General features: G+C 40.9%; 2 protein-coding genes across 3 annotated transcripts; one reads left to right on the top strand and one right to left on the bottom strand.

Moving 5' to 3' along the window:
- Nucleotides 1–4,017: 4,017 nt before the first annotated feature.
- Nucleotides 4,018–101,633, top strand: LOC134536570 (dipeptidyl peptidase 1-like). 2 transcript variants are annotated; one of them, XM_063376324.1, is made up of 10 exons: nucleotides 4,018–4,112; nucleotides 38,810–38,967; nucleotides 40,805–40,965; nucleotides 42,744–42,899; nucleotides 77,587–77,720; nucleotides 78,184–78,309; nucleotides 79,553–79,736; nucleotides 81,475–81,586; nucleotides 83,225–83,382; nucleotides 101,180–101,633. In XM_063376324.1, the coding sequence occupies exons 1-10, from the start codon at nucleotides 4,072–4,074 to the stop codon at nucleotides 101,360–101,362; spliced, it is 1,413 nt and encodes a 470-aa protein (XP_063232394.1). In that variant the 5' UTR covers nucleotides 4,018–4,071; the 3' UTR covers nucleotides 101,363–101,633. The 2 variants fall into 2 exon arrangements, with proteins under 2 accessions (XP_063232394.1, XP_063232395.1); XM_063376325.1 differs by having other exon boundaries at nucleotides 38,796–38,967; nucleotides 101,180–101,630.
- Nucleotides 53,394–72,445, bottom strand: LOC134536571 (myrosinase 1-like). Its single transcript, XM_063376326.1, has 7 exons — nucleotides 72,312–72,445; nucleotides 66,486–66,607; nucleotides 64,660–64,794; nucleotides 62,874–62,996; nucleotides 59,217–59,557; nucleotides 56,483–56,577; nucleotides 53,394–53,483 (listed from the first exon to the last, which is right to left on the bottom strand). The coding sequence occupies exons 1-6, from the start codon at nucleotides 72,442–72,444 to the stop codon at nucleotides 56,529–56,531; spliced, it is 903 nt and encodes a 300-aa protein (XP_063232396.1). The 5' UTR covers nucleotide 72,445; the 3' UTR covers nucleotides 53,394–53,483; nucleotides 56,483–56,528.
- Nucleotides 101,634–117,091: the final 15,458 nt, after the last annotated feature.

Genomic DNA, 117,091 nt, shown 5'->3' with positions numbered 1-117,091 from the left:
AGTAATTTCTTGTTTCTGTTGATGAACAATATTTTTGTTGGTGAAGAATTATCTAGAACAATGCAGTTTTTAGTGTATTATGAGACTGTTTTGATGAAGAATAAAATTAATAATTTTTTGGGATCCTTGTTTTCATCAACTTTTTTACCTAGATTTGTGTGAAGAATACTAACCTCAAAATTCACAGATTTTCTCCTGCTTTGGTGCTCATATTTAAAGCAGGGTTCCCGCAGACAGGGAAAGTCTGAAAGGAGGAAAATCCAGGGAATTGTAAAGCGGTTTTCAAAACCTGGAAAACCCAAAGGAAATGGACATTAAAAAGGACGAATAATTTTTTGTGCCATGTTGTATTAGTTTTAACACTGGTTGGTATTTCAATTATACATTTGTGTGCAGTTAATAATCCATATCTGAATTTTCCTAACATTACTAAACATAAGGGATACAAACATCTGTGTATTAATTTGAAGCACTATCAAATATATGTAGTCTAAGCCTGATCCTAGTCAATGTATTATTTCATAGTTTGATCAAAAAAATCTAGCTTTTTGTTTTAGTTTCTAGATGTGCACTGCTGTTTACCAAGTTATGGTGAAATAAATAATAGTACAAACTGTATATTTTGCAGGAAAACATTTTACAGTCAATGTATATTGTAGTGTGTGTGTTATCTGGCCAGATTGACCAATGAGACAGAGAAAATGTTAGGTGGAACAGGGACAACAGAGAAATTTCAGGGACATAGGATGAAGCAAGATTATGGGAACCCTGTTAAGGAAACTTGTTCTGTAATCATGGTAGGTCATCTTTAACCGAGCTAATCTGACTCGTAACACCATTACCTTGAAATTGAATTAAACTATTTATCAGTTACTGTGCAATGGTATGCAAGTTTCATAATCGTGTTATTGTCTATTAATTTTTCCATCACAGACAACTGGAATCTCAAAGTGATTGTTCACAACCAAAGGAGACTGATAATGTTCGCAACCAGAGGAGATTGGTACGATGTACCAAAGCACTGATACGTAAAACGCGAGGCCAAGACATTACCAGTGCATTGCAGCTGCGTCAAGAATAAAATGTGTTTGTAATAATTATCCCCTTGTTTGGGTGCTTTAAAATTGAGATTTTGCTAGGATGAGAACTATGCCATTGGTAAGAATGTGTCTTGTCAGTTTGTAATGGGTGAAGTGCAGGAAAACACAGAGATTGTGCTGGAGAGGAAATGAAGGTTGTGCACCTGTCTATGAATGATTTGAGACTTGAGTGAGCGTTGCATTCGTCCTGAGCCGGTCTTCAAATGATCCTGTACCGTAAATGGTGTATTTTTTATAAAAGCATGGAAGTTATGAGTTATTTTGAACTATTAATGCCACAAGACATTTTGCACTTAAATATCCTGAAAAATCAAGTACATGATGTGTATTGTCTGCAATGTTTTTTTTTTTATCAGTTGAAAAAATTTATAAAGCAGTATAAAACATGCTTGGCTATCATTAAAAAGTTAAAAACATTTATGAGCGATGGTTTAGAGTTGCGTAGTGAATTTTTCTAGCGTCACAGTGTAAAAATTTTCCTGCAAATATTCCACTTTACTTCCTTTGCTTGCAGAGAGTTTGCTGTTTGACATGTCACTTGTACGTATGTATTTGTTTAGTTTTGCAGTGTTTAATTTTTTGTGGACTGACGAGTGTCGTGTGTGGGCTGCCGGGAGTGTTTCTGCTGGTGTTGCCGTACCAGAGGGTAAAATACTGTAGTTAAAGATGTTTGTTGGTAGGCGTGTTGTTGGTGAACAAGGGTTCACACTCTTAGGCTCTCTCGACTGTTACCTTTAAGCTGATGATCATTGGGTGTCTTGAAATGTACATTTGTTTCACAGTAATTTAATTGTTGACAATGAGTGTGTCATTACTTAACCCAAGTTCCTTCCCCATGACGTCGTGTTTTTATACAACCAGCCGTGCTAGTCAGCGGCTGCTCGAGTGGAAAGACGCATAATGCTGTATTTTTACTAAGTGTACAGTTTTTTGCATATGCTATTAATACACGTGTAAAATCTTTGGATTATTTATGCTGTTTTTAATTTTTAATTCGTAACTTTATGTATAGTTGTGTGTATGCCCTCGTGATTTGTGCAGCTAAAAGTTGTATGTTTTACTTTTTTAAATAAACCTTTCAGCGAAACATGTTTGTTTTATTTGCAAATAACATCTTTACTTTTTTGTTTCCTTGTATGCGTTTAAATTTGTTCTGCATGCAAGTTTTCTCCGTGATTATTCTGGTGTTACCTCAGCAGCTAAACAGTTTGCATTCTTATCTTTGGAAACATGTTTTGGAATGTCCAATTGAACCTAGTAGAGAGGTGTCAAAAAGTAAAACAACACTCTTAGTGGGTTTTTGCTCAACCCAATATAAACACCTCTACCGGTCCTTAGACAAGGTACAAGCATGAGCCTAAACATGTGCCATATTCAAGTTCATGTTTGTGAATAAAATACAGAGATCCAAGCAATTAAAAACTTTATTTATATAAATCTTTAACTAGTATTTATCCTTTACAGCTCACCAATCATTTTTTACACCTTCCCTAGCATTCAATTGGAAGCTATCACAAGAAGTTTATCATATTCAAATCTCAAAAACGGTTATAATAACTTTAAATCATTATGATAAGTTTTTAACTGCAGCCATCAATAAACTTACAGGCCTGGGTGCATAAAGATAAACGTCAAGAACGATAATTATTCAAACATCTTGCATCGATAGTACTGTCCAATCATTCTCTGCTGTTAAGAATGGTGGGTGGTTGCTGAAGACGTCAACTAGCCTATGAATGAACTGTGCAGGCCATTTCGCATGTAGAGCAGGACTCATCTGGACGTGAAGTTGCCATGGGGTTACCACTACATTTTCTCGCTTGTTCAAAATAAAATTTGGCTTCAACAGAAATTAAAACCAGCTCATCAGGTTGGCAGGTGAGAGAGACTACCACTCTATCACTGTGACATCTATTTCATTTATCTTAATCATCGCGGTGGCAGGCTTAGTCACTGTCGTGACAAAGATGAATGTCCCTGTCCTTAGTCGCGTTCCCTGCATTCAACAACTTGGGCATGTGCCCAAGTGCACCCGCGTGTGCTTCTGCTGTAATCTCCCTCGGCAGCACTGGCCTGAGAACTGCACTGATGGCACGCAGCTTTCCATGGTCCATGTGTGTCACACTTGAGGCATTTATCTACCAAGTTTTTATAGTGAGCAGTGCTTCAAAAAACCTACATGATTTAAAAACTACTCAAGGTATCAGAGTGGTGTCCATGGAAAAAAAAGAAAAAAAAAGCATTTAAGAATATGCTGAGGACAAATGAATCTATCTGATTCGTCATATTTTTTTTAAAAAATATTTTTAAAAAGTGTGAAAACTGCTAAAAGGTGGGTTTTCAGAATAGGCATGAAACATCTGTTACAGATACTTGAAAGCACTCAAGGGACTTATCTTCATTTCTCGAAGCAATCCCAGGCTAGAAGCCTCGCTAACAAAAATGAGCCCCTGACTCAGGTGGGCCTCTCAAACAAATAAGTTTAAAGGTTAATGTGATATTTCAATAAGAGTGCATATTGTACTTCACTTTATATTTTTTAATAGGCTTCAGCATAAAACGTACTATTTACCAGGTTACAAAAAGATTCATTGCAGATATTTGCTATGCATCAATGTATGTACAATTACTAGAACACATTGAGTTGAGGGGTTACACAGAAAATCCTTCATTTTCACTCCCGTAAGCCAGCAACAACCTAGGCCAGTCGTTTCTTCCTTTAAATTTAATGGAAGAATTTAATGTAATTTCTGGGAGATGAGTCAGTTCAAATCAACACTGAATGTGGGCTCACAACACTTGTGGTTGTGGTTTGAAAACGTTGCGAATTGATGTTATCTCTGTGTGAATGATAAAATTGAATGTACACTTGAACTTTAGGCAGCTCCAAATAGCTCTCAGCTGATAATTACTTAGTGTTATTACAACGAAGAACTGTGTTCCTGTTCTGGTGTTCCTACTCAAATGTAACATGACAGCAATTCACAAGATGCAGTGCACAAAGGGACATAGGTAACTTGTACTATATATGCTTACAATACCTAACACAGTACAAGAGTACATTGCATGCTGGATAACTTGATACCGTGTGATAGTAACAGAAAATGGAACTAGGCTTTTGCAAACATGAACATATTTTATTGTAAATAAAATAATTTTGGATTCTCAGAGTAAGAGATTGCGAAAATATAACTCAAAAGGCACAGAAAATCATTTTTTTATTTTTAAAAAGCTGCAATGTAAATGAAAATTTAGCGCAAATCATTTTTCAAACACATTAATGATCTGTTAATTGTGTTGCAAGATAAAAATAGTTTCATTATTTGTCAGTAGTTAATTAGATAGGTACAATCATTTTTGTGAATTGTGTTTTATTGGTTGTGGGGGCAACATTGACCCAAAGTTTATAAAAACTGGTTGAGCATGTCTTGATGGGAGGCCCAGGACCTAGGTTCCTTGGGCTGATATGAAATTAAATTTAAGTTTTTCAATGCTGAATGCATTGAATTAAAAACATCCGAAACACTTTTGCTGCATTGAATATGGATACTTATTTAATTAATCACTTTGGAATATTGAAGAACATATAGTTCCAGAAGTTTCTAGAAGTTTTCAGAATTTTCCAGATTCTTCGAACTATACCTGCGCTTGTAGGCTGTGGCGTAAGAGATTGTTTCTTTTAACTTATTTCCTCTTGTTAGTGGAAATTTTAGATTGTTTAGGATTTCAGTGGAGGGTATGTCCCTCGTCCAGCCATGCCCCCCCCTCCCCCCCCCCACCCCCCGGCCCTCCTGTGTACGCCAATGCTCATAGCCAGTGCTTCAGCGCATGTGAAATTAAACAACTGAGCTATAACTGACCACATATACCGATGAGTCTAACGAGTATAACTGCTACTGCTATCGAACTGCCTATACAAATAACTTCAGCTCCATAACATTTTCCCCTATCATCATAGGTGTGCCCGGACATCTCCATTAGGGGGGGCCCTGCTAAATTTTTAAATCAGAAGCCGCTATTTAGAATGTTAAATAGCCTAAATACATTCAATTCACTCATTGACTTGTTTATATTTTCGTGCAGTATCAACGAGATATGTTTACTAGTTTTTATATACTCGTTACACACACTGTGTCTGCATTACACGATAGAGGTGGGTCGAAAAGTATCAACCTGATACTTTGGAACTGATACGCGCCTGTATCAGGAACGGCAAACGAGTACACTTGAAAAGTATCAAGTACTTTAGTATCAGTTCAGAATTCGCCTGGAACAACAACACCACGGCCAATGTGCGCAGAACCCGATCGCAGATGACGGTCACTTGGGCGGAGCTTGTGAAAGGGGAGGGAGCAGGAACGACGAATAAGGGATAAAGAAGGGAAATAATGTAGGGGAGGAAGCGCAGGGGAAGGCGTTGAAGGAGAGGCGCAAAGCGAATTTGTTACGAGTCGTTTGGTTATTGTCCCACATCAAAGTACGCTCAGTGCGCAGTGCGTGCACAGTCTCGTTCAATAATAAAACTAATGAAATTTTAATATTAAAAAGTACATTAATACAAGATATAATATTTATATTTGTGCACCTAACAGCTATGAAAATGCAAATAAATTCTCAGTTGACACTAATAACAGATGTAATCAACATTAGGACTTTTTTTCCCCCGAAAACAATTAGTAACTAGTGTTTTCATACATTAAAAGATTACGATTTTATCAACAAAAAAAAAACAAAAAAAAAAACAGATACGTACATTAGTGAGCATACTATATCAATGTTTACGTTTCAAATGTTTTTTCAGATTAGTCGATGATGATTTATAACTCAGTTTTTATTTACACAAATTACAATTAGCAAACTCATTATTTTCCGTAAAAAAATTCCACACAAATGAAGTCTTTTTCCTGCACTTATCCATTCCTTATTTCACTATAAAGATACTAACTACAAAGCATGACAGCCCGCAACAATGTACATGGTGGTAACGGCCAGGACGAACTCCAGTGAATGTTGAACTGATTGATACTGGCTGTATCAGGCGGGCATGAGAGTAACAGAGGTAGAGAATTACCGGGCGTGATAAATAATGTATCAGAGACACCGATACCTTTTTACGCTGGTGATGACGGCACGGAGGATGTGTACCCTGTAACGAGAATGCTGATACCTTGTCGCTTCCTGGGACCGCTACTGATCTGATACAAAAGTATCAGATACTTGTATCTAGGTACATTACTGTATCAGTATCAGGTTGGAACAGATACCGAAAATTGCTGTAACAACCAACGATGTATATATACGTCGTTGGTAACAACCCACCTCTATTACACGATACATTGGTTACACAGGTTATCTGACGAGCTATCAGCCATGATGCCAGCTGCTGACTAACTAACCATAGACAACACAACTGACATAATAAACCTTATCTTCAGAAACTAAGGCTTTATTAAGCACAAAACATGACTTAGATATTTACATGAATTAATACATAGATTTGAATAAGAGGTAATATTGAAGGTTAAACAATGTTCATGCAAAGAGGTTGCTAAGAGGTTAAAACCAATATCACCACATTCGCCCCCTCTTCATTTAAGGACATAGTCCTTGAGATATTCAAAAGGTCTAGTGGTGCGGGAAGATCTCCGGAGTGGAGGTTGAGGTCTGGGAGGAGATCTGGGTGGAGTCGGAATTGGGTTCACTTGAGGTAGGTCTTGATCATTCATGTTCTTCTCAGGTGAATCTTATGGAGTGAGGTTCAGCTGGTTGTCTTCAGATGCTTCAGTGTGTTGATTAGGATCATCAGCGAGGTTTGGAAAATTCACGTCTTCTAAGTTAGGTTCATTGTTGACAATATCCCCTGCAGGAGCAAGATGCCTGAGGTTGACTGTTGTCTCCTTACCATCTGGAAGTTGAACCAGAGCATAGTCAGGGTTCGCCTCAAGCAGAGTTACTTCTTGCACCAGGGGGTCATATTTACTCTGACGGACGTGATTCTTCATTAGAATTTTCCCTGGTGTAGTAAGCCACGAAGGAAGAGTAACTCCAGAACTGGCCCTTCTCTTATGGTAGAACATACGTTCGTGGGGTGTAGCGTTAGTAGCAGTACAGAGCAGTGTGCGGATGGAGTGCAACGCTTCAGGTAACACCTTCTCCCACTGCGTTATCACGAGTCCCTTCGTTTTCAGCACCAGCGATACAGTTCTCCATATTATCCCATTGTAACGTTCTACTTGGCCATTTCCACACGGATTGTATGGTGTAGTACGACTAGTAGCAACTCCATTGGAATGTAGGAATGATTGAAGTTCTCTGGATATAAAGGATGTGCCTCTGTCTGTGTGAATGTATGAAGGATATCCGAAGAGTGTAAAGATCTGATTTAGTGCTTGAATGACGGTTGTGGAGGATAGGTCGTTGCAAGGGATGGCAAAAGGGAACCTGGAGTACTCGTCGACTACCGTTAACAGATATTTCCGAGGAGTGTTGGATGGTAATGGTCCCTTAAAATCAACGCTGAGCCATTCGAAGGGTGCAGTGGCCTTGATGAGGGTGCTTTGCTTGTTGTGAAAGCGAGGTTTGATTTCGGAGCATGTTCTGCAGGAAGACGTGACTCGGCGTATCTCGTCGATGGAGTAGGGAAGGTTCTGATTCTTCACCCAGTGAGCCATCCGGGTGATCCCTGGGTGACACAAAGCCTTGTGGTAGTGGACAAGTCTGTCGAAGTTATGGAGCGAGCCGCAAGTCCTAGAGAGAGCGTCAGCCGCCACGTTCTCCTTCCCCGGTCTGTAGATGATGTCATAGTTGTAAGGAGCAAGTTCTAACCACCATCTTGTAAATTTTTCGTTCTTGATTTTACCAGGATGCCGAATGTTAAACATGTAAGAAATAGACTTCTGGTCGGTTATAAGTTGAAACTTTCTTCCTATCAAGTAATGCCTCCACTTCCGAAGGGCTTCAATGATCGCATAAGCTTCCTTCTCGACAGCTGAATGGTGTTGTTCGCTCTTAGTGAGGGTTCTCGAGAAGAAGGCTACTGGTCTCTTGTTTTGAGTCAGAGTGGCGGCGATGGCGACGTCAGAGGCATCTGTTTCGACGCAGAATGGGATGTCTTCCTCTACGTTAACGACGAAGGATTTAACTATGCAGTTCCGTAAATTGTTGAAGTCTTGGATTAGTTCAGGGGCCATAGGAAATACTTTACAGTTCACTAATCTACGTATTTTATCTGAAAATTTTGGAATCCATTTAGAATAATAAGCGAACATCCCTAGTGCTCGTTGCAAGGATGCTTTGTTTCTAGGGATAGGGAAATCAATCAGTGGCTTAAGTCTGTCGGGATCTGGTTTGAGTATATTGTTTTCGATGAGATAACCGAGGAGCTTAAGAGACTTCAAATTGAAATGGGATTTTTCTTGATTAATGGTTAAATTATATTTCTTGCAGACGTCTAAAAATTTTCGTAGATTGGAGTCGTGTTCAGATTGGTCTTTTCCGCTCACCGTCACATCGTCCAAGTAGATGTCAACTCCTTGTAGTCTTTCTTTGGTCTTGATCTCGTCCATCTTCCTCTGGAACGCAGACACTCCATTGGTGACGCCCATTGGTATACGTTTGAATTGCCAGAGTTTTCCTGCCTCGAAGGCGGTGTACGGCCTGTCTTCAATCCTTATTGGTATTTGATAATATGCGCTCTTGAGATCTATTGTGCTGTGGATATTATATTTAGCTACATCGGAAACTATTTTCTCTATGGAAGGGATTGGATAAGCGTCTAACATCGTGTATCGGTTTATAGTCTGAGAATAGTCGACGACCATACGTTTTCGATGTGTTCCACTCACGACTAGTACCTGCGCCCTCCAGGGTGAGTTGCTTTCTTCAATGACACCGTCAGAGAGAAGTTTTTCTATGTGGGATTGAATGTATTTTTCGTCTTCGTTTGAGTGTCGTCTGGACTTGATCGCGATAGGTCTACAATTTGGTGTTAAGTGTTCGAAGAGGGTGGCCGGACCGACCTTGGCACATGCTAAGCTACTGATTTGCAGTTCAGGTTTATTACCACCAAAAACTATCGACAGAGGGGAATGCTGCTTAAAAATATCGTGCCCTAATATAACATCTGCGCAACAGTTGTTTAGAACGTTAAGCTTTGTTTTTCTATATATATTGTCCGAGATTTGTAAATCTACGGAACAATAAGCTTTTATAGGCATGGCCAAAGAGGACGATGCCATAGCTACTTCAGATGACGTAGGATATTGTTTTAATTTATGTTTGGAGACAAAACCATCATTTATGTAACTCTCCGAACTCCCCGTGTCTATTAGCCCTTCAGCTGGAAAACCATTTACTTTCAGTTTGACAATGGTTTTGGAAAGGCTAGTTGGAGAAGCAGCTGATGTTTTGGAAGATGTTGGTTTGGTCTTGCGATTACGATTAGATTGGTTAGTAGGGAAAACCAGAGACTTAGCAGGAAGGCAAGCAACAGTTGAGAAGTCATCTGTGTCTTGAGGAGAGTCAGGTAAGGCGGCAGTACGATCTTTGGGCTTAATTGACCTACAGACTTTTGCATAATGGCCTTTCTTACCACAGAGTTTGCACGTAGCTTCTCGCGCTGGACAGGAAAAACGAGGATGACGAGGGAACCCACAGAAGAAACATTTCTGACTACTGCTGGCTGCTGTTACAGGAGAATTTGGTTGCTGAACCAGTTCAGTTGAGGCTAAAGGTGTCTGGCTAGGAATATAGGATTCAGAAATTATATGAGCTGATTCTAATGATCGTGCTTTTGCAAATGCTTCATCCAGGCTAAGAGTTGCGTTTTCTAACAAACGTCGGATAGTGTTCGATGAGAGACCTTTTATAAATGCATCTCTAATGTATTTGTCCCTATAAGCCGCTGCTTTAACATCTTTGAACTCGCAGTCAGAGCTAAGGAGACGCAAAGATTGTAAGAATTGATTTACACTTTCATCAGGTTGCTGGTGTCGGCTCATTAGTTTATGCCTTGAAAATATTTCATTCTTAGGTTTAATAAAGAGTGAATCTAGCTTTTCGATTGCAGACGCATAAGAAGTACATTCGCTAATAAGTTCGTATATACTGTGACTCACGTGATTGTAGAGTAGTAACAGCTTATCAGCTTCAGAAGCCTTGATTGATGCTGTGAAGACTTCGAATGTTTTCTTCCAGTGATTCCATTGTGAGGAGCTTTTCCCAGTTGTGTGATCTGCTTCAAATCTCTCGGGCTTGAAATACTTGTCCATTGTTTGTATTAAATGTTTCTTGATAGAATGTGCTTAATAAATTGACATAATAAACCTTATCTTCAGAAACTAAGGCTTTATTAAGCACAAAACATGACTTAGATATTTACATGAATTAATACATAGATTCGAATAAGAGGTAATATTGAAGGTTAAACAATGTTCATGCAAAGAGGTTGCTAAGAGGTTAAAACCAATATCACCACAACAACACTCTCAGCCTTACCAAACAAGCTGACAGTACATAACAGTCCTTCCCTCCAAGTGATTTTTTACCCTAAGCACTTGTACATATTGTTATACACAATGGAGAACGTAGTCACTCAAGTTTCTTGGTGTTTTCTTGACTCGTGTGGATCGCTCCCTCACCCTCGTTGGCAAGTTACTCAGCTTCTGGGGCTGTCCTTGGGTCTCCTGCAGTGAGAACTCCAAGGTTCCAGCAAGCTCCTCAGATGTTTGTTGCCCTGGACGAACATGATCGACTGTAGCTGCCGATCCACAGTCACTAGGAAACCCCAAAAATGGTAGCTCGGAGTCCCCCAACACTAGGGAACTTGCCGCTCGCTGGGGGGGCTTCTCGCTGCCACTCATCTTCGTACCAGATGATACTGGTTGTGTCGCTGTACTGCTTGGAGGCCTCTGTGGTTGCTGCTGAAGCTCTGGTCTCCCACGATGGACAGCTTGCTGGAGCGATTCTTGCTGCTCTCGGGGCCGCATCCCAGATGCTCCTCCCACCGGTAACAACGAGCTCCCCTGGAGTCGTGTAGCGATATTGCGTCGCACCATCTGATCAACATGTCTCCGTGCCATGTGACCTCCAGCCTGAACTTGGTATGTAACTGGACCCTCCCTACGTGCCACCACTCCAGGGACCCACTTGGGTCCAGCTCCATAGTTGCGTATTAACACTGGGTCCTTTTCACTAAACTGTCTCATTTTACCATCACACCTGTCCTCCACTAACCCTTTTCCCGCACCCGACAGCGATCGCGGGTGCAGCTTGTCGAAAACCGTCTGCAGCTTCCGACCCATCAAGAGTTCGGCAGGTGTCTTCTGCGTGACCGTACTGGGAGTTGTGCGCAACGAAAAGAGCAGTCTGTGCAATCTCGTATTCCAGTCGCCTGCTTTCAACTTCTTCAACTTGTCTTTGACAGTTTGCACCGTTCGCTCAGCTTGTCTATTACTGGCCGAATGGTATGGGGGCGTATGCTTGTAGATGACTCCATTCTTCTCTAGAAAGGTCTTCATTTCACTTGAAGCAAAGGCAGTCCCATTATCAGACACCACAAAATCCGGAATACCATGGTTACTAAACATACTCCTCAGCTCCTGCACCACTACAGCCGATGACATTGACGGCACCAACTGTACCTCTGGCCATTTTAAAAAGGCATTGATGACAACCAGAAATGTTTTCCCTTGAAAGGGCCCTGCAAAATCAACATGCAGACGGGACCATGGTCTCTGGGGCGTGCTCCATGGCACCTGGGTCTTTGCTGGTGCCCTGCATTCAGCCTGACATATCTGACAATGGCTTACAATCTCCTCAATGTCTTCGTCCAGTTTTGGCCACCAGATGTAGCTTCGAGCTATGGCCTTTGAGCGCACCATTCCATCATGTGATGCATGTAACATTTCTAGTAGGCTACTTCGCAGCTGCTGCGGAACTACAACCCGAGTTCCCCACAGCACACAATAACGGTAGACTGACAGTTCTAACCGGCGGTTCTAGTAGGGTCGAATCTCCTCACTTGGTAGTTCTTGTGGCCATCCATGCAACACAAAATGCTTCACCCTCTTCAACACTGGATCCTCGCTCACACATTGTGCCATGGCCTGGGTGTCCAAGGGGGTGTCAGGCATTGCTTCAAACATCAGGATATCTGCCACTGCCAGAACTTCCCTTGGTGATGTCGGCTGTGGCAACCTGCTCAAGGAGTCTGCATGTCCAATCCGAATCCATGGCTTATGCATGATGGTGTAGTCATACATGCCCAGCAACAGACTCCACCGTAACATGCGAGGTGACAGTATGTCCGGGGTTGGGCGCTTGGGATCCAAAAGTCGTAATAATGGCTTGTGGTCCGTCACCACTGTAAATGATCTGCCTGCCAAATATTGACGAAATTTAGTCACCCCAAATATCACCGCGAGGGCTTCCTTGTCGATCTGCGCATAGTTCCGCTCACATTTTTGCAGTGTCCGCGACCCAAACGCCACCGGTCTCTCCTCACCATCGTCCATGACGTGTGCCAACACTGCACCCACGCCATACTCTGAGGCGTCGTATGTTAGCAGCAGAGGTCTTGTGGTGTCATAATGGACCAGCACACAGTCTGTTTGTAGCAATTCCTTGGCCTTGGTAAATGCAGCTACATGCTGTGTCTCCCATTTCCAGACAGCGTTTCCATCAAGCAGTCGGTGTAGTGGCTCCAAAACACTAGCTTTATCTCTCAAGAACCGCTCATAGAAATTGAGCAAGCCCAAAAAAGACTGCAGGTCCTTCTTGTTTTGGGGCACTGGTACCCTACGGATTGCTTCCACTTTGTCATGTGTGGGATATATCCCTTCAGCATCTATCCTATAACCTAGAAAATTCACCACTGCGGATGCAAAAACACACTTGGACTTCTTCAACCGTAACCCAGCCTTGTCTATCCTACCTCTGCTACACGTGTCCAGTGCTCTTCTTCATTTGGGCCTGCTATTAACACAGCGTCCAGTAGCACTACCACCCCTTCTACTCCTGCTAAGAGTGTTTCCATGAGCCTCTGGAACACGGCAGGGCCACTGCTCACTCTAAACTGTAATCGGCGGACCTCAAAAAGTCCCTTGATGGTATTGACAGTCAACAAATCTGCCGTTCCCTCGTTGACTCCAAACTGCATGTAGGCATCCTCCAAGTCGAGCTTCGTGAAATATTTCCCCCCTGCCAGCGATGCCAAATCTTCGTTGATGGTCGGCAACAGATAACACTCTGTATTACATGCTGGATTGATTGTGCCCTTGTAGTCAGCACATATGTGAATGGACCCATCCGATTTCATAATAGGCACGACAGGTGTCGCCCACGATGAATATGGCACTGCCTCATAAGCTCCTCGCATCACCAGCTTGTCGATTGCATCACCTACCTTGTCCCTTATTGCAAACGGCACTGGTCTGCATTTCCTAAATACTGGTGTGGCTCCAGTAGTATATAATAGGGGCTCCGGGCATTGGGTCCTGGGTGTGGATTGAAGATTGTTTACATTGTGACATCACGGCCGCAATCTTGCATGAGTGTAACGGGACACAGCGTAATGGGACACCGCGTAGTGGGACACATTTTAACGGGACAAGTAGATCACGGTGGCCATTTTGGATCCGCCATCTTGTATGACGTCATTTTGTTTTCTCGAACATTCCGGCATTGTGTTATCCGCCATTTTGAAATATGACGCCACCGTCGCAGTTTCCGTTACGGTCGCCATCTTTAAAATCTTTATTTATTATCCGATTTTAATAAAAAAATTAAAATTTATAAAAAAATTCATTTAATAAAATTTTAATAATTTTTTTCTAAAAAACAAACATTTACGACACGGAGTTCGGAGTCCTCGGTTCGAACCCGACGAGTGCAAAAAAAAATTAAAAATGGCGACAGGCTCCTTCCTCAATGGTGGTTGCAGGCAGACTGACTCCCACCACTTTTTTTCAAAGCATATATATCGTCACCTAGTATGACGTCATGTCCGCCATCTTGTATTCGATGCTGGAAGCCATCATCATTGTATCGTCGGCTAGAGTGTGCTGATGCCATGTTAGTTTAATTCTTACCCGCTAGAGTGCAGTAATAATTTATTACTAAGGTTCCCGCCATCTTGAAATTTGGCCGCCATCTTGAAAATCCGTAATTATTTAGCTAGAAATTCGGGAAAAGTACCAAAATTCATTAAATAAATCACTCTTTAATTTACATATTTATTCGATGGATTCCTGTCCTCAGTTTGATATACAATCGATGCAATAATGTTTAATTTTATGTAAAAAATAATAATTTCAATAAACCATGTTCAACATTCGTAAAGAGACTCTAAATCCTCTACTACCATCATCCTATCAGACATCAAGACCACCATATTGGAAATCTGTAATTTTAATGCTAGAGATGCGGGAAAAAGTTTAAAATTCATTAAATAAATTTATAATCTATATAATGGTTGATTGGATCGACTAAGGTCCTTGGTTCGATCCCTGGCCGATAAAAAAAACAACTTTAATATTTTAAAAAAGTACCACTAAAGTGACAGGTTTGAGAAAATAAAAACACCACAAGTTCTGTTAAAAAAGCTTTTATTACTTACATACTACACTACTACAAGTACAAAAACAATACACAGACAAATTAGTAAAGTCTTGTTGATTCCTCGATTTCCGCATCAGCCACCCACGAATTAAAGCGAGGTGGAAAGCCCCACCACTTGACGTAGGACCGTCCTTTTCTCCGTTTTATAATCTTCTCCACCAAGTACGTATCGGGATACAACGTAGGCTGAATCTCTTCGACATAGAAGCCGCCATGGATAGGTTTGTGGTCCAAATCTTCGAGGTAGTAGGTCCTAGGCTCTGATTCACGAACATGTGTCACACGGAAAAGTTCGGGACTCCAGTTTGCAGTGAAACCTTTCTCGAAGATACCTTTCTGCTTGGAGATTCGCACAATGTCACCGACGTTAGCTTTACGCTTTCGTGGATCTTTCTTCTTCGTGTTGGAAAACACTGTTTGAAGCAGGCGATTGTCCGTTACGTCATTTGGCTTCATTTTCGTGGTAGAATGCACTGTGGAATTATACTCGCTTATTAGTTCCGGCAAGATGTCAAGAAACTTGTAATTTCTGTTTGCCGTGAACTGCCGCCACATCTTGGAACGCAAAGTTCTGTTAAACCTTTCGACAACGGAGGCTTTGACGTTACTAAATGTAGAGTAGTGTTTGATGCCATACCTCTTCATCAAAGCCTTGAATGTTGCATTGTAGAATTCTTTCCCGAGGTCCATTTGCAGGTGCGAAGGTACACGTCCATCCTGCAAAATACTGTTCATGGCCTTGGCTACGTCAGTTGCAGTCTTTGATTTTACAGGTCTAGCCCAAGCGTGCTATAAACATCGATGACTGTCATCATGTACTTGAAACCTTTATTCAATCGGGAATACGGTATCATCTCAACAAGGTCCGCCTGGAATAAATCATCAATTCCACGAACTACGACTTTGCGAAGAAGGTATTTCCGTCTAGCAGGAGCATGAAGTTCGCGAGCGATTCCGGTTCGACTCATTGTATGTAGCCGGCTTCCCTCAGTTCTTCAAGTATGGAGACTATTTCGTTGATGTGCGAATAGTTTCCTACACTAAGCGAAGCATGTAGAATTCTAAGACGATCAACTAATTCATTGGGGTCGTCCCAATATACATAGTCAAATACCTGATCACTTTCTAGCTTTTTTAAACCATCGCCATGTATTGTTAGTTCACTGAAGAGATTAGCGAGATTGTCGATTTTTTCATGATCTTCGTCTTTATATACACCACTATCTGGATAGTTATCGCGAAAATGTGCATTGGTTAGCTCTAGCAGTTTTTTGTACTCTTGTAAGTCTTTATGAGAATATCCTTTAGGCTCCCTGCGAAACAGCAATTCGTACAGACCCGGAGTCCCGCGCGTTTTGAACTCTGCTACGCGCACGATATTTCCTGGTAGAAAGTCTATTTCTTTAGCACCGAGGAACCACTTATTATGTTTTCTGTACACTCCGTAGGTCGTGTCATTATTCCGGCTCGTAAACGATATCAGGTATGGTCGGACCATTGCATTAACTTGATGTCCCTTTTCGGTATTTTTTTCTTGTGCATGGACTCTGTACTCATTAAGTCCTCTTCTTCTCGATCTGGTTCATACTTTCTCTTCTTTACAGTTGGCATTTCATCTTAAACTTCTGTCTTCACAATGATGGCTGGTTCTTCCTTGCTTTTAAGTTCGTCGAGGCGACTAGTGATTGGTTTAAATATCTCCTCATTTTCCATCTCACGTGCAAGTCTGGTTCGTCTAGCAAGTAAATATTTTTCACGAACAGACTGTAAAGCTCGATGAAGGTCACTGGCCAGGTCTGACATTGTACTGGCTGAAAACGTATTGCAAGACCTCCTTTTATACTTTTTTATTCGTTCGCAGAAACTTCATTCTTGTGTTTGGCCAAATCTGAATTTGTTGACAAGTGAGATAGTGATGCTTTCAGACTACTTTGAAAAGTCCTCAGATCGTCACGTCTTTGTGCATTCGATACTTCGATCATGTCGCGAATGCGAGAATCCGAGGCTTCCACACGCTGGTCGATGGCAACGAGATACTCTAGTAATTCCTTTTTCACACTGTCTACTTTTTGAGCCAGTAGCGAAATGTATTTGTGGATATCGCCGTCATGAGACTTGAGAGCAGTACGTAAGTCTCGACTGCTACGACCGAATTTCGAAATGCTATGACTCATGTTTGGCTATAAACTGATCGAAACCTCGTCTGTACCTGCCCTTATATAGAGGCCAGTCTTTGACTATAACTAGGAATCCGTGTTCTTCTTTCCAACACAAGGAGCATATGTCTTTGAATTCCTGGAACGTCATGTCGGTGTTCACGTGATCGTCATAAGCGTGACGTAAATTAAGTTCGTCCATGCGAAACAAAACTATGACATTCGCGTTGTCTCGTAGGATATGTTTTGGAAGACGACTGTACGTCTGACACAGGTAAACGCAGTCTACCTTGGTGTGTCTGCCCATGGAAAAGTACTCTTGTATTATGCTTTGTTTCTCGCACATTACATCGTCGAAAACAAACACGGAATTGGCTTTTGTTTCGTTTGGAGGTACCACATCCGCATTATCATTAAATGGAAAATACTCCAGACCATCCACCGAGCGTAGAACAGTAGCTAGGCGCTGGTACTTTGGCTGTTGCAACGACTTGGAATACAAGTAAACGTTTTCGAACCGAAGACCGTTTGGTTCCTCCAGTAAACTCAGTAAAACACACGTTTTGCCGCAGTTTGACGGTCCTGCTATGATGCAACGTACGGCAGAAGGCAACAGTAAGCCATGTCGTGATTCACGCGCACTAAATACATCGTCTTGCATAATGCGCACGGGCAAACACACTTCTTGCTTGACGACCTGCATTGTACTGACGAAATTGTATAAAATCAAACACATTTATTCTTTCTGGTCAGTTGTGTGTAATGACTCGAAGAGGTAAGAACAAAAAACACATCGGTGCAGGACTCGTGAACTCGCTGATAAACAATCTGCCATTCGAGCTACACATTCCCGGCTACAGATTCTGCGGCCCCGGCACTAAACTAGCGAAAAGGTTAGCTCGCGGTGACGTGGGCATTAATTCTCTCGACGAAAAGTGCAAGCAGTACGATATCGCATATTCATTAAGCAAGGATCTGGAATCCAGACACCGGGCCGACGAGATATTGGCACAGGAAGCCGAAGATATAAGTAAATCGTCGAACGCGGGACTAGGAGAGAAAATCGCAGCGTGGGGCGTTTCCAAAATCATGAAGGCAAAGACGAAATTAGGACTGGGTGCTCGTCAAGCCAGCTTCATTAAGTCAAAGACTAACTCACGCAAGACCAAACACAAGACTGGTGCAAGCGTGCATAAAGCCAAGCAAAAATTACAGACTCTCGACAAGAAGATTATAGGAGGATTTCTTCCTTTGCTTTTGCCTGCATTGGGTGCTCTCGGCGGCCTCATCGGTGCAACGAGCGGTATAGTGCGGGCAGTCAACACTTCGAAGAATGAGCTCAAGCAGTTAAAAGAAGCACAGCGACACAATGCCAGCATGGAAGCCATTGCCATGGGTAAAAAAAAAAAAAAAACGGCGCAGGACTCTACTTGCAACCTCACAAATCAGGTCGAGGCATGAGATAGAAACGAATGAAAAAATCCTAAGTTCTTTGCCGAAACGTCCGCTCACCAATATAGATTTGTTCAGGTATGCTCGAAAACTGAAAATACCAAATTTCCGCGGCGTGTTTATGCGAGACACTTTGCCCAGCAAACCAAAAACGCACGAACGCGCCATAATTAATTTAGACACGTCGGCGGGTCGCGGCACGCACTGGGTGGCCTATGTAAAGACGGGAAAAAAAGCTACTTACTACGACAGTTTTGGAAATTTATGGCCTCCGCCAGAACTGCGACAGTACCTGGGCCGGTCCACTATGTTGTTTTACAATTACGAAACGGAACAGAGGCCTAATCAAACAAACTGCGGACACTTGTGTCTTCGCTTTTTAACAAACAAAAAATTAGCTGACAAATAAAAATTGCTACTTAAAGGTTGTGCAGTGATGATAATTTATTAGTCATGTCGATAACACTTACATTGACAGGTCACGCATCTGAGCTGCGGGCGGTTCATTTCCCGCCTCTGGATTTAGACGGAGAATGGTGTATCGGACTCGTAGATTTTCAAACGTATAATGCCATACCTAATATCGACGAGGAAAACTGCAAAATCTGCTTCCTGAAAAGCGATGGGACCGCTCATGAAGTACAGTTACCTGTTGGCTCTTACGAAATTGACGACATTGCAAATTACATCAGGGATATGTTACCACAGGATGTAGACTTTCAACTGCGTGGAAATCCAAACACTCAAAAAAGCATTCTAACATGCAGTGAAAATGTCGACTTTACGAAACCTGGGACCATAGGTACGATGCTCGGATTCGAATCAAAGGTGTATGATACAGGAAGAACGTACGAATCTACGCGCGCAGTAAACATTTTGCCTATGAATGTCATAAGAATAAACTGTAATTTGGCAAGTGGAACGTATCTCAACGGAAGACTAAGCAACATGCTGCACGAGTTTTCGCCGATGGTCCCGCCAGGATATAAACTGGTCGAAGTACCGCAAAGTATCATTTACGTTCCAGTCGTCGTGAAGTGCGCACACGAAGTCGTCGTCAGAATCGTTGACCAGCGAGAACGATTGGTGAATTTTCAAGACGAAGAAATTACATTACGTCTGCACTTGAAGCGATGGGCATAAAGTTCGTAACACCGAACAGTTATAAAAGAAATCGTATTGGCGTTAATAAGAACAGTTCTCCACCAGACATCGGTGCATTAACACCTGACAGCATAAAGTATCTTCTCAGTATTGGACAAGTGCCGAATAAATATGGAAGACGAAATCCTCAACGTGGAAGATCAGGCCATTTTTTATGACAGCAGTAGTTGGAAAAGGGGGGTTCAAGAACAGGCTCAGGAGCCAGACGCCGGCCGCCATCTTGGATGACGTCATCGGCGGCCATCTAAGATGACGTCATCATGACCTTTGACCTTGCCAATCTATGCCAATCTACGCTAATCTATGCCAATCTATGCTAATCTATGCCAATCTATACTAATCTATGCCAATCTATGCTAATCCATATGCTAATCTATGCTAATCTGTATGCTAATCCATGCCAATCTGTATGCCAATCCATCCGCCATTTTGTATTTCTAGAAATTTCCACCAACTTCGAATCGTGACGTCACCGTTGCACTTTGTGTCACGGACGCCATCTTGGATTTGAATTTTTTTTCGAACTTTGAAATTCGATGTAAACATCAACCGCCATCTTGTTTTAGTCTGCTGGTGGCCGCCATCTTGTTTTCGTCTTATGGTAGCCGCCATATTGTTTCGTCTGCTGCAGGCCGCCATCTTGTTTCCGTCTGCTGGAGGCAGCCATCTTGCGACGTCATATAGTTCTGTTGGTCGCCACCAGATAGCAGCAGGGATTATTTTATTTTTTTCTTTAACTAAAATATTTTCAGTGCCAAGGCTGGGATTCGATCCATGGGATGTGAAAATGTCCAGGATGTCGTGGTTACGAGGCGGATACCTTGACCACTAGACCACGAGACCAATTGGGATATGGTGGAATAAATAATGTATATATGCCACGTACTGACGTCAAGTTTTATGATAAAAGGGGGGAGGGTGTCTTTGCCTTCCCAAATGCATGAAATTCAATTTTTATTATACCATCGCCATCTTTAATTCCAGCACAGACTACCAGATGGCGCCAAATTCAAATATTAGTTAGGGAGTCGGCAGGCAAGTGTCGCATGCCGCCATCTTGGTTCTCAAGTTGGCTGGTAGATGTCGCTAGTATCGCGCGCCAAATTCAAAAATTAGTTTCCAGAGGCGCCGCCATCTTGGTTCTCAAGTTGACTGGTAGATGTCGCTAGTATCGCGCGCCAAATTCAAAAATTAGTTGCCAGAGGCGCCGCCATCTTGGTTCTCAGGTTGGTTGGTAGATGGCGCCACCATCGCCATATTTTAGTTAATATAATCGATACCAGATGACGCCACCGTCGCCATCTTTAGTTCCTAGTGTTGCTACCAGAGTGTGCCACCGTCGCCATCTTTAATTCTTAAAGTTACCGCCGGAGCGCGCCACCGTCGCCATCTTTAATTCTTAAAGTTACTGCCGGATGGCGCCAAGTGTTATGTAGTCAGTCTAGACAGGTCGGGAACGATTCGAGACAAGTCTAGACAGTCGAGACAAGTCGGGGGACAAGACGAGACAAGTCGGTAGCCTGTATTCACCAAGTTCTCCGTTGCCGCCATCTTTAATTCATAAAGTCGCTACCAGATGGCGCCACTGTCGACCATATTTAATTCAAGGCATTGTCGCCAGATGACGCCAAGTTTGAATTTAAAAACCTACAAGTGTTATGCAATGTGTAACCAGTCGAGACAAGTCGGTAGCCTGTATTCACCAAGTTCTCTGTTGCCGTCACTGCCATCCGGGTATCTGACGAGTCCTAATTAATATACTCGTACACATCCTACCTCTATGACCTCTACAAACAAACAGACCGTACCTACTCCAAAATGACATATATATTACACCCACATGCAAACATTTGATAACCATCAAGAATGCCAACATACAAAAATATATTAACCATCGCTGAAACAAATTTCCCAACATTAATTACAATAAAAAAGTCCGGTCAGATACTGTATTTTGTCTATAATTCAATAAATGATGATAGAGTATTTATAAAATATTGGTGTTGTGTAGAGTCTCTCTCTCTAATTCTCGTAGTGGCGGAAGACATCTCGAAGGTAGTGTTACAATTTATGTATTAAAGCAATCACTCTAGCTGAGGAGGTTAATAACTTATAGTTACAACTTTTTAAAAATACCCTGAATTTAAAACAATTTTTAATAATAGTGACCATTAAATGGTTTTTTGAAATTAAAGCAAACAACTTAAATGTTAAACACATATTTATTTAAATCTTATTACAAACAGCAAGGGATAAGAAAAATCACTGATTTAAAAGAATTAAATAATGAGTAATAAAAGTACATAATATTCACACACTGCACATCATAGTGACAAAGTAACATAACCTATTTACATAAACCAGAGACCCAATACATAAATTTTATCATAACTACAAGTTACATAGAGTAAAAACATACTCTGAAATACATAATGAAGAGAAAATTGATATAAATAACATTATACTTTGCTCAATAGTTCCAGAAGTAATGAACGTACAGCTACACGAGCAATCTCAACAGTTCTTTCATCACTAGTGTTTTCTGTGGAACATACTTGAGTGGTGTCTTCACTGATCGGACCTAGATGACTGAGATCTCGGGTTCGACTCTTGCGAGATGTAGGAAGGCGAAGCTGACGCCTGCGTTTAGGCTGGACTGCTACTGATGTAGTAGGTGCTGGCGATGTAGCACCCATCTGGGTACAGGCAGTTGATGTCTGGACTGACGAAGTCTGAACACATGCAGATGCTGGCGGTGACTGAATAGTTGGTAGGTTGAATGCATGTGCGAAAACCTCTTCAGGTGTTGCAGGGAGAACTGTATCGTCTCTCATCATATTCACACAACAATGTCCATAGCCCAGACAGTTGATAACTTCTAGAGGCGTATCTTGAGGTCCTGGGTTTAAAACCTGTTTCTCGTGAAACACAGCGTCACAACTCTCCGAAAAATGTTTTAAAACACCGTTTATCCACTCACTATAATCAACAGTGCATAGCCCAGGTGTTACACTGGAGTATATCCTGTTCGGTTGAAAGTTAGACATCTCTGTTAACTACTTCTGCGGTAGGTCCTTACACCACCACAGTTTCAGCTCGACTGCCAATGTACTGTCAGGTCTTAGATAATGGACGACACAATCTACCTTGTTGCAGGATGTCTCGATGATGTCCGGAGCCTCCTCGTCACAATCACTGGTCCAGTGATGACCAAAGTTGCAGACCTCTAGTTGAAGTAACCATCCTCGGTGACGTAGTGCACACGGCAGAATCCTGGTGTTACTTCCGCGTACTTTGCAGTTGGATCGAACAGCATTTGCTTGAATTTGTAGCAGCTCTATACCCACACGACTATGTGTTGACTGCTGTGTCTAGGGTGTTGACCTCAATTTATACCGCTAGGACCCCCCTCCAGTCCAGTCACGTGTACCGTTGCTTCCGTTGTTGCCCCCCCCCCCCCCCGCCTTGCTGACGGCCTCCAACATTCGAACGAGGTGATCAACCATCCAAGCCCTAAGCATGCTCGCATTGTGTCTTGAGATCGGACCTGGACACCCAAGTTACATAGAGTATAATATACTCTGAAATACATTATAAAAAGAAAATTGATATAAATAACATTATACTTTGCTTAATAGTTCCAGAATTAATTAACACACTGCTTGACCAGTGACAGGTGTAACTAAATATTAAATATATTTTATTTTCCATTACCTTTCGTGGAATTTATTAATCATTCACTCTACGAAAAACAACTCAAGACAATATACCTGACCATCGAATTAAATACAGTACCGCTATGCCTTACATGAAAGTCTAATTAGTCGATAACCTATAAATCGATCATGTACAAAGCCACACATACAGGCCAATTTTCTATGGACCATGAGACCGAGTCATGGCAATATCAGACGTATAGGCTAGTCATTTCAGGACCGCAGGACCTTCTTCGTCTTTAGATAATTACAGTCATTTAGACCATCATGAAATTTTTATACATACTAAAGGACCAAGCGACCTTGAAAAATATTTTAGTAACACCAAGAGGTTTTGAACTAGTAAATATTCAGTCACTACATATTTTACTACGCGCAATCAACAAAACGGAAGCACCATCAACAAAAAGGAAGCACATTTTGAAAGCACCATCAACGTAAAGGCAGCACATTTTGGAAGCACAATCAATAAAGAGAGCACATTTTGGAAGCACAATCAATAAATGAAACACATTTGGAAGCACCATCAACAAAAAGGAAGCACATTTTGGAAGCACCATCAAAAAGGCAGCACATTTTGTAAGCACAATCAAAAAAGGCAGCACATTTTGGAAGCACAATCAATAAAGGCAGCACATTTTGGAAGCGGGGCTTGTGCTAGAACTCTCATGTTGCTTAAGCAAAGAGTTCACAAGCGGGCTTGTGCTAGAACTCTCATGTTGCTTAATCAAAGAGTTCACAAGCGGGGCTTGTGCTAGAACTCTCATGTTGCTTAAGCAAAGAGTTCACAAGCGGGCTTGTGCTAGAACTCTCATGTTGCTTAAGCAAAGAGTTCACAAGCGGGCTTGTGCTAGAACTCTCATGTTGCTTGAGCAAAGAGTTCACAAGCGGGCTTGTGCTAGAACTCTCATGTTGCTTAAGCAAAGAGTTCACAATCGGGCTTGTGCTAGAACTCTCATGTTGCTTAAGCAAAGAGTTCACAAGCGGGCTTGTGCTAGAACTCTCATATTGCTTGAGCAAAGAGTTCACAAGCGGGCTTGTGCTAGAACTCTCATGTTGCTTAAGCAGGATTAATTTTGGACTTTTTTTTAAAAAATTGGTAATTTATGATGTTCATAAACGACATCCTCCCTGACGGTTTTCTCTGAGTGCTTCTATTTTATTTTTATTAGGTGGAATTTAAAAAAAAATCATTATTCAGTCAAATAATAATACCTATACCCTGAGAAATCTGAGAAACACTATCTGGAAGAACAAACTACCTTCTCCTTGGAGTCTAGCGATGCCATCCCTCTATTGCGATCGTTAGTGAGAATCCTGCATCCCGCATGAAAAAAAGAAATAATATTTACCTGCAAGCAATACGTGGTGTCATCTGTTGTTGAAAAGCAGAACTACTTTCAACAAGTACCTTTGCATGAGATAACTTAACTCTCGCTTAAGAAATATTTTAAAAATTATATTTAAGTAATGGTTCCAATTGGTAAACTGTCTGTTTGTATCTAACATTAGTCAGAGTAACTAATATGAATCCTGATTCGGTGTCTGTCGCTGTATCGAAAGGACACAGGTGTAAGTTTTGCAGCAAAGAATTTATCTTGAGTAAGAATGGAAGACAACACCAGAAGAATGACTGTGTTAAAAATCCACTACGCAATATGATAAGTTGCGTTCGATGTAGCAAGTCGTTTACGCGGAGAGAGAGCTTAAAAAGACATGACAGAACTTGTAACGTTAAGCCTGCGTACAAGCCAGAAGACAACGATGGATCTACTAGACTAAGGAATAGTGATCTGCATTACGACAATATTTTTCCTTGTCTTGAGAGAGATTATGTTCGTGGCTCTTCCGATCTCGACGAAGAACTTAAATTGAAGGACGATGATGATTTATGGAAGAATGAAGACAATGGAAGAATCCTTAACGTGAAAAGTGAGAATACATTCCAGCCGAATTCAAGTAGATCTTTCTTACTTTGTAAAAATGATGGACTCCTAAAAAGGAAGCATGAAGACGATAATGTCACTTCGACATCATCGATATCGAATTCATATGGTAATCTGGGTGAAGAGGATGTCTTCTACAGTGATTGTTACAGTGACTCTGCGGCTGTTGACAAAAGCATAGACTGTGATGAAGCACCTAAAGCTGACAAGATCGAAGAATGTAACGGTGTCCTGAGACCGAAACGATGGAAACGACGTGTTATAATAAATAAATCTGATAACGCTTATTATGATCACTGGGACGATTGTGATATTAAAAGTATTTATAATAAACAAGCAAGTGAGATGGTAGTAGAAGAGATTGGTTACACATCGTGGAAAGATCCAAACTTATTGGTTGACCGGCTAAGACTTCTACATGGCTCACTTTGTGCAGGAAACTATTCGTGCATAAAAGAAATATCCTTCATACTCGAAGAACTGAGGAAAGCTGGCTACATACAATAATGACTTATTTTACTTCTATTTGTATAATCTTAAGAAATAAATTAAATATTAAAAGTAAAAATTAAATGTTCTTATTTCTTGCATTCTGATTACTAACTAAGACTTAGTTCTCGTAACTTGTGTTACCAAATGTGCTGCCTTTTTGATGGTGCTTCCAAAATGTGCTTCCTTCTTTTGTTGATGGTGCTTCCAAATGTGCTGCCTTTTTTGATGGTGCTTCCAAATGTGCTGCCTTTTTTGATTGTGCTTCCAAAATGTGCTTCCTTTTTGTTGATGGTGCTTCCAAATGTGCTGCCTTTATTGATTGTGCTTCCAAAATGTGCTGCCTTTTTTGATTGTGCTTCCAAAATGTGCTGCCTTTTTGATGGTGCTTCCAAAATGTGCTGCCTTTTTTGATTGTGCTTCCAAAATGTGCTGCCTTTATTGATTGTGCTTCCAAAATGTGCTGCATTTTTTGATTGTGCTTCCAAAATGTGCTGCCTTTTTGATGGTGCTTCCAAAATGTGCTTCCTTTTTGTTGATGGTGCTTCCAAATGTGTTTCCTTTATTGATTGTGCTTCCAAAATGTGCTCTCTTTATTGATTGTGCTTCCAAAATGTGCTGCCTTTACGTTGATGGTGCTTTCAAAATGTGCTTCCTTTTTGTTGATGGTGCTTCCGTTTTGTTGATTGCGCGTAGTAAAATATGTAGTGACTGAATATTTACTAGTTCAAAACCTCTTGGTGTTACTAAAATATTTTTCAAGGTCGCTTGGTCCTTTAGTATGTATAAAAATTTCATGATGGTCTAAATGACTGTAATTATCTAAAGACGAAGAAGGTCCTGCGGTCCTGAAATGACTAGCCTATACGTCTGATATTGTCATGACTCGGTCTCATGGTCCATAGAAAATTGGCCTGTATGTGTGGCTTTGTACATGATCGATTTATAGGTTATCGACTAATTAGACTTTCATGTAAGGCATAGCGGTACTGTATTTAATTCGATGGTCAGGTATATTGTCTTGAGTTGTTTTTCGTAGAGTGAATGATTAATAAATTCCACGAAAGGTAATGGAAAATAAAATATATTTAATATTTAGTTACACCTGTCACTGGTCAAGCAGTGTGTTAATTACTTCTGGAACTATTAAGCAAAGTATAATGTTATTTATATCAATTTTCTTTTTATAATGTATTTCAGAGTTTATTATACTCTATGTAACTTGGGTGTCCAGGTCCGATCTCAAGACACAATGCGAGCATGCTTAGGGCTTGGATGGTTGATCACCTCGTTCGAATGTTGGAGGCCGTCAGCAAGGCGGGGGGGGGGGGGGGGGGGGCAACAACGGAAGCAACGGTACACGTGACTGGACTGGAGGGGGGTCCTAGCGGTATAAATTGAGGTCAACACCCTAGACACAGCAGTCAACACATAGTCGTGTGGGTATAGAGCTGCTACAAATTCAAGCAAATGCTGTTCGATCCAACTGCAAAGTACGCGGAAGTAACGCCAGGATTCTGCCGTTTGCACTACGTCACCGAGGATGGTTACTTCAACTAGAGGTCTGCAACTTTGGTCATCACTGGACCAGTGATTGTGACGAGGAGGCTCCGGACATCATCGAGACATCCTGCAACAAGGTAGATTGTGTCGTCCATTATCTAAGACCTGACAGTACATTGGCAGTCGAGCTGAAACTGTGGTGGTGTAAGGACCTACCGCAGAAGTAGTCAACAGAGATGTCTAACTTTCAACCGAACAGGATATACTCCAGTGTAACACCTGGGCTATGCACTGTTGATTATAGTGAGTGGATCGACGGTGTTTTAAAACATTTTTCGGAGAGTAGTGACGCTGTGTTTCACGAGAAACAGGTTTTAAACCCAGGACCTCAAGATACGCCTCTAGAAGTTATCAACTGTCTGGGCTATGGACATTGTTGTGTGAATATGATGAGAGACGATACAGTTCTCCCTGCAACACCTGAAGAGGTTTTCGCACATGCATTCAACCTACCAACTATTCAGTCACCGCCAGCATCTGCATGTGGTCAGACTTCGTCAGTCCAGACATCAACTGCCTGTACCCAGATGGGTGCTACATCGCCAGCACCTACTACATCAGTAGCAGTCCAGCCTAAACGCAGGCGTCAGCTTCGCCTTCCTACATCTCGCAAGAGTCGAACCCGAGATCTCAGTCATCTAGGTCCGATCAGTGAAGACACCACTCAAGTATGTTCCACAGAAAACACTAGTGATGAAAGAACTGTTGAGATTGCTCGTGTAGCTGTACGTTCATTACTTCTGGAACTATTGAGCAAAGTATAATGTTATTTATATCAATTTTCTCTTCATTATGTATTTCAGAGTATGTTTTTACTCTATGTAACTTGTAGTTATGATAAAATTTATGTATTGGGTCTCTGGTTTATGTAAATAGGTTATGTTACTTTGTCACTATGATGTGCAGTGTGTGAATATTATGTACTTTTATTACTCATTATTTAATTCTTTTAAATCAGTGATTTTTCTTATCCCTTGCTGTTTGTAATAAGATTTAAATAAATATGTGTTTAACATTTAAGTTGTTTGCTTTAATTTCAAAAAACCATTTAATAGTCCCTCTTATTAAAAATTGTTTTAAAATCAGGGTATTTTTAAAAAGTTGTAACTATAAGTTATTAACCTCCTCAGCTAGAGTGATTGCTTTAATACATAAATTCTAACACTACCTTCGAGATGTCTTCCGCCACTACGAGAAGAAGAGAGAGAGACTCTACACAACACCAATATTTTATAAATACTCTATCATCATTTATTGAATTATAGACAAAATACAGTATCTTACCGGACTTTTTTTATTGTAATTAATGTTGGGAAATTTGTTTCAGCGATGGTTAATATATTTTTGTATGTTGGCATTCTTGATGGTTATCAAATGTTTGCATGTGGGTGTAATATATATGTCATTTTGGAGTAGGTACGGTCTGTTTGTTTGTAGAGGTCATAGAGGTAGGATGTGTACGAGTATATTAATTAGGACTCGTCAGATACCCGGATGGCAGTGACGGCAACAGAGAACTTGGTGAATACAGGCTACCGACTTGTCTCGACTGGTTACACATTGCATAACACTTGTAGGTTTTTAAATTCAAACTTGGCGTCATCTGGCGACAATGCCTTGAATTAAATATGGTCGACAGTGGCGCCATCTGGTAGCGACTTTATGAATTAAAGATGGCGGCAACGGAGAACTTGGTGAATACAGGCTACCGACTTGTCTCGTCTTGTCCCCCGACTTGTCTCGACTGTCTAGACTTGTCTCGACTCGTTCCCGACCTGTCTAGACTGACTACATAACACTTGGCGCCATCCGGCAGTAACTTTAAGAATTAAAGATGGCGACGGTGGCGCGCTCCGGCGGTAACTTTAAGAATTAAAGATGGCGACGGTGGCACACTCTGGTAGCAACACTAGGAACTAAAGATGGCGACGGTGGCGTCATCTGGTATCGATTATATTAACTAAAATATGGCGATGGTGGCGCCATCTACCAACCAACCTGAGAACCAAGATGGCGGCGCCTCTGGCAACTAATTTTTGAATTTGGCGCGCGATACTAGCGACATCTACCAGTCAACTTGAGAACCAAGATGGCGGCGCCTCTGGAAACTAATTTTTGAATTTGGCGCGCGATACTAGCGACATCTACCAGCCAACTTGAGAACCAAGATGGCGGCATGCGACACCTGCCTGCCGACTCCCTAACTATTATTTGAATTTGGCGCCATCTGGTAGTCTGTGCTGGAATTAAAGATGGCGATGGTATAATAATAATTTGAATTTCATGCATTTGGGAAGGCAAAGACACCCTCCCCCCTTTTATCATAAAACTTGACGTCAGTACGTGGCATATATAGATTATTTATTCCACCATATCCCAATTGGTCTCGTGGTCTAGTGGTCAAGGTGTCCGCCTCGTAACCACGACATCCTGGACGTTTTCACGTCCCATGGATCGAATCCCAGCCTCGGCACTGAAAATATTTTAGTTAAAGAAAAAAATAAAATAATCCCTGCTGCTATCTGGTGGCGACCAACAGAACTATATGACGTCGCAAGATGGCTGCCTCCAGCAGACGGAAACAAGATGGCGGCCTGCAGCAGACGAAACAATATGGCGGCTACCATAAGACGAAAACAAGATGGCGGCCACCAGCAGACAAAAACAAGATGGCGGTTGATGTTTACATCGAATTTCAAAGTTCGAAAAAAAATTCAAATCCAAGATGGCGTCCGTGACACAAAGTGCAACGGTGACGTCACGATTCGAAGTTGGTGGAAATTTCTAGAAATACAAAATGGCGGATGGATTGGCATACAGATTGGCATGGATTAGCATACAGATTAGCATAGATTAGCATACGGATTAGCATAGATTAGCATACGGATTAGCATAGATTGGCATAGATTAGCATAGATTGGCATAGATTAGCATAGATTGGCATAGATTAGCGTAGATTGGAATAGATTGGCAAGGTCAAAGGTCAAGGTCAAAGGTCATGATGACGTCATCCAAGATGGCCGCCGATGACGTCATCCAAGATGGCCGCCGATGACGTCATCCAAGATGGCGGCCGGCTCCTGGCTCCTGCGCCTGTTCTTGAACCCCCCTTTTCCAACTACTGACAGCATTACGAAAATTGAATTGCACGAGTACCAGCCTTTCCTGCTCGGACCGTACGCACTACCATCGGAAGTACGCATTGCAGTACAGCACCAAGATATTTTTACTTTACCTTCGCAGTCATTTCTACGTATAAGAGGCACGCTGACAAAAGCGGATGGTACGCATCCGACAACGACGTCAATATCCTGCAATGGTATTCTTCACCTAATCGAATGCATTACATATGTACTCAATGGTGTCGAGGTAGACCAGACGAGAGATGTAGGCATAACATCTGCTATGAAAAATTACCTTTCGCTCACGCCAAATGAACTGTCTGCTGCAAAGATGGTCCGTTGGGCTCTCGAGGATGAATATAAGCTTCCGGTTTATGCCGAAGGGAAGTTCGAAGTTTGTGTTCCTCTGTCCATGCTTCTTGGATTCGCTGAGTACTACAAGCATACAATCATTTATTCGAAACAAGAGCTCGTACTGCTTCTAGCCAACACGCACATCAATGCAATTGTCGCCGCTGCAGAAAACCCTCAAGATGTCTCGCTAACACTACAGTCTATCGAGTGGATGCTGCCCCACATCCAAGTGAGCACCGTTGAACGAGTCAAGATGTTGAAGAACATAGAAAATGGCAAGAACTTCGATGTGCCATTCCGATCCTGGAGCCTGGAAACTTATCCTGGCTTGCCTCATAGTCAGCGTATCAATTGGATAGTAAAGTCCAGCTTCGCTACGGAAAAACCAAGATACATCATCGTCGGGCTTCAGACCGGAAGACAGCTCAATGCAGGAGTGAGTCGCTCCGTATTCGATAACTGTCAAATACGTAATGTAAAAATATTTTTAAACAGCGAAAGTTATCCATACGTTGACATGAACATGGACTTTGAAAGTGGAAGATTTCTTCTCGCATACCAAATGTATGCCAAGTTTCAGCAAGCTTACTATGGGCGGAGACAGTTACCGATACTGAGTCCCGACAGTTTCAAGAACAAGGCTCCATTAATGGTGTTTGACGTTTCCAAACAGGATGATCGAATAAATTCAAACATCATCGACTGTAGGATCGAGATAACGACTAGTGGAAATATTCCGCCAAACACCTATGCTTTTTGTCTGATACTTCACGATAGGCTTGCATCGTACAATTTTTGAGACAAACTTGTGAAAATTCTGACATAAATACTGTTTCGTTTTCGATAATAATTTAGTTACGACCGAGCATTGCTAGCGACAAGATGTACTGCAACCTGCAAGGTTTCCAGAGTCAAAATGGATTCGTGCTCAAGGAAATTAGCGTCACCTCCGGAGACAAGATTCGAACACGCACTTTCCGACCTCCGTATCCATGGAAACTACTAGACGAAGAAAGTAAACGGTCGAATGAATGGCTATGTAAATATTATCACGGACTAGAGTGGGACGAAGGAAAAATTCCATACCACCAAGTGAAAAACACTATTGAAGATTTACTAGTTCAAAACGAAATAATCTACGTTGCCGGACCTGAACAGAAAAAATGGCTGTGCAAGTTGTGTGATGCGTCAGTTGTAATTGTAGACCTGCAGACCGACTACGGCTGTCCTTCCCTGCGCAAGCTTAGTGCAATATACGACGTGCAGCGACGTGACAAGTTTGAACGTGTCTGTGCCTGTACAAACTCGCAGTTAATGCAGAAATGGCACACACAATGTTAGTAGGAGCCTGCATATATAAATGGCGTACATACGTACGTGCCTTCAGTTGACGTTCTACCGGCAAGAAGATATTTAAGTTTTATCCTGCTAACGTGTACGTGAGCGCGAGACCTAGCTTCAGCAGTGTCGAGTACAGCTACTGGGATTCCGGGTATCTACGTACATATACAGAAACCTGTGATGGAGGCGCTCAGCATTGGCAGTTTGCGCACTTTCCTGTGTCCTACGAACCGACTCAGCAGCTGGTATATTGTTGCGAACCTGGAAACTGTGCAGTCTATCACATGAGACCACACACAATCCTTCCTGCTAGCATCGCTGAGGTAGTCGCCTCGTCTGCACGTGCAACACCAAACATGGACGTGTTGCAACATGTTGCGACCTGTGATGCTTCTACGCAGACTTCCAAATGGTGTGCGTCTCGTCGTCGCAGTTCAGGCAGTGAATCTGTCCCAACTAGCACTGAGCCTAAGCCCAGGCGTAGACGTGGTCACAGACGTCACCGACCATGTCTTGTCGGAGTTGTCGACGTCGCAGAAGATGACCAGCTGGAAACCTGTGTTCCTGATACCGTGACCGGCGAACCAGTTGGAACTGGAGTCAACGAAACAGTTGGAACCGGAGTCAACGAACCAGTTGGAACCGGAGTCGACGATTCAGTTCGTGCGGCATTAAAGACTTTTCTTGTGAAAATGCTTGATTACTTAACCTAATATGTATTTGTGTACATTTTATAAATATTTGTGTAAAACTTGAACTCGTGTGTTTTTTATTTCTACATTTTTTTTAGATACCTAATAGGAAAAAAATTATTTTAAATACAGACATTATTTTGACTCATGTAGTATACCAGTAGACCACGGGTATATAAGCGAGGTTCAGACGACTGGACCCGCAGTTCACCTCTGGCCGCGGTGCAGTACGGACGTGCTCTCTCCAGTAAGTTTCGTGAGATTTAGTTACTGTTCCAATGTCGACCGGAATAGACTGTTTACCGTCAGCAGCGGGGACCTCGATGGCAGCAACGATGATGGCGTCGGAGATCCCGATACCATTTGCAGAGGAGACCATGACAGCGGTGGAGATCCCGATACCTGCTGCAGAGGAGACAACGATATGTGCTGTTCCATCATCAGCTGAAGTTTCACCATCTGCATTCCAGACTTCATTTAATGAAGAGCGTACAGCACATCAGTGCTAATACTGTGATGTATCTTTTACAAAACCTACGAATGCGCGCAGACATGAAAGAAGCAGTTATCCGAATAATTTACTGAAACGGATACAATTTCAGTGCAATAAGTGCGGTACACTAATTTCACGTCTCGACAGCTTACATCGTCATTATAAAAATTGCTCCGCGAAAGTTAAGTGCGAGTATAATGAACATGGTTATTGTTTTGACTCATGTGTTGTACCAGCTGATGAGACTATATAAGTGAGACCCTGGTGATATGAACTTCAGTTGGTCTCTGACTGCGGTGATGAACAGCTCGGATAGTAAGACTTGAATAATAGACCAGTATCTAGCTATTTTTGAGAACTCGATGGTATCATTACCAGTATCAACACCAACCTGGATCGAACGTCTACCATCATCAGTGCAGAGCACGATGACAACGATGTCTACAGCTACACCTGCTCTCTCAGCACAGCAGGAGATTTCGACGGTGCAACATCTTCTGCAGAGCAGACCTCAAAGGCTTCAGAAGTTAACATGTCAGCAGTGTTACAATGGTTGTCAACAATTCCAGTGCCATTGATGAAGGAAGGAGCATCCAGCGGTGTTCCATCACCCGACTGCACGTACTGTGAGATTATCAAAAACTTGAAATTACGGGATTATGTAATACACAATTGTAGTAGTAACTCTGAACGCATTAAATATCAGTGCAAAAGGTGTTTAAGCAAGTTTGTACACTATGGGAGATTAAAAAGACACCTCAGGAATTGTCATAGACTGGGTGTACATTCATCAGAATCAAGCTGTATATTTTGTAACAAAACATTAGCAACTATTCAAAGTGCACACCGACACGAAATATATCACTGTCCTTTTAATGAAGTCGATAATTCGTCTTTGTGTGAAAATTTCGGTGTACCAATATGTCGACCTGATAGACTGAATAGACATTTCAAGTCATGTAAAGGACTTAGTCCGTATAATAGCAAGACTGTTTGAATCAAGGAATCCACAAGACTTTAGTAATTTGTCTGTGTATTTTTTTTGTACTTGTAGTAGTGTAGTATGTATGTAATAAAAGTTTTTTTAACAGAAATTGCGGTGTTTTTATTTTCTCAAAACTGTCACTTTAGTGGTACTTTTTTAAAATATTAAAGTTGTTTTTTTATCGGCCAGGGATCAAACCAAGGACCTTAGTCGATCCAATCAACCATTATATAGATTACAAATTTATTTAATGAATTTTGAACTTTTTCCCGCATCTCTAGCATTAAAATTACGGATTTCCAATATGGTGGTCTTGATGTCTGATAGGATGATGGTAGTAGAGGATTTAGAGTCTCTTTACGAATGTTGAACATGGTTTATTGAAATTATTATTTTTTACATAAAATTAAACATTATTGCATCGATCGGATATCGAACCGAGGACAGGAATCCATCGAATAAATATGTAAATTAATGAATGATTTATTTAATGAATTTTGGAAATTTTCCCGAATTTCTAGCTAAATAATTACGGATTTTCAAGATGGCGGCCAAATTTCAAGATGGCGGGCACCTTAGTAATAAATGATTACTGCACTCTAGTGGGTAAGAATTAAACTAACATGGCGTCAGCGCACTCTAGCCGACGATACAATGATGATGACTTCCAGCATCGAATACAAGATGGCGGACATGATGTCATACTAGGTGACGATATATATGTTTTGAAAAAAAGTGTTGGGAGTCAGTCTGCCTGCAACCACCATTGAGGAAGGAGCCTGTCGCCAATTTTTAATTTTTTTTTGCACTCGTCGGGTTCGAACCGAGGACTCCGAACTCCGTGTCGTAAATGTTTGTTTTTTAAAATTTTTTTATTAAAATTTTATTAAATGAATTTTTTTATAAATTTTAATTTTTTTTTATTAAAATCGGATAATAAATAAAGATTTTAAAGATGGCGACCGTAACGGAAACTGCAACGTGGCGTTATATTTCAAAATGGCGGATAACACAATGCTGGAATGTTCGAGAAAACAAAATGACGACATCGAAGATGGCGGATCCAAAATGGCCGCCATGATCTACTTGTCCCATTACAATGTGTACCGTTACGCGGTGTCCCGTTACACTCATCCAAGATGGCGGCCGTGACGTCACAATGTAAACAATCTTCAATCCACATCCAGGACCCAGTGCCCGGAGCCCCTATTATATACTACTACTGGCTCCCTCTTTAAGTGCGAGTGATACCGGTGGACCCTTGTACTGTCCTAAACAACTGCTGTCAAATACCTTTGGATACTTGGCTACCAGTTCCTCCACCAATCGGCTCTTCTGCACAACACTCGGTTCCTTGCAACTCTCTACCATGAAAACGCCCTCCACAGAAATCCCAAGGGGCTCCAACCAGTTCCTCCCCATCAAACTCGGCCCTTTCTCAGCCACCACTAACACCGGAAGCGGTACTGCCTCACTTCCCCTTGTTTTTACCAAGACTGTTTTAACTCCCTTAACCCGTAACTGTTCCTGGGACCACGTACGCAATGCGATGTTTCACATGTCCAATGGTGGCTGTTCGGGCCACAGGGCCTTGTATGTTTCCCCACTAATAGCAGAAAAGCTTGCGCCTGTATCTATTTCCATGCAGTGTTTGTTGCCATCCAACCAAACGTCCATGACAAAGGGTGCCTTACTTTTCAACGCTCGCAGGTTATTCAAACTGTACATTGCTTCATTCTGTTCTCCCTCTTGCTCCCTTACTGTATCTGACAACATGTGAGTAAGTCCAGAGTTAGACTTATTCCCCACATTTCCCTGTCGAGCCCCACCAATAGGCCTACCTTGTTTTTGTTTTGTAATACAGGCTTTCTCTATGTGGCCCTGATTGGAACAAAACCGGCACACAGTTGTCACATGCCGACACTCTTCCGCAACATGATTCCCTGTACATCGCCAACACTGTTGTTTCCGTTTGTTCTCCTGGGGGCCCATCATTTGTTTACGTATTCCCGTGTCCATGTTTGTCTGAATACCATCCGGACGTCTGCCGGTATGGCTTCTGCCCGCCACCGCATGCACTGGATGTTCGTCAACACGCATTGTACTTATCTCGTCACCTTTTCCACGTAAGTCCAATATGTTCTTCCCTGTTGCCTCAGCCGCCATAGCAATATCCACTGTATCTTTGAAGCTCAGTGGATCCTTAGACAGCAACGCGTGCTGTACCGATCTGTCCCGCACACCACACACCAGTCTGTCTCTCAACATCCTCTCCAAATTGGGGAAGTTACAATGCGTGCTCAATCGCCGGAGTTCCGCCAGATAGACTGCTATCGTTTCATCCGCTAGCTGGTCACTTTTCAAAAATTTGTATGTCTCCACAATCTCGCTGGGTTTCGGTTCGAAATGTGCGGAAAGCTTGCTGAATACCTCGGCGATGGGTATCTCATCGGTAGCCTGTGGAGCTAACAACGATGAAACTAAGTTGTCGAGTTCCGCCCCGCAGACAGTGAAAAATACAGCGCGTTTTGCTTCGTCGTTTTCAATTTTATTAGCTATAAAATAAAACTGCACCCTTTCGCGGTAACTCTTCCACGTGTCCCGACCCGGCACAAACTCTCCCATAACCCCAATCGCCGCCATCATCGCTCACACACCACTCCACGCGCACGAATCGATCCGGAATTCCTCGTCGCCACTTTTATGTACCCGTTACACGCACTGTGTCTGCATTACACGATACATCGGTTACACAGGTTATCTGACGAGCTATCAGCCATGATGCCAGCTGCTGACTAACTAACCATAGACAACACAACACTCTCAGCCTTACCAACCGAGCTGACAGTACATAACACTAGTTAATATTTATATCCGTATAATTTTAACAATCTTGAAAATATGTTTTTTTTTTTCCATAGACAATGTTTAAAGTGTACTTACACATTTCCCCCCCTCGAATTTCCAATAGCTTGGTCCAGATATACCTTAAAATGAAATTCTTTTTAGTGAATGCAAACACAGCAATTCAGACAACAAAACTTTAACAAACCTCTTAAATTTTTTTTTTTTGCTTGGCCATTTTAAGGGACCTCATGTTTTAAATAAACTAAGGCGGCTGTATTTACAGAACGATAAAATGTTTAAAAATGTTGTTAATTAGCATGCTGCAACACTGAAACACAGTTTGAGGGTCACAGTGCCAGGAATATACGAATATTAACGAACGCATTAGAGAAAATGCCGATCTGAGTGATTACAATAGGGAAGGGGGGGGGGGGCATGGCCCACCTGGCCCCCCCTGTAGGCACGCCTATGCCTATCATCCTTAGCTTGCAGGATCAAAGAGCTTGCGAGACGATGCAGGATGCAGTAGGGAAAGTTAGTGATGCTCAAATGCTTAGAAGTAGACCAATTAGATGTACAGTGCCAACCTTTTAAATTGAAAATTTCAAGGAGGAATTACAAATAGAAATGAGGGCATGAATTGCTTAAAATGAAGGATTTTTTTCCCCCTTTACAACAAAATATAACAATTTTTGGAACTTAATTTTTCCAAGTTACAAATAAGAAATTACGTTTTTTTGGTTCAAAATATTTTTTGCTGTAGAGAAAACTTATGGCACACAAACGGGCAAGGACGTATCAATACGATTTTACACCTGGGGCAAGAACTTATCTTAGCGCCCCCTCCCCATTTTATTTCAAACCAACCAAACCATAAACATTTCCCGACAGCACCTCATATCGACACTACATATTAATTCCACTATTCCAAATATTTTCGATTCCAATTAGGAGGGAAATAACTAGATTTATTTGAAATCATTTCTTTTTTTAATGCATCGCAATCGGATAGTACGTGAAAAATATCAGTTTTCAAATATTTCACGATGCACACATATGCATTTATTTTTCAATACAAATAATTCAGTTCATCTGCCCTCCAACATTTTTTTTGTGTTCTAACACTACGATATTCAAGTAAATATCTATAGCAAGAATCACTCTGCCAGTTTAGCGCCCCACCTCTCAACCACCCCCTCCTACACAAATTCGTCGCACGGGGCACAAGCCCTATCTTCCCCCCTCTAGTTACATCCCTGCATACGACGTGCAGATATTCAGAAAATAAACCACGCTATTTAAGAACTGTTCACGTTATCAGAGTGGTGTCTGTTTAGGTAAAGCGAACTCGGTTAGAGAAACTTGAAAGCACTCACTGGACTTGCAGCACACGTTTATCTTCATTTATTGTTAATATCTAATATGATGTAATGGCTACCACTCAAATCTCACAGTTGCCCTAAGCACAACGAGAAAACTGCGCGCCAGTTCAGAGCATTGCCCTAAGAGACGGTACCGCGGTAGAAGCCAGCACCGTATGTGGTGGGGAAGGGGGAAGGTTATTGACCGCTGTTTGCTTTCAAATTCTTTCCCATTGTTGGTGGGAGTAATAGATTTTTATATAATATTTATGATTTCGGGGGCCTCCCATCTCCCCTTCCCTCTGCTAGACACTCCAGCTAGAGTCGCACTTGCAACCTCGCCTTACTAGTGCAATCATTCCCGTGTGTATATGCGGTTGAGTGTTTGACTGTGCAGTGACTGTGTCCCAGCCTGGCGACTGCCGCAGTGCTGGCCTCGCTGCTAGTGCTGGCCTCCAGGGCTCTCGCAGACACTCCTGCCAACTGCACGCAGGGCGATGTCATCGGAGAGTGGCTGTTCCAGGAAACCGCCCGGAGATACGACCACACAGCGGAGTGCGACAACATGAGTAAGCATTATCAGGCGCGAACGTAAGGGGTGATATGTGGGCAGGGTCGCAACAACAGGGGGGTGGGCAAGGGTATTTTGCCCCCCCCCTCTGAACCCTTGAAGTGGGGGCAAACGGGGGCAAAGAAAGTGCTGTGTAATCAATTTTTAGATAATAAAACTGCTTAAATAGCATCATTTCCCACCTTGAAATACAAATTTTCCCGGGGGAGGCGCTTCAGTAGGGGGGATCGACGATTCTTTGTAAAAAGGTATATTGCCCCCCCCCCCTTTTGAAAATTTAGTTGTTGCGCCCCTGTATGTGGGATATATCTGATACCACACAAAAAAGAAGAGGTTGTCTGTAAAGTCGGTTTACGGACGATAATTTTACGTGATAACGTGAGTGGAAGAGAGATAGATGCGTCACAAGCCGAACGCTTAGGCCGATCGTGCCTCTCTATCGCTTGTTCCGCGCTCTCGCTTGCACGCTCGGCTCAGGCGGAACGTGACAATGAGTCATGCTTTTTCGTGCGTGCAGCCGGCGTTCATCGATTTATAAGACGTTGTCACGTAAAAAAAAAAAAAAATTGAGCGAGTTTTTCAATACTCGCCAGAAATGTGCGACATCTAACCTCAGTAACGACCAAATTCATGTGTTCTCATGTTTGCAAATATAATACGGAACTTGGGTACAAAATTTAACGTAGAATTTTTTAAAAATAATGTGCGTGGAGTCCACATGCAACAAAACTGAAACTTCTTGCTTATTAGGTATATACATATAGAGATATATACATATTATTAGTATATTTTATAGAACAAGAGATAATTATTGAGAATAATAAGGATACGGGTATGATCTCAAATGAAATAACTCTTTTACACACAAATAAATAAATTGTAGATTCTTTAAATAAAAAAAAGTACCATGATATTTTTCTCGTACGTTTAAAACAAACTTGCCCAAACTGGACAGTATTTTAATAAAATTCCTCGTCGAAAATATGGTCCAAAGCTGGTGTTTAGTATTATTTTAAGTCTTTGTCGCTTTTATCGGAAACTACGTGTGATTCGCATCCAGAATCGTAGTTAAAAACACAACTTGCAAATATTGATCATTCACGGCATTATTTTAAGGTATTCAACCTTAAAGTTTTATGTCCTAGTTTTGTATTTATAAGTGTATTTGCAGCATGAGAATACATGTATTTGCTCGTTACCGAGGTTTGTTTACACACCACTCTCGAGTACTGAAAGACTTACATTTTTTTTTGAAGTGAAAACTTATTTAGTCGCGTTGAGTGATTTTTGGTAGGGGCAAAACTTATGGGTTCGCGTCACCGACATGCTAGTGACGTGTTGCGCCAGACTGGCGAATCGCAGCGGCCTGTGTACATGTATACGCATATAAACACTAATATAGGCTATTGTATATACTCGACTGTATCATGTGCGCGTTGGACTCTTTTTTGGGTGGGTAAAATCTTGTGAGTTCGCATCACCGAAATGCCGTAGTAGCAGTAAGTGAAGTTAATTTGACCACGTGAATACATACATGACCTAGGTCTGACATCACGGGTAAGTCATAGCTAGGTAATGAATTTTTACGTAATTTTCACATACCACTGACATATGTCGTGACATAAAAATGATTTAAGGATAAATGATATCATGCTGACATCGTACAGATATAATACCAAAATCATTTTCTTAGGTACATTTGACGTATAAATGATGTCATGTTACACATTTAAAAACAAAGTATTAAGTCTCCACTCGTGCTGACAGTCGCCATGACTGGCTGCACTGGTGCTGGCGAGAGTTGCGACGCGCAAGGGCGACACCCGGTGTTGCAGCGGCGGCCAGCGTGGAGCGGCTGTACGTGGTGAGGCTGCAGGCGCCTGGCCTGGCCGTGGACGAGTTCGGCAACCGGGGCCGCTGGACCATGGTGTACAACCAGGGCTTCGAGCTGTCCGTCAACGACCGGTCCTACTTCGCCTTCTCCGCGTTCCAATACGTGAGGGCCGAGTACCTTTACCTTTGAACACATTTCACACATCATCTTCTTTACAGCCGTCCGGAACACACATTTAGTATAAACATACAAATAACATTTAATATAAAAAATTATAATTTTATAAATTCTTACAATCAAATTCCTGTAAAATTGCATCATTATATCAGGAAATAATATATTTTAAAATTTTTCTAATACGAAATCGTAAAATTGAAAAGCGTTATCGGCCAGCATTTAAAACCATACGGTAATAACAATCTAATTTTCCTTTTCACGTTAATGACCATATATTTAACAGAACACCAGATACACAAGGATACACAGCGTGGGACCCTGCTAGTCGCGAGACCCTGGACAGTTGCCCGACTTGCCCCGACCTGGGCAGATGCTTGACTTACCGGTCCTGGGCAGTTGGCTGACTGGGCAGGCTCTGGGCAGTTGCTGACTTCTCCGGGTGTGGGCAGTTGGCCGACTGGGCAGGCTCTGGGCAGTTGCTGACTTCTCCGGGTGTGGGCAGTTGGCCGACTGGGCAGGCTCTGGGCAGTTGCTGACTTCTCCGGGTGTGGGCAGTTGGCCGACTGGGCAGGCTCTGGGCAGTTGCTGACTTATCCGGGTGTGGGCAGTTGGCCGACTGGGCAGGCTCTGGGCAGTTGCTGACTTCTCCGGGTGTGGACAGTTGGCCGACTGGGCAGGCTCTGGGCAGTTGCTGACTTCTCCGGGTGTGGGCAGTTGGCCGACTGGGCAGGCTCTGGGCAGTTGCTGACTTCTCCGGGTGTGGGCAGTTGGCCGACTGGGCAGGCTCTGGGCAGTTGCTGACTTCTCCGGGTGTGGGCAGTTGGCCGACTGGGCAGGCTCTGGGCAGTTGCTGACTTCTCCGGGTGTGGGCAGTTGGCCGACTGGGCAGGCTCTGGGCAGTTGCTGACTTCTCCGGGTGTGGGCAGTTGGCCGACTGGGCAGGCTCTGGGCAGTTGCTGACTTCTCCGGGTGTGGGCAGTTGGCCGACTGGGCAGGCTCTGGGCAGTTGCTGACTTTACCAGCCCTTGGCGATGCACAGCGAATATCGCAGTTGTTTCCGCGCAACAAATAATAATAAGGATTATCAATGTTTTTTTTGAAACTTCATACACACCTAACATTCAACAGCTATAAATGTAAACACATTATTTATAAATCGACATTTGGGAGAAATATGATTAATTAAAATTTTAAGTTTTACATTTATTCGAAAAAAAATCACTGTCATAAAGATATTTCAAATAATTCACAGAAAAATTTAGTTGATAAAACTTTTAAATATAGAAATAAAACAGTTTTTCCAAAGCACCATTTCAGCTATTATTTAAAAAATAATTAAAATTTAAAAATTTTTAGTCAATGAAATTTAAAATTATTGTTTCTTTAAAAAATTTTAGCATTAAAAATAAAGTTTGGTTTATTTTTTATTTTTTGTAGTATTTATTATTCTCTATATTGATAATATATTAAAATACCGCATGTAGTATAAATATGCTAATAGCACTAACGCACAAGCTTGCTTTTGAGAGTGTAGAAATTCCGAAAAATCTTAGTGTGATTGGGATATTACATAAAAAAAATCTGAAACTTATTTCAGTAATGTTGCGGCAGCAAATTTGTCGCACCGACGTCACAACTGTGTCGGACGTTATCAGTCAGACAATTATTTAATTCGCGTCGCGTCCATCATCGCTCTGTTGTGCTGCCAACTTGAAATGTCGCCCAGCGAGGCCAGAGCGCTAAAGGACGTGTGTGTGTTGCAGACGGACGATGACGTAATCAGCTACTGCGACCGCACGACGCCAGGGTGGGCACATGACGTCACACTCAGACACTGGTCATGTTTCACCGCCAAAAAACTGTCCTCCAATCACACTGCGAAAGTGCACAAGACACCGAAGATTCATGGCAGGGACCAGGTGAGACTCTCCGCTCGATAACTATCAGGTATTCCCACCAGAAGTCTTCCTATATTATTATCATCATTTATAACCATTATGTATCGCATTCAGAATAACTTTAATACCATGCTTGAACATACATTAATAATTAGTCTTATAGTATGTCTCGAATACGGGGAGTGAAGGTTCATAACGCATATTGTTTTTGTCTAGATATGTAAGAGTCTGTAAAATCCATACAAACTGAAACAGTTAATAACGATTCACTCGCGAACAAACTCGATTGGCAGCAAGCGTGCACGATAGCACAACTTACCGCCATGATGGTTGCTTCGTTGCCGGAAGCTGCAGGGCTACCCACCTTGGCAGGCAGCCAACTTGAGAACTTGGCGCTGCTGGCAAGCAGCACGGGAAGTTCAAAATTCAAACGTTTGTAACACTATACACTAAATTAACACACAATATTATCAAGTCCAAACACATATCTCTGCCTTCTTGTGTGTCGTGTGGCCAGAGCACTTCACTGGGAACTGGCCTCAAACCTCTCCACCGAGGCGACGACTGCAGCTTATCAGTGGTTCAGTGCCCGCACATATGCAGTGACTGCAGAACCCACTTTGTTGGAGCCAAAACCCGTCTGAACGAAAGAGGTGGACTAGTAAGACCTCTTAGCCGCACCCGAAGGATGTCCAATATGTTGTCGTGTGGCACTTCAATCCCCCTGGCACACATCACTTTGGTGGTATTTGGGAAGTGGGAATAAATACTCTGAAAACACATTTTGCTCTTATGAAGAGCTAAATGCAGCACTCCTGCGAATCGAGGCTGTGACTGTTTAGCCATTGAGTTAAGAGCCTACTGATCAGACTCATTTGACTCCAGTCAATTTCCTGACAATCTAATTGCCAACTACGTATCATTTCAGTACCTGGAATAAATAAAAGTCCTCTGATTAGTTGTCAAACATTATCAGTTGATTCAGTACATACATCATAATTTTTTGGAAACGATGGTATAGTGATTATGTGGACAATCTGCAGCAGCATCATGAATGGACTGATCCGGCAACCAAGATGGAGCGGGGCACAATGGTTCTGCAGTAGTGTATAAGAGTAGGTCTGAATACTGGTGCCGGTGCGTTGTGGTGTTGGCGGTGTCTGCTGCCTCGGCACCTACATCACGGCAGCCATTTTGGATGACCTTTACCATGACTACGACCACCATCTTGGATTCTGCCATCTTTGTTAGATAAGACGATGTTACTTCCACGAGCTTGGATGTGTAGGAATTGCAATCCAGCAATTTATGCAATTTCACACAATTATACTCGCGATGGCTGGGCGCGAGCGTGTGTCACTGAGGAAGACGTGTGTTTCGATAGCAGCACAACGCATGATAGGATGACCGTGTTGCTGTTGCTCTAGTAAGATAGCATAGAGGCTATATTAATCTACGTCTACGAATGCAGGAATCTAAATTTTGGGTTTCTGATAGTTTCATGCGGGAGGGGACAGCATTCGACATGGATTCTTCGCATCGTCTAGCTGGCGAAAATATCAGCCATGTTGCCAGGCACGAGACATGGGATGGTTGTTGTTTCGGAACATACCTGCTTGCAGTTAACGAAGAGTTGCGAAGGTCTTATGTCTACTATTTCTTATGGGATCAGTATACCCCTGGGCAACAAAGTATGTTTTTGGCCGTAGTAAAATAAGCTCCCGTTTTGCAGCGAGAAGTTAAATTATTAACTGTGGATGAATTATTATAAATCCAACTAAGTTGTGATTTAACAAAATCAAAATAAAGTACCGTATTTCTCAAATCTTAGTGCATGCTGTCGGCATTGAAGAGGTTTTCTCAATAGAGTCGCAACATGTTCGATGTACTTTAGAAGAATAGACGTATCTATGTTTTTCTATTAGTGCTTAATTGTCTATAAATTGGTATGGGACATGAAGCGGTTACAATTATTTATACAAGATAAACAGTACATGGAGCAGTTTTGTGTTTCCTGTTTTAAACCAACTGATGATAAATGAAACTGTAGTGTGGTTAGGAATTTATACCATCGTTGTCGAGATTTAGAGTAATAGTGGAAAGTATTATTACAAGTGAAGGAGGATATATACATATGCATATATGTATATACTTATGGTAAACCTAGTCATTTCAAGACCACACTTGCAAAGGAGCATTCTAGACTATAAATACTGCTCTCTACCTGACACATGACGTAGAAGAGTCTGTAAATAATGAAATTGAAAAAAAAAATCTATCGCGAAGAGGGAAAATTACCAAGGAAAAGATAGCAGATGGACAATTAGTCATGTGGATCGATTGCAATGGAGAACAAACAGACTCTGCTCACTGAAAAAATAATATTTATTTTTTGCTCGTGCCTGTGTATTTGTAGTAGAGTAAAATTTATGTAATAATTTTTTTATATATTTTTGTTGTTTTTCTTAAATCTATCACTTTTATGGTAATTTTAATTAAATAAAGTTTTTTACCTGAAATTATTATTTTTTTTGCATCTAGCAAAGATTGATCCAAGTAGTGAAATCAATCGAATCAATATTTACATTAATAAATGATTTTTAAATTTCTTTCAGAACTATTGCTAATTTTCAAGACGACCGACAAGATGTCGGATGTCTCGACATTTTACTGTATTCTAGCGGGTAAATTTTAAACTAATATGACAGTAGCGCACTCTAGAAGATGAAAACAAGATGGCGGATACAAGATGGTTGTCGTGATGTCATACTGGTTCGCATAACATCAGCCTTGGCATTAGTGGTGGGAGCTGCCACCACAGATAAAGAATCTCTTGCCATTTTTATTTTTTCCCTAACCGGGTTCGGACCGAGGACTCATGAAAGAATTTAGTTTTTTTTATTAAAATGTTATTTATTCAATTTGTTATTTAATTTTAAAAATTTTCTGGTTTTCTAGCATTATAATTGCGGTTTTTCAAGATGGCGGACAAGAAAATATAATTTAAAAATGGCGGAAGGTTCTATAATTAAAGATGGCAGATATAATGTATGCAATATATCTTTATTAATATTTTATAAAATTAGTTATTAATTAATTTTTAAATTTTTATACATAAATTACATGTTAACTCGCGCCGGGAATCGAACTGAGGACCGGAATCCATTAAGAAATTATATATTAGTAGAAAATTATTTTTCTGATAATTTTTGAAAAATTTCCCAATTTTTTTTTTAAATAAAAGTTATTCATGTTTATGGTCAAGGTGAAGGTCATGACTTGGAGGCTCGGTTTTTTGCATTTTAAGGAATTTAAGCCTCTAAGAGGATATTTAAGCCTCCATGAGGAAAATGAGGCCTCTCTATGGAAAACGAAGCTTCCAGAATATTTTCAGGAAAATAATTGGAACTTTTCCCTATAAACTTGAATTTTTCATTCGGGATAAGGAAATTTAAAAATTTTCTTTTTAAGGAATTTTGAGTCATTTTTGAGGAATTTTGAGGATGTTTGTTACCAATATGGCCACTGTGACGTCGTAATCCAAGATGGCGCTTGGCACCATGGCACCATGGCACCACAGCCTTAAGCCTGTTCCCGCCACCCCCAAATTATACTACTCCTATCGATCATATCCTACAGATGGGATCGTATCCTACTGATGATTGTGTCCCTACTGATGGTATAGTATCTCTTTGATGGAATCGAATCCCTTTTATGGATCGTATTCTTGGTTCTATAGTAAGAAAAAATCATGCTTGGTTATTTGGCCTATTTTCTCGTGAAATATTATAACTATACTGTATGTTTGACAGTCCAGATACATCTTTTCAGTAGTATAGTTTGGGGGCTCCGAGATCAGGGTCCAGGGTGTGGTGTGTGTGGTGTTGACCGCCATCTTGGATTGTGACGTCACGGCGGCCATCTTGGATGGTTGTGACCTTGACCTTTGACCTTGAACTTGACCCCGACGGCCATTTTGGATCCGCCATCTTGGATCCGCCATATTGGATGACGTCATTGTGTTCTCGAAAATTCCGGTGATGTGTTTTCCGCCATTTTGAATGATGACGTCACCGTTGCAATTTCCGTTACGGTCGCCATCTTTAATTTTTTTATTTATTATCCGATATTAATGAATTTTTTTTAAAAATTATAAAAAAATTCAAATAATAAAATTTTAATAAAATAATTATAAAAAATATACTTTTACGACACGGAGTTCGGAGTCATCGGTTCGAACCCGACGAGTGCAAAAAAATAAATAAAAATGGCGACCGATCCTTCCCTCACAGTAGACGCAGGCAGACTGACCCCCACCACTGGTACCAATGCACATATACCATCAGGTAGTATGACGTCATGTCCGCCATCTTGAAAATTTGGACGCCATCTTGAAAATCATTATTTATTATCCGATTTTAATGAAAAAAAATCCAAAATTCATCAAAAAATTAACGTATTTGAATTCTGTTTGATTATATCGATGTACGTCCTTGGTTCGATTCCCGGCGAGAGTAAACGGTCGATCCTTCCTCCATGAAAGCTACCTTGACTGATCTACCACCACCAGTACCAAGGTATATATCATCAACAGGTATGACATCATGTCCGCCATCTTGTCTTCATCCGCTGGAGACCACCATCTTGTTTTCGTCTGCTAGAGTATGCCGATACCATGTAGTATAATTATCTGGTCACCATACTTTTGTCCTCAACTGTTGACATTGAACATTGACCATGGCCTTTGACATTGACCTTGAAATTTGACCTTGACCTTGAACTTTGACCTTGACCTTGAAATTTGACCTTGACCTTGAAATTTGACCTTGACCTTGAAATTTGACTTTGACCTTGAAATTTGACTTTGTCCTTGAATTTTGACTTTGTCCTTGTTGAGCATCATGGATCCTACATTTTATGTTCAGTACATGCTACCAGGAGCGACCACCTGCTGGATTACACCATCTTGTGCGTGTACTCGTATTATAGAGTACATTTCCATCTGGTTAATTTTATTCTAACCCGCTACAGTGCAGTAATCATTTATTACCGAGGTGCCCCCGCCATCTTGAAATTCGGACGCCATCTTGAAATCATGTAATAATGTAGCTAGAAAAGCGGAAAAATATCCAAAATTCATCAAAAAAATCACTCATTAACTTACATATCGATTCGATCCGCTCCAGTCCTTGGTTCGATCCTCGATCGTTGCAATAATTTTTAATTTTATGAAAAAATTATAACTTCAATAAACCATGTTCAACATTCTTAAAGAGACTTTAAATCCTCTACTACCATCATCCTTTCAGACATCAAGACCACCATATTGAAAATTCGTAATTGTAATGCTAGAGTTTCGGGAAAAAGTTCAAAATTCATTAAATAAATTTGTAATCTATATACTGATTGATTAGATCGACTAAGGTCCTTGACACGATCCTGGACGAAGCTAAAATAAATTTAATTTAAATACCAGAAAAGTGTAAGGTTCGAGAAATAAAACACCACAAAGTCTCTTACAAACATAATATTTATTACACAATTTATATCCTACCACAGGATCACTTACGAAAGCCAGCAATCGTATAAACATTTAGCCCTGCATAGACGTGCAACGACTACTTCCTAGCTCCAACAGCTCCAAATGCTCCAACAGCTCCAAATGCTCCAACAGCTCCAACAGCTCCAAATGCTCCAACTGCCTTTTCTTTCAACAGCTCCAATGATATTGGGCTACAATGCTACGAGTCTAAGAGACTACGAGGCTACAAGGCTACAAGTCTAAAAGGATCTAGCTGGTTCCGAGTTATACATGGCTGCGAGACTGCATGACTAAAAGACCGCATGGCTACGAAACTATATGTCAATGAAGCTACTCGGCTCCAACACGCAATGTACACACAGTACACACAGGAAACAGAACGAACATACAGTACACACAGGGAAAAAAACGTACACACAGGAAACGGAACGTACACACAGTACACACAGGAAACGTGACGTACACACAGGAAAACGGAATGTACACACAGTACACACAGGAAACGGAACGTACACACAGTACACACAGGAAACGGAACGTACATACAGTACACACAGGAAACGGAACGTACACACAGTACACACAGGAAACGTGACGTACACACAGGAAAACGGAACGTACACACAGGAAAACGGAATTCACACACAGGAAATCGGAACGTACACACAGTACACACAGGAAAACGGAATTCACACACAGGAAAACGGAATGTACACACAGGAAATCGGAACGTACACACAGTACACACAGGAAACGGAATGATCACACATACAGTAGCGGAAACACAGGCTTATTTGGAAATCAGAATACAAGAAATAAATCATACTTTTTTAAAATATAAATAATTCATTTTATTTTTCATTAGTACACACATGACAGTTAATCAAATGATTATTGTATGTAGCCAGCGTTCCGAAGTTCTTTAAGAATGGTCGATACTTCCACGATATGCGAGTAGTTCCCTCTACGAACAGATGCCACCATCAGTCTTAGCCGGTCAACCAATATGTTTGGATCTTTCCATGATGTGGAATCAATCTCTTCTGCCACCATCTTCATTGCTTGTTTATTATAAATATTATGATCTCTGGTGTCTTCCGTTTTAACACCAACCTCAGGGTTACTTTCATCATCTAGCCAGCGATCATCACAAGCTTGATCAGATTTATTTATTATAACACGACGTTTCCATCGCTTCGGTCTCAGGACACCACCACATTCTTCGATCTTGTCAGCTTTAAGGTTCTGCATCACAGTCTATGCCTTTGTAAACAGCCTCAGAGTCACTGTAGCAATCACCGTAGAAGACATCCTCTTCACCCAGATTACTGCAAGAACTCGATATCGTTGATGTCGAAGTGTCTTCATCGCCTGTATGCTTCCTTTTCAGGAGTCCACCATTTATACAAAGCATGAGGATCTGCTAAATATAGGCTTGAATGTATTCTCACTTTTCACGGTGTTGATACCTTCATTAGTTTCAGTCTTCCCGAAACCATCAACATCCTTCAATATTTGTTTCTCGTCACGATCGGTGTGCTACAGCTTCCATCTTTTCTATATTAATAATATTATTTGTCTTAAAATCTCCGCATCCGTGTCACTATCACAGACGTAAATACATCATCATCGTAGCTGTCATCAATATTGTCATGAGCTGCATCAATATCACTCATTTTATGATATCGTCTCCACATTTCAGGTGTCAGAGATGTACCACAATCTATGATCTTGTGAGCTCCATTCTAATTTTCTGTAAAAGCCTATGGGTTGACAGATTAAATAATAAAACTGGACTCATAGGTTTTTACAGAAAATGAGAATGGAGCTCACAAGATCATAGATTGTGGTACATCTCTGACACCTGAAATGTGGAGACGATATCATAAAATGAGTGATATTGATGCAGCTCATGACACTTAGTACATTTTCGTGAATCGGCGTGTGGCCCATAAATAATGTCTCTGAAGGTTTGGCTCAACTTACCAATACAACCTCATAGTTTCATTATCTCGACACACAAGAGGCACATGAATTCAATAAATAAAAGAAAAAATATATAAAATGAACGTAACCTCGTAATTGTATAGTTTACTAGTTTACGTACTAGAACAGCAGGGGAACAAGAAAGAGGAACACAGGCTGGCAGGCTGAGGACTTACCACCAAGTACTTGATCCTCGTGGTGTCATTCATCTCTCCAGAGTCGCTCCAGCCGTTCTCTGTGATGAGGATCGGGACCTGGTTGTAGTGGTCGGACACCCAGTTCAGCATCTTCCGCAGTCCGAACGGCACGTACTGCACACAGTCATATAGCAAGTTCAGAAGAAAGGCTCATAGGTTGACCACAAAACATAATAGTGTCCTGATTCGTGTGGCTACGTTAAAGTAATTTTAAGCCTGTGATGGTTATCATTATCATTTATAACGCCTTAATTTACAGTTAAATGAAAATTTAATTGAATACAATAACGTTAGTTTCAGTTTAAATTTTTAACATGATGAATAACAAATGGTCTATTTGTCAAAATCTGCGGTCACGTCACACGAATAAACCCCTGACTAGGCGGTCCCCCTAGTGGCAAGGATAAAGATAAAAGTAGGTTCCAACCCACTCATTACGAACTGGGCTCATGGATTTGAGTCAGGCCGGGTATTGGTATCGAACCCTCGACTGTCGCCTCGGGTTAGTGACTTGGACGTAAGCTGGACTCACAATAATCCATCACCCGTCCGTCCGTCCGTCCGTCAGCAAGCCGAGCGATGCACAATGATCCGCTCGTCCGTATTACATGCTGCCAACTACTATTGAGGCTTGCAGTTTTGAGGAAATTTCTCTTATAAAGGTTTACCAGTTTGACGAAAATGTATTTATTTAAATATATTTTTTTTTAAATTACGTGTATTAATAATTACTTTTGTGTTTCAGACAATTATATTTCTCAAATATAAAACTCAAAACGGGTTCGAGGTCAAGTTAAAACATAACACGGAAGCAGCTTAGCCAATTAACAAACTAAAATACTTTTTAAAATAAAGTTAATACTTTTCAGACATTTTTGAGGTTATAATTTAATTCGTCCGTCCGTCGAAAGTTAAAGCTTGGTAAGGTTTTGTGAGGTACGTACGGGCCATCTGATTGGCTGAATGTCACGTGATTGACGACGGCCGGGTGACGGACAGGATGAGACGGATCACCGCGAGTCCAGCTGTACTCAAAGGGCGTAACAAAACTGCTTTATATTTCCGTCGGGACCGGAGTTAGATTTACCACTGAATAACGGGCTACTTCGTTTTTTGAAAAAACCTGGCAGTGGGTACAGACTGAAAAAAAATTGGTGCTATAATGACCTTTAGGGCATTCTCCACAGTTCTCAGTACGCTTGGACAAATTCCCATTACTGATATTGGCTAAAAATCCTCCTTGTAAATTGTTAGTAAATAGTAGGTGCAGCTCAAAGGTAAAACTATTTGAATTTTAGCCTAGTACGAGATGAATCCGCGAAATTTCCTGGTTGCTAGCGATGGGGAATATTGGCTAAAAATAACTACATAGACAAATGACATTCATTATTTACACTGATGTTAAAAAAATACTTAAAGAATGAACGACAAAGAGGAATACATAAACACTCAGATAACAAGCTAATATCAGCAGTAGTATGTAAAAGGGGAAGCCTTATTTTCACAGACGAGAGAGCCAAAACCCGAAGTTACCCGAAGTTTATGTTTTTTTTCCGTATCGTTAATGTAGCTATCCTAACCAAATCAACCGTCCACAATGTTTTAAAGTATTTATAATGTAGCTAACCTAACCTAATTGACCATTAGTATCCTTGTATAAACAACGCCATATTTATTTACAATGAACAAAAAAAATCTGAAGATGCACGATCGGACGTTTGGCTCTCTCGTCTGTGAAAAAAGGCTTCCCATGTAAATGGGGCTGCTGTGAGCCGGGAGTTATAGTTCCGTATACCTCTGGCTGCTTGCAACTCCCGTTACTCCATCTCACGCCAGGGTCGATACAACATTTCGCTTATTACTTTCACGATTCATTCTTGTCATCCCTTGTGGTGTGCCGTGCCAAGCTAAACAACGCAGCTGAAATAGCGTCTTAAGTTACGAACACCACGTTTTCAAACACTCACGTCGGCGGGGTACGGCTCCACCGTCACGGGCCCCATGTCCACGGAGTCGTTGTGGAGGGATCTGCTTGACGTCGAATTGGGGGCACTCACCAGGTAAGTCTGGTAGTAGTTCATGCCGTAGAAATCGTAAGACCCTGCACCAAAGATCAAAACAGTACTCTTCTATCGTAAGTTGGTGACGTTAGTTATTGAAAACTAGTTCTGTAGCCTTTATTTATTTGAATCACGGAAGGGGAAACACATGTAGCTTGAGAGAGAAGTAATACATACAGAATGTCCCAGAACTCTACGTCAAGCCGAAAACAATTAAGTAATGAAGTTTCTGAATCAAAAAATAAAAATAATAAAACTTTTAAATTTTTCAGCTGTGGGAAGATGTTTCCAAAATTTTAAAATACCCACTATGCACCAACTGTGTTTAGATAGTATGACTAAAAATTCACATATTATAGGCCTACCTGCCATTATAATTTCTGTTATGCAATCCTCTAAAAACCCTACCATTGATACCACACACACATTCGGGGGGAAAATTCTTTGCCCAACTTAGGTGGCAGTAAAATTTTGATGAGGCACCTTAAATTATTTTTACTGTAAAAAAGGTTCTATGTTAACTTGCCAATTTATTTTGAAAGGTGGCTAATTTAAGCTAGATTTGAAAATGTCACCACCCTGACCACTTATTGTAACTGATAACAACAACAGTATCTGTGTCATCTTGCAAAGCGACCACTCATGTGGTACGAGCGCCAGCAGACTCGTCACCTCGGATGTACTTGACCCAGTGCTCGCCGAACTCCGGCAGTCTGGACCTCGGCAGTCCCTCCGCCCTGCTGTTGTTGGCCACCCTCTCCTTCATGATGGCGGGGTAGTCGCCCTCTGAGCTGTAGATGGGGTGCGCGAACCACCCCAGCTGAACAACCGACATAGCGTGGTTCAAGCCACGGGGGAGAAACCCTTAATAGCTGGGACTGAGACATTGTTTTTTAAAAGTAGTTTTGGGTCAACTCGCTAGATATAGTACCTTTCGTAATATGTTACTAACATAGCTATATTGATTGTGAGAAGTAATGCATTAGCTGTTAACAGGCAAACAAACCAGTTAAAAATTAAATCACTTTACTTTTATGGCCACATACTTTGTGGCATGGCACACCAGAAATTTTTCATCGCCTGATAATTTTTATAGAACATGTTTTATTTTATTACAAAACAGCATGAAGTGTTTCTCGCACAGTTCAAAAATTGTTACTAATCAATAATTCGTAAGTAGCTTAATTAACATTCTAAACTTAACACTTTGGATTTGAACCTCCCATCCGAGTAATTTTTGCTAACATTTATGGGCCCACCCAACAGATAGCGTCACTAGTGGTGCTAAACATGGTTTCAGTTTCCCATGTAAGATTCACACTTCTATATCTCTCTCCTTGTTCTATGGTTCAAACGGTGAATGTGATCAGCATCATAATAACAATCTGTCACTTAATTTCAGCACAACCATTATTTAATCAACATACTGCGCACTTTTGAACGCAAACAAATAGTACGTGTTGCTATAAATATCTCTAAAGGCTCCCGTACGTATTGCTTTCAGTTCGGACTGACAGACTGAACTGGGACAGCTCCGCCTATCCTGGCTTCTCTCCACACACATTCAGTTCGGACTGCCAGTTCACTATAATCAGTCCACATTGTGTTCTGGTCGAGTGTACTCGCGCAGGAAGACTTCGTGGGGAAAATGTCATCAGCTGATGAACCGTGAGTGTACTCGAAAGATTGACTCAACTAACTACGCATGGATGAAGAAATTTCCTTGAAGTTTTTAAAGATGACCTCTCCTTTAGAAATGAAGAAAATGATATTTGAATAAGAGAAGCAATCAATCCCAATGGAAAACTACCCCGGTAGATAATGTTTTGGCCATGTCAACATAGAAATAAAACAGCTTGAAAGAACACGAACGATGTTTCGCTCTGCACGTGTGGAAGCTGAATGAAGACCCAGGCTAGTTGAAGCCTATCGGAGGCCCGAACTGTACGTAAATGGTCCAGGCAGGGTCTGCATGGATGGAATGGTCCGACACTCGGCTGTTCCTGCCGGTCTGAAGAATGCGCTGGTGGAATGAGGTGAGTGGAGCAGCTACGGAACGCACACTGCATGGGAGCACCCAGAGGAAGCCCACTGATTCATGGCAACGTCCGCCAAGTTTTCCACTTGAAAAGAATGCGGGCGCCATCGCACCGGGAATCGAACCCGCGCTGCCCTGTTGGGAAGCAACTGAAGCGACCTCTGACACCATGCTCATTCTTTTTATTTTGTTGGATGACATCGGCATACAAAAATATAGAGAGTTTAATATTAATAAAAAAAACTTTTTTTAAATTTCTGAATATACGTGTATACCCTTGATGCTTGTGGTAGCTATATATAGCTCCACATGTTATTAATTTTTCTTAATGATATTACTGGTTTATAGCTAGAGACTAATAAAGAAATTGCAAACTAAATTCAGCAAAAGCACCGAAAAGTCTGTTTGATCATTTGCACGTTGTACCTCTACTTCATGCAGTAACATAATCGTAAACACGAATAAGCATATAAAATAAGAAATTGGACGTATGTTTCCATCACGGAAACCATGTCCCTCTAATTTTCGGCCCCAAATTGGGCTAGCATTTCCTGTAGTGATATTAAATTATTTGGATATAAATAAAATTAAGTGCCTGTAAGGACTTATGTTTTTGGTGTTTTAGTGTGAAAATTCCTCTATATTTTACTTTACATTTTGTTATTAGTACGCATTCATCTAAACTATATTCTACTTAATAAATAAATTGGAAAAAAAAATGTTTTGTACTGATTATTATCATACTACAAATAACTTTCTTTTCCTAAAAAAAAAAAAAATACTTTTTCTTTATTTTCTTGCAAAAATACCAAAGTGAAGGCTCCTAATAAACACATTTGTTCCACTCAACTATATACTTTGAATTGCGTTACGCCGCAGCAAAATAAATCATTTTATTCACGTAGAAAACAAAGTAAGATGTATAAAATTTGACATAGTATTTCGCTGTACGACTGATTTTTCACAAGAGTTAAAAAAATTAATCAAACCTTACATTTAAAATAAAAAAATTGATTGTCTGTAAAGTCTGTTTACGGACGATATTTTAACGTGACGTCATAACAAAACATTGATGAAATGATTGCATACTTTTATGAATAAAATTGAATCATTTTTATTGAATTATCACTATTTTGTATGGATACAAAGAAGGAAGGAGAAAAATGAAATCTACAATTTAATTGATAAATTTACTTTTATTTGCACTCATTAATTCAAATATGTTTATTACTTTAACGAAGAGATTATTTTAACTATAACTTTTATACGTGTTTGCTATTTAACTACTTCCAATCTGTGTTATTCTGTTAAGGATAGGACGATGATAGGAAAAGTAGGAAACGAATGGGAGTGTTTTAAGTTTAATGTGCCTCGAAAATGTCAAATCGATGGTTGTTAGTTGTTCCAATTGAGTGCAACAGAGATATTTGCGCCACAGACTCTGCAGCAATGCTAGGAGGAACGGGTTAGCAAAGAGCAATGAAAATGTTACATTGAAATGCATGAAAACAGAATTACGCCACGGACTCGGTCGCAATGCTAGGAGGTTCATGTTAGCAAAGAGCAATATAATATGAGCGTAACGGGACACAGCGAAACGGGACAATGTGCGTAACGGGACACTTTTTCGTGCGTGCAGCCGGCGTTCATCGATTTATTAGACGTTGTCACGTCAAAAACATACGCAAATTCAAGCGTCTCAAGTCTCACTCGTTACAGTACTATAATGCACCTTGGGTAATCTCTGTGAGGATTGTGACATGAATGCTGGTTAGACTTACGTTGAACTGGAAATATCTCTCTGCCGCGTCCAGATCAGCCGCTGAGTTAGTCTTCGGCTGTGGGTAGACCAGGCTCAGAGTAATGCCGATTTTGCCTGAAAGAAATATAACTATATTTTCCCCTGAAATATCGTACGTAGGTGTTACTATTTAAATTAGTGACATTTATTTGCTAACGTAACTTCATGCATTCAACAACCTGACACATTTTATAGATATCGTTTTATAAACTATTGTTTGTTAGTTACCTAAGTTTTCAATACCTATATATTTCGAAATTCGATAATGCAATTCTTAGTACTCAAGTTATGTGTTATGTAAATTCTGAAGTGAAATGAAACTTCTTTAAAGCTGGCAGGGTAAGTGAAGACGAAGACGCCATGAAAGCATAAATAAATAACTGTACGAAAAAAGTGCATATAATCTAATGTTATAGTATTTGAAAACTCTGAGACGACAGGGTCCAATTTTCTTTAGAGACAGCTGATACAAAAAATAATAGCTTACACGTAATAGTACATAATAAAGTAATACTCAGAAAATTTGAATTACGAATATTAACGATTAAGAAAAAAAAAACATTTTGTCTGTAGGTAAAAATGTTAAGTACAAAATATTCAGATACTAAAAATAAATTACTCGCTTGATATGCAAGGTTTTCTTTTATAATACATTACTGTTATTAAAAAATACTGTTCTTAAAATTATAGTATAGTTTGACAAATATTTTTAAATCGAAATTTTTTACGTATATTGTGTAATATATTAGTTATAATAATTTAGCTATGATTGGTAAACGTTACGACGATTGAAACTCCATTAACACAAAAGTATAAAATAATTCTTAAGACAGGTTTGAACATCTCCTCGACATCTGAGGCCTTAGAAACGGGCACAAATCCGTAAATTTCGTGAGTGGTAATGTCCGCCATGTTTACCACTCACAAAATCTACGGTTTTGTTCGTCGGTAAATACCAGCAGCTAATGGCTTAAAGTTTTAAAATCTCTAAAAACTCGGCTACAATCAGCAACACACAACAGTAACACACTGATAGTTTTAGCGATAAGCACTTTCACACACAACACAACGAACTTAAACTGAACCCTATTCCTTTGTCTATTTTGTTTTAGCCTTCGAAAAATTAATGTTGTTGTAATTTGCAGTGTGTGATTATCAGTAAAAAAATATAGTATCTATATATAGAATAAAATCCATAATATCCCATGAATTGTAAAATTAAATACGGAAATAATTATTTTCTTCAGAAACTGCATCTTGAAGTAATAATTTACACAAACGAATTTTCTTACTTATTAAATAAAGTTCTCAAATTATGCTATAGTTGAAAATTCAGAGCTTCTTATTGGCCGAAAACATATTACGATTTTAGCAATAACATACTATTTTTACGGGTAGGAAATACAGGCCTGGAAAAGATATATAAAATAATTAATCTTTATTCTATTTACTTCCTAATATTTAAAGTATTATTTAAAAAACAACAACCTAGATATCTGACCCGACTTTCACAAGTCGACTATTTACTCTCCCCACTAGAGCTAGGCTTGAAAGTGGCTCTCTCTACTGCTCGTCTCTTACTGCGCACCTCTGCTCCAACACACCGCCTCGCATCACTCACTCGTCCGCCGCGCACACAACACCGTACAAGCTGATCCCATCTGCGCACACGAAGCCCGTCGCTTGCCAAGGGATCACTCACTCTATTCACTTATCTTTCCTCCCGGTTTACTGACCTCTCAGCCCCGTCCTGGACAGGTCTCATGGCACTTCCCTGACTTATCACTCGAAGCCACGAGAACAGTGGCGTCCTAGTTGCGCCACTTCACGCAGACGGGGCTCACGAAACGTGGCGAACACTCGAGAGAGGTATAAAGGCACCACTCCTAATCGGATTAGGCGTGTAGCGGTAATGGACCTGTACCGCGTTCCTCCCACAGGTTGGCACGTGAGCTGGTGACTAGCCCTGTCGCTAGTTCTCGTTACATTACTTAACTTACTGATACAGGGCTTGTAGCTGGTCAGACTGAAGTACACGGAGTTCTTACTTAGTCCTCCGGTCCTGAACGTGTGTAGTTTTGTAGCAGCTCGAGCGGTGGTCCAGAACACACAAAACGAGTGCTGTGCTTCTTAATTTTTGCTCCGCCATTCACTTCTGCAATTGCCTCGAACTGTCGCCTGTACACTGCCCAAGAAGATTGTAACTTGAAGGTAATCGGCTTGAAGTTTGGCTAACCATAGGAAACCCCGGTCTGCAGCATGATGCTTGTGAACAGCTAATGTCAGTTGTGGCCGGGACTCGTCTTCTCGGCGCGTCTCTCGCGGGGAATCAGCTACCACACACCTCCTAGGTTCCACCGTGTGTAAACAATATCAGTGCTGGAGCGTTGCCCGTCTTCAGCATGGTTCTTGTTTGCACAGAAACGCAGGACAACACACAAGCGAGAAGTCTAAGATGTACATCAAGTTCTGTCCCTGCCCGAACATGCCCAAATATTCACGTTCGGCCAACGTCGGGATTTGTTTTATTTTTGCGCAGGAAAAATGAAATTCAAATATTAAAAGTGGTCGGTTAGGTTAGCGACATTAAAACACTGTGGACGGTTAGTTAGGTTAGTATAGCTACGTCTACATTAAAATGAACACGAGGCTGGCCGAAGGTGAATATTCGGGCGTGATTGGGCATGTTCGGGCCAGGCAGACCAGGGACCCACCTCCCTGCTCGCTCCTGAAGTGGTCGCAGTAGAGGTGGTAGGCCCGCGCATGCGCCTAGAGCATGTTGTGCGCGGCCAGGTAGTCGCCCACGCCAACGGCCGTGACGCCGGGCGGGAACTGCCCCGAGCCGTAGCCCGCCACGAACACCAGCGGCTCGTTGAAGGTCACCCAGTACTTGAACTGCGCACCGTCCACACACCCCCCGCGCATGCACCTTGAGCATGTTATGCGTGGCCAGGTAGTCGCCCACGCCAACGGCCGTGACGCCGGGCGGGAACTGCCCCGAGCCGTAGCCCGCCACGAACACCAGAGGCTCGTTGAAGGTCACCCAGTACTTGACCTGCGCACCGTCCACACACCCTTCGCGCATGCGCCATGAGCATGTTGTGCGCGGCCAGGTAGTCGCCCACGCCGACTGCCGTAACGCCGGGCGGGAACTGCCCCGAGCCGTAGCCCGCCACGAACACCAGCGGCTCGTTGAAGGTCACCCAGTACTTGACCTGCGCACCGTTCACACACCCCCCGCGCATGCGCCTTGAGCATGTTGTGCGCGGCCAGGTAGTCACCCACGCCGACGGCCGTGACGCCGGGCGGGAACTGCCCCGAGCCGTAGCCCGCCACGACCACCAGCGGCTCGTTGAAGGTCACCCAGTACTTGACCTGCGCACTGTTCACACACACCCCGCGCATGCGCCTTGAGCATGTTGTGCGCGGCCAGGTAGTCGCCCACGCCGACGGCCGTGACGCCGGGCGGGAACTGCCCCGAGCCGTAGCCCGCCACGAACACCAGCGGCTCGTTGAAGGTCACCCAGTACTTGACCTGCGCACCGTCCACACACTCCCCCGCGCATGCGCCTTGAGCATGTTGTGCGCGGCCAGGTAGTCGCCCACGCCGACGGTCGTGATGCCGGGCGGGAACTGCCCCGAGCCGTAGCCCGCCACGAACACCAGCGGCTCGTTGAAGGTCACCCAGTACTTGACCTGCGCAATGTCCACACACCCCCTGCGCATGCGCCTTGAGCATGTGAGCGGCCAGGTAGTCGCCCACGCCGACGGCCGTGACGCCGGGTAGGAACTGCCCCGAGCCGTAGCCCGCCACGAACACCAGCGGCTCGTTGAAGGTCACCCAGTACTTGACCTGCGCAATGTCCACACACCCCCTGCGCATGCGCCTTGAGCATGTGAGCGGCCAGGTAGTCGCCCACGCCGACGGCCGTGACGCCGGGTAGGAACTGCCCCGAGCCGTAGCCCGCCACGAACACCAGCGGCTCGTTGAAGGTCACCCAGTACTTGACCTGCGCAATGTCCACTCACCCCCTGCGCATGCGCCTTGAGCATGTGAGCGGCCAGGTAGTCGCCCACGCCGACGGCCGTGACGCCGGGTAGGAACTGCCCCGAACCGTAGCCCGCCACGAACACCAGCGGCTCGTTGAAGGTCACCCAGTACTTGACCTTCGCACCTTCCACACACCCCCCGCGCATTAGCCTTGAGCATGTTGTGCGCGGCCAGGTAGTCGCCCACGCCGACTGCCGTGACGCCGGGCGGGAACTGCCCCGAGCCGTAGCCCGCCACGAACACCAGCGGCTCGTTGAAGGTCACTCAGTACTTCACCTGCGCACTGTTCACAACCCCCCCCCCCCCCTAACACATGCGCCTTGAGCATGTTGTGAGCGGCCAGGTAGTCGCCCACGCCGACGGCCGTGACGCCGGGTAGGAACTGCCCCGAGCCGTAGCCCGCCACGAACACCAGCGGCTCGTTGAAGGTCACCCAGTACTTCACCTGCGCACTGTCCACACCCCCCCCCCCCCCTCGCAAGCGCCTTGAGCATGTTGTTGTGCGCGGCCAGGTAGTCGCCCACGCCGACTGCCGTGACGCCGGGCGGGAACTGCCCCGAGCCGTAGCCCGCCACGAACACCAGCGGCTCGTTGAAGGTCACCCAGTACTTCACCTGCGCACCGTCCACACACCGCCGTGTCTGCGTCTGTGTCCGCGCTCAACCTCCAAGCTGTGAGGGGCGTAGCCAGTGGTGGAGGGGGTTAGGGGTTCAACACCCCCCCCCCCCCCCTCAGCACCAAATATTTAATTAATTTCTGATTTCTTACCCAAACAAATTTCATATTAAAATTAATAAAAAATTTACCATTACAATATTTAAATTTAAGTACCTAAAACTGCTAAAATAGCACTATTTTACACCTTAAAATCCAAATTTTCCCAGGGGAGGACCCACGGACCCCCCGCTTTAATACGGGTTACGGGGGGGGGGGGGGGGCATGCTTCTTAACACTCCCCATACACAAATTCTGGCTACGCCACTGCAAGCTGTGAGGGAATATTACCTCGCACATGTCGGAGGAAAAACAAATACCATCCCTCAAAAAAACATTTTTTCACAAAATTTTATTAAAAAAATATTCAATAAATATCTCCGTTATATTTCCAAGAAAATGAATTAATACGCAAATATCCCTGATTCTGTTAAAGATTACACATCTTGCAGATCGTCTAAGACAACTATTGGACAAAAAAAAAGGGGGGTTGTCTGTAAAGTCGGTTTACGGTCGATAATTTTACGTGATAACGTCATAAGAAAACATTGATGAAAAATTTCTTACATTTTAATTTTCAAAATATATTGACAGGGTTTTGAAAATTTAATTTAAATAAATTGTTTAAATATATTCACGAACAATTAGTTAAAAAGCCCGCCTTAACCTGTTTGATATTATAGAAGATTTTCTCGCACGGTAGTTGACCGGTTTTTTCACGCTCGGCTCAGGCGGAACGTGACAATTTTTCAGCCGGCGTTCATCGATTTATAAGACGTTATAACGTCAAAAAATATCCAATATTCAATATCTCTGTTATATTTCCAAGAAAATAAATTAATACGGAAATATTCCTGATTCTATAAAGATTAAATTTCTTACAGATCGTTTAAGACAACTATTGATTTAAAAAAAGCGTCTCAGTAAGAATTCGTGATACATGTGTTCTATATCTAAAATAAAAATGTGTTTCAAAAATTTAAAATTATTTTAAGTATCTCAAATAAAGTGAAATTATTTAATTATTCTGAGCGTACGTACATCCAAAATAAATGAAAATTCAAGTATAGATGATGTCGTAATCTTAATCAAAATGAAAATAAATGCAAGTTTTACAAAATTTGAATTGGTTACCTCATGAAATAAAATATATGTTAGTGTTATTTGTTCAGGGTTATTCGGTTTCGAATACACTGAAACGGGAGTTATAAAACTGTTATACTGAATCTATACTTATAATTAAACGGGTTACGTATTATGACTATAGAAATTTCTATCTTAATAGGTTTTGTTGTGTATTTAATCTGATATTCACCTGACATTTTAATGGTGTCCATTTCTTTAGTATAAATGTTTAGACTATAGAATATTATCAAAGATTTTTCTTACAAAAGTAAAATATCAGCAATACTCTGAAATTGGGCGAGCGAGGCCGCAAGTATTAGCTAGTTCAAATATTTAATGTAAAATATTTCCCGAAATGTGAAGGATTTCAAAGTTATATCTATTTATTCGTATTTATTCTTAAGCTGAGCATTAAAAAAATCATTAAATGGACTTCAAATTCTTTAAAATAAAATAAATTTTGCTAGATAAAATTACCTACCCTGTCTCCAAAATGTGTGAACAAAATCTTAGCGTAGTCCACGTAGTAATCTATGAATATGTCGTTAACGAAACCTCCAAGAAATTGGATGTGTTGTGGAAGATCCCAGTGGTATATGGTCACCTGAAAAAGAAGATTGACTATTTATTAACACATGGAAAAAACTTAATCAAAGTATGAAGTATTAGTAAAATACTTTCTTCAAGGTTGCACATCTATATTAATGTTACATTTATGACGGATAATGTGTAAAAATAATTTGTATAGTATGCACCTTACAAATGATTAAAAACATACACCCAGTTTCAAAATAAAATATTTTAAATATATATTTTGAGAGGTTTACGATTTAATTGTATTTTGCGCACCGTAAAACAAAAGTTGGCGTATTGATGTAAAGATGTAAGGGTCCACAAGTAAAATCTATAAATGCAACGAATATAAAACTAATTTAATGAAAAATGTTCCACATAACCTCCAAACAAGATTATTATTTTTATTATTATTGGTGGCAAAAGCTCGTAAATTACCTTAAGTTTGTGCAACATATTGTAGTCTGATGAGGAAATAATTTTATTTTACTACTCTACAAAGGAACAATAATATTCTATTTGTTTATACTAACAAATATAATGGTCAATTAGTTTATAAAATAATTTTTAGAAAGTAATTTAAATTTTATTGAAAGTTACGAGACAGACTACAGTTGAAATATATCAATACTTGTTTCAGAAATGCCCAGAAAATAATAGATGTAAAATGGCAAAATGTAGAATGAAAGTTTCGAACATACTTAAGTGTAGCATATAAATTATATAAGATCATCTAAATAACAATTTTCATAAATTTTTAATTTTTTTTTCACTAAAAAGATTTTTAAAAACCATGACCAAATTCTTATGCTTGCATTATATTACACTCTAAATATAAAAAAGTTTAAACAATATGCAAATCAGTAACATTTCGCGGAATTTCTTTAAATTGCTCCATACAGATTAGAAGTTGAGCCAATTCATCAGTTTTTCATTGAAATTCCACTGATTCACAGTAGTTCCAACAATTTATAATTAGGATGGCAATTTCCTCAAGAAAAAAAGGGGGTTGTCTGTAAAGTCGGTTTACGGACGATAATTTTACGTGATAACGTCATAAGAAAACATTGATGAAAAATTTCATACTTTTTAATTTTCAAATATTATTTACAGGGTTTTGCAAATTTAATTTAAATAATTTGTTTAAATATAATCACGAACAATTAGTTAAAAAGCCCGCCTTAACCTGTTTGATATTATAGAATATTTTCTCGCACGGTGGTTGGCCGCTTGTTGCACGCTCGGCTCAGGCGGAACGTGACAATTTTTCGTGCGTGCAGCCGGCGTTAATCGATTTATAAGACGTTATCACATTAAAAGTATATTCCCAGGCAATATTTGCAGTAATAGACCATATTTAAAACGAGGGAAGCAGTTTGAATGCGGAACTAGAAGCTGTAGCTCTGCGAAGGTACTTGGTGACGTGGCTTCATGTGGTGAAGGTCGCGGCTTCGATCCAGACAACCCGCCGTGACGTCACAAAAGAGCACCTAGTCGGTGACAACACCAAGTGATTCGGAGACCACTATGAAGTCTGAGATCCAGTTGCCTTCAGCCTCCGTGTATTACTATGCGAACACCGTGCATTTTTATTTAGCTACCTTCCATTGTGAGTTTCATGAATATGTAGATAATGACTCATCAACACGTCTTTTTAAACATGTTAAAAGTAAAAGGCTAATGACTTGGCTTACAACAGGCGTGATGTTATTTCTTTGCAACTCGTTGATAAGATTGTTGTAGTAGTCGATGCCATCCTGGTTGATGTGAGACAAGTCCCCATTCGGCAAGATTCTTGCCCATGATATGGAAAATCGGTAGTGACTTAACTGCAAACGAACAATACATATGCATTAACACAGGTTGTACTTCAGTTACTCGTATGATATTTTTTTAATCATTTTGAGTGAATAATGTAAATAGATAATGTCATTATTAGAAAAACTAATTATGAAGAGAAATTTTCTGTTTTGTTTAGAATATAATAAATAAAGGTACTATATTAATGTTTCAATAATAAAAATAGGTTCTTTATAGATTTAATCTAATATTTATAGTACGAGTAAATTAACCACACGTTTAAAGTCAAATTAAAAAAAAAACTGTTTTGTTCTGAATATACTATTTTAGCCTACAAAGGAAATATTAGTTCACGAAACAAAAGCTTCCATGTATTTTCCACGAAACTTCTGCGAATATAACTATAATCTCAAAAGAGATATATAAATAGAGACAATATGCTGGTCCAGTGGCTGGCGGGTCAAACTATCAGCGGGTTCGAGTCCCGGGCGGGTAAGGGGGTTCGAACCGAGGACTGGTGTTTGTGACGTCACAACTGTCGCGTGGTGCAGTCTGTGTTCACGAGCCCAGCCACGGCTCACCAACAGGATTATGGTTCATTCATTAGTTCCATGCCCAACATAAACATTCGTGAAGAAAGCTGATGTAAATTTTAACTGTTAAATGTAAATGAACAAGACAAAAAATTGTTAAATGTATCTGTTATTGAATACAACGTAGAAAAAATTACATCTGTTTTGCCTTGAAAAGACACTGATACATTCAGTTCGAAAATTGAATTAAGTTTTGAGTACATGTTCGGTGTTACAAACTATGTTGGCTTTCGAGTTTAAGCTTCGTATTACAACATACATCTTCATGTTTGATAAAACAATATTTTTTCTCTCGCAGATAATACGTAGCATGTGTTCGTCTGCTCTTTAAAGGCAACGATAAAATATCTTACTAAATAAAAGCAGATTCTTAACCAAAGAAATTGATCACGGAGTCGTTCACAAATATATGAAGGCTCAGCAGTCTCATTCATCAATTTCAGTAGGCGCAGCAGATCTGAAGGCTTGTGGAACAACGAACTTTCTCTTGAACAATGTCAAGACTGTACCGTTTAATTTTCTGATACTTTTTTATATTCTTGGGGATTCATAACTGTCACGCCCAAAATGCAAATCTTGACTACCAGTTTGTTCTCTTTGAACAAAAATAAATTCAGCCATCTCACGGCTGATATATAACTGCGTGGGATGTAAATATTTCTAAATACTCAGATGTAACCTTATTTCGGAACTTTAAAATGGTGGGAGTTTCTCTAGTTATAGTTATCCATACTCGTGACATCATGACCTCTATTTCATAAGGATCCTAGTTTCCTGGTCAGTGCCAACCAGTTAGGTAATAAAACATTTTGACTTAAACTAAAAATACTGAAAAATAAACACAATTTTTAGGGAAAAAAGATTATTTGAAAGACTGAAAACATTTTACCCTCTATACTTTTGAGGTTAAGCCCAATAATTTTTTTTCACATATTTTATTTTTACAAGACAAGAAAGTATTTTATGACAAAATATTTCGTGCTTATTTTATTCTATACATGTATCATGTGAAAATCTTTCTAAGTTGAAAAGAATAAACCAGTGCACTATAATGATGGAACATATCAAATTAACTTTGCTGCCAAGCAAGCCAGTGAACACAAGCGCAGAAGTCATGCTGGCCTCACCCCGATTGTCTTCGCAGCTCGCACATCCTCCTTGTAGTGGTGGTACGAGTCAGCAGCGACATCTCCCGTTTCATTCATGTGATATGCATGGTACAAGTAGTCCCAGCTGCTCTCGCCCTTACCTGCGTTCAAACAGCCAAGTCATGAATCACATTACTTACAATTCAGTAGCAAGAATCACATATTACTGTCTTAAATTTCTGTTAACGAGTTGGTTTTCATTTCGAAACATAAGCGCTCTGATACTTTCAGCTGTGCAGTATAAAATATTTTTAGATATCGTCCGTTATTCTTACATGAAAAGTAACTTTTTTCCTGAGTATGGACAGCAAAATAAACCAGTAATTCTTATTTCCTGTTCTTTCCATGTGGTTTTCCGCTTTCAAAAATCCGGCAATTTTAATAACTCATCTTACTTAGAGACAGTAAATACTATTTCACAAAACTACAACCTAAATTAATTAGAAGACAATTCTGAAGAGGAAATATGTGTCATGTAGTACATGCAATCATTGAAGATCAAGCTTAGACGTATTTGTCTGGTATATAAGATTTTTTGTGATTGAATGTCGAGAACAGGTGCATGGCCAACATGGCTGCCCAAAAGTGATAGGAAACCGAAGAAGGACAATGCTGTGATAACAAGACTGAGCAGGAAAAGAACAAGAGCTTTGCATGCCGAGAACGGGAGCATTTTTGGCGTGACTGCTGGTATCATGGGAGGATATCTAAATGAAGAAGGTCAGCGATGTGGCAATGGTGTCAAGGAGGAGGGAAATCTGCAGGTTCGAAGAGCATGAAGTTTCCCACTGTGTCCCGCCTGCCAAGGACTAGGTCATATTCATTGGAGGTGCTCGGAATGGGTACATACCCTGCGGGACTGCGTGATGAGGAAGGAGACGCTATAGTGACATATATAAAATAACGGGTACAGATTAATCTCAAAGTAGACTTATGGCCCCGAAGAGTTGAAGAACGGCTACGATGTTACATCTGTCAAGAATTGGGCTACATCCAGTACAATTGCCAGATGTACAGGATGGCACAGCAGCACATTGTTACCTGTTTACAGGTTTAAGGAGGGGCAGTTTTTCGAGGATACTAGAGGCGAGGCAACCGGCCCAGTGCGCCAGCCAACGGGGGGTCCAGAGGAGGCCCCACCTCCCGGACAGTTAGCGCCCATTCCTTTGCGGCGATTCTCTCCCTGTATCTCTAGCATTAGGCATCTTTCCAGAGCCCCGCATGCTTGAAGTGGCATAACTAGGATGCCATTGTTTCTCGGAGTTTCCAGTGTTAAGTCGGGGATTCTGATGACGCGACACTTCGGACGGCTACGAGACCTTTCCAAGCCAGGACTTGGCAGTTATAAAAATGGAGAGATTGGTCTGCGAGGGCAATGAAGTGAAAAGAGTGAATGACCTCTTGGTGAGCGATAGCGGTCGGCGAGCGGCGGACTTGGTGGGTGTTGTGTGTGCGGTGGAGGCAGTGTGTTTGACAGTAGGGAGACACCGTCGAGCCGAGATCCAGCGGGGAGAGTCATTTTTCGTCAGACAATTAAATTATTAAAAATTAACAAATAAAGTATACATTAGGTAATAAATAAAGCTGTATGTTATTTGATGCCACAAGAACTACTAAAACAATTAGGCCGAAGTTTTTAAATTACTATCTTAAAACATAGTGCAACAACCAAGTAAAACTTTACGTCAGTACTAAAAGTGTTCAGAAAGATAAAATGTAGCTTGATGTTTAATTCAGTTGATTTGAGTTGAATACGCATTTTTGTCATTTAATTATTATTACTTTTAAATGAGCACTAGCAGATATTCCATACAATGTTTATAATGCTAAAATTAGTCTTACTTTGATTGTGTGCTTTACAATCATAGATAAGGTTAACATAAAATATTTAAATAATTAGTTTTTTTCATACAGAAAGTTACGCATGTCTATTAATGTTTTCATTAAATGTTTGTTTACATTTATTTTCCTTCAATTTTTAAGTACTAATGTTTGCTTGGTTATTACCAATGGGTTTATGTTAATATACTTAAAAGTGTAAATACCTAAGAGTACACTGTAAATATTACTCGTAAAACTGCATAATACAACGGTTTAGTAATTTTACATTTTTGTTGTGTTATTTTGAAAAACTAGTGTCATTGGTTTAATTTCAAACAAATGTTTCTAGGAAATTAAACTGTGCTAAAGGCTTCGATCAAAATACTTAACAATAACTAACGTGTTAAGTTACACAAGTATATGTACATATGAAATTACACATACATTAAGTGTTAAATTAATCAGTGTCTTGTTTTTTATTTGTTAGTATACTGTACTTGAAGGTACACACACACATAATTGTTAAAGTACAAAATATGTGTCAGAGTAAATTTGCAACCAACAGGAAACTGAAAAAAATATTTTGTATAGTATAAACAACTCAATTAATTTTATCTAAGGTAATGAAAGTAGTGTTCCCATTACTTAAATATTTGTTTGTGTACACGACGGTCAAGTGATAAAGATAATAGAAAAACATTCAAAAGCTAGTGAGTTGGATTCTCCTCTGATTATCAGCTTGTTAGACGTGTTTACTTGAAACATTTTGGGTGATAAAAGTAAAAGTTGGCATAAAATACACATTATTAATTAACATCTATAAATTACAAAAGTTAATACAGTTTTTGGAGAAGATTGAATAAAAATGTTCATTGATAATGTAAATTCACTCAACGATGCAGTACAATTAACTAACATTTGTAGTAAGAATACACATACATGCATATATAGATTTATATACCACAGCTTTGAAATATTTACCAAACCTTAGCACATGACCTTTTAAATTTTTTAAAGTATTTTTTTTTTTTTACTTGAACACAAGAGTGAAAATACATCAACATATTTAGATGTAAAATTACACTAACGTTGGTGGAGACAATGCTATCACATATATTTAGTGTGAAATTACTCAATTGATTTACAGTGAACACAGCTTATTGCGAGTGAAAGAGCGGGAATGCTTTAAAAATTCAGAAGCCAGCCTGACATTGTTATAGGAAAATCATTCATAGTCTATGAAAGAAACTTTAGAAAAAATTTCATATTTGGAAGTCTGAATGTCATTTGCGTTTAAAGTACTTAAACTAAACGGATGAAGCAAAGTGTTATAGGTTTTTTTGTGAATAATTTATTATACTATATGATAGGCTCCACATAATTATACTATTTCACAATAATATTTCTTTGTGTTAATTGACATTAAAGAGCTATTTAATAGCCAAAATACCATATTATCATGACATAATGAACAACAATATCCATATTTAAGTTCATTTTCAAACTCTCTCACAACTTAAACCATCAACTTCGATTTTTTATATAACTTGGCAATAATAATTTAGAATCATTCCTCTTTAAAATTTGGAAAATTGCAGGCCATAAAAAACATCGAATGTTTTTGGTTTACTGTGGCTTTTGACGTGACAACGTCTAATAAATCGATGAACGCCGGCTGCACGCACGAAAAAATGTCCCGTAACGCACATTGTCCCACTACGATGTGTCCCGTTTCGCTCATTGTACGCTTGCGCCGCATCTATCTCTCTTCCACTCGATTGGAACAACCATCGATTTGACTTTTCAATCATGTTTTCGTCGTTTGAATTATTAATATTATGTAATTTAACGATCGTCCACCGATTTTCAGCACAATCGGTAGAGTTATTTAAAAGTAATGTTGAATTTTCAAATACGTTTTTGTACGAACAATGGTGTTTTACAGTTACACATAATAATTCAAATTACACCCGGGATCTTTTGCACAATGTTTTAAAAAATTTTGTAACACATTATAAATAATTTTCGTATATTTTGGATGCGTATTTGTTATAAAATATTATAATAAAAACGAAATAATATTATTCCCCTACGGTGCTGTAATCTATAGTGACGAACGCGAACCAAACGAATCGCGCTATCTAGCCGCTTCCGCGACAACCAGGCACTCGTTAATACATATTTTCCTTTTTTTTTATCACGAGGGGCGTTATTATTAATGAATTATAAATAAAATTTCGTGCCTGCGGCCACAATTGCAAATCATTTTGAGCACTGGAAGACATAAAAACGTAAAATATTCTCGACAAATTTTAATCTCGGCCCCAGCGCACCACGAGTGTCTGTGTTGGAGATTAAAGCCGAAATTCTTTCTTAAACTTACTAATACTTATTTTATTAACTTTTTATTAAATTCTACGTTTAATTTCACAACGAACAAACTTCGTCGTTAAATGTGTAATTGCGAAAAAGTGTAAAACATTCTCGACGATCTTGAAGTTAAATAGCAAACATGTATAAAAGTTATAGTTAAAATAATCTCTTCGTTAAAGTAATAAACATATTTGAATTAATGAGTGCAAATAAAAGTAAATTTATCAATTAAATTGTAGATTTCATTTCACTCCTTCTTTGTATCCATACAAAATAGTGATAATTCTGAGGCCACTTGTGGCGGCCTCAGTCGTCTTGGTTATTACTATTACCTTTATTTTGCGTAAAGTTTATTTTAAGATGAGTTATTTTTTTCAATAACATTATGTATGTGTTTATATTATTTAATGTTGTATGTTATTATTTATTTATTGTAACTTTTTAATCGTATACCTTTTTTATTTTACGTTAAGTACCCTTATTCTGGAGTGCAAGAAATAACCAGAACGATCTAGCGGAGTGAGGGGTGGTAGTAGAGGAGGGGGGTGACGTCAGCTGACGTGAGAAGGGGAGGCGACGGCCAGCTGTTTGCAGCGGGGGAGTGTGTGTTTGACCGCCGGTGGATAGTAGAATTTGCATCCCAGCGATGAGTAACTGGTGTTACGTTACGTGAATAAGATTTAATATGACGGTAACGCCACAACACCTTGGGCGAAGCAACATAAGTGGTGGTATACGAGAACGCGATATTTGGGGGCCTAGTGCACGGGCCACCGATACAGCGCGATGCAAGAGGCGCTAAAAAGTGAGTGGGGTTTACACCCGACCCCGGCAGTCACCAACTACAGAGGTATGCTTCAGTAACAAGTAAGTGCGAGAACTGGATTTTGTACTTTTTGCCCGGCTGGTATGACTTATGGAAGACGTGTTTGAAAGACAGAGTGCGGCGACGGGAATTGCTGGTTGAATTTATCTAGACTGAAGGACGTCACTATTTCGTTCCCCCCCCCCCCCCTCCTCCGTAATAGACTTTGTGGGACTTTGGAATATAATTAAGTTTACTGTAAGAGTGTCTGTATACAAATGTCGCTACATGCGTTGAATTCAATTATAGCAATTTAAATGATATCTCGAATTAACCTTTTAGATCATTTTACCCTTTTACAGTACTTAATTTTGAGCATCTTATTTTTGGTAATTCATTATTATAACTATCACAATAGGTTATGCAGGACTGTCGGTAAATTTAGCATGCTAATGATTTATTTTGCGCACTGGCCAAATGTTACACCAGTCCATGCGCGTCTGTTGAATTTAATTTTACTACACTTTCAATATCAGCATGGCAGTGGTGACGCGTATACGGGACTGGCGTGGCGAGTGCGGACGTGTGCAACTACCCCGGTATAAGGGGGGTTGGCCACAATTCAATAAAAATGATTCAATTTTATTCATAAAAGTATGCAACCATTTCATCAATGTTTTGTTATGACGTTGTCACGTTAAACTATCGTCCGCAAACCGACTTTACAGACAACCAATTTTTTTTTAAATATGTTGCATTATAATGAATGCACTGTTGTAGTAAAACTGCTGGTAGTTCTACTGTACCGCTGGTATTCCACGCTCCTTCTACTTGGTAAGCGGCTGTGGCAGCCCCGAACATGAAGCCATCAGGTATCGTCAGGTTCCTCGCCGACACACACGAGACCACCGTCAGCACGGCCACCAGCAGAGACATCATGCTTCCCTGTGATCAGAGCGGATCTCACTGACCCTTGTGCGCGTCCCGGCTTTTATACCTACAGTTCTCCGTGAATCATTCAAGTTTCATTTTTAGACTTAATAGAAGTTATCACGTGTTCTACTGATAAACTATTGCAGCCCTGATTGGAGACACGTGGAGTGGATTTGAAAGCAACAACAAACGTATCACAAGCTGTGTGAGCAAAAGCTAAAGAGCACACGTTATTATCTGTCATCGATATAAATAACTATTTCCATCTGGATTCCCTCAATATGACGGAATGAAATCTTTACCTGCAATCTACCACTCAACTTCATCTCAAGACTGCCAACGACAGCGCACACCTGCAACAGTCAACAGGTCCGTCTCGTTCCACTTCACTGAGAGATACGGTATCTTAGACTGGCACGGTCACATTGTACGCAAGTGGTCTCAGAACAGTAACACAGATAAGTACCTTTATCGCGTTGACCTCTATCGTCACAATTGAAAATTTTTGTTTATCATTCGTGTACGAACTAAGAACATACTGCACGTGTTTCGTACATTTTTTATTTGGGCATAAGGTCTTGTTGACATTGAGATGGTTGGGCCCACACATAACCATTCAGAGCAGGGATATTGAAGGATACATCAGCCATTGAAAAATCCCAGCTTTGCACGGGGTATTGTAAGAAAACCATACAAAACATAAATAAGCATGGCCGGAGCCTCTGGTCCACCCTTGGTCTACTGGTCTGCCCCGGTGCCTCTGGTCTGCCTTAGGTCCTCTGTATGCCCTCACTCATCTGGTCTACTCTAGATCCTCTGTTCTATCCCAGGTCCTCTGCTCTGCCCCGGTGCCTCTGGTCTGCCCCAGATCCTTTGGTCTACCATAAGAAATCTATTCTTCCCCGATCGTTTGGTCTGCCATGAAACCTCTGGTCTGCCCCAATTATTTTGGTACATGCTGGAACTTCTAGTCTGCTCTGCTCTGGAGATTCTGGTCTGTCCCAAAGCCTTTGGTCTGTCTCAGAGCCTCTAATCTGCCTCGAAGTTATTGGTCTGCATGGGTACTCTAATCTGCCTGGGAGCCTCTGGCTATCCCGATGTCTTTGTTTGCCATGGATCATCTAGTCTGTCCATGATCATCTTGTCTGACCTGGTACCTCTTGTCTGACCCGGTAACTCTTGTGTCTGCCTAAGAGTCTCTTGTCTGCTCTGGAGATTCTATGCTCCCCGGTTACTTTGGCCAGGCCCAGACTCTTTGGTCTTATCTGGAGCCTCTGGTTTGCCTTGGTTATTTAGTTACCCCAAAACATTTCGTCTTCCCTGGAGCCTCTGGTCGCCCCCAGATACTTCTGTCTGCCCTGGAGACTCTTGTCTGCCCAGGAGACTCTTGTCTGCCCTTAGCCTCTGGTCTGCCCGGAAGCTTCTGGTCTGCCCCGAAGCTTCTGGTCTGCCTCAAACCTTTGTATGCCCGGTGTTTTGACCTTCCCCGGTGCCTCTGGTCTGACCCGGGTGGACTGGTCTGCCCTGGATCCTCTGGTCTATCCCAGGGACTGGTCTGCCTCAGAGCCTCTAGTCTGCCTCAGTACCTCTTCTGCATCGGAGTCTCTGATCTGTCTGGAACCTCTGGTCTACAGCGGCTACTATGGTCTGGCCTAATTCTTCTGATTTGTCTCAGAGCCTCTTATTTACCCCGGAGTCTCTGGTCTGCATTGAAGCCTCTGTTGTACCCCCAAAACTGACATGGGTATTAATGAAAAAGGTTGTTGTTTTGACTTGCATATTATAATAGTGATCGTGTGTATATAAACATGGTCCAGACGATGGTAGGCCTTAGTTTGTTACTGGTTACGGCAGTCTAAGGATTGTGTAGTTTTACCGTCTGACATATATGTCTAGTAATCGTCTATTATTGTAAACTCGATTGCATCGTTACCATTTTTAACGCAGAACTCGATGAATGTTGTACCATCGACGGTGCAGATTCCGATGGAAGCAACGCCGATGGCCACGCAGATTCTGATGGAAGGTGTATTATCGCCACCGAAGAAAAAAACTAGAGGAGACTAACGGGGCAGATACGTCAGCTAAGCAAACTATGTTGTCTGTCTCATAAAATAATTCGACTATGGTGAATCTATTGACGATGGCTACCGGAGACACAGCAACGTCTTCCGAGCATAGATGCCGCCACTGTGGAAAGGTGTTCTCCATCAGCGGTAATGCTCATCGACACGAGAAGAGAAAATGTGCTAAGAATCATCCTTGCAAAATTTTTGGCTGTAAAAAATGTCGCAAGCAATCTGCACGAAATAATAATAATACTATGAAAACTCAAAGATAAGCAATGGCAGTAATGGGCAGCAGAAAGTAAAGTTTTCGCTGCAACAACGATGCATCGAGGCGCTTAAGAGTACCCCAGTAACTGGTACAACAGCAACAACAGCAGCTTCTGCCTCGGACCTGAAAGGATCGTCTTCATCAACTAGACATCCTTGCAGCTACTGTGATGTGTCGTTCGCATTTGTCCATGATGCATGAAGACACGATAGGAGTTAATGTGCTAAGATTCCTTTCTCGTATGAAGTTTCGCTGCGATAAGAGCCATGTTTGGTTTACTCATTATGATAATTTGAGATGACAAATTATTTAACCAAGGAATGGAATCGATCATAAAAATCATTATAATAGTAGGTTTTTTGATTATTTTTGAAATTTTTTTCCGAATTTTTGGGTTAATAATTACAGATTTTCATGTTGGGCGCAAATATGGCAAGCTAGATGGCCGACAAAATGGCGGATACCACGTTGCTCTGGTAATAAATGCCACTGCACTTTAGCAGGTAAAAATAAACTAATATGGTGAGAGCAGTGATCACTAGCACACAAGAACCAAATGGTGGATCCAAGATAGCCACCATGATGTCATCCTGGTTGGCATAATATCTGCCTTGGTAGTAGTGTTGGTAGGTCAGTCTGCTGGTAGCCTCTATGAAGGAAGACCCTGTCACCATCTTTATTTCGCCCTCACCAGGTTCTAACAGAGGACTCCTAGCTCCATGATATAAGTTCTTTTTATTAATAATTTAATTAAATTATTTTTTATAAATTAATTTTTTTCCGATTTTTTGGGGATGATATTTTACAGATTTTCAAAATGGTAGAAATGTCATAATTAAAAATAGTGGGATTCAAAATACGTAGTGGGATTCAAAATGGCGGGACTCAAAATGGTGGAACATTATAGATTCGAAGATGACGTACCTTGCTTGTCTAATATTTTCTCCACGATGAAGGGGAAAACCTAGAAGTAGCAAAAATAAACATGACTTGCAGATGTGAAGTGAATATCAGATGAATCGTATAACTCTGCATAAAATATAACACATAAATGTATTTAAATATCTCCATATAACAGGGAAAAAAACAGGTTATAAACAAATACACGAAAGTAAGAAAAGAATAATTAGGGCCTTGGTGCCATACTTTATGCCTTGAAGACTGGAACTGCCATTGAACAAGACGATTAATTCGTCACAATGTGAACGGTGTGGTTTATTATACCAACATCACAACTATTTGGCAGTTCATTCTAAATACTATGAACCTACAAACTGAAAAGTGTTTGGCTTCATAATGTCGCATGATATTCGGATGTGGATACATCGGGCATGACTTTCAGTTTTCCTTTGACTATGGAAGTGTGGGCACAGACTCTCGTGACGGTTATTCAACAGTGTTAATCATTAATCTAGTCTATTATCTCTGGTATTATCAACGGTAAAGACTCGATGACACCTGCACTATCTGCAGCTGAAGATTTTTCCGCACAATCTGAAAAACAACCTACAACTGCAATATTAATTTCAACTCAATCATAAACAGAGATCCAGTTGTCAGCGGCGCTAATGACCCTGGAAGTCTCGGAGGTAGCTCCTCCCACATTACCTACCATCTTAACAGTTCTGGAGACTTCAGTGATTACAGTTTAATAAGCAGCAGCAGCAGTGACATTGATAACCAAGGAACCAACTGGTGGTGTTCCATAACCCAACTATGCCTACTATAACAACATCGTAAACTTGAAGATTCGTTTGTGTGTAGTACAGAATTGTAATAATAGCTCTAAATATTAGTGCAACAGGTGTTGTAGCCAGTAGGCTACAGAAATTTTAAAAAAGGCTCATCAATACATGTAAAGGACTGGTGTCACATTCATTAGGACCAAACTCGATCTTCTGTGACAAAGACATTTGCACGCATGTTCAGTGCAAGGCATCGTGAACTATACCACTGTCCTTATCGAAACTGAGGACTCTCATCTGTGTGAACTATGTGATATTCGATTGTCAAATGGAACTGAATGAAAAAAATATGCCAAAACATGCAAAGGACTTGCTTCACATTTCAGGAAAACTGAAGGAATCGAAAAAAGCTAAAAACTTAAATAATTTGCTTATATGTACTGTAGCAGGTTCAAATTTATGTAATAAAAATGTCTGTAAAAATGTTATTTTTATATTATTAAACCTGCAACTTTTATTTCTATAGTAATTTGTTAAAATGAGATGATTTTATTTAAATAAATAATCAAAGCCATAATAACCTCTTTTGCATCGACCAAGGATCGAATTAAGGACAGGAATCGATTGAAAACAACAGTACATATATAAATTAAAAGTATATTAATGAATTAGAACTGGCATAATCACACTACTTAGGACATATTCAATTAACCCTTGTGCATTATTGCATGATTATAACTTGCTTTTCTTGGTTTTTATAACGGATATTTCAATTAAATAAAGCTACTCAATCGATGAATGTGTGTTTACCTCTTGTAACAGCTTACATTTAAGTACACAAACATTTGTAAATGTAAGTATCACCACATTGTATGTACGAATATGTATTTATTTACCGCTGCTAACTAACATGAGTGTAAGAGTGTGTTTATCTCTACGATAACTTCATAGAAATGTTGTAAGTTTGTTTACAAATGAATTAAATTAATGTGTGTACGTAAATGTTATATCCTGCTAACTTAAATGTACCCCTGCTGTTGGCTTGTGTGTAGCCTGTCGGCAGGTGTGAGCTCGCCGCTGCTACCAGCGCACAGCTTGTTGAGGTGAGCTGGCAGGTTGTGTGCAGGTGGTGCCGGAGCAGCACCACAGGAGCACCGTGCAGCGAGTGAACTCGGCCCAGTCCTCGTGGACGGCGCAACTCCACGAGCCCGTGCTGGGCCTGACTCGCGGCCAGCTGCTGGCCCGCCGCGGCGGGGAGAGGTGAGCGCACTGCAAGTAGTATAACACTGTGTGTTCTGGCCTACGGGACTACGGCTTGTCGGCTTGCCAGTCGTGAGGAATCGACTATGTTCGGGCGTTTCCGCCGCTTGTTGCTTATGTTCGGGATCACGGCGGCCATTTTTGACGACGCCACGTCCCATTTTGAAATCCACAAGTTTTGAAAATCTGTAAGTTAACTAGCTAAAAATTCTGGAAAAAAAAAAATCCTAAAATGGTCAGACTGTGTAATGGAATGTCTGAAGCCAATATTAACTGGCTGATAAAAATAGTTTTTCTTAGAGAAGGCATTTTCGTTAAGTACTGAATTTATTTCTGGGAACGACTACAGCTATAATAGTGCTTTAAATAGAACATGTTTGTCTCAACGGAGATTAGTGTGCTATATTAAGCGATTAAAGATCGTGACTGTATAAACTGTTCCCACCCGCCCCCGCCTGTGCAGGGCGTGGCTGCCGCACAGACCCGCCCCCGCCCCCGCCTCCAAGGAGCTCAAGATGGCCGCCGCCAGCCTGCCGCCACGCCTGGACTGGAGGAACATGAGCGGCGTGAACTTCGTGTCGCCCGTCAAGTAAGACCGCCATGACCCAGTAGCTGGGGCCTGCAGCTGTTGTAACATCTCACCAAAATAATGTGCTATCTTCACTGATATTGTGTAAATTTTTGAGATGTAAACATCTTATCTCTCTTATCTCTCGGTAGGTATAAGGCATTTGGTAAGTAGCTATGAGTCATTTCGTGGAAATGGAACGGTAGCCGACGAACGGAAATGTGACACAAAGATGGCGGACTCACATGTAGAAGCATAAACGATATACAGTCACTAAAGTATCAGGGGACAGGTCAAACGTAATTGGAGTGCGAAACTAAGATGTATAACAGTACAACTATCCTTTTTATACTTTATGTTATAAATTATAGTTTCTACAGGTTTAACTGTGACGCCCGTAACTCCCGGGCGTGTCTTGGTAATAACATGCAGAGCTAGGCTTCCTGCAGCTGAGCACTTTCAGCAGTCGTTGTGCGACATCCCTTACAGCTTACACTACTCCGCATTGCATCACGTCATTGCCAGGCAGTCCGTGTCCTTATACGAATGTGAATGACGTCACACTGTTGCACGGAAAACTGTCCTGACTTCTTTTGCGATGTCCGAACTCCAAATCCACTGATTTCTAAGGTAGTCACTGGGTCGCAGTAAACACACAGTGCCAAAATAAGTGTTTGCTATTGTTTTCGTGCATTTTAAATGAGTATGCAGCTTAGCTTTTAATATTAATTTAACTTGTGGAAGTTGTTGGAGTTCAATAATATGTAGTTATTCGGTTAGGCAAAAGAATATGCTAATAAATGCCAAAAGTGAATTCGTGTGTTCGGCCTTTGAAAAGTGCCGTTCGCAATCGGACAGCACAGATCAATATTTCAAGTTAGTATTATTGGCTTATTTCTCCTATTTCATCGTACGTTCTTTGTTGTTTACCTTTTTTGAAACGAAAACCGGAAACTGCTTGTTAGCATATTCCATCAAAGGACATACATAGATTGGGACAAAAAGTAAGAGATGACCAATGTATTCGGACCATCCACCTGTGACGTGTACCAATCAGAGATCAGTCAGTGTCCGTCGGACACAGCTCCGGAAAACGCAGCAGTATACGTGCCTTGCACGGAACACACAGAGAATACAGAATGTAGCAATGTCGGCAAAAGCGCGGGATGGTTGTAAGGACTGCCGGGAGATGGCAGAATGCAGAATGTAGCAGTGTTGCCACGGGAGACGGCAGGGTTGGTGGTGGTGGTGGGGGTGGTCCCAGGAACCAGGGAGGCTGCGGCAGCTGCTACGTCTTCTCGGCCACGGGCATGCTGGAGTCGCGCCTGAGGATCCGCACCGGCGACACGCAGCAGGCGCTGCTGTCCGAGCAGCAGGTGCTGGCCTGCAGCAGGCTGTCCCAGGGCTGCGAGGGGGGCTTCCCCTACCTCGTGGGCCGCTACGCGCAGGTCAGAGCCAGTCATCCCTGATCCCTGCATCCCTGCTACGGTCATCTCTTTCCTTTCTTTCCTTGTTCACATTCATCCCTTACTCCTCAAATTTCCCCGCTAGTTAATGCCACGTGCTTAATTTGTTAAAGTAATATTATAGCAAATGTTGTTTATGTTTTGTTTATTTGTTGTGTCTCTGAGTACTAGTGTTGGGTTTCGTGAGTGTACTATAATTATCGTGCCCTCCATGGAGGTATTAACATATGGACTGGGTATCTGTTACAAAGTTGAATGTGTTAAGTGTAACGCTAGAAGTTTGTTTAAAAGTTTGAAAGAAACTTACTATGAAGAATCTTAAAAATGTTATCATAAAGTTAGTATTGCTGAACAAAGCTATCAATAAAATATTATCTAGTAAATAAAAACAAATTCTAAGATTGGGAATGGTTTATGAGTGTGTTTATGGAAAAAGTAAAGGTGGTTCTAATTTTTATTAAAGCTTTCTAACATGGTAAATACTGCATATAACCACTCCTAAACTCTTACATCCTTGCTTACAACTCTCTAGGCCTAAGGCAAAGTCATTTAGACCCGAAGGAGAAAAAAAACAATTGATTAAGACCTTAAAAAGGTCTGAAACGCGAACCATCTTTACAAGCAGGTTGTGTCGAGCGATTTCCGAGCAACACAGGGCTAGGTGTGGCAGTGATACACAAAAATTATTTTGAATTTCACCCGAAATATTTGGGGTGAGTATTCATGTGGAAAAGAAAATGTATCTGAATAAGCCACTAACACTCCATCTTAATTAATTAGGATTATATTTACCCTAGAAATTCAGTTTATAAAATTGCACTAGTACAAAATATCGAGAGCATTTTGAAATTGAACTAATTTTGCAAGGAAAGGGGTTTCATGCTATAGAGATCTTCAATATGTTAACCAATATAGAAGAATATCGCATTTCTTTAACGAAACTTCTATACCTACAAAGTTGGTGTCTTCCGATGCTATGCCTATTTGATGTTGTTTAATACAGATGAATGACCTGATGAAACTGATTTAAAAAATGATCATCTCGTCGCAACTGTCTAAGATGGTTCATTTCAGCGTGCAACACAGACAATGGTTTCAACTACATGAACATAATGCCTGGAAAGTAGGAAATACACACTGCAGGAAGAGATAATCACGTGGTAAGAGACGAGTGTGACAAGTATTGACCGACAACTCCCGACAGCCACAGTCGTGTTCGCTGGCCCGACGTGTGGGTTCCGCAGCTGTGAAGGTAGCCTCGAGGTTCCCTTGGCAGGAATCCTCCGACATGCACCACGGTGCACTGTGCCGAAGCATCGCCTAATTCAACCATTTGAAAAATACAGAAAACTCGCGCCACATGTTGTGTATCGATAACGTATTCTCTAAATTGTCTGTTCCTGGCGACAATAAGTCTGTGTGCAATTATACTTCGTAATAACAGAGCTTGTCTCTGTGTCCTGTACATTGTGTTATTGTTTATTAAAACTTTTAATATTACGTTCGGGCTTTGCAGTAAAGTAAATGTTTTTTTATAAACTCATTAAACAAATTAATATTGTATCAAATATCTACAATAATAAAACACAAATATAACAATGTTGTATGCGATATATTAACTAAGGGTAAAAATATTACTGAGATGTTTGTAGCTAAAGAAAGGAAATCCAAGTAAAGTTTGTAAATGGGACGATGAAGTGCGAGACATATACTGCTGCAGGGTCACGGAGTGGTGGAGTCGTCCTGCTATCCGGCCTACAGTGGCGTCGACACAGAGTGTCGCAACAGCAGCTGCGACCGGCACTTCGCGGCCCGCTACCGCTATGTTGGAGGTATGTGCCATGTTCAGCTCAGCATGTCATGTTCTGGTTCCCTGCTACCTTGCCTACAAGCGAAGTCGACGTAAATTGTCATTTCTGCAGCTGCGCTCTTCACTAATGGTCCAACACTGCTACATCTAATGGTGATAAACATGTTCGGTCAGTTTCGAATACATGTTTTGGGGCACTTGGTTTTTCGAAATCCACTCGGGCGAGCAATGGAATTTTTCTATTACAGGCCATGGTTGACTTCTGTCTTGGTATCCCTGTTGTGTGTTTTTGTTACCGTCTATAATGACCTCGTTTTCGAATATTCGTCAAGTTTAAAATTAAAAATATCTCAGTTATTTCCCACCACACCACTTCGTCGTGCACAGATCCATATTCTAGTTAACATACAGGGAATAACCTCTTAAAACAGTAGATAAAGCTGCATATCTAATGAAAATTTTTGTGAAGTGTGTGTATGGATTTATCAACGAAATACACAATGTACATAAAAAAATAGTCCCAGTTATAAATTTAATAGTATCAACTTTAAGCATGGTAGAGTGTTGGTTCAAAGTCACAATTTAAGTGTATCTCAAACAGATTTAGATAAGCACATGCTCGAATACTGCTTTGTTGTTTTCTAGCTTGCAACACGAAATAATGGCTCTTTCGCCAATTAGTGAAGGGTTGAACATGTAAACTTTATTTGGCAACCGGGTGGAGATCCTTCCCAATGGAATCTCTTTGTCCGAGAGTAGTTGAACGTTGAAGTCACTGACTGTTGAATTGGTCGTGATGGTCGAAGCGACAGCGTTCTTTTGCGCTGTCCTCTACGTTCACCTGACATAACGCCATGCAATTTTTTTTCTTAAGGAGCTTTATAAAAGATCGTGTCTACGTTCCGCCGCTATCTAATGATTTTCCGGAGTTGAGACACAGAATAGAAAAAAGTCTATTGCTTCCATTACTCTGGAAATGTTAACCAAATTGTGGGAAAAAGTGGACTTCAGGTTGAATGTGTTCCATATATTTAATGGACATATTAACATTTAAAAAAAAAAACCTAGGTTAACTTACCTTCAATTTAATGTATGATTTGTTTTAAATTGTGTAAGTCGAGCTGTTATAATGTACCATTGAATCTAGTACATTATTTTATCGACACCTTTTATTTCACGAAAATACATTTTAGTAACTACGGAGTGGTAAGGATATTGTCTATTTCTCTGGTGTTGTGTGTTTTATGCGTGATTACAGTTCTTTGTGAGTTAAAAAGGGAATATTATTTCAATAACTCCAAGGAACCAATATACTAGAAATAAACCATAAAATTTACAATGGGAGAATAATTTTCCACATTTAATTTTGCATTAGGCTGTAATTTGAGCATGTTACTTAATACGAAGTTGTGATAATGATACGTATTTATAGAATGGTTGAAAATGATCATTTTTTAAGTTTCTTTTAGGTTGTGTTGTTACACCTTATTTTAAGTAAAATTTAATTTTTAATTAAATTTTAACTCTCACTTTTCTTTAGTAATTTTTTATTTGCAGTGTGTGAATATTGTGTAGTCCTTACCAGTGTAGCGATAGTTCATTGTTTACGCACTCTTGTCTATGCATGCGACGCGCCCGTGCGCCCGTGTGTTGTCGCCAGGCTACTTCGGCGGCTGCAACGAGGAGGGCATGATGCTCGCCCTGATGCGAGGACCCATCGCCGTCAACTTCCTCTCGTACGACGACCTGGACCACTACAAGAGCGGCGTGTACCACCACACCGGCGCCGAGCAGATAGACGACACCTTCCCCTACCACGTGAGTGCAGCGCAGGGCACTAGCCGTGGTGACAACCAACAACCTTCGTCACGACAAAACAAGTTGAAAACCTCTGTATGACTTAGAACCCGTCTACAATAGTCCGAACCTGTGCGTGGTCCATGTCCTTATCCGAATGTGAGTGACGTCACATTGTCTCACCGAAAACTGCCCTGTCCACAATTGCGATGTCCGATGTCCGAATGTATTGATTTCTAAAGTTGTCACCAGAGTGCAGTAAATATGCCAAACCAAATGTTTTTGTTCACTGTTTTGATGCTTTGTAGTTTGTGATTGAACTTATGGAAGTTGTGGGAGTTCAATATTATATATTTATTCAGTAAGGCAAAGTGGCAAATGTAAATGATAAAAAATGAACTCATATCACACTACCAGAAATGTATTCGTGTGTACCTTCCATTTCCTTCAATAACAAAAACAAACACCACGTTTTCAACGGGAACCGGAAATTCAAATATCGTGAGTGTTATGTTCTTTTTCTGTGTCCGAAGTACACAGGTTGGGACAAAAAGTTCAAATTGACGAATGTCTTCGGTTCGGACCTTCGCCCACTTGACGCATGACGTCAGAGGGTCACGTGGACCAATCAGCGACGAGTGTCCTTCGGACACAGTTTAAGACATTGCTATTGTAGACGGGCCATTATGGTCTTAAGCGCTTCCCAAGGTTGGATAAGAGCTGGATAAGAATTTTATTGTAAATAATGGAAACAGTATTTAAGATTGAACACTGAACGTCTGGATTATATTCATGTGAACCAAGTTCTACAACCACCGCAAATTTTGTTACTGTCGCAAAATTATGTTGTTTGAAATAATTGGGTATGGTTTCACTTCTTAAACATTTTTTGTCAAATATAAAGGTGTATGTCAACCAAATATTTTAATGAAAATATTTCGAAATAGCGACTAAATTCAGGGTGGTTGAAGGACATTCTTCAATAAAGCATAGTTCAGACACACAGTCTTCAATCTTAAATACTTTCTTTAATATTTACAATGAAATGTTTATTCACCTCCATCGTCAAAGTCGTATACCACCCTTGAGAAGCACTTTAGAAGATAAACAATGTATGTTATCAACTTATTTTGTTGTACTGAACTTACAGCCGAAGTTTGTGTATAGATTTCAGACCCATACTGTAGATAAATAGAGAGAGAGAGAGTTTGGGATAGTGCACATAGAGCTACATTTCACTGGTGGAGTGAGTTCTGAGCCTATGAATGAGAAATTAAGGCATTTATCTGATTTTTACTTAAGAGTGTATTGATAAAAAGTGCTTGTAGACATATTTACTGCGTATAACACTTTACTTTGGGATTAAGTTATATGATGAGCGCTGTGTAGACCTGTACAGTACCAAAAAAAGCGTGGGATGTTTGTAAGCAAAATTATTAGGAAAAGCCACATTAGAACTAATTCTCGCATTGGCGAATAATTCACCGACGTTTCGGTCAACATTGCAGTCACTATCATCAGGGAGCAGTTACCTGCTCCCACTGTCTTCTTTGAAACACAACAAAACAACACTATTAATATTGACATAGAAAAGACTTTCTAATTTAATTATAATGTTAAGTAAAGAAACACTTACATAGTATTTCCAGATGCTACAATAAATGGGGTAAACATGGTGTGCATCTCCTCACTGCTGATTGTAAACTGTTTTCTAACACAATCTATGTCGATTGCGAGCTCAGACAAACCAGAATGTCTAATGTCAATAGTTTAATTCATAAATTTCATAAAAACATGAAGAAGCCTACTTTTAAACTAAATACATTTGCCAAACAGTATCACATGCACTATTTGATTAGAAGAAGAAACACAATACGTTTTAACTTGTCTAGAACTTTGCCGCGGTGTCTTAAATTGGCGAGTAAGTGCTACAAAAATAGCAGTATTGAAACCGAGAGGCACAAAGGAAATATATAACATTAGAAACAGCGATTAAAATTAAATAACTAGATGTATATTGTCAAGCAGATATAGCTCTATCGGTGTTACATACCTAACTGCGATGCATTGTCAAATAACCTACGCATTCATAAAGTAAGCATGAGAAACCAAAGTTTAATTATTTGTCAAAGGATCTCACTAGTAAATACCCTTTTACTTGTCAAGTTGTATTGTCACATATTTTCCCATTGCAACAAGATTTTAATTCACATGTTCTATAATTTATTGTCATATTCTATGGATATAGTTTAAATTTAACTTGGCCAGGCCACAACTGTGCCTACCTACAAACGAAAGGGGGATAGAACTTGTTGATCATGGTGCAAAATGCGAAGCCATCTGTTATAAATAAGAAGTTCACTGCAGTTTTATCATCTTAAGTCTTTAATTGCACGTCTGTACAAGCTTACACGTTTTTCATTGTTCCTGCCACACAACATGGCCGCATGGATGTTGTTTAACATGTTGCCAACATAACATCTTACATCTCCTTTACTATATATGGATTGACACTAAAAACATACAAAATTTACACCCAATAAACTACAACCAGTTCACATAGTTACATGGCTCAACAACAGTATCTGTTTACATTTCAAGTTTACATACAAAACACTAAAATTAGGTAGCTCACATGCAACTGTGACTGTTTACATTTCCATATGTCTACAACTAATGTACATAATCCTCTAAATAGCGAGGCCTTCTAATAGCCCTTCCTGGCCTAAGGGTTGGCAATGAATCGAGCATTGTTTCTTCACTACCACTGACGGAATCAGAACCCAGTTCAATAATAGAAGTAGCACTTTCACAGTCTCTTGGCAAGTCAGTATCACAACCTGAAGGCACATTATTTACAAAGCCAGGTACTGTCCTTAAGTGTTTTCTGTTTCTCCGGTAGACAGTGCCATCTAATGTCTTAAGCAAATATGAGCGAGGTGTATCATATTTACTAACAATAGTGGCTGGGTTCCACATATTACCTTGTTGAACTCTAACAAACTGATTTGGATGCAATTCAGGGAGGGCTTTCGCACCCCTATCAAAGTACAACTTCTGACTCTCCTGACGTGCCTGTAATCTATCAGGAACATCAGCATGAATGTGTGGTTTAAGCAGATCTGAGTGAGTGGGAATTTTGGACTTCAATCGACGGTGCAACAGCATTTGAGCTGGGGACAGTTGAATACCAGGAATAGGAGTATTTCTGTATTCAAGTAGTGCTAGAGATAAGGGGATTTTACACCCTGATACCTTCCGTAACATACGCTTTGTAATATCCACTGCTTTTTCAGCAAGCCCATTAGACTGAGGGTAGTGTGGACTAGTGGTTTGAACTTTAAAATTCCAACATTCAGCAAACTTCTTAAATTCATAACTGTTGAAAGGCACATTATCAGAGACAATTAAATCTGGACTACCTAAACTAGCAAAAACATGTTCCAACTGTTTGATTACTTCAGTTGATTATTTATCTGTAAGAAGTTTCACTTCTAACCATTTAGAGTAGTAATCGATGACAACTAAGAAATTCTTCCCTGCGAACTGTAAGATATCCATCCCCAAATGAGCCCAAGGCCGGTCAGGTATTGGATGTGGCAACAACGGCTCCTTAGTGTTGCATCTTTGATAGGTTTGACAAACTTCACATCTACCAACAAGTATTTCAATGTCCTGGGACATATTAGGCCAGTAAAGTGCCTCTCTGGCTCTGGCTTTACATTTACTGATCCCAAAGTGAGTTTCATGGATTAAAGATAGCATGGCTGGTCTCAGAGATGCAGGCACAAATATTTTTAACCCAACAAAAATCAAGCCATCTACTACTTCCAACAAATGCTTTAACCTCCAAAACATTTTACAGGAATCAGGTAACAACTGTTTTGAAACAGGCCAGCCATCAGAAATAACCTTCATGAGGGCCGAGAGTTGGGGATCATGTGCTGTAGCTTCTCTGAACTGCTCTTTTTTTTCTTCAGACATGGGTAGATTGGACATCAATGAATGAACTGAAAACTGCAAGTCGTCATGGGAGTTATCATCACTTCTCAGAAATGCCCGAGACAAAGCATCTGCAACATACATTTCAGACCCTGGTTTGTGGACAACTGTTACTGAATATCGCAGCAATTTAAGCCTAATATTCTGAATGCGAGGTGTCAACACATTTAAGTCCTTATTCATGATGCCTACAAGTGGTTTATGATCACTGTGAACTGTTACTGGCCTCCCATATGTAAATTCATGAAACCTTTCACAAGCAAATTTTACAGCCAAAAATTCCATTTCAATTGGTGCCCACTTCTGTTCAGAGCTAGTTAGACTCCTTGATGCAAATGCAATCGGCTTGTCATTCTGTAAGGCACAGCAGCCTATTCCCAGAGATGATGCATCAGTTTGGATTATGAGTTCCAGGCTTGGGTCATAGACCCCTAAAACAGGTGCAGAAGAAATGAGATTTTTCAGCAATTCAAATGCTGAATCCTGTTCACCTGACCACTGCCAAGGTTCATCGCTGTGAGTAAGGAGTCTCAAAGGAGCAGAGACTTTTGCTAGATTAGGAATGAATCTTCCTACATACTTTACTAAGCCAAGAAAACGTAACAACTCTGTCTTATTACAGGGCACTGGCATGGACACAATAGCTTCAACATGTTTTGTTTCTGGCTCAATACCTTGTGCAGAGATTACATTTCCAACATAGCTTACACGAGATGCTTGATACTGAAACTTAGATTTATTAAGCTTGACATTACATTCTCTAGCTCTGCACAACACCTTACGAACTATTGACTCTAAATCAGACTGAGTGTTAGTAGTATATGATAGCCGGTCCGGAAACAGGATTCAGGTTGTGGTGTGTGGTGGGGTCAATGACCGACCGACCTCTGACGTCACGGCGGCCATCTTGGATGCAGTGTAACGGGACACAACAGAACGGGACACAACGTAACGGGACACAATGTAACGGGACACAACGTAACGGGACACAGCGTAACGGGACATAACATAACGGGACAAGTAGATCACGGCGGCCATCTTGGATCTGCCATCTTGGATCCGCCATTTTGGATGATGTCATTTTGTTTTCTCGAACATTCCGACATTTTGTTTTCCGCCATATTGGATGATGACGTCACCGTTGCAATTTCCGTTACGGCCGCCATCTTTAACTTTTTTATTTATTATCCGATTTTAATGAAATTTTTTTTAAAAAAATTATAAAAAAATTTAAATAACATAAATTTAATAAAATATTTATAAAAAACAAACATTATCGACACGGAGCTCGGAGTCCTCGGTTCGAACCCGACGGGTGCAAAAAAATTAAAAATGGTGACCGATCCTTCCCCCCACGGTGGGTGCTGGCATACTGACCCCCACCACTTATGTCAAAGTATACATATCTTCACCTAGTATGATGTCATGTCCGCCATCTTGAAATCTGGACGCCATCTTGAAAATCTTTATTTATTATCCGATTTTAATGAAAAAAATTCCAAAATTTTTCAAAAAATTAATGTATTTGAATTCTGTATGATTATATCGATGTACGTCCTTGGTTCGATTCCCGACGAGAGTAAACGGTCGATCCTTCCTCCATGAAAGCTACCTAGACTGATCTACCACCACCAGTACAAAGGTTTATATCATCAACTGGTATGACGACACGTCCGCCATCTTGTCTTCATCCGCTGGAGTCCACCATCTTGTTTTCGTCTGCTAGAGTGTGCCGATACCATGTAGTATAATTATCTGGTCACCATACTTTTGTCCTCAACTGTTGACATTGATCATTGACCTTGGCCTTTGACCTTGACCTTGAAATTTGACCTTGACCTTGACCTTGAAATTTGACCTTGACCTTGAAATTTGACCTTGACCTTGAAATTTGACCTTGACCTTGAAATTTGACCTTGGCCTTGAAATTTGACCTTGACATTTAAATTTGACTTTGTCCTCGAAATTTGACTTTGTCCTTGTCGACCATCATGGATCCGACATTTTATGTTCAGTAGATGCTACCAGGAGCTACCACCTGCTGGAGTATGCCATCTTGTGTGTGTGTACTCGTATTATAGAGTTCATTTCCATCTGGATAATTTTATTCTAACCCGCTACAGTGCAGTAATCATTTATTACTGTGACACACGCCATCTTGAAATTTGGACGCCATCTTGAAAATCCGTAATTTTAATGCTAGAGATTCGGGAAAAAGTTCTAAATTCATTAAATAATTCACTCATTAAAGTAATGATTGATTAGATCGATTCCCGTCCTTGGTTCGACCCCTGACCGATACCAATCAACTTTAATTTTAAAAAATACCACAAAAGCGACAGGTTTGAGAAAATAAAAAACCACCACAAGTTCTTTTAAAAACTTTTATTACATACATTCTAATCTACTACAAGTACATAATAAACACAGACAAAGTACTAAAGTCTTGTGGATTCCTCGATTCAAACAGTCTTCTTATTGTACGGACAAAGCCTTTTACATGACTTTAAATGTCTATACGATCCGTTCATCACCGCAGCCAGAGACGGACTGAAGTTCATATCACCAGGGTCCAACTTATATATTCTCATTTGCTGGTACAACACACGAGTCAAAACAATAACCATGTTCATTATACTTCTCGGAGCATTTTTTATAATGAAGATGTAAGCTATCAAGACGTGAAATTAGTTTTTTGCACTTATTGCACTGAAATTGTATTCTTTTAACATTATTAGAACAACTGCTTCTTTCATGTCTGCGAGCATTTGAGGTAATAGTAAATGATGCGTCACAGTATTTGCACCGACGCAATGTATGCTTTTCATTAGTGGAAGAATCCATTGCTGACGATGAAACTTCGGATGATGGTGGTATCACATCTGTTGAAATCTCCTCCAATGTTGACGTCGTCGTTGCCAACGGGATCTGCACCTTCTCCATCGTAGCTGTCGTCAAGGTTCCCGTAGACGATGGTACAACCTCCGAGTTCGACGTTAAAGACGGTAAAGATGCCATCGAGGTCTCAAGAACAGCTAATTGACACGTCTTATGCACCAGAAGAAACAAACTAGGTGATCCTTACACCGCCGACGTCAGTAACTAACTGAGCGTCCTGCTGTCTAGGACTCGCTTATATACATGCACCGGATGGAATAATACGCTAGTCAAATCAAGAACCATTTACAATAATACTAGAGTCAAATCTACAAATTAAAAAAGAGGATCATTTGATCGAAAAAAAAATTCGATCTCTCCAATATACGCCAGGCTCCAAGAGCTACAATTCACGTCTTCAGATCCATCTAAATTTTGCTCCTATGCTTCAATTGACCATTAGCTGCAAGTGCTCCAACAGATCCATCAGCTCCAACACGTAATGTACGCAATGTACGCACAATACATGCAATTTACATGCAATAAATGTAATGATCACTCAGTACACACAGGAAACGGAACGTACACACAGTACACACAGGAAACGAAACGTACACACAGTACACACAGGAAACGAAACGTACACACAGTACACACAGGAAGCGGAACGTACACACAGGAAACGGAACGTACACACAGTACACACAGGAAACGAAACGTACACACAGTACACACAGGAAACGAAACGTACACACAGTACACACAGGAAGCGGAACGTTCACACAGTACACACAGGAAACGGAACGTACACACAGTACACACAGGAAACGGAACGTACACACAATACACACAGGAAACGGAACGTACACACAGTACACACAGGAAACGGAACGTACACACAATACACACAGGAAACGGAACGTACACACAGTACACACAGGAAACGGAACGTACACACAGTACACACAGGAAACGAAACGTACACACAATACACACAGGAAACAATACGTACACACAGTACACACAGGAAACAAAACGTATACACACAGTACACATAGGAAACGGAACGTACACACAGTACACACAAGAAAAGGAACGTACACACAGTACACACAGGAAACGGAACGTACACACAGTACACACAGGAAACGGATCGTATACACAGTACACACAGGAAACAGAACGTACACACAGGAAACGAAACGTACACACATTACACACAGAAAACGGAACGTACACACACTACACACAGAAAACGGAACGTACACACAGGAAACGAAACGTACACACAGTACACACAGGAAAGGAAACGTATACACACATTACACACATTAAACGGAATGATCACACATACATTAGCGGAAACACACAGGCTTAGTTGGAAATCAGAATACAAGAAACAAAAACATTAAATTTTTACTTTCAATATTTAATTACTTCTCAACATTACACAAATACAAGTAAAAGAAACCATTATTGTATGTAGCCAGCTTTCCTCAGTTCTTTGAGTATGAAGGATATTTCTTTGATGCACGAATAGTTTCCTGCACAAAGCGAGTCATGTAGAAGTCTTAGCCGGTCAACCAATATGTTTGGATCTTTCCATGATGTGTAATCAATCTCTTCTACCACCATCTTACTTGCTTGTTTATTATAAATACTGTTAATATCACAATCGTCCCTGTGATCATAATAAGCATTATCAGATTTATTTTTTATAACACGACGTTTCCATCGTTTCGGTCTCAGGACATCGCCACATTCTTCGATCTTGTCAGCTCTAGGTGCTTCATCACAGTCTATGCCTTTGTCAACAGCCTCAGGGTCACTGTAACAATCACTGTAGAAGACATCCTCTTCACCCATATTACCGTATGAATTCGCTATCGATGATGTCGAAGTGTCTTCATCGTCTTCATGCTTCCTTTTTAGGAGTCCATCATTTTTACAAAGAATGGAGGATCTACTGAATATAGGTTTGAATGTATTCTCACTTTTCACGGTGTTGATACTTCCATTAGTTTCAGTCTTCCCGAAGCCATTAGCATCCTTCAATTTATGTTCTTCCTCACAATCGGGTGAGCTAATACCATCACGCTCAGGACAAGGAAAATTATTGTCGTAATGCAGATCACTCTTCTTTAGTCTAGTGGATCCATCGGTGTCCTCTATGCCGTAAGTAGTCTTGACTTTACATGTTCTACCATGTCTTTTTAAGCTGTCAATTCGTGTTAACAACCTGCTACAACGATTACAGCTTAACATGTTGCGTAGTGGGTTTCTAGCACAATCATTCTTCTCATGACGTCTAGCATTCCTTCTCATGGCAAAATCCTTGCCACAGTATCTACAGCGGCTTCCTTCCGATTCAGCTGCAGATAACAAACCACGATCCATGGTAGCTTCTGTGACTAATGTTAGATACAAACTGTCAGTTTTCTCCAATTGGAACCATTTCTTAAATAGAGTTTTTGAAATGTTTCATCAGCGAGAGTTAAGTTATCTAATGCAAAGAAAATTGATGCAAGTAGTTCTGGCTGTCGTCATCAGATGTCGCTACGTGTTGCTTGTAGGTAAATAATATCTATTTCATTAATGTGGGATGCGTAACGCTCACTATCGATCGCAAAGGGAGGTTGGCTTCGATAGTATCCAAGGAGAAAAAAATTTCGTCCTTCCTGCTAGTGCTTCTCAGATTTCTCACGGTCCACCATCTTGGATTGTGACGTCACGGCGGCCATCTTGGATGGGTGTGACTTTGACCTTTGACCGAAACCTCAGGAATGATCGCAAGCACACGGATTAACCATCAAAATATTGATAAGAATAATCAGGAGCACACGGAGAAAACCATCATAATATTGGCAAGAATAATCAGGAGCCCACGGAGAAAACCGACACAAGTTTTCTTTGATATCATAAAAATATAAAAAAAAATTAATAAAAAATTAAAAATAAAAACGAAAAAAAAAATCAAACATTCTGGCTTGTACTAGAACTCTATCTTTGCTCAACAATGAGAAGTTCACAAGCTAGCAGAATGTTTGATTTTTTTTTTTCGTTTTTATTTTTAATTTTTTATTAATTTTTTTTTATATTTTTATGATATCAAAGAAAACTTGTGTCGGTTTTCTCCGTGTGCTCCTGATTATTCTTGCCAATATTATGATGGTTTTCTCCGTGTGTTCCTGATTATTCTTATCAATATTTTGATGGTTAATCCGTGTGCTTGCGATCATTCCTGAGGTTTCGGTCAAAGGTCAAAGTCACACCCATCCAAGATGGCCGCCGTGACGTCACAATCCAAGATGGTGGACCGTGAGAAATCTGAGAAGCACTAGCAGGAAGGACGAACTTTTTTTCTCCTTGGATACTATCGAAGCCAACCTCCCTTTGCGATCGATAGTGAGCGTTACGCATCCCACATTAATGAAATAGATATTATTTACCTACAAGCAACACGTAGCGACATCTGATGACGACAGCCAGAACTACTTGCATCAATTTTCTTTGCATTAGATAACTTAACTCTCGCTGATGAAACATTTCAAAAACTCTATTTAAGAAATGGTTCCAATTGGAGAAAACTGACAGTTTGTATCTAACATTAGTCACAGAAGCTACCATGGATCGTGGTTTGTTATCTGCAGCTGAATCGGAAGGAAGCCGCTGTAGATACTGTGGCAAGGATTTTGCCATGAGAAGGAATGCTAGACGTCATGAGAAGAATGATTGTGCTAGAAACCCACTACGCAACATGTTAAGCTGTAATCGTTGTAGCAGGTTGTTAACACGAATTGACAACTTAAAAAGACATGGTAGAACATGTAAAGTCAAGACTACTTACGGCATAGAGGACACCGATGGATCCACTAGACTAAAGAAGAGTGATCTGCATTACGACAATAATTTTCCTTGTCCTGAGCGTGATGGTATTAGCTCACCCGATTGTGAGGAAGAACATAAATTGAAGGATGCTAATGGCTTCGGGAAGACTGAAACTAATGGAAGTATCAACACCGTGAAAAGTGAGAATACATTCAAACCTATATTCAGTAGATCCTCCATTCTTTGTAAAAATGATGGACTCCTAAAAAGGAAGCATGAAGACGATGAAGACACTTCGACATCATCGATAGCGAATTCATACGGTAATATGGGTGAAGAGGATGTCTTCTACAGTGATTGTTACAGTGACTCTGAGGCTGTTGACAAAGGCATAGACTGTGATGAAGCACCTAGAGCTGACAAGATCGAAGAATGTGGCGATGTCCTGAGACCGAAACGATGGAAACGTCGTGTTATAAAAAATAAATCTGATAATGCTTATTATGATCACAGGGACGATTGTGATATTAACAGTATTTATAATAAACAAGCAAGTAAGATGGTGGTAGAAGAGATTGATTACACATCATGGAAAGATCCAAACATATTGGTTGACCGGCTAAGACTTCTACATGACTCGCTTTGTGCAGGAAACTATTCGTGCATCAAAGAAATATCCTTCATACTCAAAGAACTGAGGAAAGCTGGCTACATACAATAATGGTTTCTTTTACTTGTATTTGTGTAATGTTGAGAAGTAATTAAATATTGAAAGTAAAAATTTAATGTTTTTGTTTCTTGTATTCTGATTTCCAACTAAGCCTGTGTGTTTCCGCTAATGTATGTGTGATCATTCCGTTTAATGTGTGTAATGTGTGTATACGTTTCCTTTCCTGTGTGTACTGTGTGTACGTTTCGTTTCCTGTGTGTACGTTCCGTTTTCTGTGTGTAGTGTGTGTACGTTCCGTTTTCTGTGTGTACTGTGTGTACGTTTCGTTTCCTGTGTGTACGATCTGTTTCCTGTGTGTACTGTGTATACGATCCGTTTCCTGTGTGTACTGTGTGTACGTTCCGTTTCCTGTGTGTACTGTGTGTACGTTCCTTTTCTTGTGTGTACTGTGTGTACGTTCCGTTTCCTGTGTGTACTGTGTGTATACGTTTCGTTTCCTGTGTGTACTGTGTGTACGTATCGTTTCCTGTGTGTATTGTGTGTACGTTTCGTTTCCTGTGTGTACTGTGTGTACGTTCCGTTTCCTGTGTGTACTGTGTGTACGTTCCGTTTCCTGTGTGTATTGTGTGTACGTTCCGTTTCCTGTGTGTACTGTGTGTACGTTCCGTTTCCTGTGTGTATTGTGTGTACGTTCCGTTTCCTGTGTGTACTGTGTGTACGTTCCGTTTCCTGTGTGTACTGTGTGTACGTTCCGCTTCCTGTGTGTACTGTGTGTACGTTTCGTTTCCTGTGTGTACTGTGTGTACGTTTCGTTTCCTGTGTGTACTGTGTGTACGTTCCGTTTCCTGTGTGTACGTTCCGCTTCCTGTGTGTACTGTGTGTACGTTTCGTTTCCTGTGTGTACTGTGTGTACGTTTCGTTTCCTGTGTGTACTGTGTGTACGTTCCGTTTCCTGTGTGTACTGAGTGATCATTACATTTATTGCATGTAAATTGCATGTATTGTGCGTACATTGCGTACATTACGTGTTGGAGCTGATGGATCTGTTGGAGCACTTGCAGCTAATGGTCAATTGAAGCATAGGAGCAAAATTTAGATGGATCTGATGACGTGAATTGTAGCTCTTGGAGCCTGGCGTATATTGGAGAGATCGAATTTTTTTTTCGATCAAATGATCCTCTTTTTTAATTTGTAGATTTGACTCTAGTATTATTGTAAATGGTTCTTGATTTGACTAGCGTATTATTCCATCCGGTGCATGTATATAAGCGAGTCCTAGACAGCAGGACGCTCAGTTAGTTACTGACGTCGGCGGTGTAAGGATCACCTAGTTTGTTTCTTCTGGTGCATAAGACGTGTCAATTAGCTGTTCTTGAGACCTCGATGGCATCTTTACCGTCTTTAACGTCGAACTCGGAGGTTGTACCATCGTCTACGGGAACCTTGACGACAGCTACGATGGAGAAGGTGCAGATCCCGTTGGCAACGACGACGTCAACATTGGAGGAGATTTCAACAGATGTGATACCACCATCATCCGAAGTTTCATCGTCAGCAATGGATTCTTCCACTAATGAAAAGCATACATTGCGTCGGTGCAAATACTGTGACGCATCATTTACTATTACCTCAAATGCTCGCAGACATGAAAGAAGCAGTTGTTCTAATAATGTTAAAAGAATACAATTTCAGTGCAATAAGTGCAAAAAACTAATTTCACGTCTTGATAGCTTACATCTTCATTATAAAAAATGCTCCGAGAAGTATAATGAACATGGTTATTGTTTTGACTCGTGTGTTGTACCAGCAAATGAGAATATATAAGTGGGACCCTGGTGATATGAACTTCAGTCCGTCTCTGGCTGCGGTGATGAACGGATCGTATAGACATTTAAAGTCATGTAAAAGGCTTTGTCCGTACAATAAGAAGACTGTTTGAATCGAGGAATCCACAAGACTTTAGTACTTTGTCTGTGTTTATTATGTACTTGTAGTAGATTAGAATGTATGTAATAAAAGTTTTTAAAAGAACTTGTGGTGGTTTTTTATTTTCTCAAACCTGTCGCTTTTGTGGTATTTTTTAAAATTAAAGTTGATTGGTATCGGTCAGGGGTCGAACCAAGGACGGGAATCGATCTAATCAATCATTACTTTAATGAGTGAATTATTTAATGAATTTAGAACTTTTTCCCGAATCTCTAGCATTAAAATTACGGATTTTCAAGATGGCGTCCAAATTTCAAGATGGCGTGTGTCACAGTAATAAATGATTATTGCACTGTAGCGGGTTAGAATAAAATTATCCAGATGGAAATGAACTCTATAATACGAGTACACACACACACAAGATGGCATACTCCAGCAGGTGGTAGCTGCTGGTAGCATCTACTGAACATAAAATGTCGGATCCATGATGGTCAACAAGGACAAAGTCAAATTTCGAGGACAAAGTCAAATTTCAATGTCAAGGTCAAATTTCAAGGTCAAGGTCAAATTTCAAGGTCAAGGTCAAATTTCAAGGTCAAGGTCAAATTTCAAGGTCAAGGTCAAATTTCAAGGTCAAGGTCAAATTTCAAGGTCAAGGTCAAATTTCAAGGTCAAGGTCAAATTTCAAGGTCAAGGTCAAAGGCCAAGGTCAATGATCAATGTCAACAGTTGAGGACAAAAGTATGGTGACCAGATAATTATACTACATGGTATCGGCACACTCTAGCAGACGAAAACAAGATGGTGGACTCCAGCGGATGAAGACAAGATGGAGGACGTGTCGTCATACCAGTTGATGATATAAACCTTTGTACTGGTGGTGGTAGATCAGTCTAGGTAGCTTTCATGGAGGAAGGATCGACCGTTTACTCTCGTCCGGAATCGAACCAAGGACGTACATCGATATAATCATACAGAATTCAAATACATTAATTTTTTGAAAAATTTTGGAATTTTTTTCATTAAAATCGGATAATAAATAAAGATTTTCAAGATGGCGTCCAGATTTCAAGATGGCGGACATGACATCATACTAGGTGAAGATATGTATACTTTGACCTAAGTGGTGGGGGTCAGTATGCCAGCACCCACCGTGGGGGGAAGGATCGGTCGCCATTTTTAATTTTTTTGCACCCGTCGGGTTCGAACCGAGGACTCCGAGCTCCGTGTCGATAATGTTTGTTTTTTATAAATATTTTATTAAATTTATGTTATTTAAATTTTTTTATAATTTTTTTAAAAAAAATTTCATTAAAATCGGATAATAAATAAAAAAGTTAAAGATGGCGGCCGTAACGGAAATTGCAACGGTGACGTCATCATCCAATATGGCGGAAAACAAAATGTCGGAATGTTCGAGAAAACAAAATGACATCATCCAAAATGGCGGATCCAAGATGGCAGATCCAAGATGGCCGCCGTGATCTACTTGTCCCGTTATGTTATGTCCCGTTACGCTGTGTCCCGTTACGTTGTGTCCCGTTACGTTGTGTCCCGTTACGTTGTGTCCCGTTACACTGCATCCAAGATGGCCGCCGTGACATCAGAGGTCGGTCGGTCATTGACCCCACCACACACCACAACCTGAATCCTGTTTCCGGACCGGCTATCATATACTACTAGTGTTTGCTCTCATAATAATGTCATCAAAGTATATCTCAACTCCATCAATATCACCAAATATCTCAGTTGTTTTCCTCTTAAATATCTCAGGAGCACAACTAATTCCAAAAGGTAGGCGATTAAATTTAAACCTCCCAAACGGTGTTACTAAACAACACAGCTCTGAGCTTGCCTCATCAAGAGTGACCTGTAAAAAACCATTAGACAAATCACATGTTGCATAGTACTTGAACCCTGCCAGTCTTGAGGCGAGGTCTTCTGGAGAGGGAATAGGATGCATTTCCCGCTGAATGGCTTTATTAAGGCTATTGGGATCAAGACATATTCTCAGGTCCCCATTTGGTTTTTCAACTATCACCAGATTGTTTACCCATGCCGTCGGACTGGTTACTTTGGTGATGACACCCGCCTTCTCAAGTTCTGTCAAAGCTATCTTCAGTCTATCAAATAAACTACGTGGAACTCTCCGACAAGGGTTAGCAAAAGGAGATGCATTAGGATCAACATGAATAGTAAGTGGCTTACCAGGAAACTTTCCTAATCCTGTAAATACATCTTGGTACTCATGTAGTAAGTCCTCCTTAGATGATCCAAAATGTTGATTGATAGCACTGACACGCTGGACCAGGTGCAGTTTCTGGCAAGCTTCCAAACCCAGAAGAGGAACAGCTTTAGGAACGTCCACAACTTCAAACTGTAGGTAATGTAGATTATTGCGCACAACACATGGCAGTGTGATAGACCCTAAGTGAGGTATTTCAAACTCCCCATATGCTCGAAAAACTGGGCCGTTCTTCTGAATGTGATTATCACCTACACCGAGTTTACGAGCAGAACAAGCGGCAATGTGTTGACTTGCGCAGCCGTGTCAAGCTTGAATTGTACAACTGTGGAGACAACAGTGATTGGTTCCCACCATGACTGATTATCACGAGGAGTGGGTACACCAACTTCAGATATATATAGGTACTGATTAGGATTATAGACTGTTTCATCTTGATGTGACAGTGATTCTACATCCACAGAGACAGCATTGGCGTGACGTAGGTTAGGCTGCCTATTGTGTGTACTATGATCTGTAGATTGTTGACGGGCCGATGGATTCTTACACACTGCTGCAAAATGATTTTTCTGGTGACATTTAGCACATGTTTTATTAAAAGCCGGGCACTGCTTCTCACGTCCATGATTGTATCCACAATAACCACAATTACGACTGGGCTGTTGCCTAACATAACCTGATTTTCCCAGACTTTGGGGTGACTGAACTGACAATACATCCTTAGATGAACTTGCATTTGGATTCCCTGTGATGCCTTGCATGGCTTTGAGCTGAATACGACTTGCTTCAACAGACCGGCACACATCTACAGCTTTGTCAAGAGTCAAGTCGTCTCCACCTTGCAGCAGCTTCTCTTGCATAACAGAGTCGTTAATTCCCGCCACTAATATGTCCCGGCACAAAAAACTTTCTTGCTGGCCGAACTCACACACGCGTGAAAGATTTTTAAGATCAGTAACAAACTGTTCTATTGCCATACTTTCTGGCCTCCTCGAAGTCAAGAACTGGAACCGATGATACAGCAAATTCTTCCGTGGCGAACAGTACTTATCAAATCGTGCAATCACTCTGTTTCAAACTTCTCCCGTTCGGTTTCAACGAGGTTGAATGAGTTGTAAATCTCAATCCCTTTATCTCCGATAGCATTAAGTAAGAGTGCAACTCGTGGGATCTCGGCATCATCTTTTATCTTTAAAACTTGCAGATACAGGTTGAATTTTTGCTTCCAAAAGGTCCAGTTTTTGTCTAGGTTACCCTCGACACAAAGGTGATCAGGTGGTTTCGCAAACTTGTCCATTTTGGTCTTGATGGCGAGCCGAACGAACTTTCTACATTCGCAACACGAACACAAATAACCCCGCGCCTGATACCATGTTATAAATAAGAAGTTCACTGCAGTTTTATCATCTTAAGTCTTTAATTGCACGTCTGTACAAGCTTACACGTTTTTCATTGTTCCTGCCACACAACATGGCCGCATGGATGTTGGTTAACATGTTGCCAACATAACATCTTACACCATCTATAATACAACAGCCATTGCTACTCTCTTACGACAGACGGGTACCTGCCCACATCTCTTAAATAAAAAATATATACATATATATAGTGTGGGCGGAAGCTAGGTGAATACCACTCATACATCGAAGAGAGCAAGAAGCGCTCGCTACTGTCGTAAAAAACCATGCCTGAAGACATGATCTCTTCAGTCAAGAATCTATATCACCACGCCCTAAAATCGCAGGAGATAGTGTCATTAATAGTAAGTCGTTGAAGTCTCAAATGGATGCACTCTTGGAGAGTTTTTGCAGACATAAATATTCCCTCAGATTTGCATTCGGCAGACTTTCAAATATCCAAATACAGGATAAAACTAACATACGACTCAAAAAGTACACTGTGTGGTAATATTTATTTTGCCTTCACGGGATAAATGTCTCTGTATGTGGTACCGATATGGAATTGTGTCACTCACTAGTGCAATAAATTATTAGCGATGGGTGAGGTGATGTCAGCGACGAGCATCTAAAGCAGTGCGACTAACTCAGCCCATGGACTGATTCCATATCCATTAAGCCTTAAATTTATCAATCTTTTATAGACCTTCCCGAGGATCAGCAGCATTGTCATAGGTCTGTAAGTACATAATAATCCAGAATCTTTCCCATTTCCTTTTTTATTACACGGTACTTTTTCGAAATTGATGTTGCATTTCAGTGAAAATGGCATCTAGTCGTGAAAGTAACTAAAAGTGAACGTGTGGCCGGCAGGCGGTGGACCACGCGGTGCTGGTGGTGGGCTACGGCACGCACGAGGTCTCGGGCGAGAAGTACTGGATCGTGAAGAACAGCTGGGGAGATGCGTGGGGTGACCACGGCTACTTCCTCATGCGGCGTGGTACCAACGAGTGCGGCATCGAGAGCCTGGCCTCCGAGGCCGACCCTATACCCTAGAGCCCGGGGCCTGGAGACCCGTGCTGCACAGCCTGCTGACATTAACCCCGAGTCCAAAACACCAGCATCATCTACGTTCTTGCAACATCGCATTTTATTTCTTGTTGCTGTTGTAAATGTTAAGCATTGGTTACTTTAGGTGTGTTACATAGATATAATTCTTGAATAATTTAATTTTTTAAGGGTAGGTTTATGCATTGTAAAATTGTATAATTTTTGTGTGTATGGGATGACTGATGATGAAATATTAAATGATGGATGTTGGCCAATTTTTGATGTTGTAGTTAAAGAATATTTATCTTGTAATGTAGGTAGGTTTGTGTGTCAAGTGCCAGAATATGAACAATTTGCCGCCCTGTCACCTTCTGCCATGTTGGTGGTGATGCTGATGACGTTGCCTAGGGCACCAACTAGCAATTCTGCTGTGTATCAGTACATAGTTTGTGCATGGGACTCTGTCTCAGGATGTGACGTCGCTTAAGGTAACAGCGTAACTGAATTCCCTGACTGTTACAGCAGCCAGGGATGCTAATTAAGAAAGTGGTGAATGGTGGCCATGTGAAATTATAAATGCACGATTCGTTGGCACAGGTTTGTTGACATGTTGCGATCATACAGGCCACTGCTGGTGACACAGGCTACTGCTTCCTCTAGAGCTCGGCGCAGCACACCTTACTGCTCGCTCATTCTACAGTGCGGAGCGAATTTATGTAATTGTCTTTACGTTATCGTCATTGATTACTCGGCCCTCTGACCGCTTGGTACAAATCTAGGGATGCTGGTGCTCTCGGCATCCTATCTTGAATGGTTAAACTACACGCGACCCCTTGTGGCAGCGCTGGATACATATATGTGGGTTGAATACAAAAGAATGCTAAACCTGGCGGGCAGCGGCCATCCCCAATAGAAACGCTGCTTAAAATACACTTACACTAATACATGCTCTAACACACTAAAACCAACGAGCATGCGGACTGATTATTATGTATTAACCTTCATACAAGACGTTTATGCCACGTGGGTTGCACAGTGGTGGACCCTGAAAGTCCTCAGGACATATTAAATAAAAAACAGGAATGCTGCCCATCTCTGCTTATCGGCGGCCCTGTGCAGGCTACACTGCAAATGCCTTAAGCGGCGAAGGGCCATTAGTTGAAGTCAAGGCTATGATCCACACCCAGACTGAAAATGATAACATTTACATATAAATGAAAACGTCCCACAAGTGGGTGCGCATTATTACATTAAGCGGCTGCTGAGTTCAGGCTGGCCGAATGAAGCCAGTCGCGGAGCCGAGCGAAAGTATTTGGAAAACTTGCACTATGGCTTGAAGGTGATCGGCGAAACAAAGTCGGAAGGCCCCGCGAGCATGCCGTGGCTGGTCTCGAGGACCGAGGCCTGGTTCACAGCGCGCCAACATGTTGTGTGCAGAAGTGAAGCGCTAGCCCTGTTCTCAGATTAGTCACGCAAAGACACAATTGCTTCGCGGGCAAATTGTACCCATAGTAATTTAAGACAAGTAATTAATGTCTTACATGCATGTCAGCAAGTGGTGCCTTTGTCAGCTGCAAGGTTGTGCTCACTGGCTTCCTAGTCAGAGCACAGCATGAAGGTCACAGTCGGCAGACTGATGTTGCGAAATAATTTGCCATAGTGATCTGTACACACGAAAACATTATTAACAATTACATAATTATCAATATAACCTTATTATATGACAATCGATATGCTGATGACAGCCCTACATTGTGCTGAAGTGTGTTCTGGTTGTACATGCCTGTGAGGCAGCCAGATGGCATAACGGCATGTGCGAGCAGAGGGAGCATGGACAGGTGTCGTCAAATTACTCCCCTTTCCCGAGGCCATTAGGCTTATAGATGTCACACAACTCCAACACTGACCTGGTGGCTCTGAGGGCAAAGGTCAAACGGTAGTCGTGGCGGTTGATGGCATCGTGACACCAGCATTTGCTCACATTGGCAACCATGGTGGCGGCCGAGGAGCTTATAAACACTTGAGGGCATCGGATACCACGGGTATAGATGCACAGAGTTCAGCTGTATGTTTAGCGTACTCGGAGAAACAGTCAAATTTGATTGCGAATCCCCTGGAAATTGTATCGAGAATTACCTCCAAACCTTCATATCAGCTGTTCATTTACTCCAGTAATATCAGCTGAGTCGGTAAGATATTGCTGCCCAGACTTTCCTGCAATACGCTTAAGATATAATGGTGTGAGCTACCATTACCGTTTTCCTCTACATCATTTTAATTGAAACCTGACTGGAGCTCAGTGCATGCTTGGGCGATGACTTTGTCGAGCCTGAGTCTGGGCATTTGGATCTGGCCACAGCCCAGTCTAGTAAGTTAATTCTATAACATTCGACCAGCAATTAAACATCCCATGCCAGGGATATAAATAAGGCCTGGTGCGGACTGTCCTGATACACTACCACCATCATCGAGTCATCAATGTGCTGCAGTGGGTCAGAGCTGCCAAGAATCCACTATTCCAATGCACTAAGCTGTGTTAGTTCATCAACCATCATGCTAGACTGTATCTACACAAGATGTAAGCACGATCAGGAGGTCGCTGGTTAAAGCCTTGTGCACTGAGGCTGCCTAACGAGTCAGCAAGTGGAGCAGGGTACCCACATCAGAGCAAGGAAGTGAGTGAAGTTGCATTCAGAACCAAGTGACGAATGTCCGAGCAGTGTCGTGTGCCTGAAAAAGAGCAACGGGTGGATGCTGGGAACAAGTTGCAGATATCACCCACTGAGTGAGGCGGGCAGCAAGTAGATAACTGTCCAGGTGCAACTCGCTGCGTTCATCTGGGGTTGGGGACACTTTTCTCGTTGCTGTCAACACAAAATGAGGAACAAGTTCAACACAGGCGAGTCGTACTCACTGCCCGCGCTGTGGAATTCGTGGCCACTGAATCACCCCCACAACGAGTCGTGGCTGCCACCCTGTTGCAGAGATGAATAGCCCAAGGCATACCAGGATGCCTGTGGTGTGTTCAGCAAACCAGTACATCGTCACGGACTACACGGAGGACCCACACCCCATCTAGGTCATCAACTGATCAGGCGATAAAACGGTGTAACAACATAACGGAACTCCCCACGGTGATAACCTTTCCTAGGGGTCAGATTAATGGTTGTCATAGTTGACGAAGTGAAATAATAAATTCATTGCCTATAAAATTTGTCATAGAGTCACGAAATTAGAATGAAACTTAAGAGAGATGACTGCAGCTGACAGCGAGTCTCAACCAGACAGTTATTAAAGGGCACAGGCTGTGTGTTAGTGCCAAGGGAGTAATGCCCCTATCAAGTTTTCCCTCACTAATTTTCAATCAGTTCATTGTTGTGTGTAAAGTACATATGTTTACAAGTTTGTATTATTAATTGGAACCCATTTATTGACAGTATAGTTCCTGGATGAAATGCATGAGCAGCCAGGTATTGTACCAACTGCAATGCAATCAATATTGGATATTGAATAAGTTGTCAAATTATTATTGGAAAATAATATCTAACTCACCTTGCTGGAATTTACAGTCTTAATTCACACACCCCACTGGTCCTTGAACCCTTGTTGGGCTGTGGTCAGCCAACTAGGTCGATGAATAGATGCACAGTGCACATACCTACCTATGCAGAACCTTCAATTGGAATAGGTGCTTTGTGATACATTTACAACTCTCGAAAGTTATGCCTAGAACCACAAAGAAGGATCTGTCTAGCCAAACAATTTTACAAGTGACTAAAGCTCGTGTTTAATGTCAGCAGCAGTTTTGCAGTTTGTGGAACATAGCCAATAGCTGGATATTTTGCATTCTAAATGCCAAATTATGCTTAAAATATGTGTAGTCATTAATCTTGCTGGCTAGGTGGTAATTGTCCAGCACTGTCTTGTAACCTAGTTGTTTCCTGCAGATGTAGCAATATGTTTAACTCCCAAACCATGCAACAATTACAGGAATCTGTAATTTAACGAGAATGATCTTAGCATGAAAGTAGTATGTTTTGGTTCCTACTGGCACAGGCTCCAGGCGGTGGAGCTGGGAGCCAGTGCGCAATCTTGGATTGCGACATCACAGAGGCCATCTTGGATGGTTGTGACCTTGACCTTTGACCTTGACCTTGAATTTGACCCTCAAAAAATGCCAAAATTGGGCAAAATTTGCCCAAAATTCCTCAAAAATCGCCAACATTTACATTTCTTAGGAAAAAAATTCCGCCAAAAAATCTCAAAATTTTTGATAATTTGAAAATTCCCGTTTTCGAGGGAAAAATTTCCCGTTTCGAGGGAAAATTTCCCGTTTTATTCCTTAAAAATACCAGCAGCTAGAAATGTCCATATGTAGGCTTAAGCATCCATGTCTACAGCCTACGATAAGCCTCTGACGTCATCATGGATTATGACGTCACCATTGCAATTTCCGTTACGTCCGCCATCTTTAAAATCCTTATTTATTATCCATTTTAATGAAAATTTTTTTTAAATTTATAAAAAAATTCATGTGATGAAATTTTAATAAAAATATTAAAAGAAATTACTTTTATGACACGGAGCTCGGAGTCCTTGGTTCGAACCAACGAGTGAAAAAAAAATGGCGACCAAACCTTCCCCCGTGGTGGGTGCAGGCAGACTGGTCCCCGCCACTTTGTTAATAGCATATATAACATCCTGCAGTATGACGTCATGTCCGCTATCTTGTCTACGTTGCTGGAAGCCATCATTATTGTATCGTCGGCTAGAGTGCGCTGACACTATGTAAGTTTAATTCTTATCCGCCAGAGTGCAGTAATCATTTAATATTACTGTGACACCCAACATCTCCTTTGCCCGCCATCTTGAAAATCCGTAATTTCAATGCTAGAAATTCGGGAAAAATTCCAAAAGTCACCAAAAAAATCACTTATTAAAGTAATGATTGATTCGAGACTTGGTTCGATCCCTGGCCGATACAAAACAACATTAATTTTAAAAAAGTACCAGAAAGTGTAAGGTTCGAAAATAAAAACACTGCAAGGTCATTTACAAACATAATATTTATTACATAATTTCTATTTTACTACAGGATCACCTGCGAAGGTTAGCAATCTTACAAACATTTAGGTCCGCATAGGCGTGAAATGACTAATTCTTAGCTCCAATTGGTTTATACAAGACAGAGTCCAACCAGATCCTTTACAGACATAGTCCTCCTCTTCTTGACAGAGTTTCTGGATACCTTGTTTAACAGTTTGCTTGACATCGTTAGAACTGTAAATTACTGCAGCCGATGTCTTGAATGCACACTTCTTCACTTTGTCATCGAACGGATAAGGCTTTCCATATATACAGTACAACCACAAGTTCTATTTCAAAGGTCCGTTTGTTGCTACGTCATCAGTAAGCTGCTTGATTAAGTCCTGTCTGATATCATCAAGAAAATTACAAATGTCCTTCGACTCACTTAACGTACTTGGATAATAGTAGTCTTTCAATGTTCCACGAAATGCAGACTGCGCCAAGTAGAAGCCATTATCGTTCACTTGTAATGCTCCGATCACAGTCTTAGGTTTATTTTCATGTTCAGATGCCACAGCAATCGGTTGCTGCACATCGGTTTTTTTACTTGTACGCTCACGAGTCACCAATCTAAACTGAGGAGTCGTAATTGCTGCAGGTAGTTCAGCAGTAGGCGCACGGACTTCACCTTTACAGTTTATCGCATGTCGGCGCAAATTATTAATTCGAGTAAACCATTCATGACACTCGTCACAGCGAAACTTCATGCGAGAAGGATTCTTCGTACATTTACTCCTCTCATGTCTCCGTACATCATGTGCAAATGCAAACGTCATGTCGCAGTAGCCACAAGGATGCCTAGTTGAAGACAAACCCGAACCAGATGTCGCTGTTACTGCAACTGTACCATTTCCAGGCATACTCTTATGCACATCAATGCATCGTTGTTGTATAGAAACCTTTACTTTCTGCCGCACTGCAGGACCTTTACATGTCTCCAAGTGATGCTTCAAATTAGCATTTCTTGTAAATTGCTTGCGACACTTAATACAACCAAACATTTTACGATAAGGGTTCTTGGCACATTCTCTCTTCTCGTGTCGACGAGCATTGCTGATGTTTGAGAAAATCTTGTCACAGTAACGACATCGATGTTCGTTAGTTGTTGACAATTCGCCATTCATTGAAGTCTCCATCGAGGGCGAAACAGCGTTCGTCGAGGGTTCCTGTACAGCCAGCACTACCGGCATTAAAGTCTCATCTTTTGGTGGTATCACGTATGTTGAAATCTCCTCTAATGTTGACGTCGTCGTTGCCAACGGGATCTGCTCCTTCTCCGTCGTAGCTGTCGTCAAGGTTCCCGTAGTCGATGGTACAACCTCCATCGAGTTCGACGTTAAAGTCGGTAAAGATGCCATCGAGTTCGCAAGAACAGGTAATTACGCAACGTATGCACCAGAAGAAACAAACTAGGTGATCCATACACCGTCGTCGTCAGTAACAAACTGAGCGTCCTGCTGTCTAGGACTCGCTTATATACATGCACCGTATGGAATAATACGCTAGTCAAATCAAGAACTATTTATTATAATACTAGAGTCAAAACAACATTAAAAATAGAAGGACCATCAACGAAAAGGCAGCACATTTGGAATAACCGACAACGAAAAGGCAGCACATTTGGAAACACCGACAACGAAAAGGCAGCACATTTGGAAGCACCGAGAACGAAAAGGCAGCACATTTGGAAGCACCGACAACGAAAAGGCAGCACATTTGGAAGCACCGACAACGAAAAGGCAGCACACTTGGAAGCACCGACAACGAAAAGGCAGCACATTTGGAAGCACCGACAACGAAAAGGCAGCACATTTGAAAGCACCGCCAACGAAAAGGAAGCACATTTTGGATGCACCATCATAAAGGCAGCACATTTTGGTAGCACCATCGAATAAGGAAGCAAATTTGGAAGCTCCATCAACAAAAAAGGTAAAAAGGAAGCACAAGTTACGAGATCTAAGTCTTAGTTAGGAATCAGAATACAAGACATAAAAACATTAAATTTTTATAATTTAAATTATTTATTTTATTTCTTTACATTATACAAATGCAAGTAAAACAAGCCATTATTGTATGTAGCCATCTTTCCTCAGTTCCTTGAGTATGAAGGATATTTCTTTGATGGACGAATAGTTTCCTGCACAAAGCGAACCATGTAGAAGTCATAGCCGGTCAACCAATATGTTCGGATCTTTCCATGATGTGTAATCATTCTCTTCTACCACCCTCTTCCTTGCACGTTTATAATAAATGTTATGATACCTGGTGTCTTCCGTTTTATCATCAACCTCTGGGTAACTTCCATTTTTGAGACAGTGATCATCACAAGCTTGATCAGATTTAATTAATATATCACGTCGTTTCCAGCGTTTCGGTCTCAGGACACCGCCACATTCTTCGATCTTGTTAGCTTTAGGTGCTTCATTACAGTCTATGTCTTTGTCAACAGCCTCAGAGTCACTGTAACAATCACCATAGAAGGAATCGTCTTCACCCAATTTACCGTAAGAATTCGATGTTGATGATGTTGAAGTGTCTTCAACGTCTCCATGCTTCCTTTTTAGGAGTCCATCATTTTTACAAAGTAGGTAAGATCTACTTGAATTCGGCTGGAATATATTCTCATATTTCACATTAAGGATTCTTCCATTGTCTTCATTCTTCCATAAATCATCAACCTCCTTCAATTTAAGTTCTTTGTCGAGATCGGAAGAGCCAGGAAAATTATTGTCGTAATGCTGATCACTCTTCCTTAGTCTAGTAGATTCATCGTTGTCCTCTAGCTTGTACGCAGGCTTGGCGTTACAAGTTCTATCATGTCTTTTTAACCTCTCTCTCCGCGTAAACGACTTGCTACATCGAACACAACTTATCATATTGTCTAGAGGATTATTAACACAGTCAATTTTCTGGTGTTGTCTTCCATTCTTTCTCAAGATAAATTCTTTGCTGCAAAACTTACACATATGTTCTTTCGATACAGCGTCAGATCCCAAATCGGAATTCATATTAGTTACTGAGACTAATGCAAGATACCAATTCAGTGTTTTAAATTAGATCCATTACTAAAATAGAATTTTTTTCATATTTCATCAGCGAGAATTAATAGATCTCATGCAAAGGTACTTCGTGCATGTAGTTCTGCTTTTCAACAACAATGTCGCCACATGTTGCTTGCAGGTAAATAATATTTAGTTCTTTTATGCGGGATTTGGGATGCTCACTAACGATCGCAAAAGAAGTATGGCTTCACTAGACTCCAAGGAGAAGGAAGTTTATCCCTCCTATTAGTGCTTCTTAGATTTCTCAGACATTATTATTTGACTGAGAAATGATTTTTTTTTTATTTCCACATGATAAAAATATTACAAGTGTTGATTTAGTAGCAGAAATTCACTAATTAAATGTAACCTTAAATAAATTAACATGACTCATAAAGTAAAAAAAAAATCCTTCATGCAGAGATCAATTGCTCATCTGTAGCCAGAAGCACTTGCAGAAAACCATCAAAATATTGTCAAGTGTAATCAGGAGCACACGGAGAAAACCATCAAAATATTGACAAGAATATTCAGGAGCACACGGAGAAAACCACCATAATATTGTCAAGAATAATCGAGAGCACTCGGAGAAAACCACCATAATATTGACAAGAATAATCGGAAGCACACGGAGAAAACCACCACAAGTTTTCTTTGTTATCATAAAATTTTCTCCGTTTTCTCCGTGTGCTCCCGATTATTCTTGACAATATTATGGTGGTTTTCTCTGTGTGCTCCTGAATATTCTTGTCAATATTTTGATGGTTTTCTCCGTGTGCTCCTGATTATACTTGACAATATTTTGATGGTTTTCTGCAAGTGCTTCTGGCTACAAATGAGCAATTGATACCTGCATGAAGGATTTTTTTTTTACTTTATGAGTCATGTTAATTTATTTAAGGTTACATTTAATTAGTGAATTTCTGCTACTAAATCAACACTTGTAATATTTTTATCGTGTGGAAATAAAAAAAAATCATTTCTCAGTCAAATAATAATCTCTGAGAAATCTAAGAAGCACTAATATGAGGGATGAACTTCCTTCTCCTTGGAGTCTAGTGAAGCCATACTTCTTTTGCGATCGTTAGTGAGCATCCCAAATCCCGCATAAAATAACTAAATATTATTTACCTGCAAGCAACATGTGGCGACATTGTTGTTGTAAAGCAGAACTACATGCATGAAGTACCTTTGCATGAGATCTACTAATTCTCGCTGATGAAATATGAAAAAAATTCTATTTAAGTAATGGATATAATTTAAAGCACTCAACAAAACCGCAGGAAATGTGGAAACTATCTCGCAGGCTCCGCGGTAACAAAAAATTTATTTCAACTCCCGCTATTATAACAGCCACCGGGGCTAAATACATCGCAGACCTTCTAGAAAAACAATTTTCCCCGAACACAGACGTAAGTGACAGAAATTTCACTTTAACAACAACACAGGCGGTAAATAACTTTCTACAAACAGGCACGCCATCTGTCCCTGAATCATTAACATTAAGGGAACTTTTAAAGCTAATTAAAGCCAGTCCGAACAACAAATCAGGCGGCACGGACGCAATAAACTACGAAGCACTTAAAAACCTCCCTCTAGAGGCACTTGAATATTTACTGGCGATATTCAACGCTATACTAACACATAAAACTTACCCCGACTCCTGGAAACTAGCAAAAATAATCACAATACCTAAACCAGGGAAAAACCCAGCCATTCCAGAAAACAGGCGACCCATAAGCCTTTTAAACAGCATGAGTAAAATTTTTGAAAAAGCATTACTCTCGCGCCTTCAAGCACACGCAGAGGAACACAACGTGATTCCAGACATTCAGTTTGGTTTCAGGAAAGGTCATTCAACAATCCACCCCTTAATAAAAATCGTAGAAGCTGCTACAGACGGATTTAATAACACATCTAAAGCTTACACTGTGATGACAATGCTCGACGCAGAAAAAGCTTTCGACAAAGTCTGGATTCCGGGCCTTATTCAAAAATTCATAAACTTTAATTTCCCTGACACATATATTTACCTGGTGGCCCACTATTTATGGCGTCGTATTTTTTATGTTGCTCTGGACGGGGCTAAATCGACTACTCGCGAACTTACAGCTGGGGTGCCGCAGGGCTCCCCTCTCTCTCCTTTCTTCTATAATATTTACACAGCCGACATACCGCACGAAAACGCCTACGTACAGATGTATGTGGACGATACAGCCATAATTGAACAATCCGGAAACTTAAAATATGCCATGGTTTGCGTCCAACGACAGCTAACAGCACTTGAGCAATTCTACACTCGGTGGCGAATTAAAATAAATGCAGCAAAATCAACCACGCTTGTCATATCAAAACGTAGAGGCAGACCAGACAGGGAGCTAGAAATTTTTCATCAACCCATTCCTAATGTTACACAGGCAAAATATCTAGGACTCACGCTAGACAGAACACTTCTATGGGGAAAACACATCGCTCGAGCAACAAACATTGCAACAGGATCCTTAAGAAGCCTGTACCCAATGTTAAAAGCACCTAATTTACCACGCAGGAAAAAACTCCAACTTTACACTCAAATTGTACGCCCGCAGTTGCTATATGGATGCGAGGTCTGGGGCTATGCTGCAAATCACCATATTAATCGGCTACAAGTTAAACAGAATAATTTCCTAAGGGCCATTTTAGATTGCAATAGATTTACGAGTAACGAAACTATTCACAACGCACTTAAAATTCCGTACATCCGCTAAATAATATCAAAGAATAATAATAAAATGTACCTAGATTTACCACAGCACGAAAATGCACTGATAAATTCATTAGCGATTTACGACCCGTCCGAGCAACGTAAACATAAAAAACCTCGTTTAAATTAAAACGATAAATATTAAAAACGAAAGCGACATGGAATCAATTTTTAAAAAGTCTTCAATAACTTTAAAATTACATAAAATAGCTCTCCGAACACCTCGTGCGGGGGCCTGCGGGGCCCCGGCCAATCACAGGCCTAGAAGCTCTCTGATTGGTCGGGGCGCTGAGGGCCTCCAAACAAAACTGTTTTTCCGCCCGACCCCAAGGCAGTCGCACTCCAGCTCTGGGCGTGTTCACACCGCGCGGAGCCAACAGTTTAAAGTTTGAAGTTTACATGGCCTATACAATTCAAAATGGTCCGAAGCACGCAGGTGTATGTACTAACCGACCTCTGGGTTCACTGCCTGTGTTGTTAGGGCTGACTCCCTATGCCTGAAGGGCGCGACCCGCCTGGCAGGCTTCACCTCCAGTGCCAGCCGTGTTTCGGAAAGGCATGGGATTTTGAATCATAATAATAAATACACTCCTACCTCACCACTTAATTATAGCCAATTAATTCTCTTAACTTCTCTGCAAATCTCTCTCCTAGCTAATTCAAAATGGTCCGAAGCACGCAGGTGTATGTACAACCCCCTCGGGTTCACTGCCTGTGTTGCCAGGGTTGGCTCCCTATGCCTGAAGGGCGAGACCCGCCTGGCAGGCTTCACCTCCAGTGCCGGCCGCGTTTCGGAAGGCATGGGATTTTGAATTAACAAAGCTAGTTCCGTAAATCTATCATCACCTAATTAAATTTTTCCCTTCCCCGGGGTTCGTAACATTTTACAGTCACACCACTACAACACGTGCGACAATCCACACACATGTCGTAGCACCTTGTCAAGGCAGAATCATGCAGGTGAACTGGCAGAGGGAGCTGCCCCAGCCCTCGCTGGGGATCCGGGCCGAGAGGCATGCATGCCTGTCAGGGCAGGGCTCTGGGGGCATGTACAGTAGCTTTAAGTCTGGATTTTAAAAATAATTTTAAAAAAAATTATAAAATATTAAATATAAAAAAAATTAAATAAATAAATAACAAAAAATACTGGACGAGGGCATCTCTCTGCTCAAACAATAATAGAATAGGACGACCTTCATTTACTAATTTCATTTTCTATTTTTCAGGTTTAGAAGACAACAGCCTGGGGGCTAGCTACAGCAATACTGGTTCAGCCTAACTTTGACCGAACTATATTGGAACACAATAGTTCGGTCCTTAAGGCGGCCAGTTGTTTACTAATCTATGTAATATCTTTTACCGTATCACCAACACGACCACACGATGATATGCCTGTGCGAGTGACGGCCTGAACTACCTGTTACATGCAATAACTAACTAACTACCCTAGAATGTTTCTGTGTTCCAAGGGGTTCGTAGGAGCGGCTTGCACAGCTTTACACTACACGCCACACCCGAATTTAACTATGCCACTTGAAATTACAGCACACCGACAAGCCTCTATTGCACACCAACACGACACTACATCACGCCAGTTAGCCGATCTAGCTGGTGGGGAGCTTCTCTCCCCCGCCGAATTAGGTACACGTAACTTTTCTAGCATTACACAACCTACCAGCGCACACACAGGCCCGTGTGCCAAACTTATCCAACAAGACACGCGCCCCGCCCGTTGATCCAAGTGATTTTACAAAAGTGTGGGGTGAACCTGATTTACAATGCACTAAGCGAGTTATAGAAACTTCGGTTTCTGGTCTCGCACACACTAACTGCCCCGGATGGCAATATGATGGATCGGCGGTAAAACACTCAATTGGTATCTTGCATTAGTCTCAGTAACTAATATGAATTCCGATTTGGGATCTGACGCTGTATCGAAAGAACATAGGTGTAAGTTTTGCAGCAAAGAGTTTATCTTGAGAAATAATAAAAGACAACACGAGAAGAATGACTGTGTTAATAATCCTCTAGGCAATATGATAAGTTGTGTTCGATGTAACAAGTCGTTTACGCGGAGAGAGAGCTTAGAAAGACATGATAGAACTTGTAACGCCAAGCCTGCGTACAAGCTAGAGGACAACGATGAATCTACTAGACTAAGGAAGAGTGATCTGCATTACGACAATAATTTTCTTGGCTCTTCCGATCTTGACAAAGAACTTAAATTGAAGGAGGTTGATGATTTATGGAAGAATGAAGACAATGGAAGAATCCTTAACGTGAAAAGTGAGAATATATTCCAGCCGAATTCAAGTAGATCTTTCCTACTTTGTAAAAATAATGGACTCCTAAAAAGGAAGCATGGAGACGATGAAGACACTTCAACATCATCAACATCGAATTCTTACGGTAAATTGGGTGAAGACGATTCCTTCTACGGTGATTGTTACAGTGACTCTGAGGCTGTTGACAAAGACATAGACTGTGATGAAGCACCTAAAGCTGACAAGATCGAAGAATGTGGCGGTGTCCTGAGACCGAAACGTTGGAAACGACGTGATATATTATTTAAATCTGATCAAGCTTGTGATGATCACTGTCTCAAAAATGGAAGTTACCCTGCGGTTGATGGTAAAACGGAAGACACCAGAGATCATAATATTTATTATAAACGTGCAAGGAAGAGGGTGGTAGAAGAGAATGATTACACATTATGGAAAGATCCGAACATATTGGTTGACCGGCTAAGACTTCTACATGGTTCGCTTTGTGCAGGAAACTATTCGTGCTTCAAAGAAATATCCTTCATACTCAAGGAACTGAGGAAAGCTGGCTACATACATTAATGGCTTGTTTTACTTGCATTTGTATAATGTAAAGAAATAAAATAAATAATTTAAAAATAAAAATTTAATGTTATTATTTCTTGTATTCTGATTTCTAAACTAAGACTTAGATCTCATAACTTGTGCTTCCTTTTTACCTTTTTTGTTGATGTAGCTTCCAAATTTGCTTCCTTATTCGATGGTGCTACCAAAATGTGCTGCCTTTTCGTTGTCGGTGCTTCCAAATGTGCTGCCTTTTCGTTGTCGGTGCTTCCAAATGTGCTGCCTTTTCGTTCTCGGTGCTTCCAAATGTGCTGCCTTTTCGTTGTCGGTGTTTCCAAATGTGCTGCCTTTTCGTTGTCGGTTATTCCAAATGTGCTGCCTTTTCGTTGATGGTCCTTCTATTTTTAATGTTGTTTTGACTCTAGTATTATAATAAATAGTTCTTGATTTGACTAGCGTATTATTCCATACGGTGCATGTATATAAGCGAGTCCTAGACAGCAGGACGCTCAGTTTGTTACTGACGACGACGGTGTATGGATCACCTAGTTTGTTTCTTCTGGTGCATACGTTGCGTAATTACCTGTTCTTGCGAACTCGATGGCATCTTTACCGACTTTAACGTCGAACTCGATGGAGGTTGTACCATCGACTACGGGAACCTTGACGACAGCTACGACGGAGAAGGAGCAGATCCCGTTGGCAACGACGACGTCAACATTAGAGGAGATTTCAACATACGTGATACCACCAAAAGATGAGACTTTAATGCCGGTAGTGCTGGCTGTACAGGAACCCTCGACGAACGCTGTTTCGCCCTCGATGGAGACTTCAATGAATGGCGAATTGTCAACAACTAACGAACATCGATGTCGTTACTGTGACAAGATTTTCTCAAACATCAGCAATGCTCGTCGACACGAGAAGAGAGAATGTGCCAAGAACCCTTATCGTAAAATGTTTGGTTGTATTAAGTGTCGCAAGCAATTTACAAGAAATGCTAATTTGAAGCATCACTTGGAGACATGTAAAGGTCCTGCAGTGCGGCAGAAAGTAAAGGTTTCTATACAACAACGATGCATTGATGTGCATAAGAGTATGCCTGGAAATGGTACAGTTGCAGTAACAGCGACATCTGGTTCGGGTTTGTCTTCAACTAGGCATCCTTGTGGCTACTGCGACATGACGTTTGCATTTGCAACATGATGTACGGAGACATGAGAGGAGTAAATGTACGAAGAATCCTTCTCGCATGAAGTTTCGCTGTGACGAGTGTCATGAATGGTTTACTCGAATTAATAATTTGCGCCGACATGCGATAAACTGTAAAGGTGAAGTCCGTGCGCCTACTGCTGAACTACCTGCAGCAATTACGACTCCTCAGTTTAGATTGGTGACTCGTGAGCGTACAAGTAAAAAAACCGATGTGCAGCAACCGATTGCTGTGGCATCTGAACATGAAAATAAACCTAAGACTGTGATCGGAGCATTACAAGTGAACGATAATGGCTTCTACTTGGCGCAGTCTGCATTTCGTGGAACATTGAAAGACTACTATTATCCAAGTACGTTAAGTGAGTCGAAGGACATTTGTAATTTTCTTGATGATATCAGACAGGACTTAATCAATCAGCTTACTGATGACGTAGCAACAAACGGACCTTTGAAATAGAACTTGTGGTTGTACTGTATATATGGAAAGCCTTATCTGTTCAATGACAAACTGAGAAGTGTGCATTCAAGACATCGGCTGCAGTAATTTACAGTTCTAACGATGTCAAGCAAACTGTTAAACAAGGTATCCAGAAACTCTGTCAAGAAGAGGAGGACTATGTCTGTAAAGGATCTGGTTGGACTCTGTCTTGTATAAACCGATTGGAGATAAGAATTAGTCATTTCACGCCTATGCGGACCTAAATGTTTGTAAGATTGCTAACCTTCGCAGGTGATCCTGTAGTAAAATAGAAATTATGTAATAAATATTATGTTAGTAAAAGACCTTGCAGTGTTTTTATTTCTGAACCTTACACTTTTA

This window comes from Bacillus rossius, chromosome 11 (assembly GCF_032445375.1).
Source record: "Bacillus rossius redtenbacheri isolate Brsri chromosome 11, Brsri_v3, whole genome shotgun sequence".
NCBI classification, from domain to species: Eukaryota; Metazoa; Arthropoda; class Insecta; order Phasmatodea; family Bacillidae; genus Bacillus; species Bacillus rossius.
Note: the sequence above shows the minus strand (reverse complement) of the source record. Positions and strands in the feature narration are given on the sequence as shown.

Excerpts from the sequence above, each read along its gene's own strand:
- LOC134536571 (XM_063376326.1), bottom strand. The coding sequence starts at position 72,444 with ATGATGTCTCTGCTGGTGGCCGTGCTGACGGTGGTCTCGTGTGTGTCG. Across the intron at positions 66,608-72,311 it reads AGGAGCGTGGAATACCAGCG|GTAAGGGCGAGAGCAGCTGG; the intron begins GTACAGTAGAAC and ends GTTTGAACGCAG. Across the intron at positions 56,578-59,216 it reads CTTCAGGAGCGAGCAGGGAG|GCAAAATCGGCATTACTCTG; the intron begins GTGGGTCCCTGG and ends TATTTCTTTCAG.
- LOC134536570 (XM_063376324.1), top strand. The coding sequence starts at position 4,072 with ATGACAGCAATTCACAAGATGCAGTGCACAAAGGGACATAG. Across the intron at positions 77,721-78,183 it reads GCCCGCCGCGGCGGGGAGAG|GGCGTGGCTGCCGCACAGAC; the intron begins GTGAGCGCACTG and ends CCGCCTGTGCAG. Across the intron at positions 79,737-81,474 it reads TCGTGGGCCGCTACGCGCAG|GGTCACGGAGTGGTGGAGTC; the intron begins GTCAGAGCCAGT and ends ATACTGCTGCAG.